Below are 121,896 nucleotides of genomic sequence, written 5' to 3' on the forward strand. Positions count from 1 at the left end.
TTGTTTTTAACAATTAAAGCAGTTTTTGTGTAAACTAAAAGATAAACTACTGGAATAAACAGTTAAAAGAAAAAAAACATTTCAAAAGAATGGTTATAGTATACATGGTCTGTTGTGAATGCTTGGGGATTGGCCTTATTTGCACAGTTACAAGAGGTCTTGGTCAGGAAACGATGATGACCAATTCTGTTATTATTCTGGTAAAGACAGTATGTGGCAATATCACAGGACAGGAGACAGGTGTGACACACCTACTGTAAAGCCTTGAAGGATTACCATCACAGCCAAAGCCGTTCTGATATATACTGTGTGACACCAACAAAAAGTCCAGGACATATTGAGTTTTGGGGAAGGTGATGTTAAAGCATGCTGAACTGATTGCTGCAGGGCTCACTGTTGCTCAGCCGATGGCAGCGAGGGACAACATAATCCTCTCAGTGTTGAATGACTCAGTATATACTTCTAAATGTGTTTGAGTCATAAAAAATAATGGATACAATGTACAGTCTTCTGTGGTGTTCAATTTGTTTTGCTCTAGGGCACAATATGCTGGAGAAATGCTGACTTCTCCCAGCAACATTTTGTTTTGTTCATCCTCAGAGCAATCACAGTAGTTCCATAATTTCTCCACATCTGTTCCTTGTGCTGGAAAACAATATGAAAGTCCCTGGGAGAGGGATCACTTCGGTGGGGAGTTTTGAAGAATATGAGAAGTCTACAAAGCTCATTGACACAGGAATGTAACATGGTGGGAATGGGGTCAAATCAATCCCATCTTACATCATGTTTGTCCAGAAGAAAAAGTGTGTTTTTGGTTTCGAACAATGGTCATATGTACTGAGAGTTGTAGGGCATCTGTACATTGTGGCACAACTTTCCCCATTGGTAAGCTCTATGAGATGTGCAGGGGTAAAATGAGTCAGAAAGAAGTGAGCTTACCAAATCTCTGTAGCCCGCTTCTCATATTGACTTGAGGCTAGGGGCTCGAGGCTACTTCAGCCACTACTTGCATAACATACCCGAGTCATTAAAGTTAAGTGAATCAAGATGAGTTGCATTGTGAGTAAAGTAGGTGCTAGGTTTTGACAATGATGAAGAATTTGTAGAATAAAAAAACGAGATCTCTGGTTCCACAACAACGATTATAATACTTCTTTTTCTACCTGTCTATTGCAAGTCTTTTACGAGTGCAATTCTAAATCAGTGGAGTACTATTTTAATACAGAAAAATGTTTACATTAATCTTTGAACGCTTGGAACTAGGTTTATTTCAGTAAAGCTCCAAAGACTGTCAGCTCTTAAAGTGCTCATATTTTGCTCATTTTCGGGTTCATAATTGTATTTAGAGGTTGTACCAGAATAGGTTTACATGGTTTAATTTTCAAAAAACACCATATTTTTGTTGTACTGCACATTGCTGCAGCTCCTCTTTTCACCCTGTGTGTTGAGCTCTCTTCCATCTTTGTTGGGAGTCGCACATGCGCAGTAACTAGGTAAGGACTACTAGCTAATCAGAAGTAGAATATGAGGGCGTGCCATGCAAGCAGATAGGCGAGCATTATAACCAGTGTTACAAAGTGACACACGTTCGTCCCGGAAGTAAAGGCTGGACTACAGTAGAGCTGTTTGGAGCAGTTTGTGAACAGTGTTTTCTGTTGGAGATGGTAAGTCCCTTTGGGGTGGACTTTGGGCTTTTTCACTTTGTAAACCTATTAAATGCGCAAAAAATATATATAACACAATAAAGGAAAGGGAAAAAGTCAAAAAGCATAATATGAGCACTTTAAAGCTGCATTCATTATTTGTTGACCACTAGTGGGCAGAAAAACATCAAAACACGCGTACAGTGATCCCTATAAAGGCTTATAAGGCTGTTTACCACACAGAGCTACAATAGCAGCATCCCATTTCAGCAGTTTAGGGTTCATATTTTGGCAACAGCTGGATTGTAAAGAACCTTATAAGTGATCAGTCGAATCTTGAATTTGTTTCAGGACAGATGTGGGCAGATGATTCTTCCCGCCACATTCAGCAGCAGTTTCTTCATCGACAGTAACCTTTTTTTTAACCCGTTTGACCATAGAGTTGTTACAATAGTCCAGCCCTGATGAGACAATCAGACAAAAGAATAAATAATTGATTAAAGAACACAACAGACTGTGAATAGGAAATGCTATTAAGCTGTTGAGAAAAAAAGAAACCTCGTCAGTTTTGTTTGTGTTTTTTTCTTGACACAATAATCTCTACTCTGTCGTACCTCTAAATACCTTTTGTACCACATGTGCTTACCTCGACTACATTTTAATTACACATGAATTTGATTAGATTGAGTTAAGTTTAAAACGTTGGCTCACATTTCACCCCCTCTAGCTAAAATTATGGATGTACAGTATGACCATAGTCTGTTTTCTTGCAGTTAGATGCATGACTACCAGTACATCTCATGTCATCACCATATAATATTTCCTGCAAAGGCTTATGGATTAAGTACCTAATACTTCTAATTATACAATTTATAATCTACCACAAAGATAGAATAACATTGTTTTGAATGACTCCTCAAATGAGACAACTAATGCAATCACTAGACAATGAATATGACTCTAAGCTGGCATAAGAACACATTCATGAATTAAACAAATAACAATGGAGTATTGTACAACAGAGGAAATGAATTACATGCAATGTATTCATGTTGAACTAATAAAGACTCTAGTTATAATTTAATAATGATGTTATTAGAGTGATTAAACCTCATTACCATTAAAAGTCATCACTAAGTGTCTGGTGAATTCCATTATAATTAACTGTCCAAGATATTGCTACGTCTCCCAGTGACACAGTCACAGTGTAAACAGAACAGGAGCTCACAGATCGGCTGCTAGGAGACCCAGACATTTAGGGTACAAGCTGAAGGTTGAACAACACACAGAGAGCTGCACAGCCTTTGTGTTAATAGCACAGAAATAAAGAAAAACACATCACCATTTTTTTATCCGTGGAAGGAGCCTACACATACAAAAGCGAGCAACACGCTGTGGTTTTGTTTCGCTGTTGCCAGGCAACTACAGAATAGCTGACGATCTGCTGTCAGTCACACGGCCAGCTGTTGTTTATTGAGCTTGGTTGGTTTGAGTCGGCTACACACGTATTATCTAAAATAGGAGAATGGGTACAAAACTGCTTTTATTTGCTTCCAAGCTGCGGTGGTTCCCCCAGAAGGCCCATCTCCGCATTGATACATCTGGCGAACAGAGGAAAGAAAAACAAAAACAATGAGCAAAATTTGTTTCAACTCGGGGTGCTCAAGGCACTCTTCCAAAAATGCAAGGTGGCTAAAGCAGAGAAATATTAGATGCAGCAAAACCAGGGGGCAAACGCAGTGTTTATGGGGCCTCAGGAAAAATATATTCTCCTCATCCCTCCTTGCCCTCTACTGTCACCCTATACTTTACCTACTTTGATTGCAGGTGTTCACCAAGCTCTGCTGTGCTGCAAAGGTTCGACAATCTATCTTATATTTCATAGTAAGAAGAAACATACAGTATATGCTCAGGGAAGACAGCATAATAAAGGCTTCTTACTCTGTCGTTGACTGCAATTGATGCACATGTTTTTCTTGTTTATCTTCAGCATGACTTCAAATGCTGACTGGACTAGTAAATGTGTTTTGTCACGATCATGGTCATGAGTCAGAGGAAACAGGAGTCTCCATCATAATGATCATCATCATCATCATAATCAACATCAACGCTAATGTTACTGAACTAACAACATGTCTTGTTCCAGCAGCAGGCTGCTCTTTAACTGACTGTAGAGAAAGGAAAAAGCCTTTATATTAACTTACATTCCTGCTCTCCATATTGTAAGGTGTATTGAACATTACAACCTCTAGGGGCATCTGTCATGACGGAAGAAGTTTAATCTTGTCCTTTTCTATGCCACAGTCGTGTAATTGTTACAAGAAGCTCAGTCAAATACAACATCTGCTTCTTGTGAATACATGTAAATGCCAATTAATTTTTTTTTACGGAGCCCCCTTTGTGAGTTCCAGGCAGTTGTCCTTAAGTGTGCCTGTGTGTCACTCACATAATATACCAAAGTGTCACTCTCGCTCTTTACAGCCTTTAGCAGCTCTATTGCTAAAAACGTGTCTCGTATTATCAGTTCCGGGCTGAAGAACTGCAGGGAAATACAAAGTAATGGCTGTGCACTAAAAGGCTCCAGACCATTAGCGACCAAAGAGGCATTAAAGTGTTAGAGCACAGTAGCTGACAGGTAACTCAGCCTAGAGAGACTCTGACCTCAGTTCCTAAATTCAGCTACATTGCAGCATGCCGTACACTTTCCCATTAGGCCGTAAAGTGGTTATCCAAATGTACAGGGGGCTGTGGAGGTGTATCTCTGCCGTGTCTTGTGTAAAACCATCTTACCACCCACGAACTTGTGAGAAGATTGCTGCATTTGGGATGTTCTGTTCTGTCAAAATGAGTTCATCTAGTAGCAAAGTGATTTATTCCACCATGTCAAAGAGAGCTCAAAATCATGATGATGAGTGAAGAGAACAGGCTGTTGAAATTATATTACTACGCTGTAGAAGTTGTTTGCTCACTCAAATTGTCTTCCGCTTTACTCTGTTTTCAGCCCAGGTTGTCAGCAGAAAAGTGCTGGAATATATCTGCTTTAGATTTTGCAGAATGAATAATTAAAACCCGAGCTTTACATGTCAGGAGAGGGTGATGTGTACATCCACTTTGAACAAGCTGCGGAGGAAATGAATAAATACATAAATTGTGCGTGTCTGTGTGTGTTTGCGCAGCATGCAAGCAAGGAAGCCACAGAATTGAAATTACACAGGGGGATGAAAGCGAGAGGTAATTTTAACATAAAGCATGAACTGTCAGAAAAGCTTTTTAACTTTTCAACAGTGCAGCCAGTTTAGGCGGAGCATTTGGGAAATTACAGATCCAGCCTATTGTAACAGAGACCACAAACAAACTCTTGAGTGAGGTGGTTTTCGTTGACAACTTCCCAAATTCCATTTGGTAGCATTTTAACACCAACATTAAGATGATTCACTTCTATAGCAGCATGTAAACGTGATTGATTTAGTGACAATGAGGTAATGCAAGTTTCTGTTAATATAAAACCAGTTTCAGAGTTCAAAGTTTAAAAATGATACTACTGAATGAAATGCCAGTGGCGTATGGGACAGGCATTAGCACCCCAGACTGATATGTTTATACTGCTTTAACTCAGAAGCAGTGGTAGTTTTAAGAGAGCAGCTCCACTAAAAAAGAGCTGACACACACTGACATGGATCAAGATTACAAGAGCTTCTGTTTCACACATGCAACCAGAAAACGTCTGTGTGTATGTGTGTATGTGAGTTTGTGTAAATACGCAGCCATGTCTGTCAGTCTGTGTGCGCTGATGCTATTTGTTGCAGTCATTCAGCTCAGCAGCAGATAGCTCTGTGTTTGCTTCTTCGTGGCAACTTCTCCTCTCTAATTGGTTCAACTTTGTTGTAGAAGGCAGCCTGTTCTCTCTGTCTATAGGGCAGTATAGACAGAGAGTAAAGAGGAAACAACTTGCACCGTGACGACTTTCCCTTTGAGTTTCTAAACTCAAACATGTTAAAGTTTAAGGACTGTCTGGGGGTTCTGATTTTCTCTGATCTATGAATTAAGTTTCTGTAAAATTAGCAGTAGCAATAGTTGAATAGAAAAAGAGATCAGAAACTCAAACTCCATCAGCAGACATCACATGAAAGACATCACAGTTTTTAAAGTTTGATTGATGACCAGTAAGTTCTGGGATTGATTACTTCATGTCTGCCATGATAACTACGATACATAAAACACTGCAAGTTATACTAATTATTGGATCAATTGACTCCATGATCAATACAGACTGCAAAATAATATAAACCATAGACAGTACCAAGACTGTCTACAGCCATGCTAGCGCTTCTGTGAGCCTGTACTTAGGCATAGAGGTGCTAACATCAGCATATTTGCTAACAATGACAAAACTAACATGCAGATGTTTGGCATTTCTGTTGTTTACCATGTTCATCATCTTAGTTTAGCATGTTAGCATGCTAACATTTGTACGAAAACTGGCTGATGGGAATGTTATTAGTTTGGGAGGTATTTGGTCATGAACCAAAGTATTGAACAAATTGAAGGTTGGACCTCATGATGGTGCTAGGGGGGGACATAACTGTACCACATTTCCATTGGAAGTCCAGTCCAATAGATATTTCACTCAAAACCACAAATATTGACCTCATGGTGGCACTAGAGGAGAAGGAGCTCACATCTTTGTGTCAATCCAGATGTCATAGGATAAGTAAAAAGTTTGAAGTGAGGGGATCACTCACACCACAGTCATTAGGATTATACTCTGGAGACCATGGATGTGTGTACAAAGATGTATGGCAATCCATCCAGTAGTCGTTGAGATATTTTAGTCTGGAACCAAGTAGTGGATCGATAGACCAACATTGACATTCCTAGAGCCTGGCTAAAAACTATTTCCCTTTTCATTACCCAGGGAATTCTGTGTTGAAGACTGTATAGTATGTCACTTGACAAAATCGGAAAAAAGATTTGACGTCACTATTCAGGTCAAGCATTATGCATGATGCTATTACTGCTAGACTCATGGCTTTTGCTTGCTCATTACTATAGGATAAACCAATTTGCAGTAGCAAATTTAGCACAAACAGCAAGTCTAACAAACTTTGGCCATTGTCTCTATGGATTATGATAATGTACTTACCAAGTGAATTGGTGAGACATTGCTCAAAAGAAAAAATTGACTTAGTGAGTACAATCTGCGTGGAAATCTGAATGATCCTCTAAACACACTCATGGCGCATGATATGGGTGGGACATGAAAGTGGAATTGCAATCAATGTGAAGTTATTTTAAATTAATTCACTTAAAGCAACACTAGAGAACTTTTCCCGCTTCAGTCCCCCTACAGGTTGGAAGCAGAATTGTCCATTACATTACATTATGCAAGTTTGCCAGATCAGGTAGCGGTTATGTAGTCCGAATGAACTGGACAATGTAATGTAATGGACAATTCTGCTTCCAAACTGTAGGGGGACTGAAGCGGGAAAAGTTCTCTAGTGTTGCTTTAAGTGCAATTACAGGTGTAACAAAAATCAACCAACAGGTTGTTTTTTATGATCATGGGTATGTTCAGCGATGCTGAAAAAAACCCTCCATTCATACTTCCTGTGATACTTCCTAAAAAACTTGCAATAACCGATTTTTGGTGGGGAGGTAACGTGGGGGCAGCAGAAAACAAGCTGTTAACACAGCATTGCCATATCATCACTTTGATGTTGCTGTTGCTATGGTGAATTTGTTAGCAGACAGTTACGTATTTACACATCCAGCAGTTCCAGAGCAACGTAATCTGTCAATTGGAGTCATATTTCTGCTGACCTTTTTCTTAGCTCTGTTTTTGTTCTCTGCAGTGTTAATTATGATTTGGACTTAGTTTGACGAAAACATATATTAGTTTTGGCCAAATGTTCGTGATTCAATTTCCTTTGTTAGTTTAGTCTAGTTTTTAGCAAATCCATTTTTAATTTGTATATCTTGTAATCATTCTGAGGCTACAGCTGTCCCCATCTTTGTTATGTACAGTTACCATGGTTTCAGGAGCTGTTGTCGTCTACAGCGAGGTTGGTGGAAAAGGCACCGTTACTTGTTCACACAGTGTTCGTGTTCCTCTGCTCGGCAGTAATCCAACAGACTGACTCGCCTCAGTAAATCCAGCTGTCATTTCTAAATCATGGCTGTTTGAGCAGAACCAGAACTGCTCACTCTGGTGTTTCTGCTCACCTAGCATTACCACAGCTACCTGTGCAGAGCAGCTGCTCATTCAGAAGCTGGATTCACTCCCTAAAATACTCATCGTCTCGGATAAGCTTGAGAGGAGAAGCTAAAACGTTGGATAATGTAACAATATTTCTTTAGGAACATCTACAGGAAGATTTAGATGTTTGAGCTTCTATTCCAGGAACTTTTTTCATTTCTTCTGATAGCAACATGAAAGGTTGCCGACTAAGAGTAACGTTACATCCACAACACTTGATAATGTTACATTAACTTACCTTTGTATAAGTGAAGCTCCGGCCTGCATGTTTTTGCAGTTTGTTCCAGCTGTTTTGTTGCCAGTTCTTGTCTAATTCTCGATAAATTGAAAAGGGAATTCAGTTCATAAATCTGTTTCTTCCAAGTCTGTAAGATAACTATTAGACTTGAAGACGAATTAGACAGTTATTAGTTTGTCTGTAATTTGTCAAGTAAGAATTTCACCGCAAATGACTTACCATATTTCACCTAACACAGAGATCATGTGAAAATATTAGTCCCATGCGAATCAGCGTTTTTAGTTTTCTCCGCGCTTTTTTTCTGCCTCTTTCCTGATCAAGAATTATGGAGGCTATGTTAGCAGTTATAAATGACAGCAGTTAGAAAATGAGCATTTTGGGAAAATTCAGGTGGCTCACCTTGCTACACAGCATGGAGACCCATTCAGAAGAGCAAAAGGATGATCACATGCATGGCAGCATGCGGTAAGGTTTCGTGAAATTAAGCAAAGCCTTGACAACATATCCGGTGGATAATGTCAGTAAATTTGAGTAAAACACAGACCTCACTTATCCCGTGTGAATGTGCCACACGAAACACAAAAATGTGGGTGGGGGGGCACATCACATGAGGTCTCCTGTCTGTGCGAATAGTGCTTGTTTTCATACTTAAAAAAGAAAAAAGGCCTTAATATCTTTCATCATAGGTTTCGTTTAGGGCTGGGCAATATATCAATATCGTGATATACGACTAAATATCGTCTTAGATTTTGGATTTTGTAATATCGTAACATGGCATAAGTGTTTCCTGGTTTTAAAGGCTGCATTACAGTAAAGTGATGTCATTTTTTTTTAACTTACCAGACTGTTCTAGCTGTTCTATTACTGGCCTTGAACCCCTTAGGCATTATATCCACATTATTGATGATTATTTATCTAAAATCTAAGTGTGAAGATATTTTGTTAAAGCACCAATTGAAAACCCTAGAATATCATCACAATATCGATATTGAGATTTGGTCAAGAATATCGTGATATCTGATTTTCTTCATATCGCCCAGCCCTAGTTTCATTGCCAAAATTAACCCAACTAAAAGAAAAATATCTGACTCTTCAGCTGCTATATGCTCCACTATGTTAATCAGCTAGTCTGCAGTTTGGTGCTGAGCAGATAGTGTGCAGTGGATTTTTGTAGAACAGCTGCCTGCTGCGGCCGAAAGCAGTAAGAAATAACCAGCAAAACAGTGAAGTTGTTGGCTGAACAGCTAATCAATGAGCTGAAACTCAGATTTGCTTGCTAATTCTCTGTACATTCATCACATTTCTTATTATAAAAGAAATATTGATTATAGCCGCTTTAAAGCACTACAGTTTAAAGTGCTAATATTATGCTTTTTGGCTTTTCCCCTTTCCTTTATTGTGTTATATATCTTTTTTGTGCATGTAATAGGTTTACAAAGTGAAAAAGCCCAAAGTTCAGCCCAAAGGGATTTACCATCTCCAACAGAAAACACTGTTCACAAACTGCTCCAAACAGCTCTACTGTAGTCCAGCCTTTACTTCCGTGACAAACGTGCGTCACTTTGTAACACACGTTATAATGCTTAGCTAGCTGCTAGCGTGGCACGCCCTCATACTCTGCTTCTGACTGGCTAGTAGTGCTGACCTAGGTACTGCGCATGTGCAACTCCCAACAAAGATGGTACAGAAGTGAGATGCCTCACTCGGTAGCTAAAATAGAGAGCTCAACACACAGGGTGAAAAGAGGAGCTGCAGCAATGTGCAGCACAACAAAAATATGGTGTTTTTTTGAAAATGAAACCATGTAAACCCATTCTGATATAACCTCTAAATACAATTATGAACCTGAAAATGAGCATAATATGAGCACTTTAAGGCTGATTTACAGTGGAACGCAGGCTTTGCACAGAGTCTACGCCGTGGCCTACACAAGTGGTCTACATCGTTGTGAGTATTTATACTTGTGCTCTGATGTGTCTGCGCCGCTCTGCAGTTACAATGACCAAACCCTAGTTGGCGGTGGGGTTTCTATGTCACTGTGTTGAGTTTTTCGTGTAGTTCACACAATGGCAACTAAAACTGAGCAGATCATGTTTGAGTTGGAGCTAATAAATGTTGAATCACTGCAACGCAGAAAAGAGAGAAGAGGTCATGGTCTGTATGACCATTGAAACAAATGAGGCAGAAGGAGGGTGAATTTTCTGTGCTTTCCCGGCCACTAAGAGACATGGACCAGTGGACCAATCTCAGTTGTTGCGGTCTGCTTTGCTGAGACATGTAGTTACGTTTCCAGGGAGACGCACATCAGGCTACGGTGTATGGTACATACATACTGTATGCCGTGCCTACGATGCAGATTCAACAGAGAAGTATAAGCCAGCCTTTAGTCTACAGTTTCCTCTCCTGATGCTCGGATGGATGCTCCACGCTATATAAGAACATTTTAGTTCACACCTTTAACAACTCCCAGTAGATTTTCTTTTATTTAACCTACTCTTTGACGCACTTTCAAAGAGCTTATTGCTGACAGCAAAAAACGACAACATGACACCTCATATAAAGCGGCTCCACCCAATTTAGAAGCTGTTATTTCTGATTCTTTTTAATTCCACCTAGTTTGAGGAGGCCTCTGGTGTACAACAAAGTCAAGGCCAGGGGACTGTCTCTAACAACGTAGCAGACCTGTCACTCACTCCATGCATCTGCATGGTTCCCTTCACCCAGGGGCCCACCTCCTTCCATTAGGTTGAGTAAATGAGGTGCCAATCAGGCAGTTGAGGTTTTGATTCCACACAGAGTACAATAAGCGCCCCTGTCTGTTTTCTGGTTATGGTGAAATCTTGTTGGAGACAGGCAGGGGTATTCACTTCACACTTACCGGTAATGCATTGTGGGAGCAACAAACAGAAGCACTCACAGTTGTTGGAGGCAGGGATTTGGGTGTCCCTGGTTATTTTCAGGGTGTAAGGGCTGCAAAACTGAGAGAGTAGATATACAAAAGAGTAAAGAATAGGGGGAGAGAGAAAGGCCTTAGCTACTAAATGTCCCACACAAAGTGTATTGAAAATATTAACCAAATTTCCAGTAAATTGGCAAAAGAAAGTGTATTATTATTATTATTGATGGGCTCAGTTGGTGGCGCTAATACTGCAGTCAGGTGTCTTTAAACCATTTGCAGAAGAAGAGAGAGCCACAAAGTCATATCTAAAAGAGCACCAGTCAAACCTTAGTTAGAAATTTTGCCGGATGTCACTCTTTTCGGATGTCCATTTTGGGATGTCCCGTTACCTCCCGCTTTCTTTGTGTTGTAATTTTAAACTCGAAACGGTCGATTTATGAAGACTATGGTCAACTGCTCCTCAGATCTCTGCAGGATAAATCCAGACAGCTAGCTAGACTATCTTTTAAATTTGAGTTTTCTGTTGCTCAACTAAAACAACCTTTGAATGTATACATGTTCCACCCAAACAAGTTCCTTTACCGAGGCTATTTGGCAGCGGCACCGTGGCTCCGTCCAGTGCTTAGCACTGCCCAAGACGATTGTGATTGGTTTAAAGAAATGCCAATAAACCACTTTTTTTTCCATCCCTGATTGCTGTGTGGACTTGCCAGACCCTCCTTTACAGCGCTGTGGAGGAAGGTCTGGCAATGCGAGACTAGTCAAACCTCAATGTGGGTGCGCACGGCACAGCATATCACTGGGTGTGAGCTGCCCAGCCTGCGGATCCATTTTGTTATTTACTTATTTTATTATATTTTAATATGTCCCTTACATTTAGTACTTACTTTTTTCCTGTTCTTCATTTCACACGTTTGTACTTACTTACGTTTGTGTAAACAGTGTAACAATTAACATCTTGTTTTGTTTTAATTGATACTCCAACTGTTCCATTTCAGCCAAGGCAGTTGGAGAGAGTTTTTTGTGCGTAAATTGAAAAATGCACATAAAAACAGTTGATAGTAGTGCACTTATTGTCTAATAGCATGCAAAGCATTAAGGTTGAAAATAAAGAGGATAATGGAAGTCAGACCAGAGACCCAGGCATTGGACACTGTTCCAGACTGGCCTCTTCTCTGCTGTGCAGTTAGTCATGTGGAGCCACTGATATCTCGCCTGAGTTTCCTTTGCCTCTCTTCTCCTTCCTCAGGAAACATGGCAGACATGAGACAGACATTCTAACTATAAAGAAAGCCCTTGATGGCCAGACAAGGACTTGTTACAAATATTGTGCAAATATTGCATCAACCCGTGTGCCCTTGTTTTGTTATACGGCTAAATTCCAGCAAGTACAATAATAACTTAAATCCCCTGGCCACTTAACATGAGGGATTGTAAGATAATCTCATGTCAAAATGCAAGACAAAACTTTATAGCAATGTGACAGAGGGAAATCATGCGAGGTAGTGGGACGTGCTATGGACTGGCCTCTGGCCTGCTTGGGTCTTAATTCATGAAAAGCCCTGCTGAGCTCTTCCCTTCCACAAGTGGCTGTGGGTGCCCGCCGAGTGTACAAGAGCAACAATGATTAATGTGGTTATAAAACCAGTCGGCCGAATTTTAAGTGTTACACTAGATCATCTAGTGAGGGAGCTCCACAATGTGCACTGGAGCGACACGAAACCGGGAGCTGTGAGAAGTGCATCGGAAACAAATGTCTCATCAAACTTTGATGCACCTCCCGCTTAACAAAAAAAAAAAAAACCTCTCTGTAGTCAGACACGGCAATGAAAATCCTTTGCTCTCCATCATAAAATGAAGCTTTACTTCTGCCGGTTTCACATTAGAGGTTTGATTGGTATTTTCATTTTAAAGGGACAATAAGTAAGAGTTTGACACACAATATATTTGCGGGGGTAGATAGGGTTGTGGATTACTCACTCCCAATGGCTGAGATCTGGAGGCTAAAATAGCAAACAAAAAGGCAACAAAGCAAATTCATAAGCTGTAAAGGCAGATGCTTGATTATATATTGATTTGTGGGTGATTTGGACCTTGAGTCTTTAATAAAAGTTTTTGATTGATTGTTTGATTGATAGTACACTGAAACCAGAGTATCACTTCTTCTGGCTGCACTGGATTTACATTCTGATGGGCTGGAAATCCCACTTAGTGGCCACATGAGACTGTAGACATGCTGCAAATGGCTGCAGGTTGGACTTGAACCCTGAGCCGCTGCCCTCGAGGACTGAACCTCTGTACACGGGTGCCTGCTCTACCAGGTGAGCTACCCAGGCACCTGCCTGTTTTAATTCTTGTGTGATATCCCCATCCATTGTCCAAATTCAGCCCGGGTGGTGACAATGACTGTGTTGTTTGGAGCACTAGTTGTGCATGTCCTCAAAATGTAATGCTACATGTGGCCGGGTTAAAAAAAAAAAAAAGAATGCCAAATATCCATGCAATGTAAATAAGTTTATGAATGGAAGAGACAGTGAAATTCCGCAGCTGCTTTGGACACACTAACAGAGCATGTTTGCCATTACCCATATCTATAAAATGATATTTAGGTGGCCGGTTAGCTCAGTTTGCAGGCACACATATATACTGTAGAGGTTTATTCCTCGACGCAGAAGGTCCAGGGATTGAGTCCGACCTGTGACTCCTGCATATTCCCCCTCTCTCCCCCCTTTCATGTTTGAGCTGTCCTATCGTGAAAGGCGTAAATACCCACAAAAAAATAAAAATAATAATAACTAATAAAGGAATACGCCACCTTTTATTGAAATAGGGCTTATCACGGTCTACCCTTGCTGTAGATAGGTGGGCCAACGCATTTTGTGTCTCATTGCAAGTAATTAGGTTGTTTTTTTGTCTTTTGTTGGCTCACTTTTACTCACAACATGCTAACCAGCAACACAGGATTCCACTACGCTAAGCTAACTAGCGGCGGCGCTGCCGGTATTGCACCGGACTAAAACGATGCATGCACATAAAATGCGTTGGCCCACCTATCTACAGCTAGGGGAGAACGTGATAAGCCCTATTTCAACAAACAGTGGCGTATCCTTTTAAAAAAAAAAGATGATTTAGGCTTAGCTAAAGCATCTATAGTCAGTATTTATATAGTGACAATGTATCAAATCACAGTGAAAACAATATAAAAGGGACTGCTCGTCAGAGCTGTATAGTAACGAAGTAGAACTACTTCACTACTGTACTTAAGTACTAAAAGGCTGTATCTGTACTCTACTGGAGTATTATTTTTTTCTCCTACTTCCACTTTTACTTGAGTACATATTTTCGATGAATGAAATACTTTTACTCCGATAGATTTTTTTATGTGCTGCATAGTTACTCGTTACTGTTGTGAATTCCTCACGCTACGGAGACTGTGTAGGTTACAGTATGTATGTACGTTAGTTACGTACGCTAATTAGAACCCTAGAAATCCCCGAGATTGCGTCGTGTTTCTTTTCATAACAGTTGCCCGTTCAGAAGTCAGAGATGATGTAAGTTTGTACTCTTTCTATTTAGCTATTGTTGCAGCAGATTAATCTATTCCTGAGTTGTTTCAGTCTGCAGTGAGTACTGAATGTTAACCGTTTGGCCCTGTGATGTGAAGCTGTTAGTTTATCTGTATGTTGGTAGCTTGCTAACTTTCCTGTAGTTACATCACACATGTTACTAGCTAGTGTGTGATACGTTTTTTGGGGCTTTAATCGTTACTGTGCTGGAGAGGATGTTCATTTTACTTGCACAGTGTGATAGTTGTACATTTGATTTCAGTATTTGTTAATATTTGTTATTTTTAATATATTTAATATTTGTTAATTCCTTTGGATACAGCCTTAGGCTAAACATTTGACATAATATAAACAATATGATATTCAAACTTTTGACTGCTTTCTTTAATAACTAAATAACACAATACTTGTACTTTTACTTTCAGCACTTGAGTAGTAGATTTTAAAAGAAACTACTTGCAATACTTAAGTACAAAAAATGTTACTAGTACTTCTACTTAAGTGTTGTGCTTAAAGAGCACTTCTACTTCTACTCAAGTCACTTTTTTGATAGAGCACTTGTACCTTTACTCAAGTATGGGTCTCTAGTACTTTATACACGTCTGCTGCTCGTTGCAATGAACCTACAGAGAATTGTCACCTTAATCTGCAGCTTCCCTCGGCTTTATGGAGCTTTATACTAAGTTTCAGCTCATTGTTCAGCTGTCGGGCAGCTACTTGACTGTTTTGGTTGACTCCCACCGCTCTCATAGTGTCGTTTTTGGCTGCAGCAGTTTCAAGCGACAAACCTTTAAATTACCCACGTGCTCAGCAGCAAACAGCAGACAGACCATCAGAGACTAGCTGGTGAACATAGTGTAGTATTTAGCAGCTAAAGAGCCAGATATGTGTACTGTTGCTCCGTAACTGCTGGTTGTGTAAATAAGCAGCATAAGTAATATGTTGTTGCGTTCACAACCTGTTGTCGTTGCCCCAAGTGGTTATTGCATATTTAACATTCTAACAACTTGGGTTGGGGGAAAAAATGTATCGCGATATTTTCCGTGGCAATACTGTATCGATAGACAGGCGCCAAGTATCCATCTTTTATTATATATGTGTTGGTCAGTTTGTCTGCCTGACAATCCCATTTTGCAGCAATAAAATTGAATTGAGATGAACAAACAGAGAAAGGTATCTTTTTGGATAAAACAAATGTTGACAAAGTTTCCTTTTGGGGACATAATTTGAAATTTGAAGTTGGAAAAAAGGTAATAAATTGCAATATATCGCATATTATTGCAATATGTTTAAAATTGCAATAATATCGTATTGTGACATATATCGTATCGTGATGGTATCTTATCGGGGAGGCCTCTGGTGATTCCCACCTCTAGAAATAACATTCTCAAGTGACGCCATGTTTAGTTATGTATGCATTGCACAAAATCTGAAGTTTACAAAACATTAAAGATATTCCAGTGTCAGCCAGGAATAATTTGTCTCCTGGACATAGTACATCTACGTATGAACAATGTTCAAATACTGAAAATAATTCAGTCTGGGCTGGGATTGCCTCCACATGGTTCTCTCCTCCTAAATGACAAGCAAACATAGAGCAGACTGGGGTTAGAGGGCAGTGCTCATCAGCAGTAACGTTAACAGTCCCGACCGGGATGCCGGTGTTATCAGCGGGTAACCTCTGTATGTACACCGATCTCCCGCAGAAGCCCAGCCCGGGAAGTTCAAAGGGAAGGGAGAGTTTTCATTTCTTTTCGTTTAATATCCTTCTTTTCTGTGATGGCCCTGCCCCAGTATCAGCCATAGCTACAGCAGATGACTTCTAAAATAAAATGAAAATACATTTAGGCCTATATAAAGGAAACTCCTGCTACCTTTTACCTGGCTGGATAAAATAACATAGGCTTTTCCAGTGTTCAGCCGAAATCTTTGACGTCTACCTGCCGTAAATCATTTTGTGACTTTGCGGGAAAAATCGGACCCGGCCAAAGGCTTTACTAAAAACTATGTAAAAATAGTGTTCTTTTTACTGTTAGTCTTGTTTGCTGTTACAGGTCATTTATGAAAATGTATAGCTTCAGAAACATTTAAAAGTTACATATAGTCACTTTAACATATCTGAAAAAAAGCATATTTTAGTTGCATAAAACCAGTGTGAGTTTTAAGTAGGCTACTGACTTTTAGCTTTAATTTCAGGGTGTTTACACCAATATCTGATGAACAGTGTAGAAGTTTTAGTTCTAAACTGTTCACTCATCATTGATGTAAACGCCCCTAATGCTGAAGGTCAGTACGTCTTAACATCGTAGTCATTGTTTCACTATCAATCCAATGTGCTGAGCCAAAACAATGAAAAACATACTGGATCACTGTCACAAAACTTACAGATTGCAACGTAGATATTGAATTTTGGAGTTGACTTTCATATTAGTCGAGGTTCAGTGGGGTTTCTTATTAAATTGAGATTCAATTAATGGAAATGTTAATGCTTATCCCTGCTTATTTCTTTTGTGTAATGTGTCTGCTGCTGATTGAACGTCTGAACGCAACAAAACTAGCACTGCTGATGATTTTGCTATATACTTTGATATTCCCAATTATATTATATTATATGTGGCTCCTCTACTTCTCCATCTTTCTGTCTTTCTTCCATCCCAGAGGCGTTAGGTTGGCGAATGCAATTATTTGTTAAAAAAACAAAGGATCAGAAAAAAATATTCTTTTCTGGATTAAGCAATCTTTTATTTAGCTGTGGGGTGAATATCACAGCATGTCCTATAAGAAAACAATTCACTTTGTAAGTGAAGCTTAGATGCTTGTTTTCTTGCTTGTTGTTCATGTCGGTTGTATATTTTTGTGAGTACATTGTGCTGTGCAGGTTTATTCCCTGTATAGAAGAGCAGTAATACACTGGTAGACACATGCACTCCGAACCTCTTTGCTTGTTATCCAATGCCAAGTAATCCGTTTGAATAAAGTCTCTCGTTGCTGTACATATTGGATTCACGTGGGCCAGTATTGACAGTGACATATGAGGCCTGGTGGTTGTTGTGTTTTTTTTCTTTTCTTTTTTGTGCCAGAGCCGGAGCGGGGATAGATAGGAGGTGAGCCACATTACTGAGTCTGTAGCTACCACTCCCTTCCTCTGTGTTTCTGCGCTCCGTTCCTAGCAAGCACACCGGGGGATGTTGGAGGATCTGCCTTCAAAGGATGTTTTTTTGAGCATGTACCTGCTCCCCGGTACATCAAAGTGAGTCTATCAATTATAATTTAGGCAACACATTTAGTATTAATATGCGTTAACTTGTGCAGAACCCTTCACCACCAAACAAATGGTTAACCGTGAGATGTGTGTACAGCTGCATGCGATGTCATGTTAAAGAAATCTGGGCGTAGAATATGAGCCTCTCACATCCATTAGCTTTTCAAATTGTTTTTGACTGGCTTTGATTTTGCTTTTATCCTTGTCTGTCGCTCTGTAAGAGTGAGGCGAGGCTGTTATCGTGCAGGGGAAATGGAAATCAGGTCTTAGCCCATAGTACAATTGCATGGGAGGCTCTTTGAGTGGGACATAACAAAGAATACGCTTTATCAATTCACAGTAAGTGGGTTTCAAGGACAAGTCCAATAATACTTCAGCGGCACTTTAAGAATGCTATGACTGAATTAATGCGGGGAGATTATTTGGGTTTAACATCAAAAGGACTTCAATCACAACACCATTTTAGTTCATATGATGTCTGATTAAACTGCACAGTAAGTTTTAGGCCTACTTACATAAATATCAGGAGTTGTACTGAATATTTATTTTTGGGAAATACATTTTTCGAGAGAAGAATAGTATAGTTTCTATTTTTTATTTTTTCATTTTAGTTAATGTACCAAATATAATTTATTTCTGTTACTGTCTATACTGTATTTATTTATTTCCTTGTACTGCTGCAACAACCGAATGGGGATCAATAAAGGTGTGTTTTAACTTATGTTATTTTTCTTAATGCTCATATTGTTTAATTGAATCTAAATGATGGAAGTACTGTAGTATTATTGGAAGTTGTAAAACAGATAATTGCATCAATGAATTCTGCTAAACCATCCTCTTGTTGATATATAATTTTATTTACAGACTCAAGGTCCAGATAGAAAAGTACACATGACATATTAAAAGAGGGGTACGCACAAACACAGAAACATAAATACATACAGACATACTGACTGACTACCAAATTTAACATAAAGGGAACATACAAAACATACATACATACATGCGTGTTCCAGTGTTTCCAGAGTTGGGAAGTATATCTGGTATCACTAAGTGCAGGCAGTTAAGGCAGTTAAAATTGTATTCTTTGACTCTGTTAATCGGCACATGAATCTGTACATAAAGTTCCTCAGCACAGCATGGAAGGTGGGAGCATTACTCGTCACAAACAAATGGCTAGCACTGGCCCATCTTGGACACTTCAACAGGATTCTAAGTACATCACTGTATGCCACCTTTATCTTATTTATCTTTGCGGACGAAGATGGATGGATGGATCTTTGCTTTACTGTAGCTGCACCATAGGTGAGCTGTATACAGTGGAGTACAGTATGCTCTGAAAACTTAACTTCTTAAGTACACATATGAAATTTGCGTGCCAGCATATTTGCTTGTCAATATAATTTACAGCACTGGCACTGTATGTCATCATCGTCACAAAAATCATCCCTGATGATGTGGCCCACGTATTGTGCTTTAGTAACTAGGTGTAGCTCTTGCCCTGTCAAGTAAAAAGAGGGAAAGCATAGCTTCCTGTCCTCCTTAGTTCTGGCAATCATTACAACACTCTTTTTTGCATTGAATTTGATGTCATACTGTAGTCCATAGTTTGAGCAGACTCTAAGCAGTTGCTGTAGGCCAGCACGATATGGACACATAACAATTAAATCATCTGTATACATCAGATGATTAATACGCCTATCCCCCACCATACAGCCTACATATAATGCATAACATGTATATGTTGCACGAGATGTAAAAGTCTTATCCAGGAGACGTGCCTCATATGTTTAATCTCACTATCTGTAGACTCGGGGACACCAGGGGCGGCATGGTGCAATAATAAATATCCTAATGTGTAAAATATGTGTTTATTCTCTGAATCCAGCCTCTTCCCCTCACCACTAACCCACTTCCTGAAATAGATCTGCTCCATTCACTCTCTGAAGTGTTCCAAAGAGAAAAAGAGCTTCTGGCTGCCCATGTCCTACATAATGTAATTATGTAAACCAAACCAAGAACCCGCACACAACACAACCGAACACGCAATCAATGGCAGATAATCATTGAGAGAGCTATAAAGGCACAGAAATGTATTGAAGCGTACCACAGTTCTGGTTGAATATGGTGCGGCTTTTCTTATCCTGAGGATAAAATATTCTCTGGAATACTTAGAAATGTGTTTTTATGGATGAAAGGAGTCAAGAGTTCTGTAAGTACTGAGAGGACCATGCCTTCCACTGTGTCTTCTCTGACAGCAGATTGCTTTCCTGGGAATGACAAAGTAACAACGGCTATTTTCTGAACGTTCAACAAAACCATTTTGGGCCTCAACCTTTATGCGCCATTCTGCGGTAGGCAATGGGCCACTACCATAATATTTTCACTCATGCACACACTCTCACATGCACTGTATCCCTCTAATGTTCGGTAAATTGCAGGCCAAGCAATACAGTTGTAACATGTTTTATAGAATACTCTATTTTGAAAGAAGGTCTAAATGTGGAAAGAGGACATACAGTAGCTTAGGTATAAAGAGAGAAAACATAGTAGGGGTTTAGGGCGGCAGAACAGCTTTGATTGTCTTATGTATATTATAGCATGTCTGTAACACAGCTCATTGGTCCAGCCATTAAAAAGAACAGGCTCCCATCTTTCAGATGCTTCCATTGATTATATTGACGTCGCTCGGGGAACACTGCCATTACAGCGTGATTCAATCTGCAAGTGACAACAGCACTCATTTGCTTTCTCTCTTTTTTTTATTTCTATTTTTTTAAGTAGTGCTCATTGGGTTACACACACACACACACACACACACACACACAAATCTGCACACAGCCTATTGGTGCCATTAAAGCCAGGGGCATTTTCTTCAGCTAAGCCTGTCAGCTCAATGAAGACACACATAAAGTGAAGTGAAAGCATTTTCTCACTATTGAGCCCTCTTTTCGACACATTACATGTTCACATAACAGATCATGTCAGAGCATCACCTCCTTTATAGACCATATAACTCTTTTTTTGGTATTTTTATTTACAAGATGTTGAAGCTTTTTTACAGGTGTGTCTGAGTGAGAAAGGGATCTAAATATATTTGCTGTGTACTGCTCGCTTTGTATAAAACATTTCCAAGCCCAGACTGGTGTTTAGGACCACTATCAAGGCTGCACCGAGTTTAGTTACTCCCAGGAGCATTCATCACAGTATCTGTAATGTCCACTCAACGCTGTTTCCAAGAAATCTGACTGAATTGCTGGGACAAAGAAATCTCTCTGCTTATCTTACAGTAGGTTGGGTTCTCTCGTCAGTGTCATGTTGTCAATTTAAAAAAAAATTCTTTAATTTAGAGGATATTGCAGCCTATATGTGTAGAAGCTGAAATGTTCTGACGTCTTATGGTTGTGTTGAAAACAAAGACACTGTAACAGGATTGTACATATTACAACCTAAATGTGACAGAAAAAATTGTAAATGGCAAGTGTGGATTAGATCAAGGCAGCTAGCATATGGCATAATGTTTTGCTTCAGTGTCTGAAGTGATGTCAGCAGGACGGATGCTTACTCCTGATTGGTAAGGGCAATTTCACAACCAGAAATTGGCTAACATACACACACGATGCTAGGAAACAAAATGGCAATTCAGGCTGATTATCAGGCTAGAGAGACGCTATAATCAAGGGTGGAAATCTGTAGGAATCTTGCAATGTGATTCAGATTCTTGGTGTCATGATTTGAATCAGAATATATTTCTCAATTCAAAATCAATACAGTAAGTGATAAAGGGGGCACTATTTTCAAGTTCTTACTCCAGTGCCAAACCCTTCTCTCATGTTTTTAGTCCACTGAAGGCAAATGTAAAATATAACTTGCAGTTAAATGCCCACACAGAGGATTCCACCTATTCTGGCAGATAAGACCTCCTGTCAGGTGTAAGTGAGTGTTTGATGGATGTCCGTCTGACTCTCCTGTTAGCTTTGTTGCCCCTGTTAGGGTGGGACACCTTTATCATTCTAATTAGTTCAAGGAAGCTGCTGATGTTTTGTAAACTCCAGCACTGTTTTGCCCAACTTCAACCTGATACAGAGGTCTAATCAGCCAGAGTAACTGAAAACACCTGTGGGGTGTGCAGGGCCTTAGTTAGTGTTATTTTATATATATATTTTTTTTATCTCAGCAGAGTACTCATGAATTAATTAATCTTAAAAAAAAAGTCAATAAATCCAAAATGTACCCAAATGTAAAAATACTGTGCATACAGTACACAGTCCATCAAAGTTCATGCCATACAGCTTGAGAGATCAGCCTGATCTCACAGAAATACTTGAAATGACCACGATCTCTTAACATAGTATTACGTGTTGGTGGCATGTTCAGTAATGTTTAATTACGTGCCGGCAACACGGAAACAATGCCAATGGAAATTCAATTAGGATGCTTTGTTGTGGTTGACACACATATTCCATGGTTTAACACAACCCTGTCTCAAAATCAGTTGAGGTAGTATAAGAAGCAACAAAGTCTGATGTGGAGATAGGGGTGGATGGATGGGTCAAACAAACACTAAACTTTTACCCAGGAGCCCTCTGTTTATGTCCCATGTGAAACCAAAAGTCAACACTGTTTTCGACTTACTTTAACTTTCTCAAGTTATGTAGGCTCCATAACTTACTGTTTTTTTGTTTTTTGTTTTTTTTTTAAGATTATTTTTGGGGCTTTTTCCACTTTTATTCAATAGGACAGCTAGGTGAGAGAGAGGGGGAAGACATGCAGGAAATTGTCACAGGTTGGATTCAAACCCTGGACCTCTCAGTATATGTGCTCCTGCTCTACCACTGAGCCAACCCAGCCACGTAACTTACTTATTTTAACCCAAACCATGATCTTATCATAAACCTAACCTATTAGTCTTGTTACCTAAACCTACAGTAAATTCTTTCCGAGGTGTCGGCTTGTAATTTTATTTAAAGATTATTTTTGGGGTATTTTAGGCCTTTATTATATAGGACAGCTGAAGATGTGAAAGAGAGAGGGGGAATGACTTGCGGCAAAGGGCTGCAGGTTGGAGTCAAACCTGCGGTTTGAGCCTTTGTACATGGGGCGCATGCTCTACCAGGTGAGCTATCCAGGCTCCCCTGGCTTGTAATTTTAACACGTTACATGCCACCAACACGTAATGCCGTGGTAAGAGGTTCTGGTCTTTTCACCTATATCTGTGAGATCAGGTGGGAAGAGATTGTTGTGGTTGTTACTTTAATTTTGAATACTGTAAGTGTTTACAAAAAAGGACAGAATAATAGTAGTGTGAGTAAACTAGATTGGAATACATTCTTCATTTCCATTATTTAAATCTGTGTTCAAATTAGATCCACTGCTTAATATTATGCACCTTACATTTGGCATCCACAATGAATTTTACATGAATGTCTTTCACCAACAAACGTCGGCATTGGGCTGCATTCGTTAAATTAGTGCAAACGAGAACGGAGTAGCCAGTCCCCTTGTGGAGGACAGAATTAGGACATCTGCATATTGCTGGGATATCACAAGGCTTAGGGCTCAAACAACACTTGAGCTAAATTCGAAAATGTGTTTGTTCATCGAGTGCTCTCAACTGTCCTAATTATGTCGTCCAGTCAGACAGTCGACTGTATTTCCTCGTTAGAATTGGTGTCCCGATGTGGCCTCGGCCTCTATGACCAGAGGCCACATTGTAGATTGGAAGTGGGTAAAGTGGCAGCTCTCCCCGCTCCGAGGAACTGGGGGGATGGCAAAAGAAGCGCCCAATTAATATTTCAACAATACATCCTCTGTGGCCTGAGATTGACTGACTAAACTGCTAACTGTCAGAGCAGCTATCTTCAAAATTGCGGTTAGGAATTCAGAATGTTTAGAAAGCAATTTCATATCCATTGCTCACTTTTGCATTCTGCATAAAATTGGTTACAGAAGCAATTAACACTGGAGAAAAATGAAATCAATATAAATAAGGCTGAGAGTTATCAGACCCCTGAGAAACAAATGGTTTTCTCCAACTTTGGCTTGTCTTTGGATCAGGAATTAACCAGAAGTTAAACTGAGCAAACTTATTCAGAATGGGACTGGAGGGCCAGGGATCGAACCACCGACCTTCTGACCACCTGAGCCACAGCCGCCACATGTGTATGGACTCTGGGGTCGTATATCAAGTTGCAAGCTGATTCTTCTTCCTGTTTCTTTAGACCCTGAGTTCTGATGTTCATTGGCGCAATTTGCACCTGAGTGTGATGAGATTGGGATTAAGTCACAGTCCTGTCAAATAGGTGTCTTACTGTAGTCAGATGTTTGGCTAACAGCTTCCTTAAACCTAATACTACAACTCTTCTGTTGCTTTGAAAGGAGTTCCCATTATCTTCCAAAATAAAAGGATGAAACGACTTCTCTCTGCAGGAGATCTCAACTCCTCGGTATGGAATCAGGAGTTCCTTGAGGAGCAGTGCTGTTCCTCATTAAGAGAAGCAGCTATTTTAGGCGGCTTTAAGTGCCACTGACTGGGAGGAGACCATATGGCAGACATAGGATATGTTCGTCTGCACTGGTCCAGGGAGGAATGTATATTGTATCTAAAGTAGTTCAAATATTTGAAAGTTACATTGTGATTTGCCATTAATTAGGCCTTAAGGGCACCTCTGTATCACCCTGTTGACTCCATCTCATGTGAAAAGACAGTAACATCCTTGATCCACAACCAGTGAAGTAAAGCTTATTATTTTGCCCTCCATGGTGTATCAGTACATTTGGCGGTGTGAGCTGGATCCATGGCTGCCCGTCAGAAAGTTGTGAAGTTAATTTGAAGTTTGCCTTTGTTTTCACTTTTCCTCTCTTGCTGTAACATTTCAGTGGCATGTTGACAGGTTTATCTGTAGGATTGGAGTCTGATGAGGCACACCTTGGTGTGTTTGGACTTTCTGATTAGTTGACACAAAATAGGGAAATTGTGGCATGTGGTGAAAAACGCTCCACGCTGTCATGGGAAATGCACCTGCTCAGGTCGAGTGAATTTCTCTGTCTCTCACTCTCTCTCTCTCTCTCTCTCTCCTCTCTCTCTCTCTCTCTCTCTCTCTCTCTCTCTCTCTCTCTCTCTCCCTCTCTCTCTCTCTCTCTCTCTCTCTCTCTCTCTCTCTCTCTCTCTCTCTCTCTCTCTCTTTCTTTTTTCTCTCTCTCTCTCTCAATCAACTTCTGCTGCCTTCACATTCTGTAGGAAATATCAATACCATTACCACACTAAACATAATAAAGTGGTAAATATGTCAAAATATGTCACGCAATCATCTTCCATGATTCTTTTCTAGACACCTCATTTACTTGCTATGTTTTATTGCAGTATTATATAATGTTGTGTAAGTTATTTGACATTACACAGTTAGCTTAGATTTGTAGTACATTTTTTTGGGAAGACTTAGGCCTTGATCTCGGTTCATGCTCAGTTTTTGTTATATTCGTCACATTTCTAAATCAATCAATTTAGCTTGAACCTTGAGCAGTCTTCTGTGCCATTATTTATTAGTAATTCTAAAACAAACAAAAAAAGCTGCCGTCACACAGGGCTGGATTGAGAGCTGCCCCCAGTTCACTGTGCAGCCATTAGTTTGTGGCGATCATATTAATTCATTTCAGAGTGAACATTCACTCTTGACCTTAGAAACAGTAGCTGGACAAAAAAATATTGACTCCAGGTCCACTTAATAGATTTATCACAAGCTTTTAACCAAGTCACCTGGCACTCCTCAGCAGATGATTTGTTCTGTTGTCATGGAGATATCTCACTTGTCATCACGTGACTGTGATCTTCTTTTTTTTTTGTGAAAATGAAAAATTGAAGGGCATATGAACCAAAATTGAGTTTGAAATCTAGTTTCAATACCCATTCTTTTTCAGTTCATTCAGTTGATATTGTGCCTGTTTTATGCAATGTCCAACGTGGTCTGCTCAATGAGAACTGTGACTATCAGTGTATTATCATACTCTAACACAGCAAAGGTTTCTGGGTGCTTTTGGCAAAGTATAACAAAGCTATCCAGTGTGGTCTGATGTGTGCATTGTACCCTAAATGTAGGCTACTTAAAGGTTATATTAAAAGTAGATATAATTTGTTTTGTTTTTCTTGTACTTTTAAAGAAAACACACTTGAATGTGCAACAAGTGTGCATCTATGATTTTCACTATCCACATCTATGGCAGGGTGTGACACTTGAATCTGCACATTGATCTCAGCTTGGGAGAGCAGCAATCACGCAAATGTATTAGAGCATCATCCTTTAACTACTACTAGATATTACTCAGTCCAACCAAACGATATGTTATTCCACTTTGTCCTTAGAAGCATGATCGTATAAGCATGGTTTGAAAGATTTAGTGGGGAATTATATCGCATGTAAGCATTTTGCTTTGCTAAATGAATTGATCTAATCAAATATGTACATGTAGGAGCCTTTAGCACCTGGAGGCAGCATCACTCTTTTTTGAGCGAGCATATATTTTTCAGTCGAAGGCTTGTAAGGGTATTTAATTTTTTTTTAATATATATCCATGTGCAGTGGAGTTTCATGCTTTGAGTTTCCACGCTCTCTTCCTCTCTCTCTCTATCTATGTAGGGCAGCCCGTGGATCAGCTGACATCCCCATCCTCCCACATGCCCACACAATCTTGTTAAAGCATGCAGTTAATCTGAAGAGGAAAAGGACTCTCTTCACAAGCAAGCAGCTCTTTCATCACCCTCTTGTATTGCCCACATCACGTTGTCAAGCGAATATCGGATTCTCCCAAATCTCAGGTGCTTAGAAGTAGCTGCGCCCTCAGCTCGTCTCAAATGTGTGACGTCATTTGCCTGGGAGTGACTTTGTAAATTGGGCATTATCTTGCACTCTAGGAGCATGCATAGCATCACATTGCTGGAAGAATCAACATCTCAATGGGGACTCTCCATTAATGTTTCTCTTCTTTCTTTTAAAAGTTGGCTCCACCATCAATAATTTAGACCAAAGTGCCGCCACTAAGATATAACAGAGGAAATAAAATAGTGCTCTCCAACAAATCCTCTGGAGGAAGCCTACAGTATGCCTACAGTGCATTTTCATAATCAAGCACATACAACAGAGGGAGGAAAACACACAAATGGTCTCTTTCTCTACTTTCTGGCTCTTTGTGTTTCTGCCTTCTTTTCATTGAGAGCTTATTGAAAACAAAGAGTCCCCCCTCGTTCAGCTCCTCGGCTGCTATTGTCACATCGCAGGTGAAGTGCAGCAATTTGATGGACACAGATACAAGACAGCCCGAGAAAGGCCTCTGATTGAATTGCCACTCGCTGCCATAGCTGCTGCTCATTCCCAGCCTGTCCAACACGGTGTTATCGACACAGAGTCAGAGGGTCATCCATAAATGCAGCAGGGCTGCATCCCAGCCCTCGTTTGACAGGAAAGGTATTGTCTGGATCGAGGTGATTTGGGGATTGTGCTGCTGAGGTTTCCAGCCACTGTGAAGTGGCTGCAACCTTGAGACCCTGAGCTTCAGCTCAAACATTTCGCTGTCCTTGTGGGGCTCTCAGTGTGAGTCTCTCGCTTCTATGGGCTGTGGAGGAATATTTCCAAAGCACCTTCCATCTCTCAAAAGAGAGAAATTGAGAGCAAAACATGTTGAACTTGAACTCCTCCCACATAATCACGAGTGTGCTTTTTCAGACATAATAAAAATGCACTGAGCTCTCAAACAGGCTTCCATGGGCTGATTGTGCTCAAGAGGAAAATAAACCTTGAAAAATGAAGCAAACCTCTTCACTCTCCTCCTACTTGTTCTACTGTTTGAAGTGTCTCTAGATTGTCTGCATTAGACTATCCATTACGCTGCATGAAGGTGACTAAATCTTTTAAATTAATTTATTACATGCCTTACTACTTACCCAATGTATCACAAGGTCTTACACAGAGACTCATAGAGGAGAATTTCATGACTAAAACAAAAAAAATGATGAAATTCAACACTGCAGCTGTGCTACTGTGTTGCTGTCTCACAGGTTTTTTTTTCTCCATGTAACTGGCATGCATGTTGCAGTCAAGTAAACATCGTATATTTGTGTGGTGCTTTGGTTGACTTGGCAACACTGCCATCTCATGGTGATCAGGGTAATAAAAAAAACAGCACTTTGCTTTTCTGAAGCATCTTTATTAAAAAAGTTTATTAATTAAGCAAGACATGTTATCACCATCTTACCCTGCCATTTTTAGTCAATCCATATATTGTCTCCCGTCATAGCCATCATCATTACCATCATTTTATTAAAAATGCATATGCACAACATAATGAAATCATATCACCACAAGCTGTTGCTGATTAAATCAAATGTGTTTTAGTGGAAAAGACAACGCTATGCTAAAGTGGTTTCAGCTATCTTGTTAATTCTCTAATATATCAAAAAGAGATTGGCAGTTTGCGGTAAACTTGTTCAACTGGCTTTCCTCAGCGGAGAATCCTCCTCTGACTGAAACACCACTTTTTGGAAAGGTTTTATCAAAGGGGGTTGCATACATTCATCTCTGATCTTTTCAGTGGGGACTTATTCGCGTCTCTTGTGGTCTATTTCTAGTGACTGAACCTCCAGAGAGCCGACACTGTCCCTGAACAAGGCTGAGATGCAAGAGATGGCAGATGGGTTCGACTTCTCTCTTGGTGTGTGAAAGCCAATCCTCCCCCCCCCCCCCCCCCCCCACACACCCCCCACCCCCCCGCCCCAGAGGTCCAAAGTTATGCCTCACGGCATTTTGAGTTTTTTTTTTTTTTTTTTTTTTTATACCTGGACACTTCTTTGATCTTTCTCCCTCTCAGTGCCTCTCTCTGTTTCTGTATGACAGCTTTGCTTCTCTCCACCTGCTTCCTCCTCCTCCTCCTCCTCCTCTTTTCCACCCCTCTGGGTCCGACACTGGAGCACCAAAGCATCACACCTCTCCAACCTCGATTCCCCAATCGGCTGTTGGCACTGCACCACAAAGATTCTGTAAAGCTCCAACAGGACGATAAGGATGTTCTTGCAGGTGAAGAAGATCATCAGCTGGTTGAGTACCTGCTCTTGGACCATGAGGTAGAGGCGGTAAAGCAGAAACGGACCATCCTGGAGTCCCACCGTGAGCAGCAAGCTCCACACTTCACTGGAGCAGCAGGAGGCGAACGATGAAGGAGCACCTGGGCCGCAGGAGAGACCAGCCACACTTCTCAGCGGAGGCTCACCCTTTGGGGGTTGTGTCTGGGTCAGCACCAGAGGAAACTGCATTAGCGCCCAAGAGAAGAGGCCCAGGCCCATGATGACAACCACTCGGTTGGTTTTGACCTCGGGTTCCTTGAAGGTGTCGAAGATGTCCAGGATGTCGGCGCCCAGTCCCACGTAGACCATGAGGAGCTGGGAGAGCTGGTCGCGAGACATGTCCCCCTTGGGCATCAGCCAGCGACCCAGAACCAGCACTATGAGCATGGTCTGCTCCAGGCCAGCCACCCAGTTCTCTGGGTCCAGCTCCACGATGCCCTGGGTGAAGGAAACAACACCGTCTGGTCACGTCAAAAAGCATTTTTTCACAGTTTGTGTTACAGAGCAGAGCATGTTCTTCATATTCACTCATTGGCTTTTCCTGATATTGATTTGATCAATCATTCGGACCATGAAGATATTATAATGGTATATCTTAATAAGTGAAAAAGTTAAATAGTGTAATCAATGAAATTGGTGGGGGGGTTCAAATTGTACATGAAAGAAACTGCACTAAAACCACCCCAGAAAGGAAGGGATCTGAGTTTATTTTTTCAGAAGCCTATCTGGACTTCGTCTCAATGTGTCTATTACACGTGTCTTGCAACTAATAGTTTTTCCATCCGCTTGCTAGATTAAAATCGTATCTGATATCAGGTGTTGCTTTAATGTGGCTGTGTGGAGGGTGAGTTGGGGAGGGCAGTTTTGTGGTGGGACGCCTACCGCTGTTATTGGGATGCGAGCCAGCAATTGAAGCTCGGGGCCTGAGGAATTGTTGACAGGCAGCTTGGACTGCAGCAGGCTCAGCTCCAGGAACCAAATGGACGGGATGACAGTACTGAGGTAGAGGAAAACCATGGGGGAGAACCTAAAAGAGGACCACCAAAAGAGAGGGATGGTGGTGGGGGAAAGGTGGGAGGTAGATTATTTTTAGTGACATGATTTTTTTTTTTTTTTTTTTTGCCACCCGTTAAAAAAGAGAGAGTCCCCTTTTTTTCCCGAAAGAAGCATCACATTTCAAACAGGCACTTATTCTCATCATACATGCAAATCCCTCTTGACAGGGCAAAGCCTTCTCCACGAGCAGAGAACTTCAAAGTAAGACTCAGTGAAAAAGAGAGGGGCCTGAAGAAAGCTTGCGTCTGGGGATGTTCACTGCGTATGTGCCAGAGAGCTTCAGCTTTTGAATGAGACACTGCTTGATGTTGAATGAGGTGTGACACTAGATGCTCATATCCTTTGGAGACTCCTGCAATAAAGGTTGGTGTCAGTTTATGTTTACTCAAGCCAAATATATATGTTTTAAATCTAGCTGGTCAGACATGACTAGAGCCAGCAGCAGACACTTTCTCCACGACTGGACTCCAAAGACTGTGACAGAGACGTGATAGCAGGCTCAGAACATCAGCTCAGAGAAAGACAGGGCAATAACACAGCAGAGGAATAGATTTGTTTCTGATAGACAGTGAGGGAGAGAAAGAGCTACAGAGGATAACAGAGAATTTAGTGGCAGAGAATATCAAAGGCCATACAACTACTCCCCACACAATATAAGTTTACAAAGTCTAGTTACAACACCTCAATCCATGTCACACCTTAAAAAAATAAGAGCAAAAGCAGGTGGTTTGTAAGTGCAAATGTAGCCCACAAACATTTGTGTTAATCATAGCTGAAGCAGTTAAACTGATGAGTTAATTTCTGTTGTTTAACGATTAAAAGTGCACCCTCACAATTTAACACTTCGATATAAGTTTCTCCTTTACTACTAAGCCTGTGAAAACAGTTGTATAATGTCTGTTTTATAAAGATGGACAAATTTACCTCCTGATGATGTCATCAGGGCAGGGATGGTCTAACAAAGAAAACCAATTGAGTTGCATTATTGGAAATGTAGGATCCAGCGTTTTTGGAACTTGATCCATACTAGGGACTTAAAGTCAAGTCATTTTTAAAAAAATTGTTTCTTTATAGTCCAACTTTATGGATGTGCAATACTAAACTGCTGGAGTACCCCTTCAGTACAGTTGCTTTGTAGCCTTGGTCAGATAGAATGGATAAGAGTATTATGTTATTAACATTGTGGTGTCAATGTCTGTAATCAAAGCATGCAGATTTTTAGCCATGCTAGCAGCATAGCTCTCAGGATATTGTTGGTTTGTTGGTTTTTCCTCGCCTCTGTCGCACCAAATGCTTGCTCTTGTGGTAATCATTGGGTCTCTGTAAATTATAGAGTGGGGTCTAGACATACCCTATCTTTAAATTGCCCTGAGATAACTTCTGTTATGATTTGAGTCTTTAAACAAAATTGAATTGAAATGAATTGAATTGGTCGGTCTACCACTTTGGTCTCAACTGAAATATCTCAACAATTGGATGGTTTGCCATGACATTTTGTACAGGCATTTATGGACCCCAGATGATAAAGCCTAATGACTTTGGTGATCCTCTGACTTTTCCTATAGTGCTACCAACAGGTAAATCTTTTAATTTGTCCAATACCTGTAAAACCAGTGACATCTCGTCAGCCTCAGCTGTGGTTAATGTTTTGTGCCAATTAGCAAATGGTGGCATGCTAACATTCAATACTAAGACGGCTAACATTGTACCTGCTAAATATGATGTTAGCATTTAGCTTAAAGCACCATTGCGCCTAAAAACGGCCACGTAGTACCAATAGCATGGGGGCAGACAATGCGATTTGGAATAAAGTTCCAACATTTGCCCCAATTGAAAACCATATCCTGATATTAACACTGTTTGTGTTTTGCATGTGTGACCTAAATGTTACCATTTCCACTCTGCATTTTGGGTGCACTTCAGAGTGACAGCCATTTCCACTCCCAGCAGAGCAACGCCCGTTAGCAGCAGCCAATAGAGTGGCTCCTCTTTAACGGCCACCACACGCCACACTGTCACCACCCCGTGGACTGCAAACAGGAAGCGACTCAGCAAAGCCAGCAGGACGTTCAGGAGACGACACATCTTGCACCTCAGAAACCCTGTACAGAAGATAGTTTTATAGGGGAAAAATCCTATTTGTGTGCCATATTTGCTTTTTAACAGATCATTCTTGCAAGATTGATGACAGCTGAGGCTTATTCAGCATTTTGGCACAACATCATTTTTGTTAACCATGTCCCAAAGGTTGCAACAATAAAGGCCTTTATGTTGTTTTGAACCTAACAGTTTTACCGCAACAAACTCAATCTCCAACAGAAAAGGCTTTTGCAGAATAAAGAATTGACAAGTGCCAAAGGCCACTTAAATTTCAATACATTTTGCAATAAATTTAGCAAACAAACTCATGCAGAATAGTCGCATCAGGCAGCCAAAAACTAAACCGAGCATGAAAAATGTGTATATGTAACCGCCTGCATCATTACACATCATACCCCCAGATCAGCTTTCATGATCAATAACTATTGCATGATGTCAGTGTGCAAACATTCCTCGGTGTCAATTAGTCAGCTTAGGATAAAAGCTTCTGAGGTTTGGGGAATTCAAAGCAAGCAGTGATTAGTAAGCAAGAGTTAGAAACTGTTCTGCCGGCAATATTAAAGGACTCCAAGAGGCTTTGCATGAGTTTGCTTAACTCTTCGGATCTCTGGATCTCTGTGGATTATTGTGATGACTTGACGACTTGAAAGTGGGCCTACTCGTTAAGAAGCATGACACGTAACCCAGATGGATTTCAGTATGGGACTTTTGTTGGATATCCCTCTCTCGTTTCCCATGTTTCCTGTTTGTATCTACACCGTCACCATGCAACCCTGTCTCCTAAGAATAACGTTCCCATACAACTAAACTGCATATCAATTATGTTTTGAAGGAAACAGATCCCCTCCTACCAGCCAATTTCTTAGAGACAACAGAGCATTCATCAGATATGGAGATATTTGGTTTGTACTGGACAGCATTGAAATGTTAGTAAGTCATGAATTAAGGATCACAGGATTGTCACTTTCTTACAAGCCAACAGCAAAAGTTAGTAGTTCATCAGAACATTGGAGAATTTTACTGACACAGGCCACATGGATTTTTTTTTTTACAACCTGACAACCCAAAAGTTGTCGTTATTAATTGCTTATAACTGAACTATAAAGCAAACTTTTTTTCAAACTTTTTATGCATTGAACAGAATTCATGCAATTTGTATGTTTGTAAATCATGCAGTACAAACCTACAGTATAAGCTGGATTCCTCGCTGAGATTGGTTAAGATCAGTTCCTTCAGTGTATGTCCCAAATTTCTTGGATACTGTGCAATAGAAAATCACACTACCATAACAGTCACACACAGTGACTGAGCCTGTATCTGTCCGATTTTGCCTTTTAAATCACAGCCGCCTCCTAGACCCACTATATGTGTAGGCATGTCAAAGGTGTGTGTGCGTGTGTGTGTGTGTGTGTGTGTGTGTGTGTGTGTGTGTGTGTGTGTGTGTGTGTGTGTGTGTGTGTGTGTGTGTTTCTGTGTGCGCGTGTGTGTTCCTGTGTGTGTATGTGGTCAGTCCACTGGAGTAGAGTATCAGTGAGCAGTAGTGTGTTCCACAAGTGTGTGTCTCCGTCCCCTTGGTGCCATTGTAGGAGATAACGTTTCCTGCCCCCTGCGCCCACATCTTCATTGCCATCCGTCATGATGTCATCTCTCCTGGCCCAGAACAAAGTTATCTCCCTGGGAGAAGCCGGCCTGCCGCGCTCCCTGCTTAGAGAGCACCCAGCCCTGCCCTGCTCCCACCCATGCTGGCTCTGCCTCTGCCCTGCTAGCCCTGATAACAGTCTCACTCCCTGGCCTCTGCACTCACAAAACCATGGAGCAACAAGAGGGAATGGAGATGCTGATGCCTACACACATACACACACACACACACACACACCCACACACACACACACTCACTACAGGAGAGTGTGGGTATGTTACTCCTATTGCATCAGAATGAGGATGCAGCGTGGGTCGATGCTGTCAAGGAATACCAATCCACTAAAGCCCTAAATTAGAACAAAGACAGGATGACTGATAATTTTCTTTTTACATTATTTGATCAAAGTGTGAATTCTAAACATTGGTCAGATATCTGATGGTGTTTTTGCCCCACTACTAATGACGCCTAGCCTGACGTTGTCATACTCAGATTCTAGTCAGAATGTGAGTCTGATACTGCTCCATTGGGCTGTGATTAGGGGGCGTGTTTCAACCGAACCAGGAAAGAAAATGCCTCTGAACTCAATTGGATAGAACTACAACCAATCAGAGCAACGGAGACAGACGTCACAGAAGCTGCAAGTCAAAGGCAGAGGCGGCAGTTTCCGTGTCATGCGGACGGGTGTGGCAATGTGTATACATATGTGATCGCGGTTCTCTGTTGCTCTTTTAAAATGAATTTCCTGTCGATATCTTTTATAACAGACGTGATGGCAGCCATCTTTGTTGTAAACAAATTCAACCCAAGCGCTCTTTGGTGACGTGGTTGATTACGTTACGGTTGATCATCTGTCCATCATCGTATAAAGCCCGCCCTGACAATTTGATTGGTCCGAACAGCTCTGGTTCGAGCATAGTTGCTCCACAACGGATCAAGTCCAGACCGAACTTCCCGACCTCAAATGTTGTGGGCGGAGCTAAGTTCAGTGCCTTTAACCTGCATTACTTCTTTTTTTTGGCCACTTGGGGTTAGTGGACACAAGCTGCAGGAGCACAAATGTATCAGTAATTTACGGATCAATAGTTCGCCAGCTTTAGTCGCTAGCTATATCTGCTGTTTGGTGCTGGCCTGGTAGTGTAAAGTGTTTTACAGAGTTAATCAGAGCTTTGTTTGCTAAAAACAGCTGCCTGCTGCAGTAAGAATGAACTAAAACGTTAATTTGTTGGCAGTAAAACCAAAGCAATGAGCTGAAAGGCACTATTGCATAAAGTTTGTCACTATAGGCGAGACGTTTGATATTACACATTGCACAGTCTTAATCCATTATGAATATAAAATATATTGACTATTGCAGCTTTAAGGTGTGTTCACAATGAACACATTTGATTTTAGAGGTAGCATGATTGCATATAAAGTCAATGCCAAGATCTAAACAGACCAGTATTTGTTCAGTGTTGTGTGCATTGAGGCAAAGGCATGTCAGTGAGAGCTGAGAATGATTCAACTTGAGCAAAAAAAAAAAAAATCACATTTCATCTTAAGGCTTTATGACTCCGATGTATGAACATACGGAGACAAGAAGAAAAGCAGAGACAGAAAAAAATGGAACAGAAAAACGTTTTAAGATCAGTCAGTCTGAGCTGTCAGATCAACACACTCCACACACATGGTTGGTGTGTATAGCTACAGCTATATGTTTAGTACATTGGCTATTTGCGGCAAATAGACATGGACTACTAAACTGATTTAATCAGACCATTGTTATATTGTGTAATATCCATTATCCACAGAGGAGGAATCCTACTTTTGTGCTGAGCTCCTGACCTTTTTAATATTCCATTTGTCAAGTCAGGATTTAAGTCCATGTCCATGAAATGCTATTCTGATAACTAACCATGACATTTATTGTGAATATTAGTGGTCTTTGAATCCTAAGGTCCTTCATTAATCCTCAGAATTTTGGCTGCTTTATGGTGCCCTTCTCAGAGCAAACATTAGCCCTATTATAGGTAAGGTTCTTAAAAAAGCATAACACCCATATTTTTGGTAGCTTTAATTTTCTAATTACCTTTCTAACAATATTTACTTTAACCTAAGATATCAAATTAAGACGAGACACCTGAGAGTACAGCGATTATCGTAGAGCCAATGCTGTGGTGTTGAATCTAATAAGAAAACTAGGTCATTCTTTGACTGGGAAGCAGCGCTTCTCATCCCTGGCTTTCCTGAAATCAATTTCCAAGACAAAGGACTGGCAAGAGTCTGAAATTATTCATAGAGCATAACTCTTGATCTCTGTCAATTGGACATACAAGTCAATTATTCATAATCCCTCAAATTAGAGCCTTGTTTTAAGCCTTCTTGGTGAAATAATACTGCAGCTACTATTTTTGCATTGACAAATTTGCCTCTGCCGCAGGGATATCAGCATTTCTTTTCTTTCATTCACACTCAACAACCATCTGGATTTTAGGTTCAAGTGACCATTTGAAGCCAGAAGAGAGTGACACACGCAGGTAGTGGAGGAAGTTCTTTATTGGTGAAGAAACAGGCAGAACTGGCAGAAGGAGATAGGACACGGCAGACGGTGTCCTGAACGAAAAATGATTTGACAAAAAAAATGGGTGTAGGACTAAAGGAGGGAGAGGAAGAGAGGGGGTGGCGATGGCACGGGAAGAGGGCGAGTGAGATATGCAGCCATGCAGAATAGTAGTACACCTCATCTTGTTATCCTCTAGCTTGGGCGGTACTTTTGCTTTTCGAGATAACAGGCGGTTCACTCCAGATTGTTGCTTTGAGATGGTTCAGCTATTCTTATTTGTGTTTGCAAGATGTGAGCTTGTGGTCAGTACAGCAGGTGTTCAAGCAGGATATTTTGTTGTAGTGTCCTGTGTGGAGTTCATATAACAGGATGACGTGGAAATCTGGATTGTTGGCTAAACTGTATTCACTGTATATGTGACCCTCCAACAGGCAACACAGTCCTTTGCCTTTATACAGCACATTTCTGTATTTGTATTTAAATATATGAAGTCCTCTTAATACTTTTTAAACTCATAACTACTTCCATTAATTACCATATTTCCATATTCATTGGCCATAACACTTCATTTCTTCTTTTTTTTTTTTTTTTTTTTTTTTTACTGAGGCCTGTAGTATATTTCAGCTGCACCAGTCTGCCAGCATTGAAGTGGCACAACTCCAGCAGTTTCTTATATACAGCCCTGGATGGCAGCCATTCGCACAGACCTGCTGCCTCCTCTTCACATGGTGTACGCCACCCAGTAGATCACGTTCACCACAGCGAAAGTGAAAGGGAACACGGCTCTGGCATAGATGTCGATGGTGTCGGCATCAATGGGCTTGCAGACGCACTTGGAACAGCACTTCTTCTCCTCCGTGCTCTCCTCCGTCTGCCTGGACCTTCTCCTCCTCGGCTCGGCCTCCTCGCTGCCGCCCTCCCCAGGGATTTCGCTGCTGGAGCGCTGGGGACGACCGTGGCGGTTGGAAATCATCACACCCTGGTTCATGCCGGTGACCGACAGGGAAAACAGAACCATAGCCTGTTTGCCGTTCTTCACAATGGACTGTAGGGGAGAGAGAGAGAGAGAGAGAGAGAGAGAGAGAGAGAGAGAGAGAAGAGTGTAAGCACTTCCTGAGGCTTTACATGCTAGAGTGCAGTTTTGAGTCATTCAGCATCACATATTTGACAAGTCAGGCAGAAGTTGGCAGCTTATCTGCCACCTAGTAGTTGTGTGTAATCCAGTAAAAAATGAGAAATCTGCTAAATATCAAAAGACAAAATGAGAAGGAGTGATAATTTTACAAAAAAATGGCATGTTTTGCAATTTGAATATTACATCTTCCACTATTTTCCTCTTTTAAAATCCCAATATAGGTAAGTAAGTAGGTAAGTAAGTAAAGCTTTATTTATATAGCATATACTGTATCACAGTGAAACACTTTTTGTACTGGATCACTAGGCACTCTTTACTCCTTTTACTTTATGTTGGTACTTTTTATTTGTGCGTTTATGCTTTTTTGCAATAAAACATTTAACACAATTGGACAATTAAGATATTTTGATAGTGAAACATAACAGTCCAGAACTGCAAACACAGCAGATTAGGAAGTCCTCAAGTCTTGATTATTAAAGAAAACATAACTTTGGATGTTGCCGTGACATTGGTATGTTTTAAAGTCATTGTAGTTTTACTCACAATCAACAATGCACATTTTCAATCACACCGCTGTAATGTTCATTGTCACTCACTTCGCTCATCTTTTCGTGTCTTTGTCCTGTTTTTTTGTCTGTTGTCAGCATATAACCAGTTTTGCTTAATATTTATGTTATTTTAATTTGAATGCTCAATTTACAAAGAATATCATCCAGTTATCATATCTTATTCTAAAAGTATACCTCAGTAAGATGTATATCAACAGCAAAGCAACTATTACTCCCTAAAGGGAAATCTTCTATTTTCCCATTATGCTCTGTGGAGATTCATTGTCTAGCTGAAGGTCAGTGGGATGGATGCTTGTCAACAGGGGAGTTTGAAGCCCGGCCGAGGTCTATGTTCGAAAGGCCTGCTCATTACTCCCCCCTGAAGCTGTTACTGCTGATGGGAGTACATGATGGGAATGATTTCCTCACCTCAGAGCTGAGCTTGTTGGCCTTCACCTTGGCCTTCTCTTTGAGTCGGTAGTCAGCATTGTAGTGAGCGAAGGCGTACTCAATGAGGGCCGCAAACACAAACACATAACAAATCCAGAAGTAGACGTCTAACGCCTTGATGGCTGATGCTCGAGGCAAGGAGGAGCGGGCGCTTACCATCAGCGTGGTCATGGTGAGAACAGTGGTGATCCCTGTGGAAAGAACACAGGCACAATGTACAGATTAGGCTTCTGTGGGTTTTTAGTGATGCCAGCACCACTGTGTACACAAGTACAGCTGCACAGAGCCACGAGAATGCATGGATGTCTCATTAACAGACCACACAGGCTGTTGCCAATATATTGTCTTTAGCCGGCAATATTAATCTAGGTTAAGTGTAAACTACATTATATTCACAATACTGGAAGGCAACAGCTTTCACTGGCTAATGGTTTTTGCTGCTAGCAGCCTTGGTCACACTTCAGCGATAAATCTCAATATCTGGCCAGATTTCAAGCCCATTTCCACTTCTACGCATCAAATATCAATATCTAATCGGCATATTGCCATGTCATTATTGAGGATATTATGCTATTTTAGAGGATGAACATTTTCCACCTGAGAAAGTTAATGAAGTTTCCTCTAGCGCGCGCTTCAGGACAAAAAGTCAGCAGATCTCTCATTATCTAACTGCGAGATTGCCATTGAAACCAAAAGGCTATAAGGCATTTTGACTTTCCTCTAGTCTAGTCTATATCCATGAAGTTCCACTTCCTGGATTGCTCCGTTGCCGCTGGAAATTCCGCCGTATTTCACTCTTTTCGGTACCTTCCGCTTTCTTTGCGTTGGCATTTTAAACTCTGGTCGATTTATCAGGCCTATGGTTAACTGCTCCTCAGATCCCTGCAGGGTAAATCCAGACAGCTAGCTAGACTATCTGTCTAATCTGAGTTTTCTGTTACACGACTAAAACAACTTTTTAACATACACGTTCCACCGAAATAAGTTCCTTTCCGAGGCTATTTTGTAGCGACACCGTTGCTCTGCCTGGTGCTTAGCGCTGCCCAAGACGATTGTGATTGGTTTAAATAAATGCCAATAAACCAGAGCATGTTTTTCTCCCATCCCGGAATGTTTTGTGGACTAGCCAGACTTTCCTCCACAGTGCTGTGGAGGAAGGTCTGGCAGAGTGAGACTAACTTTATTCTGATGCCAAAACCAGGATGCACTTTACAATTGTAGCCCCACCACTGGTGAGGCTCTAAGAATAGCAAATGGTCTGGTATGATTTGTTTCATTCATCTTCTTGGGACTTTAGACTTAATCTTTTAAATATCTGCCTTAGCAAGCTGCACAATCTTACCAAAATACAACATAACACTTACATGCTTTACAGTATGTGTGTAACCATTCTACAGATGAATGAACACCTTTGATTTAAGTTCCACCTTTTAAAAGTTAAAACACACCTCATTAAACTAATACCAACCTAAGGATACACGAGCAGGGACAGCTGTTTGGCTGATCCAAAAGGACACCCAGGACATGGCAACCAGTAATATCGAAGGCATGTATGACTGGATGATGTAGACACCTCGATTACGTCTCAGCTCAAAGCGAAGGCTGAGCCTTGGAAATCGTCCCGCTGGGAAGCAGAAAACAGACACGGTTTAATTGCATTACTGAAGAAGTTAATTATCTATTATGAAAATATCCAATTGAACTTCACAGACACTGTTATTAGAGAATGTCTATCTGCTCACTTGTGGCCCAGGTGGCAAAGCGTCAAGATGTGAGACATAAGGAAGTATTTCAAACTACATTTTCCCAGCAGCAACTCCTATCATCTCCTAAAGCTCCTGCCTAGCTCAGCTGCAAGTCTGACTTGATCCATTCCTTCTATACATAGAATATAACCATAGAAGTTCTGAAGTAAAAAAGAAAGAAAAAAAGAAGAAACAAAATTATATATATATAATATATATATATATATATATATATATATATATATATATATATATACAGTATATATACAGTATATATGGCTTCAAAAAGAATGAGTCTTCCAACATAAGAGGCAAGCCAAGTCCAAAACTCAAAATAGTACATGATGCATAAATCACATGCATTGGCAATTTAAGACCCTTTTTAGCCCCCCTAAAATTCATCTCAGCCCCCCTAAAAACTATAATACTAAAAAAAATGTTTTATTTAAAAAAAAAAAAATCTGAAATCAATTTTAGTGCTTCAAGTTAGAGTTTGCGAACTTGTCTGTTAGTGACAGAGGACAAACAATTACAGGTTCAAAGGACTTGAAAGAGGTTTAATAACCTGTGTCGCTGTTGCCAATGCTATGCACCTGTAACCCAGTCAAGGAAAGGGTTAACAGAAACATAATTTTGGCCAATTATGTTCATTGTTATCCAGTGAAAATACTGATTCTCATTAGGGGCAGCCCCCTAAAGGTCTGATCCTAGAATACTCACAAACAAGGGCTTTTCAAACTGTTTCTACTGGAACTCACCTTGACAACAAGGAAAACAGCAGAACAGGATAGATGCTCACCAGATTTGAAGTTCATCATCTCAGTGACAAAGCGATAGTCTGTGATGGTGAACTGGGAGAGCTCCAGTTTGTCCAGGCCGTGGATGTGGCTCTGACTCTCCGACCAGTGGTAAACAATGTCCTCTGAGGAGTAACCATCTAGAATGAAAAACAGATGACAACAAGACGTTTTATCGAACCGACAAAGAGCGGTCATTTGAGGTTAGTAGTAGTAATGGAGAAAGCTGGTAACATTGTAACCTTTCCTTGGTGTCACTTTACCTTTCCTTGGTGTCACTTTACTTTGGCATGAACACGTTGAGGGGAAATAAACGTGTGAAGGAAGAAAAAAAGACCTTATGTGAATCCCAACTTACAGCTTTCCAGGTCCAGCATACACTCTTGTTCATCCATTGGATACTTGGTGAGGTCCATATCACACGCAACCGTCGAAGTGATTCTAGGAAGAAAACAGCCCAGTTAATCAAAACGTAATGTACACCATGCTCTAAACAACTCAACTGACAAGTTTTACTAAAACATTCTGGTTCACATGCAGATGGTTCCACCCATTCAGATGTGGCATATTTCCAGTAACACTAGCATTTTCTATTGTAAGCTGAGAGCTGTATCAGCTGCAGATAAAAAGAAAAAAGAAAAGCCAACCCGTTCTTACTCCCAACTGGTCCAATATGAAGGTTCGGTCAGGGGCCCTAAGCGTCCGTGTATGTGTTGTCTGACTAATGAAGACAATAATCTGTTTGCTCATACCGACTGCTGTATAGAATGACTCCGTTGGGCTGCAGGCGGATCAGCTTGTTCTCCACGGTGACATCGTGGAACCAAGCAGATTTGGCATTGACGATGAAGGTGTCGGGCACCCACAGCTTGTCCACGAATCGACTGTCCAGCCCCAGAGTCTTGTTGGTGTGATTGAAGGACAGACGGTCGTCGCGCCAGCTCTGCCGCAAGAACACGGTCATGGTGTAATCCTGCCAGAAACATATAAACACACAGACACAACCATAAAGGCTGAGTCACGGGCACTGCGGAAACAAACACTTTTAACGTTACAGTATTAAGATTTATTTTTTAAATAAAAGAACAAAACCAATGCAAATGTGTGTGGTTCAATATAGGATGGAATGAAGTCTATTATTCTAGAATTTAATACAAATCAAGCTTAAACTGGAACTTCACCTGGTAACACATGAAGATCAGTTTAGTTAAGAGCAGTACTGCTCCACCTATGAAAATATTGGAATCATGTCTTTTGTGGCTCTAGAGGAGTTTTTGTCAACTCTGAGGGAAAGAAATGCACTATGGGAAGTGTAGGATTCAGTGTTTTGGAGCTTGACCCATAGAAAGTCAGGATATCTTGGCCTCTGCTGCATGATTTAGACCGTCATTTTTTTTCTTTTTTTAAGTTTGTCACAAGTTTGTTTAATTACTGCAATTTGGTAGAAATGTAACACTTTAATAGTAGGTTTCATAAATAACACCTAACTTAAAGTACAGGGACTGAAATGTTAAATATTACAATGTAGACCAGCATGTTTTTTATCCAATTATGTATTTATTTTATTAAAATTATTTTTATTTTATTATTTTTTTGTATTTTTTATCATATTTAAAAATAATAATAATTTATTTTTTCACATCTTAAATCATACAAGTTCTAACTTAGAAGGAGAGACATCATTAAAAGGTTTTGCCCATAATGACCCTGAAATTTGCTACTGCTACAATTATGATTTAAAGTAAATCTAGATTAGTCAACATCTAAAATCAAACAGATGCTGTCAGATATAATCCACTAATTCATATTCTTTAACATCAATATGGTAACATGTTTCATAACTGCTATGAATACTGATCATTGTGGCATTTCTACTGTACATTTCGATCCAACCTATTTATCTCTATTTGTGACAAAAAAAAAACTCAGAGCCTTTTTTGGAATGCTAATTTATAGTTTGAACTGTTGAAGCAAGGGAAAGATTTATTTGTTTGGAAAAGACTCAGGGCCACATGGATAAAGTGCATCTTCCCAATAGATTTGGTTCTTACCGTACAAAATCCCTGAAAGCATCAAATTATCAACAACAACTCAGCCAATGTGTCACACATATTCACACAGAGTACTTTCAAACCCTCAAGTGGGATAATTCAGGATTATGCAAATAGCAAATCTTTGATCTTTGCTGCAATAGTGAAGTTGAGGGATGATAGAAAATCTAAGTGTAGAAGGAAGCAGAAAGTGACAGTACACTTTACCATGTTGGCTTCAGAGATGTGGTCAATGCTGGCCACTTCAATAGCCATGGCCACGTTCACGGGTGGACCTGTGGGAGGAGAAGTGAGAAAAGAAAGCAAACCTGCTCCCAAACACACACACACACACACACACACACACACATACATACACACACATTCCTTCTCTGCTCATTCTAAACCCATCAGTCCCTCCCATCCATCCTCACTCCATCACCCATCTGTTTCCCTCCCACCTACCATCCTCCCACGTCTCAAACACTCCTACAGCGCATAGAGATTAAGCATTATCCAGTTTAACCATGCTAAGTGGCACATCACACTGTGGGCATTCATAAACAGCACTGGGCTTTTGTGGACTCGTACAGAGTGAGCTTCTGCCAATGTTCACACACACACACACACACAAACACACACACACACACACACACACACACACACACACTGTGTAGCATTTTTACTCAACAGTTTGCCATATGATTAGCATGGAGTGTGTCTCTGTGATCGGATGCTAGAGGGCAGAAACTACAGGGGAGCTCACTGATGCAGAACAGAAAGGCTATTTATACTGAACATTAAGGAATCATACATTACCATTCCCCACCATTCAACACCTTCCCATCACATTTTGTAGCTAATCATTATCTATTTGCCATACACTGGATGTATAGTGTGAGGTGATGGCATGTTTAGTGCACGCCAATGTCAGCAGGAGCCAGTTTAAAGGGCAATCACCTGATCCAATAGCGAGCATGTTTTGTGCAGTATCCCCCAGTGCTTCTGCACAGATTAATAATGCATTGTAATATATACACTACATATTAATCTATGTTTACTGATAATAAAATAGAAATTGTTGCACTGAACAGTCTTACCATAACAATACTGTAATGTTAATGTGGGACTATTTTGTATCATAAAACTTCAATAAATAACATGAATATTACAAAGATACAATAAGATTTACAAATATGTTGAGTGCCTAATAACGTCTACAAATATGTTTTATACTCTAGAAACCATGCCAGCACTTACTGATAAATACGGTGGCCAAGAGAGCTCAAAAATGAAGATTTTGTTTTGATTTTGTTTTTTTACTTGCAGTCCATAAATGTCTCTCAGGCGCCATAGAGCTTTTTTATTTTATTTTACTCTAAGCACTGTAGCACTGAACACTGTCTTAGTTGTTTGTTGGGAGGCATACCGTTTAACAGTGTAGTACTGTAAGTCACTTTGGACAAAAGCATCTTCAAAATGAATAAAATGTAATGTAAATGAATGTAATGTAAAAATGTTTTCCAAAATACAATGGCATTCAGAAATCCTTTTTGTAAAGTACAAACAAATGGTTTGTTTCACAAATATGGTTTTCCATTTATACAAATCAAATTGTGTAAATTGTTGGATTTTTGTCAAAAAAAATACATATTATATAAAGAAATTAAATTCACATATATTGTTTGTACTTTCATAACCAAAATAGTTGGTTTTAAATTATGTTTGTGCATTTGTGCATCACTTCAGTCATGTGGATTCTCTTAAAGTCAGAATCTCATTTTCAAAATGCAAAACATATCTATGAATCTTTTTTTTATTTGTGTATGTTTGATATTTATTTGATTGCTTAATGGCACAAACATAACTCCATACTAAAAGGCTATGGGATGTGAATTGAATGAAAGGAATTACTCCCAATAACACACATGATTCCTCAGTGGTCACAAACAGCCCTCCCTTTTAGCTTTCATTTCCAGCGCATCATAATGTTACATCAAGAGGAATGCAGTCACCACAAGATGCTGTGTTATGAAGGTCTGTGTAGTGCACAGGGCGGTGTGTGTGATGGTAGCGGTGCTCCTGCTCCACATTTTCACCTTTGCTCAACTGAGTTAAGCTGTGAGATTGAGAAATCTATCGCTGTGGACATTGGATGTTTCACATCTTGCAGCCATTCTTAGCAAAGTCTCTAGAGCGGTGCTCATTGTTTGCACCACCCGTTTCCCTCTTGTCCTTGAAGGGCATCATCCTCGATAATCCCCTTAGCAAAGCTTGTCTTTACCTAAATGGTTTTGTGTGTCCTTAAGAAATGATTCACCTGAGTCAAAAGCAGGTATTTACATAAGGTGAATCCAGCTTTGCTCTAATGTCGTACAAGAAAAAACAAAGACACCTCTGAATAATGGAATTGGAAAAGGAAATGTGAACGTCCATGTTGCTGTAACCTGGGGTGGGTGATGCTAAGGATGGCTGTAAATGTGAGGGGGTGAAATGCAACCCAACGCCACGAGCAGTAGATCTCATACTCACCTCCTATCCCAGGGCGAAAATTTCTTGCATAGCCCTTCATTAACTCATCCAGATTAGGTAACCAGGATATTTGAATGTCTGTACCTACATAGTCCCCAATGTCACTCAGCATGGCCCTAAAGGAGACAAACAGCAAACACAGCAGCCTTCAGCGGTCGTCCAGCCACACCATGTGTCCACAGGAAAGCCTGGCAGAGCCTCAGATACAGTCAGTAACATACACGACAAACATAAATGCAAGACAATGTTATCTGTCGAAAGAAAAAGCATTAGAAGTCACTGTAATAAAAAGGGTTTCTCAAACCTTTCTGGAATCTGCATGACCCCACTTTTAGGTTAAGAAAATGTCAAGAACCCAGAGTCATCGAGTTGTCTTTTAAAGTTGCATGATTGATTTTTTTATGTTTTAGTTTGCCACTTGGGGGAAGCAGAACCAGCTGTAAACACAATAATGACATATTATCACCTTGTAAAGTTGTTAGGGCAAATGTGTTAGTGACTAGTTGCCTGTCTGCACATCTAGCAGACACAGAGCAACATGAGCATTTATTTGGAGTTGTGTGTCTGTCTTCTTGACAAATGTAAGTCCTTTCCTATTCCCTATGTTTTTGTATCCATTAACTCCTGAAGGAAATATCTATCCCAGCTAGTTGCTTACATAGACTGTATATAAAGATGGACAACACGTCTCCACTTCCTCCCAATATACAAAGATGAAGCTAAGATATCCCTGAAGTGATATTTCTTTTCCCTAGAATGCCTGTTCTACTACTACATAATATTGCAAACCTATTTAATCATGTTTTTATTTGTAGATGTCCCCTTAAAACAGGTGACACAAATAAATGTTTAAGTGTGATTGTTCGAACACAACATATACCCTACTATTAATCAAAATAGTCTAAATCTTTTGACTGATTAATTATTGAAATTGTCTCTTAAACTAATAACAACAATAAGAAGAAATGTGCACATATAAATATTTGAAGAGATTTTTTTTTATTATTTGTGCCCTCTGTTTTCATTGATAATTTGTTTTTATTTATTTAATTAATTATATTTAGTAATGTACTTTTATATATCTTTAAGTCATAGAATGACATAGAGTGGATATGCTCTCAAACACATTGAAACTAATGAAATAATAATAAATGTTAATGTGTTATCAATAGCAGCATGTCATGAAAACAACATGTTATTTGTTAGTAGTTTTCACAGGAAAATGATTGGTTAAAGCCTGGTTGACATATTTTTTCCCATCTGTGTCTTCACAGTGTGCATTTCTTTCCAAATAGATTTTGCACCCAGACTGAACATCATGCTGTGCCTCAGTCCACAAGACTTTTTTTATAAAAAAAAATACATATCCCCATTTAATAAGGCTTTTAAGTTAGAACCTTATTACATTGCTGTCTGTAGTTTGGCACCATGACACCTCGATTCAAGCAGTCCTTATGCTTTTCCAATTCCTCTAACCTACCATGAGTGGAATAATAGTTAAAGTAAAACTATTTGATCATGTAAAAGGACTCCCCTGAGGCCCCTGGAGCCTTCACAGACTGCTTGAGGGCCCCGAGCCTATACTGACAGAAACTGCCTCAATGAAGGATTTTACAAGAGCAGCACAGCTCAGATACCACCAGGTGGCAGTTTTGCATTCTAAAACAGAGCCAGATGCCATGCAGATACTATGCAGATATAGAGTACAACTTGGACCTTTATGTATTTTAAGTCAGGTCAGTCGCACCCTGTCATGAGACACACTATGCTATCCTTTAATACAGACAGAGCTATGCTATCATTCAATACAGGCAGAGCTTCATCCTTTCATATTTTCATATACACGCTTTTGTACAGAATCCGGTTTTAGAGGCAAAATTGCCATCCAGAGTTGAAAGAGCTGACTAACGTAATAAATTAAAGGTTTCACTGGCATTCAGAGTCACAAAGGCTGGTGGTGGCATTGACAGGGATATTGACCATATGGGGGCTTGAACGAAGACGTAATGATTGACCGACAGTAAAAAGCCATTCAGTGACTATTGAAAAAAGGGTGACATTTAAAGAAAGTCGACTTCCTAGAGAGCAAAGCATTCCACCCACAGTTACATGGAAAACTGACCTCCACTGCAAAACAGCATGAAATAAGTATCTGCTTATCTACAGAAATAGTAAAAAAAAAAAAATTTGGTAAGTAAGAAACTGTTTTCTGCCATGTAATTAACATTTCCCTCGTGAATTCATTTCGTAGTGGCAGATGTATTTTTAGTCTGGCAATCACTGTCATGTGTGACATAAATGGGAGCACCGAGTGAATTAATTAATCACTGTGTGACTCCTGGATTTCTTCACTAATTGGTACTTTCTAAATATGGAAATAAAGAGCTTTTCCTTCAAGAAATCCGTTAACACACCAAGGTCAAACAGGCCTCCTCGCATGGAGGGAAGAGAAAGTGTGTGTCTGCTAGGGACATACAGTATATATATATATATATATAGGGACAATATGATTTATTGACACTTCATATTCATTTTAACAGGTTTATTGCTTTATAGTATTATAAGTATTACAATCCTTGACTTTTTCTGTTTGATTTAAAAAGCCTGTATTCTACTTTCACACACTTATTCTAGTATGAGATTCATTTATAGTTACACATTACAGAAATGTAACTTCATACCCCTTTTATGTCACATACAGTACCAGTGGCACAACATATTTTGTTCTAGGACATCTTGTTGTTAAATTTTGACTTTCTGTCGAGGCGATCTTCTGTTTGTCTGTTATCTGTCTGTCTCCTATTTATTCACAACACATCAGATGTGTGTCACTTCCTGTGCTCCACAAGAGTTTTAATCCAAAAGATTTAGCAGACGCTCATAATGTGAAAGCTTTTATCGAAAAATGCTAAATGGACATTCATTTAAAATGTCACAGATGATTGCTTGAATTAAATGCTGCTCTCCAGAGAGCAGACCAGACGTTATTTAACTCTGTAAATTGATGTTGTTGATGGAAAAAATATGTTCAAGTGTTTATTTTTTGATTTCCCAACCTGAATTAGCATTTTTATGGCCACAAAAGTCAAACTAACTGGAACATGTCTCTCCAAGGGGAAATAAATAATGCTGTATGCTGTTAGAAGACATGTGAGGGGTTGAGTGTTTCATTACCCTCTGTCGAGCTTCACTAAACATTCGCACCTCTCTATTTTCTCACTCCATCCATGGCAAACAGTCGAGAATGTGTAGCCTATTTCCAGACGCTTCTCTGTCTTCTGTATTTCACTTTCACAACACGTCTCTCCTGATGCCTGGATCTGCATCCGTCTGTTTACGAGCTAACATTAAACAGATGGGGAGAGGAGACAGAGGAGAGGAAAGACAAAGAGCAGCAGCCTCTCTCAAATTGATGGCGTCTTTTCGGGAACGTAATGTGCAAGCATGCACTAACAAGCCTAATTAGTTTTATATACTGACACTGCTAGTTACCTGAGCACAGCCATTCCACTGATCCTCACTCTGGCACTCACTGTTTAATTTGTTTCATTGTCATCAATGTGAGATCAGCAGCATTGCAATTCCATTTGGATAAATCAAAATAAAACATAAATAAGTAGCGTATTCTACAAGCAGCTGCTCCATTTCCAAACGCGTGCGTGTGTTGCAGTAATTGACAGTAATAATATATTGCTTTTCATTCAGCAAACAGATCATTTTATAGACTACATTACTATTCTACGGTTTGACACATTCGGCATTTAAATATGGAGTGCAAGCAGTGACATACTTTTGTTAAATGTTTATTTAATGTGTTAAAAGTTTAATGAATCAATGAATTTCTACATTTATATCCAGTCACTTGATAAAATGAATTTTCATCTTGATATTTTATTGGCTTTTTTATTTTTCAAATTCCTTCCATTCCATTCTTGATTTCCTTGATCCTGGCACACATTTAATATGCTTCTGTATAATCAACAAGGAAAATGGAAAATGTAATAAGATATGGGGAAATAGGAAATGGTTTAGATTACTACGTAAAAGTGTGCTGTAAGTAAAAAAAAAAAAAAGAATAGGAAATAAAATAGGTTTTATTTCTCCAAACTTCTTTCCACTAAAGTTAGAATAAAAAAAAAGCATGCCAAGTAAACTTACTGTACACCGATTGATCAAGGACCAGTGCACATTTGTTCACTATTAATTTGAGCCATTATGCATAATGAATTTCTCTCTTTCCCTGTATACTTTCAGATATTTTATTAATTTTACCCTTTCATGATCTCTTCCAGCTGTATAGGAGTCGTATTAAAGTGCTCATATTATGCTTTTTGGCTTTTCCCCTTTCCTTTATTGTGTTATATATCTTTTTTGTGCACGTTATAGGTTTACAAAGTGAAAAAGCCCTTACCATCTTCCAGAGAAAACACTGTTCACAAACTGCTCCAAACAGCTCTACTGTAGTCCAGCCTTTACTTCCATGACGAACGTGCGTCACTTTGTAACACATGTTATAATGCTCACCTAGCTGCTAGCGTGGCACTCCCTCATACTCTGCAACTGACTAGCTAGCAGTACTTACTGCGCATGTGCGACTCCCAACAAAAATGGTAAAGAAGTGTGATGCCTCACTCTTTAGCTAAAACAGAGAGCTCAACACACAGGGTGAAAAGAGGAGCTGCTGCAATGTGCAGTACAACAAATATATGGTGTTTTCTGAAAATTAAACCACATAAACCTATTCTGGTACAACCTCTAAATACAATTATGAACCTGAAAATGAACATAATATGAGCACTTTAAGTTATTTAGAATGGAAAGGCTGTGTCAAGTGTTTAAACGCCATGACATTTACCAGGCACGGCGGGTTTAACGAAAATATTCTATTGGTTGCATTATGGGAAATGTAGGATCCAGCATTTTTGGATCTTGAGGGACTAAATGTCAGGATATCTTGGACACATTTTGTTCTGAGGAGTGTATTAGTGGTGTGTATGTATACTTATTTTATCTTTTTGCTCTAGTATGCTCTGTTATGGAAATACATTTCAGTTGAATCAACCAAATATGATTGATTTCCTGCCAAATTGTTATTCTTTATTCTTTAATCTAAACCGTAACCTTAAAATTTCCTTCCTTGACATTTTCTCCAAACTGGTCAGAATGTACAGAGTGAGACTTATTCTGGTCTCTGCTATGTGATGTATACTTTTACAGCAGATATCTGAACATCCTCCTGCCATAACGCAATGGATCAAATCTACAAATTCTTGCCCATGGAGGCCCCAACATTTTCCTTGTAGGATGAGCCTTTTTTTGTCTATTCTTGCTTGGGAGATTATTTGATGTAGGCTCAAACAGAAGTGACTCGCTGGTGTGAATTGAACAAGTTGTCTTCGCTTTTAACTTGTTTAATTTGTTTATATCCTCTTAACTTTGAGAGCCAGCAGCAGTGTGAGAGTCGTAACTCGGACGGATCCTCTAGTTTTAGAATGGTGTCTCTAAATATGAGACCTCCGTTCCTCCCTGATAAATACAGCGAAAACTACAGCAGAATCTGGATAAACTGTAGACTGGGTAAACCCAGCCCGATCTACCGATGCAATTTGATTTCACCCTGCAACTCAGGCTGGAAACCTGTACGTTTATCTATCCTGCTTCCGTTACAATTTTGCAAGGATCAATCACAAACTGGCTTATCCACCACCACAATGTGTTGTATTATTTAAGGTAAGGTATCAGTCAAATTATTCAATCAATAGAAAATGTGTCAATGAATGTTTAAGTAATTTTTCAAGTTTTTGACTGTTTTTGACTTTTGACACCGTGCACATGTGATCTGTTTATTTACTAGGCAATTCATTGTTTAACTTGAGCAGACAGCAAACATTCTACAATGTTTTTATTATTTGGACTTTTTAATTGTATTAACAAATTAAATGCTTTATCAGAGCTTTCTCCACACTTACAGGAATTTAATTCTGATGGGGACATACTGAATCTTTGATTTATTTATTGTAGTTACTCAAATGTTGATACATCTAATACACATGTAATGTTGTAATCCGCATATAAAATATCAAGTTTTAAATTAAAAAGTTGCTAAAACAGAGGGCCCCAGTGTCCTCCATTTTAGCTACAACCCCTGTGTCGTTAAATGAACAACTCAATAAAAAAACATCATTCCATCTTTTACAAATACGCTATATGTACTCACTGTCACTATCAGATATGATGTGCTTCTAGAGGGATTTTAAAGATTTCTTTTCTTAACTTAACAAATTAATTAACATGTATTTGATAATCAGAATTTGAATGCTTGTCAATATACGCTCCAATTGGACAACAGAATAATTTCTTTTTGCTGTTTACATGTGGTGCATCACCTCAAATTGAGTAGGAGGCATTAAGTGGAAGCACTGAAGTGTTGTGCACCACCTCACCCTGCTGCAAGAGCAGAGTCAGGCTTATAAAGCCAGTTCATGCAGCCAGAGGAACATGATCATATCACTGTGTTATTGGAAAATGTACTCTCCGGACAGGAGGGATTTATCCGCTGACTCAACCTCTTACACAGATTGGTTAGGAGCACTGTGTCACTTGAGTGCAGGTTTAAGGACAAGTGTGACAGAACAGAAATGTCATGAAATGTTGGGATTAAATCCTGCTGCATCACTTCTTACTGCCACATCTTGCTAAACTATAATATGTCCACGCTTGGACCATAGCCTGTATAAAATAGGTATGGACATATCTCATGTGTACACATATAAACAAAATGTCTACAGTCCCAACTCCTCTGACTGTCTTTCTGAAAAGCTGAAACATACTACAGAGCTTTTACGTCCATATTGTAAGATAAATTAGTATCTGTCATTGGACTGGATGGTAAAATATGATGCAATTGTTACCATTCAACAACTACAGCTCACATGCAAGGCTCCTATTGACCCTCAATCCTCCCACTCTCTGTGCACTGTGTATGCATCCTATCTTATCCACTTATCATTATCCAATGATGGATTTGTAATTTATTATTGTATTATATTTTGCAGAGAGGCCCAATAACCAACCACCGACCATGGAATACTACCCCACCTCACCTGTTTTTGTGTCCGCTAGTTTGTGGTCATTGGATTAAATGGAAATTTATTTAAAATATGCCCCGTATGTAGAATCACTTCTAATGTTATCAAGATGCAGGCCACAACAAACCACTGTTACCTCATTCATTCATCCATCCATCAATTATCGGTAACAGCTTACTCTTTACAGGGTCGTGCGGGAGTCCCAGCTGACATTGGCCGAGAGGTGGGAACGCCCTTAAATTGCACGACAGCTGGATTCTCGCGATATCATGAGATCACACGAGAATTGGCAGGATCACATATCACACGGAAATTTGTCTCTAGGGCTGGGCATATCGATCTAAATATCAATAGTATCGATACCAAGATGAGTACTGGTATCGGATCGATACTGTCGTGATAAGATTGATACTTTTGTTGCAGTTTCTCTCCCGAGTTCAAGCACAGCGTCTCTCCAAGTCTGTGTGCACCTCTCTCTCTCTCTCTCTCTCTCTCTCTCTCTCTCTCTCTCTCTCTCTCTGCCCCCTCCCCCTCCCTGCTCTGCCGGAGACCGGAGAGTCAGAACAGTTATATTCATATTTATACATTGTGGCTTTTGTTTATATTTTTTCAGTTTTGCACAACTGACTTTATTTTTCACAGATATCTGTGTGTAATGGAAGGTATTTTTGGTTGTGTTGTTGAATTTGTTATATTTATATTTTGTTATATTATTTTATTATTTTTATACTTATTTTATATATTTGCCTAAAATCTTTGTCCTGTGTTTTATCATAATCATAATCAACTAACTAAAGGCAAAATCACAATTATTCAATGATCGTGACGTTACAAGTAAAAAGTAATGTTATCAGTATCAGCGATACTAGCCCTGTATTTACTTGGTATTGGATCGATACCAAAATTCCCAGTATCGCCCACCCATATTAGTCTCGCGGGATGGGAGAAAAACATGCTCTGGTTTATTGGCATTTCTTTAAACCAATCACAGACGCGTCTTGGCGGCGCTAAGCACCGGGCAGAGCCGCGGTGCCGCTGCAAAATAGCCTCAGGAAGGAACTTGTTTTGGTGGAACGTGTACATTCAAAAGTTGTTTTAGTTGTGCAAGAGAAAACTCATATTGGACAGATAGTCTAGCTAGCTGTCTCGATTTACCCTGCAGAACAGTTAATCATAGTCCTCATAAATTGACCGGATTTTAAAATTCCAACACAAAGAAAGTGGAAGTTAACGGACATCCGGCCCGAAAAGAGTGAAATCCGGGCGGAATTTCCGGCAGCGGAACGTCATGGACATAGACTACAGGGAAATCAATCTTGTCAGGCTTCAAGTAATGCGTTTCTGTCTGAACTACCAGCTAACCGACTCAATCAGCGTCCGGTAAAGAGCTACTGGCAGCTACAGACGTGGTTTAGGTTTGTGTGACTGCCGCAAAGTTCAGAACAACCATGGCAGACGTGATAGACAAAGGGTTCATCCAATCACCTGCAAGGTTTTCAATGAAGGCTTCTCTCAGATGGTTCTGTGTAACAAACCATCTGGCGTGTCAGGTTCTATGCCATGGGCAGGTCGACAGACAGTCAAGGAAACATAGAGACTGACAACCATTCACGCTCCCATTTAGCAATTTAGAGTCAGCAATTAACCTAACCTGCATGTCTTTGGACTGTGGGAGAAAGCCGGAAAACCCAGAGAAAACCAACGCTGACACAGCGAGAACATGCAAACTCCACACAGAAGGGCCCAAGCCAGAATCCAGAACCCTCTTCCTGTGCAACACACCCTCATACCTAAACAACTTTATAGATAGATTTCCAAAGACTCCCAAAACGACACACATGACCGTTCTATTTCCTGCCACATGGTGGTGAAAGGCTCCCAAAACGACATGCAGTCGTTCTATTCACTGCCGCACAGTGGCGGTTTAATCATGTGACCGCAATCATGTGACTGTTCTATTTAACGTAAGTGGGACGTTTTTAACACGTAGTAAACATTGTGAAATGAAACTAGTTAAGTTTAGCAACAACAACAAAAAACAATCGACCCATATGGAGGACAGGCTGTGCTGTGAGGCTGACACAGTGCTAACCACTGCACCACCATGCCGCCCACTGTTAGCTCATGTGATCAAAATTGGTCTGCATGGATTTGGTTATTTTTTTTATTTTTGCTGTCAGCAAATAAGTTATAAATATTGTTAAGGGAGGAATGGTAAAAGCTGTAAGCTGGTTAGACATAAAGGTGCAGATGACTGCTTTTCTTTGGAAAAGCATGATTTATGTTACCAATAGGCCTTTTTCACAGCAGACATTTTGACAAGTTATAGCAGGGAAGTCACAGGTGCAGTTAATACATAAAATAAAACATTTATAGCCTAACGACTGCACCTAAATGGAAAAGAGCAGTCGTTAATAGCATTAGTTACACCGGTCCTTTCCTGCCAAACAAATCAAACTGTCTGCAGTGACAAAGGTCCATTGGCATTGAAGGGTAAGGCTGATGTTATTCAACATATTTTCTGAAAACAAATCTTATTATTTGTCCGAAATGACTACTATTTACTATATCGTACACTATATTAGCACTGTCCATTTTATTTGAGTGTCAGAATTGGTGTTAAAGTGATGCACTCAGAAAGTTCTGCAATGAAACGACAAAAGTAGCACCCGTACTAAACAATTTATGCTAACAATCCCACAATGCAATGTGTCACATTTTAGATTTGAAAATGACAGTCGTGCAACATTACACCTGTCAGTTAGTGTCTGAAATCTTAATTCACTTTATAAGCTACAGTAAACTACTGAGTGTCTAATATAAAAGGAGAAGTGAATGAGTACATTTTCAGACTGAGCATAAAACCAGCAATGCGTTAGTCTCAGCCCCAAGCCCATTGGTTCCTACTGAAGATAACTGAATATACTGTATGACTCTTTAATAACAGGTCAACATATTGTTTTGTTTGAAGAGGCTAGGACATTCCCTAGAACAGCTGGTCAGTGTAGTTTTTAGCAAACGCAATTCAAACGGGTAAATTGGGAGACTATTTTCAGCCTCATATTAATACACGTAGGGACGGGCCATAAGGACAAAATCAAATATCACGATATTTTTGACCAAATACTTCGATATGGATATTGCAAAGATATTGTAGGGTTGACAAATGCTGCTTTCCCAAAATATTTACACAATGAGATTTGTGATAAATAATCATCAGTAATATGTATATAATGATTTAGTGGGTAAAGGCAAATAATAAAACAGCTGTAACAGTCTGGTAGGTTCAAACAATATCACTGTACTGTAATGCAGCTCTCGTAAAACCAGGAAAGACTACACGTCATATTACGATATTACAATATCCAAAATCAAAGACGATATCTAGTCACATATCACAATATCAATATAATATTGAGTCCAAAAAAGTTTGAGTCCAAGTCGAGACTTAAAGAAAAAAAAAAAAAAAAAGAATCCTCTTCAAGACCACTTACTTACCTGTTCATAATTTATGTGATGTGAGAGACAGTATATCTTCCTTTTTAAGATGATAATTTTGCTTTAATATTTGTAATAATCAAAAAGCAAGTGCAGAGTAACACACTATAGGATCAAATTAGGCCGTAAACTTAAAATATAAAACGGAAATTATCCCAATCTTGAACTTACTTATCCTGAAGAATTCATAGTACCAAGCTCGCTGACATTGTGTATGTGGCCAAAATAAAATGATTGATACCTGATGATTGAGCCTTCCAATCTCGATGCCTGTTCTAGATGGATTTTGAATTAAACTAATACCTGTTTTCTGAACGAGCTCACTTCATCAATGGTTTTGTTTGGAAGGAGGAAGTTACTTTAGAACAAAAGCATAAAGTTCTGGACTCAGTCAAGACCAACTAGAATATTTGGCGAGTCCAATGGCCAAGTCCGAGACAATTCTGAGTCCAAATACCAACGAGTCCGAGACACCACAAAAGTGTAGTACTACAGCCCTGGTTTACAGCATCAGGATCGTGTCTATAGGAATAGTTTTTGGACAACAATGAAGGCACAAAGGACTAAGCTACAGTATCAGCCTTTGGCTACATTATTGGTTTTGGTCTTTTAATGGATTTGATCACCATCCTTATTACAAAATACTTTCGCTCTTACCCACTGAGGTTAAGACAACCAATGAGATTCTTTGCCTTTGGGAACATTTGTAAACAAGACCAATCCAATCTGTGGATATGTGTATATGTTCTATATTCTTAACAGACGTCTGTGTAGTCTTCTGTTTGAGGTGCTGCTGTCTACTAGGCTACAGTATTTCATCCTCCTTAATGTCTCTGCTGCAGAAACTATCAATTAGATGCAGCTTGTGTTTAGTGAAGCGAAGGGTAAGTCACACTTCAGCTGGAAAGAAATGTACACCATTCCAAAGGTGGCGAGGCCTATCTTGGCTAAGCAACTATTGAAATGGATAAATGAGGAGCTAAAAAGAGAACTAGAGTAATTCTGTTGTTCAGAGTGGGGAGCGAGGGAAGGAAGCAGTTTGCAACTTTCAACCACCAAAGCCAAGACAGCACAGTGTGTGTGCGCATGTGTGCATCACTTTGTGTGTGTGAGGAAGGGAGAGAAAGAGAGAGCTGACACATAATGAGGTGCAAAAAAAAAGCCTACACTGCATTGTACTGAGAACAAAATAATAATAAGAGCAGTGACTAGAGGCAGGAAAATCCAATTACAATAGCTATTACTCCCTCTACTGGTGGACAGCCAAGAGCAACAATAGAAATGATTTGCCCAAATTTCCCCCAAAGCTTAAGTAGCTTTACCCTTTGCCCTTTTCAGTGGAAGCACTGGCCAGAATATGGGCTTTGGGGAAATTGGAGCTCAGCAGTGGATGCTGGTTATCCTAAGAATTGGATGCTTGTGAAAGCTTATGGACGAGAGCATGAGGGCATTTCGACTGCACACAGATGAATATAGGCCTTTACTGAAAACATTACGTTTAAAGCACCAAAGCTCACCATCTGGTTTAGATGCACCTGGTTTACCCAGCTGACAAAAGCAAAAGCTGTGTGAGAAGCTTACTTATAATACTGACAATCAGAGGTCACAGTCAGATTCAATTTCAATGTGTTAAAAGACTTTAAATGGCACTGCATTTATGGGTTTTTTTTAGCTCAAGAGGATCATCATTTTCATTACCGGCAAATCTCATCTCATTTTAGGGCCACAGTTGAATGTGATTGATTTATTTTTGAAGACTAATTCTAACAAAATGTGCACTAAACAGGAGGTATTGCGAGCCAATTCAGTGTTATATTTGTGATGGCACGCTGTCCATCTGTGACTTCAAACTGGGCTTCTGCGTTGTTGGTTATATAGCAGAGGGCTGCTCTGTTTAAATGTAGGCTACTTTATTAGCCCATGTGCATCTTGGCATCATCTGATATTTGACCCTGATGGAACAGGCCTGCTGCAGGTGGGTGCACCCACTCTCCTGAAAACAAAAAAACATCATCACCTCTCTCTATGCATATTCATTATGCAAATGTCATCAGGTCCATGTGCCCAGAGGTAAAGCAGAGGAGAAAGCAGACTTCACGTTGTGGGTGTAGAGGTTAAAGCCACATAAAATCAATATTCTTAGCTATTTGCATTGTACATTGGTATTATAAGGTAAAGTTGTGGGAGGGATACACAGCGAGGAGGGCCAAACTGACTGGCGATATTTTAGCTTTAATTAATGTTGATTTTTGTAAAGTATAGTGGTGATGTTGGTTGTTGTAGCCTACCGTCCATAGAGGGGTGTGGATAGTAGAATGCTGTCCTCATAATCTAAGTCTTATTGACAGTGGTCGTTCGCCTTTTCTGATCAGGCTTTAAGTTTACAGTTTATCCAACTTGTTATGCACCTATTGATTTTATTTTATTTATTTTTTTGTAGCGCTCCGCACTATCGGGCGACAGTAAGAAAACTGCAAGAAGTAAAAATCAAAGCTGGTCTCACCAGGTGAAAAGATCCCCTCCGATGAAGAGCAGAGCGAGACTCGCCAGCAGGAAAGTTGGGATCTCCATTCCGCACGCTTTGTGATAAATGATTGAGGACAAAAACAAAAGTTTCCAGGAATGGAAATCGACGACAAAAAGCCACAGAGTTTTATTTTAGCGCGCTCTCCTCGTGATCCGGCGCTGCCGAGACTAAAGTAAAGTGCGGTGGTGCTGATGCTGCTGAAGACGGTGCTGATTGTGATGATGACCCCATGATCATGTTTCCCCCAATTCCGCCGCGTCCAGGAGCGCACAAGAGCAGAGCGCACCGAGGGAAAAGAAAACTCCGGATCCGATCGCAACAACAAGCCGATTCAACGCTGCCGCCGCCGTATGTCCTCCAGCAACACACACAGAGAGAGAGAGAGAGAGAGAGAGAGAGAGAGAGAGAGAGAGAGAGAGAGAGAGAGAGAGAGAGAGAGAGAGAGAGAGAGTGTATCACTAATCTGTCAATTCCCTCCGTTGCTTGGCCTCTAAACGTCAGATTCAATCTGGCCAGGGAAGGAGGGGGCGGCCGGAAAGCATGTCACGAATAGGACTTCAGGATATTATGTAATTTTTGACACATTTGAATCACATCCATCAGGTAGGCTTATTACTGTCCGATATTTCACTCTGAGTCTGGTGGGAAAAGGACAAACAGCTAGGCCCAAAGTGGGCCGGGGCACACAGAACTCCTGGATTTGGTCTGGGGGACCTTCCCCCAGAGCAGGTAGTGTTTTCACCTAGATCTAGCCTATAGTCAATAATTTCTATGAGATCAGAAAGTAAAATAAATGTTTGACTGAGTATTGGATTCTCTTGGGATAATTGTTCATAATAATAATAATAATAATAATAGCCTAATAATAATTCCTCATGGGGCTCTGGAAAAGCTGGTTGACATGGACATTTGGTCTACGCAAGAAATTCTAAACTACTGAGATGATTCACTGTTCGCTCTAAACCTCCACCCCAGACTGTTATACAATTGTGTTATAATGCACATCACAAAGCCCAATAAGACCACAAGACATATTCAGGAATATGGCCATTAAGGTGCGCCAACATAAAACGTCCATCTAGTAACCTTCATTGCATGTCATTTCGCATCTTACACTAGCCTACCCTCCTTTCCTCACATCTCTTTAAGGCACAAAAAAGCCACAAAATACAAACACAGACACACACACACAAAGAAACTATACCAATAGAACATAAAGTACATTACATCTTTAATGAGTACCACAACCACAACACAAAAACCATGTGTTAGGAGTGTCAACATTTACAGTAGACCTAGCCTATATAAAGATAGGCTACTTCAATTTTAGTAGGCCTACCACGGGCATGCTTATAAGTATAGGTAAATCAATAACAAAAGTGATTTAAGGGTTATTTCTGCAATTCAGTTTTGCACTTTTAGAAAGTAGCCTAGTAAGCATTTTAATCTCCTCTCAGTTCGATTAAAAATCAAATATAGGATTGATAATACATGTAGGCCTATCCCCCATTCTTTCAAAAGGGGCAGGCTTTTATTTTCCCCTTATTAACAGTAACCTCTTTTATGTGTTGTAGTTCAGTGCACAGTTGCAACAGTGCGCCTGCCCTGGTTTCTGCTGCCTCACCCTGGGGAGCAGAGGCAGGCCTATAGATCCGTGGCTGTGGATTTAAACCACTGTCTCTCCCTCCCACCGGACCTTTCACTTGTATTGCAATACAAGTTCTTTTGATATGATACCAGGCTGCAGTAGCTATACACGCTGCGATGCTCTGCATAGGATTGTCTTCTGCGTGTCTCCCTAACAAACTATTTCTTATTCCTCTCACCCTCTACTCAGTCTGCTTCCCTCCTGTTGAGCCATCCTTTATGTCAGCTGGAGTCTGCTTCCATCACAGTTACTTTGCTCTGCCTTTATCTCTCCAACTAATAATGCTACACATTCACATACACACTCATACTAGGCCTATTTATTTATTCAGTCTCCCATGGTGTTACAAAATATTCCTGAAGACTAACACAAATTTCCAACATGGTATGCAGTAGGAGACACACTTCTTTCCTTCTTTTTCTGAATTCCTCTTCAACATTATGATGAATTGAAAGACTTTATTGTGTCAAATAAAAGAGAATATTTCCAGTAAAAAAGCCCATTGTGCCAGTGCAATACTGATCAACTACAAATGCATGTATTTTCCCAGTGTACTGTAAATCAGATTGGCATTGACAAAAGATTTGCATAACTCACAGATTTATCATTCTTTCTGAACCAGCTGAGATATTTCCTGCTGAGTGCAGCTCGCCTAATCTCAATCAGAAGAAATAAAACTGGTGAAGGAAATAATATTGAAAAGGTAACAACAGTCAGAAAGTCACAAAATATCACTGCCACTGTGTGTAAAAAAAAAAGTCTTCCTATTCGAAAATAGGACTACTTTTAATCAGAGTTGCGATTAGAAGAACATCTGTAGGCCTACGCACATCTAGGCGATTTCTATTTAACATAAAGTAGGCCTTCTTTGCCTACCATTTACTGGTGCACAATGTGATTTTATTGTTTTTTACTCTTTGAACCTCTTATTGTATAATTTTGGCGGACCTTGGATCATAATTGACAAAACTAGCGCCCTTATATTACAAAACGTCATGTCATTGCCAGCAGCAGGTTTCAGTTGGAAGTTGAGACTCCTCAGAGGGCTTCAAGGCCTCGCCCCGTGCGTCCCGTCTCCTTGGAAACACTAACAAACATGGCGGATTAACTTTTGTTGTGAGGAAAAAGTCATTTTGAGAAGATATCTTGCCAAAAGAGGGGCGCCTAGACAAGCAAGGTAACGGCTCAATGTTCGTTAAATGAAGTGTTTAACTTGTTATATATGAATGTTATACAGCCTAAATTCAGCATTAATTGTGCCTTATAACGTTAGTCGCCAAACTGTCTAACGATAGCTTTCCAATTTTAGCTAACTCAGCCACTATCGAAAAACGACACGCGAAATTCCATTCGGAAATCTGGTTATTGAATGTTTCCTTACTTAGTGCCAATATGATACACCTAAAAAAATACGGCTTTAACATCTGCTGCAATTCACCAAGAGCCAATCTTCAAATCGGCAGACATATTATCCACCAAACAACATTTTAAAACAAACACTTTCAACTTTTTAAATGAAACCAGCGCCTATTCCTGTTGACAGGCAATGTGAGCTAACGATGACATTATGCTAACGTTACAGTAAGATTGCATACTGAATGAGTGAATGAATTAACGCCTAATGTCTGCCGAATGAAGGTGGCTTCCAATCAGTTCAGGTTTGTCTGGTAATGTGCACCTGTGTGTTATTCATAAATAAGGTAAAATGGACGTCGAAGACAGGAACAGTCCATGTGACGTGGCGTCAGACAGGTGTGGAGAGCTGGGTGTCCACCTCAACACTGATGATGATGAGGACAATGAGGGTGGGTGACCGCTCCTGTTGCTGCCTTGTTTGCTAAATGCAGCTAGTCTCTATATGTAGTCACTAAGATACCTTCTTCTCCTTAATTCACAATCTACAAAACTGTCTTTGTTACCTTAGTTCCAGGCCAGAAGACCTTTAAGGATGAAGAGGCAGGCGTTTCTCCTGATTTGAAGTGGTTAGAAGAGTTGTATGAGTAAGTGGTTCTTGCTTTTCTGTGGATAATATCACAGACAATTACATATGCAAACAAATGTCTATGTATTAATCCTTAATCCTGTTATCTCCCTCTCAGTATTTAAAACATCAAGTCAATGTCACTCAATATGGTTCTCAATATATTTGAATTAGAAAACAAATCAATTTTTTCCAGAATGGATTATTATGTTTTCTACATCGTAAAACCTCAGTACAAACACATCCAGGCATAATGGTGGTATCATTTTATGTATGTACATAATGCATAGATTTTGTGTTAAACAAAATCTATTTCCTAAATGTAATTTCCCATCTGCCTGAAGAGAGGACGATAGTGATATGGATGGCGATGGTGACCTTGCGGTTGCAGCCGTCAATGGTAAGAAGAGGAGTTATGCCGAGACAGCACGGATGTTCAAGCTGAGACGAAACCTGGACCAGCTGGACTGCTTTCACCAACAGAAGGAGCATGACGTGCTGAAAGCCAGGTCTGGACCTGGCATTCAACAGACCTCTAGAGCCACAGTAGCATCATACTCTAGATAGCGATCCCTGTGTCTCTCTAGACTCTACTGAAACCTGTACACGTAATGGAAAGCCATACATGCGTTCTTTTAGCGCCCTTTTGTCATAGGTTGTTGCATTGCTAAGAAAAAACAATTTTCCATTATCTTTTTTTAAATCTTTCAGCATTATTCCACTTTTGCAGGTCTTTCCCCTCTTGCCCTCTTCACACCGGGTCATTTCTGTACTGGTCAATTGATTCAGCTATTTGCAGGAAATCATTTCAGCTGAAGGGAGTACATTTCCCATAATGTCCTCTCTTTCAACTTTTCTTCCCTCTTTTTATTTGTCTGCACTGCGAGCCATTAAGCACCTGATGAACTGTGAAGTCGTCCCCAGCTAAAATAGCTGTCATTTTTCTTTTGCACAAAACATCAAAGGTCAGAGTGGAGCTGTACTGCGCTCTGATCAAACATGAGTTTAATGGAATCTTAGCACACCTGGCTTTTAACCAATCTGAAGCTTTTACTGTACCATGTGCCAAGATTTTCTTTTTATGACAGTCTTTTGCCATCACAGATTGTTCTGTAGCACACCATTAAACTGCAAAAATAACATTGAGCAATGCAATAGCTGTTTAGGTGTGTGTGTGTGTCCACTCTCAGCTTTTCAATATCTTAATTAGATTACCTTGTTAGCCGACAGAATTACCTTCCTTTTAATGCAATGGCTGCAAGGAAATCCATTAGCCTAATGCTCTGAGCGCATTGCACTTTAACTGCCTTAAATATTTTCTGTCTGATTGGCTTTGATCTGGATTGCTTTCTATTTCAACACTCAAACTTGTCTCTGTTATTTTGTGTTTCTTATCCCAGAGAAGAGCTTAAACTCTGTCGTCAGAACATTGAAAGTCTGGTGGAGCAAAGGGATAAGTTGGAGAAAGACATAGAGCGACAGAGAGCAGAAGACAACAGGTGAGTTCAAAATGGACAAACAGTATATTCATATATGATATGTTTCTGTTTTGCCCTACCCCTGTGTATTCCACTCTTTGTTTATTTTATTCTGCAGTGTGGCAGTGTTTCGTTTGCGAGCCCAGCATAAGAATCTGTGTCAAAAGCTGCAGAGTGATGAGGAGCTGGAGGGCCACATCAGCACTAGGCTGAAGCAACAAGAGTGAGTCCAAAAGGAAAATGGTTTAACAATAAAGTCTTGTTCTGACAGGCTTTAGTACAACATAAAAAATACAGCTTCCTCATTTATTTCAATGGTACTGCTGCATTAACACTGGGGGAGCAAACACAGGGGGTTAAAAAAAAGCATGGTCATCCAGCAAAAAAGTTTCACCTGCCCAAACTTTTACTGCAACACAATGTGGCATCATCCGGCAGCAAAGCACTGTATTTGTCAATCAGTAGTGCACATTCCACCATGATAACTTTCTATATACTATAATGACATTACAAACCGCTAGGCAGTGTTTAAGTGTCCCATAGATCTATTTCTCAAAACAAACTTCCTGGATTGTATTTCAGCATCTCAACAGTACCTGAAACAACACGTCACACCAATGCATTCAGGACTCTTTTTAGTTAGAAACCCTCGTTACTTAAAGGGGTGATAGAATGATTATATAGGGTATTTCACACTGTTCCTTAAGGTCTCCTAATGGGGTATGTAACATTGGTTGGGCTGAAAATGGCTTGGTTAATATTTTATTGGCCCTTATGCATCCCTGTGTTTTGGCCCTATTTGTAACAAGAGCTTTTCTTCCAAATATGGTATGCTCATGAATATTTAGATGAGCTGCGCGCTGATTGGTTGAGCGAATCCCCATACACGACAGAATCTCATATTCCAGACGCTGCAATGTTTCGTTACCAAATTCACTTCTGAGACTTTTTTATGCGAGAAATCAACTATATAAAGCTCAAATATGGGCCGTTTTACGAAAATGTATGGCTAATTGCAAATTTGGTAAGACGTGTCGGACTTTAGGAGCTCCACACAGTCTGACGAGAAAGCGACAGCCTGCTGGGCTCCATACCCAGGGCAAAGTCACCCTTTGTGGATTAGGCTACTGCACTACCGGGGCTCCGCGGCCGGCTGCCGGCATAACTATAATATATTTACAGTTTGAATTTCGTCACGGCACTTATATCACAGCTACCCCAAGATCTTACAAAGCTAACAAAAGCTAACAGTCCGATTTGAATTTAAGGCATTTTTATGAGGGGTCTTGTTAGGAGGAGCAGCTAGCTAGCTATGTGTCCCATTCAATACAATGGGAAAATATCGCGGCTAGCTAACTACTCTTTCGGCATAACTATAGTATATTTACGGTTTGTATTTCGTCACGCCACTTATATAACCTCTACCCCAAGGTCTCAAAAAGCTAACAATGGTGTCCGATTTCAATTTTATAAATTTTTGTGAATTTCCGAGGAATTCTAAGAGGAGGCTAGCTAGCTCTCATTGATAGAGCTCCATCCAGCCGCAGGCTCTATCAATGAGACTCGCGGACAAGAGGCATTTATTTCACCGATCGTTTGTTTAAATAACTCAACACATTATACTTACACACATTTAACACCCTAATCACCCTTTTAACATTTTGTCACAGTGGTAAATGTTGTAAAGAACCGTCTTCGAGTTTGATATGCAAGAAAAGCTTTGCCTTTGTTACGTTGGACTTTATAATATGAAAGAAAAAAAATCCTTCCAGTGTGTTGTGGGGCAGTTTCGCTCATTTTAAAAACCTATAAGGAATCCTGCCTTATTCTGTTTTAACAAACTGCTAGTTTTCCTCTAATGGTCTGAATGGCTGTTTCGTAGCCTTTTCAATAATCACCCATTAAGCGTTTGCCTGTTGAACCAATCGATTCAGTTGAGTGATCTGTTCTTAATCATGATTTAAATAAAAACTACAAAATCCAATCCGCATTGTGCTTCAAAACCCCACTGAGCTCTAGATTCTGACTGTAATGGTAGATAAAATACACCACCAGTCAGCATTATTAATTTCCTGTTCTATCTACATCCATCTCATTTTACATCTTGGCTCCTCAGAATGGAGCTGAGTGAGGTGGAGGTGGAGCTTGGCAGGTTCTCATCACTCCGGCAGGAGGTGCAGGAGGAGGAGCAGGTCTTCCAGGTCCTTAAGAACCAGAAGGCATCAACAAGGCTGCAGCAGGAGAGGAAAGCCAGCCAGAACCTGCAGCTCAAGATGCAGCATCTCAGGGAGTAGGGAAAACAACCCTACTTTCCATTCACACTGTATTGTGTGTGTGTGTGTGTGTGTGTGTGTGTGTGTGTGTGTGTGTGTGTGTGTGTGTGTGTGTGTGTGTGTGTGTGTGTGTGTGTGTGTGTGTGTGTGTGTGTGTGTGTGTGTGTGTGTGTGTGTGTGTGTGTGTGTGTGTGTGTGTGTGTGTGTGTGTGTGTGTGTGTGTGTGTGTGTGTGTGTTTGTGTGTGTGTGTGACAACTTCTGCTCTGTTGTGCAATCAAAATGATTGATCTCAAAATATAAACAATTATTAATTTGTGCACTGAAGTGAGATTAAATGCAACATAGGGTCTTGTATATTCAAAGTATCACTCCCCTATCATATGAACTGTTGTTTGTCCTGTAAAAATGTTTTATGACATTGTTTTATCGATTCTTTTCATGATAAGCCCGTGTGGGGAATAGGTTATATCAGCCTTATAAGTGTTTGTGATTGTGTTCTGATAGTAAACAGGCAGCCATGCTGAGGAAAGAGGAGGCTGAATGTCAGAAGAAAATCGAAGAAGGACAGGCGAGGCGCAAGATAGCTGCCAAGTACTTGAAAGAGACCATTAAAAGGTAATCCGCTTTTAAGACAATAAATAGGGCTGAGACTAGAACAAGAATATGGTGTATCTCAGAGGACTCATTGGAGAGTTGACACATCTTTTTGAACATTCGCTGGCAAAATATAATACAAGCAAGCCTGACAAGATACTTTACAGAGCTCAAATTCATACAGAAAAGCTGAAAGTGAATAGTAGATCAGATCTGAGGAGAAAAAGTGATGTGCATGAAATGTAGGTTTTGTTCTGGTCTATATTAGGCTATGGTGATTCGGGCTTCGTGACTTTGACTGGTCACCCCTTAACATAAGGGTCTTATTGCCAATTGAAGCAAGAGTTTTGGAAATCCAATACAGTCACCTTAGGTCCACCTCAAAGCCTTAAAGAGACAGCTCACCCCAAAATGAACAATACACATTTTTCCTCTTACCTGTTATTCTATATATCAATCTAGATTGGTTTGGTGTGAGTTGCCCAGTGTTGAAGATATCAGCTGTAGAGATGTGTGATTTCTCTCCAATGAAATGGAACTAAATAGCACTTGGTTTTGGATGCTCAAAGCGCAAAATAAAATACATTTTACTCAGCAGCAATGTCTCTTTCCAGAAATCATGACCTGGTTACTCAGAATAATCCAAAGCCTTGTTGTGAGCAGTCATGTAGGAACTATTTTCTTTCTAACGAACTACACCGGCCAACTGTATCACCGCACAGACGGAAGTGTACTCATGGAAGAGAGGCTCGTCCTCCTTGGCTGAGCTACCTGTAGCTTACCAATACTACTAGCTCACCTGAACTAGCAGCTCACCTGAACTAACATTATCGGTACAGCTCAGGTATGCTACAGCTCAGCCCATGGAGGATGCCCTTAATGTTGACATTTCGCACTCTCACAAGCACAAGCCTCTTATCCATGAGTACGCTTCCTAGAAAATAGAAAGAAAAGAAGAAAGAAAATAGTTCCTACATGAAACTGCTCCCAACCAGGTCTTTGGATTATCTTGAGTAACTGAGTCATGATTTCTGGAAAGACACATTGCTGTTGAGTTTTTCAAATGTATTTTTTTGGCGCTTTGAGCACCACAAGCCAAGTGCCATCTACTACCATTACATTGGAGAGAAGGCAGACACCTCTACGACCATTATCTCCAACACTGGGCAACTCCCACGAAAACAATCTAGATTGATGAATAGCACTACAGTTAAGAGGAAAATATGTATTTTTGATTTTGGGTTTACTGTTCCTTTAAAGGAAAAGGCTAACAATATTATATACTGTATTTTCTTATTGTCAGAAATACCCCTAAAAAATTAACTGATCCCTACAATAAGTATACTTTTCCCTGAGAAGTCAAAGCCTGCTGCACTGTAGTTTATTCCTCTGTGCCATTGAGGGTCACATGTTCTTTCATTAACATGAAAATAAGCACTGTAGTTTATTATGAGTCAAGCGTACATACGCTATACATACAAATGTATTTACACCAAATGTGTATTAATCAGCAGCTGAAAATAGTACCAAAAAATCCACAATTTAATCCTGTTTGAATAATGTATACTTTAAGCCCAGAAATTACTTAACCTTTATTGTTTTTTTTTAATTAAGTAATATATTTGTGCAGCATATAGATTTTTCAATAACCATACTACTTTGAGTGGATTATCCTATTATACCATGGCAACATTCCATCAAGAGAAATATAATTATTGTCTATTTATATAACGGGGCTCTACCTTTGATTAACATAATTTTCTGCTCCAAGTTCTTACAGAGGTCATTGTCTAATAACAGCCAAAACGATCAGCCAATCAGAGGCCTTTCCTTTAAACAGAAGAAAGTCCTGTATGGCTTAAACGCCAAGGTTCTGGATTTATTTCTGTGAATTATTCTCTTCTATTTAGTTTAGTTTAGCCATACCTCATACATTTTGCTTCAGTAAGATTTAAATAAATGTTTTTTTTATATGTACAGTATGTGAATGTTTTTTTTTTTTTTTTTTTTAATGCCTATATGTATCTGGAACCTGAGCTGAACAGTGTTAACTATCAGTATTTACCACCTAACAGCTAAAGTGAATAGTCTTGTTATACTCAGAGCCAGGGTTATAGACAATACATTATTTCTCTGAGTTATAATGATTAACCTCAATGTTGCTTAGCTCCTGGAAGTTTCAGTCCCAAGCAGTAACAGGATATTTGTTTTTCTCCCCGTTGCTGTATTTGAGCATTGACATGCTTTGTGATTGTACCCTTTTCATTCAGGATGCATCAGCGAGAGGCTGAGAAGGAGCAAGAGAACAGAGAGTTACTGGAAAAGAGGATACAGGCTGTCAAGTCACTGAAATCTAACATAGCAGCCACTCAAGTGAGCTACCGCACCCACCCATACTGATACTGTAGCATTATGGGTGTTGCTTTAGCAGTGATGAGAAACGCAGGCTGTAGCGCTATGTATTATTAACATTTATCATCATCTATAGCTATCATATATATAGTGCATTATAAGATTATTACAAAGTGCATAAGTGAGCAACCTTTTAAGTACACACCATATTTAGTGATGCATTATATACCCATAAAGCTTTAAAGACACGGCTTACAACTTTGCCTAATTTGATTTGTGCTAAAATGGCACACATGTAACTGTAGAGTTAATTGCATGTAATAACTGAATGTCATTCTGATGTTTGTCTAATGATTATTATTGCAGCCAAGTGTCATAATTGTGTCATAATGCATCTCAAGCAAGGGACCATCAGTTGAAGTTATTAGTACTAGTATGAACACATTGTGACCATTTAGGAATCATTATTAACAATTAAAAGTTATGAAACAACCTTTTTGTAATGTGCATTATGAGTGCTGATATATTATCAAAATCAGTATAAGTGTATATAAGCCATAAGTTATAAGTATATATGTGCTTTTTAATTTACCATTTGCCTTTTAAGCTAACCAATTAAATGGAGACCGGCAGATGCTTCCTCCTTAACTGACCAGAGTAGCCACGACAACTTGAAACTTCAGTTCCTGCTGTTACACTAACATTAATTTAAAAGCACAAATTTATAATGTATGTTTTAAATTTAAGGGCATGAATTACTCACTTGTTAGCACAATATACTGTATATGCTTGTATTATGACACCTGATGGGCTCTGTAGTTTTTACAGTATGAGTACCAGTGTTTTTAATGGGAGATGTCATATGCATAAGAATGTTGAACATTGTTGAAGTTGCAATAATGTCTGTGATCATGTGAATTTACATTGCAAATCACTGTATTGTACATACTTTCATTAGGAAGCCAAAGGAAATCATCATACATTTCTGTCATTAGGACCCGGATTTATTTATTTATTCTATCCACTCCTCCTAGCTAGGAGAGATGTGAAGCAGAAACCACATTTTCATTTGATTGTCATTACACCCCCTCATGTGTCTTCCAATTCAGCATTCAACAGATGCATTTCATATTTGAGGAGAAAATAGCTCTGTGATAATCATCTTTCCTACTTCAAATGATGATGAACTCTTTATAAGGCTCAACTATGATGTGGTCAAATATAGCTTTATTAATCTCATGGTATTTCTTTAGGAGAGCTTACGGGTCCATCAAAGCAGAGCCAAAGCAAACACACAGAGGAAAGAGCAGCGACAGAGACAACTGAGAGAATCCCTTCAGGCCCAAGGAATCAACAGTATCAAGCATATGTACCAACAGAAACAACTAGAGGAGTTAAAACGAAAACAAGAGTACGTCCTCTCCTCTCCTACATGCATGTCCTCCACTCCCACTCCATGCAGCAGTGTGTGGGTGTTTTCTCTCGCTGTGTGCTGAAGAATACATGACCGCATTTCAGTATATTGCAGTGTTGTTGATTTGCCTTTCTCAGGGAATTCGAGGACAGGCAGAAGTCAAAGAGAGTGGAGATTGTGGCAAAAATCCTTCAGGAGGAAAAGCTGGTAAAGAACAGAAAGAGGCACCAGGCACGGCTGCCTAAACCCACAACCACTGACAAGTTCCCATCTCTGGGGAGAGCAAGAGAGAAGCTCCTGTCCTACCTGGATCCCAGCCCCCCATCAGCCACCGAGGAGAGTGCCACAATTGTGAGTGGCTCATTACATCTGAGATGACATACTGTATGTGAAATGACTGTGTGAAGCCATCGAGTGCATTTTGAACAATTATGACCCAGTGTGTGTGTGCGTTTGTCCAGCAGTTAAGACAGTTCAGTGACAGCAGCAGCTCATCGTCAGCTTCCTCTGATGTTGAGGACCTGGGGGAAACCATGCACCAGGAAGTGGACGACCAGAGCCTTGCTGACAGCCTGGCTGAGCCTGAGTTCTCTGGGCTGTGGGACCAGAACTACAAGGTGCACTAAACATCAGCCACAGCCAAGCACAAAGCAAATCCCTGCAAGCTGCTAAATTTAAACACTCATAAATCATGTCCCATTTACGGTACAGCAGTGACATCATCTTTCTATGGATGTGCTTATTGCATATTTTTCAACAGCTGAATTTCCCCACCTGAAAAGTGAAGCACGTTGTATAAATAACTCCACTGAAAGCAAACATTTCATTGATTTGAAGTAGTTGTGTAGCAGGTTTGATGTAAACAACAAAGCTGATTCTAGTTCCTCTGATTTAATCAGGCTGGCTGAAACCTACTTTTTCTGTAGTATACAGTTAGTAAACATAATAAAATATATGACACACTGGTAAGAATGGGAGAGTTTACATCAGGGATGTAGGCAGTTAGTGCTGAAAAATTTGTTGATTCATTAACAACTGTTTGTCTGATCTCTTTAAAAGTTATATATTAAGCAAAATGCTTAAAATTCTGTACTTTTTACTGTTTGATGTCCCTGCAAAGTTAATATCCTCGGGTTTGGACTGTCAGACAAAACAGGACATTTAAAGACGTCACCTCGGAATCTCGGAAATTGTATTGTTGACTTTTTCTGTCATGTTTTATTGATTTAACGATTAATTCATTAGTAAAAAAATCTATTAAAAAAAGAATATAAATAATGAAAAAAAAATTATATGTAACATAATATAATGCATATAACAATTATATAACCATTCCGACATATAATTGTTATAAGTCGCTCAAATTCTTAAAGCTGGAGATTTGTGGTACATTATGTCGGTGGTGCTATGTGTGTGTTTCCAGCAGCTGGACCAGTTGGAATAACTGCATTGTTTGTACCACAAGTATCTGTGTTCAGAACCTGCACGCCACAAGTGGTTTTCTATACCACAGGAAATTGTTCGGTGACTTGTTGTAGGTTTGACTTCACCTATTGCCCGCAGCTCTTTTCCTGTCCAGCTAAATGTAGCTGCTGCTACTTTCACAATTCTTCCCCTGCAAAATGATCCCTGGCTAAACTAATTAATCCATTAAAACATATAATTAATAGGATAATGATGGTACTACTGCTACTCTAACTACTGATGATATCAGTGATAAGGAAAATGATTGTTGTTCTACTTGTTACAATAGAAGTATCACACTAATATCTGTGCTGAGTAACACATTAGCATACAGTACAATGAGTGTCTGTAGGCAACTAGCACTAAGTTCTACAATACATATGTAATCAATCAAACTATCACCACAGTGTTGCACCACAGTGACAGCATCGATTCTGACTTTTTCTTTGAATCTGAAGATGAAGTGCCTTGCTCAAGAGCTGCTCTGTGGTAGTGGCTGATAGAAGCAGGAGTGTCTCTAGCTCACTGCCATGGAGGTGAGTTGGCTATCTGTCTCATACAGCCCTCCACACTTGAAATGTGCGGCGACAGGCATCACTTCTCGTTGTGCTGGTGCCTTTGAGGCCTCAGAGCGAGCACGGTGCTTACAGCTCAGAGCTGTGAGCAAGTGACAAGTCGAGTGGAAGCGATCTCTCCTCCTAACATGCAGATCTGACTCATTCCCTCATCACCGGCTACTTCTCAACACAGTAATGGCTAGTGCATTAGATGAGCACAGCAATGTAACAAAGCTAATAAGATGATTCATGAGGGGGAGAATAATGAGGAAATGTCAGTTCACTTCAAGTGCTTTACAATACAGAAAGAATAGAGCAGGGATAAAATGTCAAAACCATAAAAAGTGTAACACTTTTAAACCTTTTAACACACAGTTTACCTCTTGTTTCTCCTTAAGTAGCCTAAATGTTTGAAAAATTCCTGTTATTCGACACTGTCTGACACAGCATGCCATATATTCTGTTTCAGCTTGTTCTGACCAGGACTGGTTCTATCTAAAAGGTGTTGCTAGCACCATGTATGAAAATTGTCAAGTACTGATAGTTGATTATATACTATTATAACTTGTAACTTATAACATTGTTTCAATCTCATAATAGAATTTCATAATGCGACATTAAATGATATTTCATCTTTTGTGCACCTAATGACATATAATGCATATTTACATCACAACTTAATCTGTAAGATATCACATTCCATTCTTGTTCATGCATTCAGAGGATAAAATCAAACACAAAGGAAAAATCTGAGGAACTAAAGAAACAACTTTTTTTTTTTTTTTTACTTTATGATGACAGAAAGTTCAGTTAGGATTTAGTTTCTTAGGCACTAGGCACACTCTCAAAATACATGTCCTACTTCTGCCTTTCTTTCACCTGTGTTCTATATAAAGAGGTTTTTTAATGTCAGTGAATTTAGATTTTGTTGTTACGGTGTGCTAACAAGAGTTTTTATTAAAGTGATTATTTTGTATTACTTAACCATCTGTTGCTTGGTTACAGATGCTTTTGAATGAGAAAACAACATTGGTACAGACAGAAGTAAAGCAGGAAGAACCTGCAGTGGCCAGTGGAAAGCTCAGCATTCCTCCTAAAAAGGTTCATGGAAAGGAGCTGAAAGGGCCTCCATTCATCAGTAAACCAGAGGTCATCCTGTTTAAGGTACCACACTACTGGTTCTGTAGAATGCACATTCTGAAAAGACCTTGTCATAGCAATTCAGGGATTTAAGCATGATAAACTTGTGTGTAATATTAATTTTTCCTCTTGAAAACTATGTAATTAACAGTGGATTTTTGATCTTTTGTTGATAGATTTTAGACTGACATTAAGGTGAATGTTCTGTTTTAGGACTTTGAAGTGGGGAAGATGTATAAGAAGAAAATTGTCCTGACTAACATCAGCTACATCACCAACCACTGCAAGCTTCTCGGGGTCTCCGCTCATCTGAAGGATTTTATCTCTATCAAGTAAGAGTTCTCTAAACACACACGACGGTAGTGGCGACGGTACAGTGCACATGGGACAAAAAGTGGGCCAGAAAGATGTGATTGAAAGCTCTCAATGAATGTGAATAATGGCAAGAATGCTTAATTCTGCTGAGTAATACAAGTACTATATAGCCTGGATGTCAGCGGAACTTAGCCCCACCCCCCAAAATTTGAGGTCGGAAAGTTCGGTTTGAGGGCTTTATACGATGATGGACAGATGATCAACAGTAACGTAATCAACCACGTCACCAAAGAGCATTTGGGATGAATTTGTTTACAACAAAGATGGCTGTCTGTTAATTGCGCATTAATTTTAAAAGAGCAACAGAGAATCGCGATCACGTATGCATACACATTGCCACATCTGTCCGCACGACACGGAAACTGCCGCCTCTGCCTTTGCGCTGTCAAAATCTGCCTTTGACTTGCAGCTTCTGTGACGTCTGTCTCCATTGCTCTGATTGGTTGTAGGTCTATCCAATTGAATGCAGAGGCATTTTCTTTCCTGGTTCGGTTGAAACACGCCCCATAATCACAGCCCAATGGAGCAGTATCAGACTCCCCAGTTTAGCATTGCACTCCTATAACATTGTCGGACTCACAATGAACGTCAAAATTGATTGAGAACCAGAGATTTCGTCCTTTTTATTACATGCTTTTTTTCTTCCTTGTTTACATTACCCACAATGCTACTCGACTGCTGACAGTTCAGTCAGAGATTTGGGTGTGTTATGCTTGTAGCAGCTGTAGCTTTGAGCTGCTAGCCTCCAGAAGAGAAGAGGAGCGGGCTACAGATGTCTGGTAAACTCTATCTAACTCACAGGGATTAAAGTTCTCCGTCGCGACGAATTTGATTTTAGAAATGCCATATCTGAGATTGATGCAGATTGGATGAGAAAAAAAAGTTGTAAGGCAACTACAAATATTAGGTCCGTTGAATGAATGTGAATTTCGTGATGTTTACAAACCTAATAGTGTTTTTGAGTACTTCCTGTGTCTCAATCAGTGACAGCTCAAGAAGATGCGTCAGCCATGAGTTTCGCTTTGTTTATGCTGTAGCCTAGCTACACGCTTGTCTCATTAGCAGCTGATAAGGTAAGCCAATCTGTTGAATTTTTGGGGTATGATCGATTGTGAGCTCTATGTGTGAGGGAGATAAGAAGTGTAGGCTTGGTTCTTTCAGTGCATTAATGTATACAATTTCTAAAAACCAAGAGGGCGCGATCGCAAAAGGGGTGCTATCTGTATAGGTAGATGTGAACAGCTTATGACTTGGCCTGAAAAAAAGTTCAGTCAAAAGATTTTTTTTCACTTTAATCCCTGAACTCCACACAACCAGGTTTTTTACCAGATTTTCCCCAAGATTTTTAAACTTGTAGTCCAGTCAATGTTGCCTCAGGTGACATCACTTGAGGCGATTGATCAAATTTCGCACAGCTCCCTCAAGCCGCTTTATACAACTTTTTTGTACATTTGCCATAGTACTCCCCAAGACCTTTATACAGACTTTGATGCATAAAATTGCTGGAGTTCCCCTTTTAATAGGCATTAAAAAATAAACGGGACTTTCAATTCTTCTATTGCTACTTTAATAAGGTCATTAGGATATGATGAAAATCAAATAGTGTCATCAACTTCTCCATCCAAATTCCATTAAAGTTTTGATGAAGGTATGCTGTTTCTAGAGCAAGAGGTGTTTACAACAACACATGTTAAAGCTTCTATAAACTCACTATATGTTAGACAGCTTCAATAAACACATTGAAACTAGGGCTGTCAATCGATTCAAATATTTAATCGTGTTTAATCGCATGACTGTCCATAGTTAACTCGTGATTAATTGCAAATTAATCACAGGTTTTTTATCCGTTCTAAATGTACTTTAAAAGGGACATTTTTTAAGTTTTTAATTCTCTTATCAACATGGGAGTGGACAAATGTTCATTATTATTGCAACAATACAAAACAATGACAAATACGGTCTAGAATATTCCCCAGAATAACTTCAAAGGTACTGTATGCTCACAAAATATGCTGAAAGCATATTATGGAAAACTCAAGCCCACCAAGCAACAGCAGATGGGCACATTCAATACAACCACTTCTTGTCATTTTAAAAGACGACGGAATGGACATGAAAGCAAAGCCTGTCCTCCCACGTATGGACGCCATCTTGGATCACCGTGATCACAGCTCTCTTATGAGCCTCAGCTCAGTGAGTCAGTCTACATCTCTGCTATCTCCTCTCTCTCAGCTTGCCAGCAGACCACAGGCAGGGCAGAGATGCATTGTTCTCCAGGTCACTCACTGTGTATCACTCTCCCATCAGCTCCCCCATGACTTGATGCGGTTTCTTCGTCTCTCTTCTTTCATGCCTGACTGAGTGAAGAATCTCCCAGGCTACAGCAGTGTCAGCTGGAAACTACTGGTGACTCTAAAGCCTGCGTGCTGGACCACTTGTCTGAACATATCACCTTCTAGTTTCTGATCTTAACTCACATGTACAGTACTAACAACAGGTGCTGCCCGCTGTTAGTTTTCCACATTAGATTATTTAGTACTTCATTACTTGATACAAAAAATCTGCAGTTTCTTCCTTTATGATAAAGCTGGTTTGTCACTCTACCATTAGCACATCAGGAGAGAGCAAAACGTGAACCGGGAACACACTGGGCTTTTTCACACCAGCCCATGATTCCCTGTACGCCCCCTGAGTTTCTAAAAATGATCTCCGCTCCTCCTGCCCAGCATGCATGCATTGTGCATTTGTGCCAGAAAGGCTACTCTACGGCCCAGGCTTGCCAGACTTGGTGAGAACCTATTGCAAGAAGCTGTGGTTATGCAATTAGTGTCACTTCCTTGCATGTATTGCAAATGACTGGCTGAGAGGAAGACACCCCTCTGTTGTCTGTGTGCTCCTGAGCTGATTTGTGAGATAAAGCCTGAGGCTGTAGTAGAAATGGTGGTACTCGACATCTGAGGGTGCGATCACACTTACAATTTGTTTAATTTGGTCCAAATCATGAAGCATCAGGATGAGATACACTGTTTTGTTTCTCACTCATATCCAGCCAGTATAAATCCTACCGCCTGTGGTCACAGCAGGCTGGTGACCAGTGGCAGCGCAAACGGCACTAACAGAAGGTTTGCTGATCCGGCAGGGAGTTCCGGAATCAGACCCCTGGAGCTGGGAATTGCGCCTGGCTAAATAAGTTGCTACAGTGGCTAACTGAAACCGCACTCTACAGAAACTACTCTTCTGAGGGTTTCTAACCATATTTCAATGTCCTCTGTGGGTGATTGTTCTGTGTTGGTACTTCTTGACCTCAGCTTGGCATTCAACACAGTAGACCATCACATCCTGATTAAAAGGTAACCCGATTGGGTGGGAAGATCAGGCACAGCTCTAGACTGGTTTTCATCGTTTCTCACTGACAGATGCTTTACCGTGTCTATAGGAGACTATGTGTCAGACTCCTCTCCAGTGTCCTTTGGTGTCCCACAGGACTCAGTTCTGGGGGCCCTGCTATTCTCGTTATATTTGCTGCCTTTGGGACAGATCATGAACAGATACAATATTGCTTAGCAGTTATATGCAGATGATATCCAGCTACATTTTTCATTTAAACCCAGTGAGGCCTCTAGGTTGTCTATGTTTCTTGACTGTCTCAACGCTATTAGGGACTCCTTAGCAGTAAATTCAGTACAGCTCAATACTGATAAAATAAAGGTTCTGATTGTTTTTCAAGAAAAGGTCATCCCCACAATCATACAATGTATTGGGCCTGTTTTCTCTGCTGTCCGGTCAAACCTGTGCAATTTAGGGGTGATGTTCAATAAATCAACATTGTTTGACACATGTAAAGCAGCTAACCCAATCTTGTTTTTTTCACCTGAGAAATATTTTTTAACTGAAATCTGTAGTTTCTACTGTTGAACTAGAGACGCTCATACATGTATTTATCTCTTCCCGCATTGACTACTGTAACTCACTATTCTCTGCACTCAGTATGTCTGCCCTAGATCGCCTTCAATCCATTCAAAAGGCTGGCACAAGGCTACTTAGAAGGTCATCTAGATGGTCTCACATCATCCCTGTACTCAAGTAAATGCACTGGCAACCTGTCAAATATAGGATTCAGTTTAAGATCCTCACACTAACAGTAGATCATTGCACGGTCAGTCACCTGCATATCTGGCTGAGCTACTGGAACCTTATTTGACAGCGCGCCCTCTGAGGTCTAATTTGTCAAATTTACTAACTGTTCCTCGCACCTGGCTTAGGGCCCGTGGTGGCCTTCGAGTCAGTAGCACCGAGACTTTGGAACGCTCTGCCTCCTCCAATACGATCTGCTGTCTCTGTTGACTCTTTTAAAAATCAATTAAATATCTACTTTTTTAAACAGGTGTTTGGTTGACCTGTCCCCACTTTATTTTATTTGTATATGTATTACTTTAGTCAGGATCCTGCTGTGAATGACTGCCTTTGTGCCACTCTGGTGGCCATTTTGTAGATTGTGTTGAGTTTTGTGCTTGTTGCTGTTTCCCATATGCTCTGTGGTTACCTGTCTGTCATGTGTCTTTGTCTCCGCCCATCCCCTTATATGGAGTTTCCCTCCATTTCTGCTCTCACCTGTTCCCTATTATTGTCTTTTCTAGTCCCCTGTCTTCCTGTTAATTGGTCTGTGTATTTCTAGTCCTGGTGTTCCTCTGTCCTTTGTTGGTTCATCTCTCTGTTTGTCCTGTGAGAGTCCTGTTCGTTTGTTCGTTTTTTAGTTGTAAGTTTGTAAGTTGTAGAGTCAAAATAAAGCGTGTTTGTTTGCACTTCTGCCTGGAAGAGTCTTGCATTTGGGTCCTCCAGCTAAAACCGTGACAACTTTTATGATTTTTTAAGTTTTTAAATATGTTTCATGTTATATGTTTTATGTAAAGCACTTTGTGATTTTAATCTGTATACATATACATATATACAATACATTTTACTTACTTACTTTAACTGAAGGTCTCCGATTCATCTCCGAAACTGTATTGCAGATAGAGATTTGTAAGCCCAGATCAAATCTTGAGAGCAAGCAAAGACAGAACTGTTTGCATAATAATTGATCTCACAAGAGGAATTAAGTCTCTAGAATTGAGTGGCAGTAGATATTTTATGTTTGCTATATTCAAAACAGTGTGATCTCAGATTTGGAAGCCTGCATGCCTTGCATGCACGTCTAACTGAGATCAGAGCAAACCCAACTTAATTTTACCATAAGTGGTGTTTCATCCTTTTAGATCTTCAAAGTAAAGTGGTCTATCAGCCTTTTGATTTTTCTTAAAGACTTTGTTACTGTGAAATAGAGACAATGTTGACAGCCATTATAGTTGTGTCCTGGTAAAACGTGTTGGCTAAAAAAGTTGGTAAGGGCCTTTTTATATTCTCAAGTGCTTGTTATCCGTCAAAGGAAAGTTAATTCTAATGACTGACAACCAGAAAACCATGCTGCTGTGCTTGTTGTTTTATTTACCTTCTTTGGTAGTCTGCCTAAGAGTCCACACATATATTATTTAATATGAGCATCAGTCAAAACTGCAGTGGAGCTGTATGCCCATGTTCCTTTCTGAAACTTAAAAGCTGCTCTTAAAACACTCGTCATTGTCAACACTACATGGCTGTCATATAATTCTTAAAACTGCAGTGCAAAAATATGCATTATGTAGTAGCCACCAAATGTGAATAGAACAATATCTCCACTTCTGTGAAAGAAGTATGACAGCAAGATTGTTCAAATAATATTGACACACATCATCAGAGTTTTGATGTTTTGCTGTAGACTGCTTTCATACGTGGTTATGAGTGTAAGTGTGCTTTAGCTCTGTTGAACTGAATAATGAACTGAGAGTGCTTATTGATTCACTGTAGGAGAAGCCAATGGGCCAGAATGTAAAATAGAACACACAGCATAGTCAGTAATACTGTAACAGCCTCGGCGTCAGTTTCATCACTTCAGTCTACTGCAATAGATATACTGTACAATATGGCCTTGTTTGCAGCACTTTATATAGGGCTCTAACAGGCTTTTTCGTGGTAGAGAAGGGTATCAATAAGGAAGGAAATTAGCCAAAAAAGAAAAAATTCTGATGGAAGGGCATTTGAAATGTATAATTACTACCAGATTTACCCAACCAGGTGGAATGCTTTCATACACTTCCAGGTCACAGTGGTGAGCTGGATGGCAGCTTCAGCCAGCCATCCTGACAGCTGGACCAACAACTTCAAACAACTGGCTCTAACCAAACATAATCCTCCATTGCCCACTGGTGTTGATGATAGTATGCACAGATTGCTAATTATGTCTTTAGTAAAGTGTGTACGCATATTATTTATTATAGCTATTCAACAATTAAACATGAAGCACATTTTAAGTTCATCAAATAGAATTTGAAGAAGTCCACAGCTATTCAAACCATGTTTCAGAGGAGGGTTGTTTACATTTTCTTTTTCTTTGTGGCTATAAACCGCATCAAATCCTCTCTCTTTAGAGGGTTGAGGACTGATCATCTCTTTGTATTTTCAACCATTTACTTCATGACAATTTCCAGTGAATATTTGCCTACAGCATCCGACCCATCATGTTCACTGGGGACTGGAAGCAGCTGGGTCATGTTCCAGTATATATAGTTAGAAAATTTGGCATAGAAAAACTGGTATGAACCCTTTCAGCTTTCGTATTCTACCAGCTGCAGGCCGAAATGACAACTTGGCACAAAAGATATCTCATGATCTACATACATGCAAACTAGCTACTGCATGATTGCATTTAGATTTACATTTTTCCAACTCTTAACGGGATGATACCATTACCAAAACCTAATAATGAGGTTGTTTAGTAGCCTTCATAATCTGTAACTGTAGCTTCTTCATAATTATGCTCATAGTTGCATATTTCCTGCTTTTTGTTTATCTTTTGAATCTTGAGAATCCTTCTTGTTTCTCTGGCTGGCTGCCTGCTATATTCATATCGATCGGCTCTCCTCTTGTGTCTTTTCGGAGGGCAGAGAGTTGTGAAACTCTTTGAGCAGCATTAGGGTTGGTGTTAACTGGTGTGCTGTTTGAATTCAACACATTCCTCATGTTGTTTTAAAACTTTATACTATAAACTTTTTGTTTCTGCTCTGTTTTACACTGCAATATATTAATGAAATAATTCACAAACATTTTGTTCCACACTGCAGTGTTTTCAAATGGGACAATAGCATTTTTTTTTTCTGTGCCGATTCAAAAACAATTCTTGATTAAAAAAACAATTCACAGTAAATGTAGTTACTTTTCTCATGTGATTGCAGTAGACATACAATTTAAAAGAAAAGAACCACATCAAATTAAATGTAGTTTGATATCACTTTATATGTCTTCATACAAAAATAAAAACTTTTGCAACTAAAAACTGCAAAGTGCCAAGCTTTGGCCAGCCTTCAAATACATTTAATTCAGGTATAAAATAAAACTGTTAAATAAAAAGAGCTTTTCGTTCAGAGTTCGGTGGGAGTCTAGAGCGTTGAAAGAGCGCGTTGGTTGACTGGCATGTTAGGTGCTTTAGGTTGTTGTTGTTCCCCTCAAGGTTATAAAAGCCGAAATGTGCCCAAACTCTCGCCTTCAATGATGATGGAGCAGGTTGAATAATTCTTTCTGTGAGGTTTGCCATTGTTTGCGCCGACTAAACTACTTCTGCTGCACTTGTTCTTCTTTTGATTATTACATGAGTGCCCAGGCGTCAGTGTGAATTCGCGAGGCGCCATTACAAAAAAAAACACATATCAATCGATTTTTAGAATTCTATGAATCGATTTGGAATCGGTAGAGCTTGAATCGCGATACAAATGTGAATAGATTTTTTTGCACACCCCTACAAACCATATGTGCAAACTGAGCATTAGATTGACTTTTGACCTCAGCTCATTCTTCTGCTTATCTATTCCAGTCTCAAGAGATTCATCATACATATTTAAAGTTGCTGATCTTTTGTTGAATGCAGCGTATTTCCTCCCGCAGATGCATGTACTGTACGTTCTTTGGAGCTTTAAATACACAGCGTTTCCTTTGAGTCTTGTTTTATGTTATTGCTGTACACATATGTGTAAGGCCATGAAAATACAAAATCAAACGCTAGTTTTACATTGTGTTACTGATCAGAAATATGTCTATCAAATATTTTACTCTGAGCAACTTGTCTTAACTGTGTAATATCCAGATGAATAAACATAGAAACAGCATTCTGTTTTCCATATGTGGTAGATAAAAATTACATTTAGACTGTATAAATAAATGCAGATTTTTTATTCATTGTGATCTGTGTTTCAGCTTTGAGCCTCCTGGTTCTTTATCTACTGGGATGTCTTGTGACATGCAGGCTGTTTTTCAACCTATGGTTAGTAACATCCTCCCTCCTTTTATACATCTACAGTGCATGTGACTGCAGTCTCAGATCTGCATTCAAAAGGTGGTTTTTACCCCTTTTGAGTCTGCAGAATGTACCAAAAACATAGTTTGGTCAATTTGGAATGAAGCATGGTACAGACTTTTAGTTTCAGTACATAAAGGCATGTCTGTACAACTGTTAACATACAGGAATAGTTATAATATTGTATATTATTTGTTGCCGGGTTGGCTCAGTGGTAGAGCAGACAACATATATTGAGAGGTTTATGCCTCGACACAGAGGTCCAGGGTTCAAATCCGACCTGTGACAATTTCCTGCATGTCTTCCCCCTCTTTCTCACCTAGCTGTCCTATCAAATAAGGTGGAAAAAGCCCAAAAAATAATCTTAAAAAAAAAAATTCTATACTCCTCTGCTTTATTTGATTTACGTTTCATATAGCTTTGCGATGCACCGTTTAATGTATTCCATTTTGAATATGCAGTTAGTGGCAAATTTTTTGTTGTGTTGGTTGTGGTACTCTACCACATTGGATTTAAATTGAAATCATGTCTCTGAGGTTAAAGTGCTGGCTTTCAGCTTTAATTTGAGGGTTTTCACATCCGCATCAGATGAACAGTGTCAGAATTACACAATGGAAACTTTGCTGAATGTGCCTTTGTACAGTACAGGCCAAACGTTTGGACACACCTTCTCATTCAATGCGTTTCCTTTATTTTCATGACTATTTACATTGTAGATTCTCACTGAAGGCATCAAAACTATGAATGAACACATATGGAATTATGTACTTAACAAAAAAGTGTGAAATAACAGAAAACATGTCTTATATTTTAGATTCTTCAAAGTAGCCACCCTTTGCTTTTTTTGATAACTCTGCAAACCCTTGGTGTTCTCTCAATGAGCTTCATGAGGTAGTCACCTGAAACGGTTTTCACTTCACAGGTGTGCTTTGTCAGGGTTAATTAGTGGAATTTTTTCCCTTATTAATAAAAAAAGCAAAGGGTGGCTACTTTGAAGAATCTAAAATATAAGACATGTTTTCAGTTATTTCACACTTTTTTGTTAAGTACATAATTCCATATGTGTTCATTCATAGTTTTGATGCCTTCAGTGAGAATCTACAATGTAAATAGTCATGAAAATAAAAAGGAAACGCATTGAATGAGAAGGTGTGTCCAAACTTTTGGCCTGTATTGTATATCATATAGTCTTTAACTAATCTGCTTATTATATTATAATATATTGCCATTATGAGCTGTGCAAATAACAAGAGGTACAGAGGCCTGAAATATTCCCTGCAGCACCCCAGGGGTTGGTTAACAAATAAGATAAAAGATGATAGTCAGATGCAAAAAAATTACATACATGTGCTTGCGAAAAGCTAAAAGAATGAACAGAAATACAGGAACCATAGATATGTGAAGACAGATTTCTACTCTTTCTTATCAGCCAAGTCATAAATTATTCTCTCGCTGACATTCAACTTGTTTGTTTTAGAATCAAATTTCTACAGTTTAATCAAATGTCAAAGCTTTATTCTGAATACAATGTCAGGTGGTTTATTGAAACATTTTGCCATTATCCGATGTCTTCAGATAAACGAGGACCTGGAAGGAGAGGTCCAGTTTGCATCAGCAGTGGGTCCCTTCTCTGTGCCCGTCAGATGCACCATAAAGAGATGTGATGTGAGTCGTGGGCTGTATTCAAACTAGAGAAAATTGGTGTACATTCCAAATGACCACCAGTGTAATTTTCATGCCTTGCTATTTTCATATTGTTGTGTCTGTCTTGTTTCTTGCTATACATGCTGTTGTTTGGGAGCGTATGAGAATATATACTAAATGGATTTTGTTGGCCCATATAGTTGCATATTAGGTTGCTGTAGTAATAATGACGTAGGAATAATAGGAACAATAATTATCAAATAAATATGTAATCACCACACCACAGAAGAACAACTGACTGGCTATCTATCCCAATACAACAGTCTACTTATACTCTGCATCTTATTTAATCAATTGATGTTTGTGATCTGCTGATGCTAATTACTGCACTGTGTGTGAATGTATCTTCTCTCTCTCTCTAGCTGGAGGTCGACAGCCAGTTCATTGACTTTGGTTCGCACGTGGTGGGCCAGACTATTTCATGGACTATCACCTTGACAAACAAGGGTGCACTGGCCACCCTCTTCAGCTTGGACACATGTCTCAGTCCAGAAACTAGCCATGTCCAGATGGCATCCCAGGACTCTGCCATCACCTGCCAGGTCAGACTGTCGATCTGGACCTCAAGAGTTGATGTTTCTTTGATGGCCTGATGGAGCAAATTTATAGCTATGAATTAGAAATTAGAGAATTTAAAATTAGATTTTTATGTGTATTCAATTCACATTATCAGGTATAAAGACAATAATATGTATAAAATCCAGTGTGTGTGTTGTTGGCTGACAGGAGACAAGTACAACATCTGTCGACCAGAGCAGCTCTGTATCCCTGGGCACGGGAGAACTCCAACCAAAGCAAGAGAATCAGGAGCTCTCTGAGGCCTTGCAGCAAGAGCACTCAGGTAAAGCTGTTGTACATGAGCACAACAGTATTAACAATTATTAAATGCCGATTTTTAACCTGAATTAGAGTTCTACATGGTCTTAAAACTGAAACCTGAACCTGTGCTTGCATCTTTAAAATCCAACCCATCTGAACCTAGTCTATATCCACGATGTTCCTCTTTTCGGCGAGATGTCCGTTACCTTACGCTTTCTTTGTGTTGTAATTTTAAACTCCGGTTGATTTATGAGGACTATGGTTAACTGCTCCTCAGATCTCTGCAGGATAAATCCAGACAGCTAGCTAGACTATCTGTCCAATCTGAGTTTTCTGTTGCACGACTAAAACAACTTTTGCACGTACACATGTTCCACCAAAACAAGTTCCTTCCCGAGGCTATTTTGCAGCGGCACCGTGGCTCCGTCTAGTGCTTAGCGCCGCCCAAGATGATTGTGATTGGTTTAAAGAAATGCCAATAACCCAAAGCATAATCATGCCTTAGTCACAAGATGTTAAGAAAAGATACACTGACAGTGAATATTTTTATGAATATTGTCATTAAAAACTTCAGGCTGTCATGTTGATAAAAATATAATCTGAACAGTATTTTGTTACCTACTAAACAGATCGCCGAGTGCAGTTGTGTATGAACTTCATTTGTGGAAGACAGTGTTTCCTCAAACAGCCTCTTAAATAATGGAAGTTAGGGCTGACAAAATCTTCTCATTGTGGAGGATTTCTCTCATCATTCTATTCATTAGGACACTTGGTCCTGGTAAGCACAAAACAAATGAGCGTGCACACAGAAAGCGGAGGGATCACCTTGTTCTTACAGCTGATGACAAGGAGACATTTTTTCTTTAATGTTCTCTCAGATCAGAAGTCTTCATCACTGCACTCAGCACTTTCCTCCACTGATGCTCTGATAAAATGTTCAGTGTTTTGCCTCTGCTCTGCTGGTTTGGAAAATACTGTCTATTTTTTTGTATTCACCATTGTTGGGAAAGGCTGTCTGATCTAGGCTGCTGGCAGTAGTTGATATTTTGTGCCTTTTATTTGCTTTTTATGTCATTCATATCTCTTGAACTAATGGCCAGATTGCAGATTAGCATTATGTTTCTAGGCCAAATTGTCAGGATTCTGATGAGCTACTGTATCTGCTTATCCGTTGCTCATATTACACACTATTTGAAAGTGCGCATTCATACTGCACGTAGGAAGATAGCTGCTGATTTTGGTGACCCTCATGAGTTTTCCCTTAGTACCACCATGAGGCCAAATTTTGGCTTATAAAACTATTCTCTCATCTACCGAGTTCACAGTGTTTTCTTGTGTGTGTGTGTGTGTGTGTGTGTGTGTGTGTGTGTGTGTGTGTGTGTGTGTGTGTGTGTGTGTGTGTGTGTGTGTGTGTGTGTGTGTGTGTGTGTGTGTGTGTGTGTGTGTGTGTGTGTGTGTGTGTGTGTGTGTGTGTGTGTGTGTGTGTGTGTGTGTGTGTGTGTGTGTGTGTGTGTGTGTGTGTGTTGCAGAATCAGAGGCTTCAGCTACAGGTCCAGAAAGGATTCCTGAGACTTGCGTGTCCCCTGATGTGGATGCCCAAATGGACCAGAGCCACTCAGACTACGATGACATAAGGCTAGGAGATGTAAGTATTGAGTCTTATTGCAAATACTTTTGTTTTCTTACAGTAACACAATTATTTTGGTGGTCCCGTGGTTTTTCATCTACCATTACATTATTATTGTCCAATGCATTCCCATCAGCCTCAGCTGTACTGTGTTTGTGTTAAGTGCTAATTAGCAAATGTTAGCATGCTTACATGCTAAAGTAAGGCCGTGATCAAGGCAAACATTCTACCTGCTTAACATAAGCATGTTAGCATTGTCATTGTGAGCATGTTAGCATGCCTGAGTACAGCCCCACAGGGTGCTATGCTAGCATAGCTGTAGACTCTCAGACTTGTTGAGATAAATTATGGACTAAGTGTAAAGTGTGTGAGTGGAAGATTTTGACCTGAAGGTAGCACTAGACATATTGTCAGGGAATCATTTACTATTCATCCTCTTGGGACCATGAATAGTTGTTGAGATATTTTGGTCAGGATCAAGGTGTTAATCACCGACATCACCACCCCTACTGCTAGCTCTTGGTATAAAAATTGTCATATTTGAAGATATTGACACAATGAGTTGCTATCGACATGACCCAAAAATATCAGTATCAGCCTGTGCAACTGGACTAGCAGAGAGAAACCTGCTGTGTTTCTGAAGAGACATACTGTTATATGTGTCTGTAGAAGACAATCTGCCTCTCTATCTTGTTTTTAGCACAGATGCTGTGTGTGCCTTGTGGCCCATATGAAGTTCTGGAGTTGTTCAGGGTTCATTACGTCTCTCTGGTGGGGGGCTAATGGTGCAACGCCTCTCCCCCTGCGCTTGTCATGGCTGTGTGTGTTGCATGTCCCTGCGTGCCCGCGGCTCGATTATTGTCATTTTGACTGATACTTTCACATTGTTTGGTTGAAGGCTGGCGTCTTAAATGGCAACTGATCCATCAAGCTATCGTGGTCTCACAACATTGATTTGGTTGCTGCGCGAATGGCTTCCTCCTCTCTTTTTGTTTTTTATCATTGCTCTCACCACCTTGATACTTTGTAGCTCATCAGACATATCTCCACACAGCTTTTTACTGTAGTTTGATTGCATGCCTTTTTGAAGTTTCTCGTCTGAGAGATTTCAGCTTCCACTACGTTGATAGACATAGTTTTGTGTTAATGAAGTAAAGCGGTTAAACTAAACTGTACTGTGTGCACTAAATCAGCTTTAGAATTCAAACGTCTGATGTTTATTTAAGTTAACTGGTCATTTGACATTTGTTTTGTAGAATTATTTTAGACTATGTCTTAAAGACTATGACATAAAATATTTTATATTAAAAAAATAAAATTTTGCTTGCTTGTTGATGTACTCTTCCTCAGGTTAAAGAGGGGGAGATTGGACCTTTTGAAAGCATTCAACTGGAGGTTGTATTCACTCCAACCATTCCAGGAGAGGCCAAACTAGACTTCCACATCAAATTCTCTGACTTAACCAGCAAACCAGTAAGACACAACATGTTCATCATTTTCTAAATATCATAGGTAGAATACAAGATAAGGGTAGTGGTTCTGAGTAGTTTATAGAGCCATAGATATCTAATCATGTAAGTGTTATTTTATGTGAACCATTTGTGATTAAAGGCATGTTACAAACAGATACCCATCCAGGTGAGGGGTGTAGCAGTCAGCGTCCCTGTATGGGTGGTTCAGCCCAGCATTGACCTGAAGATCTGCATGTTTGACCGCCTCTATCAAGACAGTATCATGGTCCAAAGCAGGTGGGTCCCAGAGCCTGAGATGGCTTGACAGATTTGTCATGTATGTAAACACACTTAATACAGCAATGTTCTTGCGCACCCTGCGTTTTCTTCTTTGCAATCAAAACTCAGAATGTAATACACACGAGAGATGAGAGGGGCCTAAGTAATCTCAGTGAATCAACACATTGCACCAATTGTATCACTGATTTAATTCTGTACAAACTGTACTGTTTAACCTAAAATGTTGCACTACTGTTACTACTTCTTCTATTTGTTGAGGAAGTGAAACCAGAAATCTCTACAGTACAGTAATAACATGTTTGTCAAAAACAGCATGAATTGTTTAGTCTTAAAAGCTTGAAGTAAATTAGGATGCAAAAAACACAAGAAAACAAACAATTAACTGCCAACCTTGTATACGTTGCTCATTTTTTATCGTACTATCAATGGAGAAATACACCAGAGACATTTGAACAGTCCCTCTGCCCCTACACTATAATTGAATAAAACTGGTTTTCTATCTCTTGATGATGTCCAATTGGTTTACACTTGGCCATTTACACATGTTTAGTCTAACTACCTTGTTTGAACAGGCAACGCATTAAATTAAGGGACACGAGAAGTCATTTAATACCTTATTAGTGTCACTTTAAGTTATCATCTGTAACAGTTGGAGACAACATTGGATCAAGGACAAACATAATGTGTGTGTGCCAAGAAACTGTATAAAGCCTTATTGGAATGTCATCCGTTTTCAAAGTGATGTGCATGTTGCAATTAAAAAGACAAGGCATCAGTACTGTTAAAGGACAATTCACACAGAACATGTGACCTCAGGGTACCCCTTTATTTTACTGGTCCCTTCATTTCCAAAACATTTCCTAAAAATTAATCAAAATCCTTACTTACTTTTTAGGATGTTTCTTAGACAAGTATATTAATTTGGTACTGATTATAAAGAAATTTGAATTGTATTATTTACTTATTATTGTTCATTTATTTGAGTTTTTAAGAATTAACCAGTGTGAAGTGATATAGTCGTTGCATAATAGAAGTGCACTGTTTGTTCAAAATCAAACTTCATATTTTTTGTGTTGAACTATATTTTTGTGTTCAACTGTACACTAGTTATATATCAGTTACTTTCGAGTAAAATATTAGGAAAGGTTATTAGTGGAAAGGTGCTCATAAAAGAAAGTGACATCTTTGTAATCAGTTTCAGTGTTTATGAGTTGTAATTGTGCTAAATATGAGTTTGTGTTAACCTGCATGAACAATGCCAGCAAAGCCACAAGAAAAATCAGAATTGTGGGATCTCCATTTGGGATGAGCTGTGTTTTCATGTACAATGTGAGCAGATGGCCCACAACAGCACACACACACACACACACACACATACACATACAACAGTCGTTTCCCAAAGGAAACAGCACAGTATTCACGAGCAGTTCATTTGTGCAGGACTAGCTTTAGCTTTTACAAGGCAATTTCCTTAAATGAGACCAAAACATTTTTAGGCGCACACAGGTTGCAAGAGCAAGTGACATCACAGATTCAGACCAGTCTAAGGTAGTCAGTCTCCAGATCAAATTCAGCGTTTCTATACAGACAGTTGGGGAAATGAGGCAAATTATGTCCTTTTAAAGAAACAAAATAGCTGCTGTTTTTGTGGAGGCATCTTTTACTATTTCTGGATGCATCTTGTCACAAAAAATCTGTGTAATGTGTGACTGCATATACCAAACAAACGGATGGTATTGGCAAGTCTTGAACCAACACATCTCATGGGAAAAGTCAAAAACTACAAGATGGTGAACTGTACAAGATGTATTTAGTGTATTATATAATATTTTTTTGTCTATCCATATAGTTCTGGATATGTCAGAAAAAATACTTAGGATTTTCAAAGTCAAAGGATAGTCTTTATTCAATTTATGTTTAATTGTATAATCACATATTGTTGCACATTTCTATTATTTTGTCCCTTGGGACTGACTCCACCCCGATTTGTGATGTCAGAGTACCTATTAGTGCCTCTCTGACATCATGCTGGCATTTAATGGATAGAAAAGGCCAATCCTTTCCTCCCTAAAATATATTTTTTTAAATACTGTTATAGGCAAATGCTTTAACATTAAGTCATGGAATGTTGAAAACTCTACAGCCCAATTTTCACAGACCAAGAAGTCAACAATTTGTGGGCAAAATAAAAGCATGTCTGAATAGGCCAAGTCAGTATGTTAATACAACAGAGTGCATATTAAACAGATTATTGTAAAATCATTGTCAGTATTGTCTAATGCACACCTGGTAGAAAGGTACTGTACGTAGGAGAGTCATGCAAAAAAGGATAGTGAACTCCCACACACTGTCAGCACTTTTCAGAAGTTTACTAAAAAAAAAAGGCAGTCATAGACCATCAGGCATTCAACTCACTACACGAAACACCATCTTTATACTCAAGCCACAACCTGTAACAACCAATCAAAATGTATTGATAAGATTATTATAATGCACTTCATATTACGATTTAAATAATGTATTTAATAGGCTGCATAAAACCCTTCAGCCCAACGAGATGACTGCAGAAGTGAGTGGTGCATGTCATTTTTCCATTTTATTTGTTGTCATGCTCAGAAACATCATTGGAAATGAGTTTGGAAAGTGGCATGGACTGCTGAAGTAGCATGCTAGCTTATCTGCTGAATAGAATACTAAAACTCCCTCACATACCCGGTCTCTGCCAAAACAGACATTTTCACAGAAAACCAGCTCATGGAAATCCCTTAAAAATGACAGTGCCAGCTTACTTTTTTAGCTGGCCCAACATAAAACTCTCCTAACTACGCGCAGAGCCAAGTATTGAGATATTCAACAAATGTGCAGACATAATAAAATAGAGATGCATTAGCTGATAAATGTTTCTAATCAAAGGAGGATGCAAGGGACCTAACCGTAAGCTCACATACCCCACAATCCTCTTTGCTCCAGTACAGTAGCACAGGACTAAAATTAATCCTTCACAATTATGGATGTGATATACATTATGATGCACACAAAAGGTTAAGGATTCGCCAGGGACAGTAACATTTACAGGAGTGTGGTCCACCACCCAGTCAGTCATTGTGTCACATCAAGTGGGGGGAGGGAGTGCATGTGTGTGGGTGGGGGATTTGTGACAACTGCCATCTGGTGCGCTGGCACACCAGCACGTGACAAGATGACGATGACAGCATCAGTGTGAATGCCAGCTTTTTAAGAAGAAAAAAAGAAATGTTAATGCTTGCACCAGCAAACCATGCAATATGTCACTCTGCCTCCAAGACAGTAATTTGAACACAAATAGCTTGGCAGGCATTTTGGGGAAACAATAAGAGAGCTGCTGCTTTCATCATACAATTTGTCACTTTTTCCTTTTAAGTAGATGAGTAGATATCCCACAATCCTCCTTAGTTTTTTGACAGTTTTTTTAAGAGAGCAGCACAAAGCATAATTGAATATGTCTCTCTTGTCTGTGAGCCAGTGATTTGAATATTACTCCCTCTAATTGAAAGATTTTTAAGAGACTTTAAAATGGGCAATGTTTGACTTTTGTCTGTGAGCCAATAATTAGAATATTCTGCAGACAGTTGGCAGAATCTTCAAGTTTTTGTTTATTTCACTCAGCCTGGACTTTCAAACCCTCCTCCACTGGCACCTGCTGGGGAGTTGAGCATTCCTGCCCAAACTCAGGCCACAAATAACACAACCAATGTGCTTTTTTTTCTCCTTCACAAAGCCTTCTGTCTTCAATCTATCTCTGTTTACTGTAATTCTAATATGCCTACTGTGCCTTCGACCAATCTGTGTCCTGTGTTGTTTGGCAAGAGGAATGTTAGTTTGTTGTTGATGTTAGTTGTTTCTTTTTCTTTATTTTGGGGGTAATAGAACCATTGTTGCTAATGAAAAATCTTGTTATCCAGCTCGTTATTTTGAAATATATTATATGGTATAAAGCAGACAGTGCTGAATTATGGGGATGGTTGCCTAGAAACCTTGCTGTGAAGTCTTGGTGTCCCATAAGGCTTTGGAGTACATGTGGAGTAAGCAAGCACAGCCACCTGGCTCTTTCAAGAAAGGGCAGAGGCACTGCTGTAGCTGTGGGCACCCAGTGATTCAGCTCCGCATGTGGACATAAGCAATCTCTCTGCAACAGGACCTGACGAAATTGCTACTAAACCTCAGTGATTATTATGAATGTCATTATCAGTGTTGCTCTGACAAAAGCTTTTTTAGGAATATTAAAGAGGCAGTAAAATGGAGAGAAAGGGGTATGACATGCAGCAAAGGTTCCAATCTCTATCACAGTAAACTGTCTCAAACTATGTACCCAGGAAGGGAATCAAGTCAAGCTAAAGATCCAGTGATAGTCACTTTATTTGAAATAAAGGACTAAAACATATTGGTGGGGTTAGTTATAGCAGGACCCATCTATCTATATTCTATCTATCTATTTTCTTCCATCGCAGTTACTACAGCCAGAGGGCTTCGTCAAAAGTAAACACGTCATCTTGGGACATTTGCTGAAATGACTAATGCTGTTGTTTTTCTTGGGACAACAGTGTCTCCACAAAACAAACTGGAAGAAAAAAAAATGTCTTTAGAGATCTGGCTTCATGCATGGGGGCATTGTCATGTGGAAACAGGAAATGGAGTTCCCCAAACCGTTGGCACAATTTTGTCTAAACTTGTCTAAACTATTATTGTATGCTGTGGTATTAAAATTTTCCTGGATTAGAAGCAAGGGTCCCTAACCCAAACGATAAAAAACAACCCAGGACCAAAAGTAAACAAAAGGGTGTCCACATATAGTACTTATGGCCTATAGTGCATCATTACATGCCAATAATGTAAGCTTAGAAAAACAACATATTAACTCTAAGGAAATCCTCGTAGACATCCATGTTTTAACATGTACATATACAACCAAATGAAACCATTTTTTTAGTATAGTGTTATGGTTACATAATCATCATCATCAGTGTTTTTTTACCCCAAGCAAGCAAATGATGTTAATTGCTGTAAACTGACCTTAATATCATTAAACATTGCTTAAGTAAAAAAATGGTCACAGGCAGCCAGTAAAAAATACATGATCAGCTGAATGCCCCTGTTAATTAAAATGCCTAATTGCGCCAAAATGATTATGTACCTATGAATACTCCTCCGAGAGTGATTTGAAGGTTATCATTGTGCCAGAATAAAGATAGCGACTTAATATCCCCCAAGTGTCCCTGATAGTCCTTGCCTCGGGGAAACAACCATCTGGTTGACCTCGCTGTTGAAAGTGGGTCATTTTAATTTGAGAGGGGAATCGAAAAATGAGTGGGTCCCTCAGTCTATTTGGCCGCAGCTTGCTGATCGCTCACCTTTGTATCTTTGAGGATGAAAGCAGACATTACAAAATGTCACCCCTAGCAAGCTGAGAGTTTTTTCAGCGTGTTTGTACTGTCATCGTTTTCTGAAGGTGTGTGAGTGTGAGCTGTGGTTGAATGTGTTGGAGAATTCCCAAGGTGAGGAGCCATTTATATCCCGAGCTTCAGCTATAACTGAGGCTTGTAGCCACAGGCACAACCATCTGTTGGAGCTCCTGGAAATTGGGTCACCTAAATGATTTGGACTTGGGGTACATCACTCTCTACAATTTCTGTGTCACTCAAACAAAAGTCTTATCTCTGTCCTTGCTGAGTTCCTGATGGGTATGAGGTTTGCCCTGTGAAGTCCACAGGGCATCACACCCGGAATGTATACATTTTTTGTTGTTGCTGCCTGTCATATAAAATTAAAGCTGTTGCGTTGCTGTGGTCTTTTACACAACCTGATAAACTACTTAACTAGTGTCAACATCATTTCCTATGCATTATTGCCTGAGCGTTACTGCCTGTGCATTATTTTTCAACAACAGTACAGATCGCCACTTGGTGTGTTAGCTTTAAGCTAATAAAACCTTATCTTGTGCACAACAGAGCCAGCACAGCCTTGAAGCTGACCTTTGAGGTGTGCCCGGAAATGAGGAAACACATGGAGATCCTTCCAAAGATGGGCTTCATCCAGCCTCAATCAGGCTTTAATGCCCAACTCAAGTTCCTGCCGAGGTAAGGAAGGACACACAGCGGATGCAATGATAATGGAATCACTGGAGCATCCATAATCTTATTTTAGACTGTAAGCTTGTTAAGATTCTATCAACCTTTTAGGAAAGTGCAAACTGTTTCACTCCAAAGGTGACTTGCTATTTGTATTGAGCCAGGCTTGCAGTTTTGTGACTTCCCAGTCATTGCTTCTTCAGCAGAGGAGAAACATACCGTTTTCCTCTTGAACAAGAACCGCTATTGTATACACTGGACAGGGAGAAGTCTGGTTTCAGTGCTCTTGGAGATAGATAAAATGTCTTAGTAATACACAATACACCATTACACCAGAATCATCTTTACAGGTCCCATGGCATGAAAATTTCACTTTATGAGTTTTTTTTTAACATTAATATGAGTTCCCCCAGCCTGCCTATGGTCCCTCAGTGGCTAGAAATGGCGATAGGTGTAAAATGAGCCCTGGGTATCCATTTTCATTTGAGAAAATGAAAGCTCAGATCTGAGGGCCGATCTGGAATCTTCCCTTTATGACGTCATAAGGTGAAAGGTTACCTCCCCTTTCTCTGCTTTGCCCGCCCAGAGAATTTGGCCCACCCATGAGAAAGAGAGAGACATCATGGCTTTCAAAAAAGCTTTTCAAAAAAGCTTTCAAAACACACCCCATCTCCTCCTCAATAGCATTTAAAGCTACAGACACAGAAATGGCACATCCTTAGGAAAGCTCATTGTGGGACTGGCTCTAGTAGCTGTAATTCTGCACCAAGGCTGAATTTCGGGAAAGAGACTTCAGATACAGTAGATATACATACAGAAATGCATTAGGGGACTACTTTTGATAAAAGTCCAGTATCAGCTGGATATATCTGTTACTAGTATACTACAAAGCTTATATGAAAGCTGTGGAGTCTTACAGAGGTCCAAATGACAACAATCTATAGACACTCAACAGCCAGCAGGTGTAAAAGAGTTGCTTCCACATATTTGCACTCTGAGCGCAGTAATGGTTTCCCAATGACTTTGAAGGATGTGGTAATTCTTTCTACAACAATACAGGCTCTATATTTAGATGGAGAGGCAGGAGTTGAACTGCAGTTTGAATGCCAGGAGAGCGGACAGGGGACCCCCAGGGCAAATATGAGAGGCGTGCAGAATGTGAAAACTCAAAAGTGGGCGTTAGTATTCTTCTGCCCACCCTCCTTTCTTCCCTTCACAGTTCAGCCGCTTTGTGTATCGATAGCTGAGAGGATATTGATGGGAAAATAATAATAACAGGAGGACATTTTCTTCACACATGACACAATCGCGGGCATGCAGTGGTCATTCACCAGGGGGACTGGAGCGGAAAGTGGGGAAATGTCAGTAATCTGCCTTAGTGAATCAGCAGAGGTTTTAATGCGAGGATTAGAGTACAGCATTACTGGCGCCGCTGCTGAGTTGGTGCAGTGTTCACAAGCACTAACACCGCTACAGCTAACACCCCCTCCCTACTCTATCTGTATCACACTTTTTCCTCTCGTGTCTCTCTCTTTCACTCCTGTGCTGTCTTCTCCCACTCTATCACACGTACTTCTCTGTTTCTTGGCCTCTCACCTGTGTGCTTAACTATACTTCTCTCTCTTTGCTTTTCCAAATCTCTACAGTCCTCTATCTCTGTGCTCCTTCACTTCCCCTCCGACTCTACATCTATTCTACCCCTCTGTTACACTCTTACTCCTCTCATCTCTATGCATCCGCCATCCACCACTGCTTATATGCTGACCCTGATTCTGCTTACATAACCTGAGACACCAGACTCAGCTCCCTGTGCTCTCATTGTTTTCAAAGGATAATTCCAGTTTATTACAACGTGGATCCTATTTTGTAGATTAGTCCTATCAAGTATGATAACGTTGAACTTACCAAGTTTATTGCTGGGATCTGGGAACAGATTGACATTGCTAAAAAATATGTTAGACAGTAGCCTGCTGAACTGAATTGTTATTCCATTTCACTTAATTATTTAGTCTGACATTGTGTTCGTATTAGCGGATTTTTGTTTGGGAGGGGTTGTTATTTTGCCCTAACAACAATTTTGTTAGGGCAAATTTTGCCTCAGTTAGTTTGTTTGTGTAATTGTGTGACTTTGGTGGATCCAAACTAACTATTTAGCGTTAAGCAAAAGAAATAGCCTACGCTAGCAGCCAGTGTAGGCTAACATTAGGTACATTCTATAGCAACCGCCTCGATATGTGCAGGCAGCCAGCCCAAGGGTGCCCATGTTATTGTGAACAATATTATTTATTTACTAATAAAAATCTATTTAAATTAGAATGTGACTATAGCTTTCATTTTGCCATACTTTATGACCTCTGCTTTGCGTCGGGCCGAAAAACACCCCTTAGCTGTGATATAATCACAACATGCCACGGCCTGTCATGAGCTATTGCTTAATTACCTTAGCATTTTTTAATGATGATTGGAAAAATATGCCAATTCAAGAATAGTTATATCAGTGAGGCAACTTACAACCACAACCTGTATAGCTGTGTCAATCTCATTACTCCTCTGCCTTTTTGTGGCAATTTTCCTGATGATATAACTTTTTAACTTTGGTTCACATCCAATGAGCAGAAATACCATCGGTACAATTGCTAGTATTGTGCTGGGGATGGAATATATTTTATTATCCGCTCAAACCCGATTGGGCCTGACCCGCTGGGTTGGGGCCGGGCTTGGCTGGAATTTCTCAAAATTCCCCCAGGCTTAAAGGTCCCATGACATGGTGCTCTTTGGATGCTTTTATATAGACCTTAGTGGTCCCCTAATACTGTATCTGAAGTCTCTTTCCCAAAATTCTGCCTTGGTGCAGAATTACAGCCACTAGAGCCAGTCCCACAATGAGCTTAGTATTTGCCATTTCTGTGTCTGTAGCTATTGAGGAAGAGAGATGTGGGGCAAGGTGGAGGGTGGGGGTGTGGCCTTGACCAACTGCCACTTTGCTTGTTTGAAAGCCATGATGTCTCTCTCTTTCTAATGGACAGGCCAAATTCTCTGGGCGGGCAAAGCAGAGAAAGGGGAGGTAATCTTGCTCCTCATGACCTCCATAAGGAGCAAGATTCCAGATCGGCCCATCTGAGCTTTCATTTTCTCGAAGGCAGAGCAGGATACCCAGGGCTCGGTGTACACCTATCACCATTTCTAACCACTGGGGGACCATAGGCAGGCTGGAGGAACTCATATTAATGTTAAAAAACCTCATAAAGTGAAATTTTTATGCCATGGGACCTTTAAATCAGGTTTGGTTTGCGCAAATTTCCGAGTGTTGTCAATGACAGCACTGACAGCAGTTGCCTAGAACAGTCCCGAGACTCCCGCCTCTCATTAATTAGTAGAAATGTTATACAATCTCTATTTAATATAGCATATGTTTTTGGGCTGTGCTAAACATTCAAGAAGGCACATGTCGTCACAAATGTGTGTTACTGCACTGAGAAGACTTTAGTTTACTTTAGCTTTTAATAAATTAGTTGATCATGTACATGTATTTGTGTTTTACAGTCAACATTTTTGTTTTAATTTGGGCTTGGGACCAATACTGCTGCCGTGGTTCGGGCTGGGTTAGGGCTTGGCCAGAAACAACGCATGTTCATGTAAGGTCGGGCCTGATTTTTTTTTAGCCCGATCATAGCTCTAATCCAGATGGTTATAAGTTATAAGGTTATGGCTTTAGGGATTCTGGAAATACCTTCAAAATGTATCTTTAAAAAAAAAAAAAAAGAACTAATGCTTTGCTCTGTGACTCAAATGTAATGATAATACTAAGAGGCACATGTTAGGGCTAGGTGAGTACAGTGCTAACATAACCAATCGAAATTGTGGCCAAATCTACGAAAATAAGAATGTAATTATCCAAAAGACACAGATCACAAATCACTCTGGGAATAGAAAATGTTTCCCGCATTTCAGCAAGCTGTTTTCCTGCATGTCTCATCTCTGTCATGGTTGGAATTCACCCTCTAATCTGTCCGACTTTTGGTAGCCTTTGCTTTTGTTTTGTGCGGTGGTGGTGTGTCATTTAAAATGGCACTGAGAAATCTTCCTAGCCAGAGCCTGTGATTAGATCCTCATTCCTCATTAGCAGCACTGCCTTCACTCACTGTCTCATCCACTCACACACATACACACTCATACACTGTTAAATCTGGATTCTAAAATGACTCATAGCTTTCATTCTTTACACAGGTGCTTCTTGCCTTCCCTCCTCGGGCTTTTGGGAGAGGGTGAGCACATTCTTGCTTCCTGCTCTGAGGGATTGTGCTCAACCTGCCCACGTCCTTCACTGTCTTTCCTTTGCTTCATCCCTCTCTGCCTGTCTTCCTCCACTTTTATTTGTCACCATGCAACCCACATGTTTCTCTCACATATCCAGAGCAATATTGCATATACAACATAATCCCCTCTCTGCAACATTAAGGCCAATGGTTCACGTTTGTGATCCTGTTCAGCTAAGAGGAATTATTTGCGTTCAGATGGACACTAACCCGACAGCCAAATAAACAAAGTGAATTGCCATTGCATTTATTTAGCCTGACATCATGTTCATGTTAGCCAATTTCTGTTTGGGAGAAGGGGTTATTTTTTTTATTTTTTCATTCTCAGTCGACTCAAAAGCTGCAGTGGCGCTTGCTTGTGATGCTTTAGGTTTTTCACAATAATTGAAGAAATATGGCGATTTAAAGGAATACACCACCGTTTGTTGAAATAGGGCTTATCATGGTCTCCCCTAGCTGTAGATTGGTGGGCCAACGCATTTTTTGTCTTGCAAGTAATTAGGTTGTTTTTTTGTCTTTTGTTGGCTCACTTTTACTCACAACATGCTAACCGGCAACATAGGATTCCATTCACTACGCTAAGATAACTAGCGGTGTTGCACCGGACCAAAACAATGCATGCACAAAAAATGCGTTGGCCCACCTATCTACAGCTAGGGGAGACCGTGATAAGCCCTATTTCAACAAACGGTGGCATATCCCTTTAAGAGTTATCATTTCTGTAAATCAACCTACAACAACCTCGACAGTTGTGTCAGTCTTCTCTACGCTTGTCGCCATTTTCTGTTTTTTGTCATGCCTGTAGCTAGGTAGCTAGCGGTGTAGAAAGGTGCCGCCCCCATTCTTAATCCCACCTACAAAGCTTTGATTGGTTCAATCAATTCTTCAATTGCTTTTCCAACCGGGGAGGAACAGCCATCAAACAGATTTATTAATTCAGCAGTTAAGTGAAACAGTCGGCATGTAGAGAATTTCAATCAAAAACGACAAGACCAGTAGAAAATGTAAACCTGGTGACAAGATCATTACAATAGGATGGCTTGAATGAAAGGTTTTAGGTGTAATCCCTGAAGAGTAAGGCAATGTGTCCCACCCCGGCAGTTCCGGCTGATAAAAGGGAGATTACAAGGATGATTTACTACAGATTACACCAAACAGCTCAACCAGTACTTTGACTGATAGTTCACCGCTCTAACTGAAATTTTAATGATGCTATGAGTTGCAAGAAAACTAAAAATAAGCTTTCAAAACCTGTTTGGTTAACATGATTTTTTATTTCTTTCACAGTCCTTTACTGTATTTTTGCCCATCCATTTCACCATAGTAAAAAAATCTCTAAGCCTCTTAATCTGTAATCCTTTTCATCATCACTTTTTTTTAATGGTGAAATGAAATCCAAGCTTGGGTCCATATTGAAGAGGAATATATTTATTTCAAATATATTGTATTTTGCACCCATCAGGTAAAATGAAGCACTAAAGCTGCCATTTTCCTAACATCAAATGCTCTTTGGTCCCATATTACAAAAAGTTTTTTTTATCATAAAGCAGGTTGAGGGTGCTATATAAATACTATGAAAGTATAAAAACGCTCAATCCACAGAGAAATGCAGACAGCCCGTATTCAGAAACTGTGCCTTTAAACGAGTCGTCAGGATTTCTGTACGGTTGTGATGTCACAACTATACTATATATAGGTAGAAAGTTCCGCTCCAGTGCCGCTACAGTCATTCCCCGACTGCAATTACCGTGCAGAGACACTGAGATCGCAGATGCAGAACACCCTAAAATGCTGATCAATCAGAGCAGACTGGGCCTTTTCGGGATGGGCGCTTAAAAAGACAGGCGCTAACATGGAGTTGTGTGTTGTGTGTGGAGTTGTATGTGTTTTTGAACATTAAGGCATGTAAACATGTTCTAGTAGGAACCCAAAATATAGGGAAGGAACCTGCAAATCAGCATATATAGCAGCAATAGTTTAAGAACTTGATAAATATGTCTTTTTAAGTTTTTTTTTTGCCTTGCTCTCATGAATCATAGGTCAATCTTCTCTTTGACTTTCCTTATGTATTTATTGTAGGAATACACACGTAGATAAAGTAGATGAAGTTTTGTCCCGTTATCTCCGTAGTTCTAGGTAAAATCCTTTGGAGATATGCACTGCAGCTCTCTTAACAGTTCCACAAAGTTAGAACAATTATTTCAAATTTACTATGCACCCAAGTAAATCTGTGCAGGACACTGACAAATCTGAAACCCCATCAATCTGCAAAATTCTCCCGAGCATATGGGCCTGGCGACGTCCCACCGCGCTTTTCCACTCTGCCCTGCCAAGCTTATTCAAGAGTGGCTCTCCAGCAGTGATTCTATTTGCAGGCTGAACAAGAGTGCTTCCTTAAATACACCCCCTGGGCTCATTGGTCAAGCTATGGAGGGGGGAAAAAATACTTTTTCTTCATTAGTCCCCTTTGTAAATGATGAGATTAAATTTTGACGCGAGAGGAAGCGACCTTTCTAGCTTTGAGTCATGAAGAGTGTGTTCTTGTAGAACGGCATGTTTACAGCAGCTGCGTGCTGCAGTGAGACAGGGGAAATATTAAACACAAGCCTGTCCTTAAACCTGAAGCTGACAGATTCGTTGAAGGCTAGGCTTGGTTGTAGTGCTTTGAAAAAACACACTGACATCTGGAGAGCCTAAAAACCACTGACATTTACAGCATTAGCTCTCAAGCCTTCAACCGGCATTAAGAGCGTAAAGAGGGAAAGACAGAGAAGCCAGTTGGAAAGTGGAAACAGAGGAAGGAAAAGCAAGGAATAGCAGGGAAAAAGAGAGGAGGGTGTTGGGAGAAGGAGAGAGAAGATGCGGGGGTGGATCTGAGCCACACACTGCATTTGACATTCGACCACTGTTTACATGATAATGAACTATGCATATACAGTGTATACATTATATATGTTCTATTGAAGCACTGGAGTTTTACATAAGCCTGTGCATGACTACTGGGCCTCTTTTGAATCATACTTACGTCTCCCATCACCATGGCTACAACCTACAGTAGTGTGGAGGCGCGCTCTACATCTCTCTCCTGCCATCCCTGGCGAGGCAATCCTACAGTCGTGGGTTAAAGTAAAGTATTCAGTCTTCAGGGTCTGAATCTTTATCTTTCTTTGAAAAGCTTGAGTGGCTCGTGGCTTTTGACCGATGCACTGAAATAAAATGAGGGTCCTTTAAAATCACCGTTGCAGTTGTTGTGTTTATTACCTAATTGCTTGCTCATCTCTGTTCATAAACATAAAACGTTTTTTTTATTAGAAAGAGCCACTTTCCATAATAGTGTGTTCTCACAGTGTACCTGCCTTTTTGCTCTGTCGTAGAAGCTCCTTATCCAAAGATGCCAAGAAGCTTTTTGACAAAGATACAGGAGTCCTGGAGGTTCCGTTGACTGTGCAAGTAGCAGGCCAGGTTTGTATTACAATTATATACCGTAGTACTTTTTCCAGTAAACCTCCCTGTGATCCTGAAAACAGTGTTCTTATCGTGCAGTACAGGGCTTGTGTGTCCTACTTTGTCCCTAACAGAAGCAGCGCCACTGAAGGTTTTAACCTATTTTGCTGGTAACAAGCTAAAATTATCTCCCACCCCCAAGGCCCAGTTCCTCCATGGGCACTAATAAGCAAGCATAAAGGTTATCCCATATTATTTCACTGAAAATGTCTCCAGATGCTTAAAAAGGGAAAGCAATAATGTTTTCTCTTCTTATTCCATGGAGGACATTGAAGGGTTCATTTGCATATACAGATATGTCCATTTTATTTATCTTCCTAGTGCGAGCCAGGGGATGTAAGGCAAGCTGGTGTTGGGTTGTTTTGAAAAGATATCTCTCTTTTTTTTATTTTCATAAATCATGTTTTTTTTGTGCACTCAGAAGAATATCAATCAAACTGGTGTTTGTTTATTCATTTTAAAGCCCCAGTGTGTAACGTTTGTAGTTGTTCATTATCAAAATCTGTATTACCCTTCACAAACTTTTTTTAAAACCTTTTTTATGAATATTTACCTCCACCATCAATTCCAAGTATTCCTATTGGCTTGGAATTTTACATTTGCGCTTGCATGAACTGGGGTAGACGCGCCAGAATGATGAGCCATCTTGAAATACGTTGGCCTGTAAGGGACACACAGGACATACTGCTCCGCCTTTTGCGTTTTTGACTCACAGCTGCTGCTAATGGGTATCGTAGCTTCCCGGCCCCGGCAAGTTTGAAGAAGGAAACATGGAGGACCACACGTATTCAAAATCAGGATTTCCAAATTTCCAAATTTCAGGAACAGGAGTCTTCTTCTTCGCCCAGAAAAAGAAAACGGATATTGAAAAGAGGAAGAGACCGGCGTCATCAGAAAAAAGAGAGAACTAGTTAATTATCCTCCGGACCGCTGCAGTCTCCTTTTTATTTCTCTCTCCTTTCCGTCGGGTGGCACGATCCGCGCCACTCTCCGACATAAACTCATGGATGTATTAAGATAACGCATGAACTCCCAACAACCACGGCTGATAGACGGCCTTTTGTACACCTTCGCTTTTTGAAGCATGAAGGCTACCGTAGCTGCAATACTGCGTGGCGAAGAGAGAGTTGATTGCGATATATGATCTTAACGCTAGATGGGAGAAATTCTTACACAATGTAGCTTTAAGAATGGCTTGCATCTGTTTTTGAAGAGTCTTCAATAGCATGTGCAAACCATAGACTGTAGTATTAGTGGACAGAGCACGTGTGACATCACCCATTGGTTTGTGGAGATCTGCTATCTGTTGTCGAGTTTGCCGTTACGGGCGCAGCCATCCTGGTTGCGGATGTGATGATTTAAGACGATTACGTTACACACTTTCATTGGCAATCGCATCATAGCCACGCCCTAAAACACCCCCTGCTTTATCGCCCATTTTAAAATCAATGAGACCATAATTCAAAAAGTGAACATCATTCTGTGTTGCAGAAGACTTCAAACTAGCGAATGAGACCATAAACTCATTATGAAAATGTTTACTGAGGTAATAAATAAAGTGAGAAGTGAGTCACTTTCTCATAGACTTCTACAGAAACCGACCTCCTTTTGCAACCGCACGTGTCGCCCCCTGCTGGAATTCAGATAGAATGCAGGTTTAAGGCACTTCGGCATTTGCAGCACTTCGCCGAACTGGATGCACTGCTCATTAATATTATACAGTCTATGGTGCAAACATACATTTTAATCATGTATTTATGTATTGGTGTAATTATTTTTATTAAATGTCACACCTTCCAACATTAGGGTTATACTTACAATAGGCTATCTCCTTGACGTTCCACTTCCAGGATTGCTCCGCTGTCACAGGAAATACCGCTGGATGCATGTATAAAGTGTAGATACTCAATCTGGAATCAGTTCATTCCAATTGATTATCAATTGATAATTGATAGCCATATAATAAGTGTTGTCTTAGTGTGATAATGATAATATTATTATGTTTTTTTTTTTTAAACCTGTCCTGCCCCGCAGCCTGGTATACAGTATGAGGAGCTGAATATCTTGTTGTGCCAAACATATTTTAATATATTCCTTTGTCTGTTTTATTATTTATTTGGTTATGTTATGATTTGTCACTGGGCCGGACAGAAATGGGGATGGGGGAGCACAGACCCCACGGAGAAGGGATCATACCAATTGCACAAAGCAACGAAACCTGCAAGAGAATGGGGAGGGGGGGACTTGGGGCGGAGAAAGACAAACAAACAAACAAACAACAACAACAAAATGACAAAGAGACAGCCAGCCGAACAACAGCAATAAACAGCTGATATAAGAAAACAACTGAGGGAAAATGAAAAGGAGGAACAGTCAAGCAAAATAAATAAACAACACCACACAGCCATGAGAACTAGAATAATAACAATAGATTTAATTAAATAACTTAATGAAAAGCATAAAGAGTAGTTCTACCTGTTGATAACCATGGACAACCTACATTTTCTGTCCGTTTCCTTCCGCTTTCTTTGTGTTGGAATTTTATACTCCGGTGGATTTCTGAGGACTATGGTTAACTGCTCCTCAGATCTCTGCAGGGTAAATCCAGACAGCTAGCTAGACTATCTGTCCAATCAGAGTTTTCTCTCACACAACTATTTTACAGCGGCTCTGTGCGGACCTTAGCACCGCTTATGACGATTGTGATTAGTTTAAAGAAATGCCAATAAACCAGAGCATGTGGCTAAATACTAAATCATATTTGATCAGAGCTGTCCGTGTCTGTAAAGTATGGGCTTCTGTTTGTGTTTTTATTAATTCATGTTTCTTAAAAACAAATCAGGAAAACACAATCTGCCACCACAAAGATATATCTTACATTTTCAGCAGCTTAGTATGAATTATAAAGTGTAGATACTCAATCTGGAATCAGTTCATTCCAATTGATTATCAATTGATAACTGTAATAACCAAATAATAAGTGTTGTCTTGGTGTGATATATACATACAACTTACAACAAAATACAACTTTAGACGGGTCCACATCATAGATTTGTTGTTAGTTTTATTGTGCAACAAACATTGAGACTGTTTGCAATTCAGTGTCAAACTAAAACTCATTCCTCTCAAGAGGCCCACATCTCAATATCCTCTTCACAAGGGCCAACTTGCATTTTGAAGTATAAAAAAACAGTCAAGGAGTTCTTGAAGTGTAAAACAAATTGCTCACAGCAACTGAATAAGTGTTTTATTAAAAAACACAGAGCAGCTGCATAGACATTTGTGTTGCATTTATGCCAGTCCTCTTTCTCAGTAAATCTAAATCTGGTCGGTCTTCTTGCCAAATCGTCACCTTCCTCTCCCTCCCTATCCAGCCCCTATTCCCTCTCTCTACCAGGACAAGGAGAGGAGAGGATTGTAGGGGGGAGCAGAGCCAAATACTGGGCCAGGATGCTCCTGTGGAGCACCAAAGCTGTTGCCCCCAGCCCCAGGCCCTGAGCTCCTGGCATTAAACCACACACACACACACACACACTGTTGTATGGTCACCAGACAACACAGCAGACAGGAAAGCAATGGTGCGGAAACCAATAAACAAGGTTATCTTCTGAGCACTGACAGCATTTAAGAAGACGTTATATTTAGAAGAGAAAAAAAACACAGCTCACAACTCAATAAATCTAGTGCTACGCATACATACTGTATACATATTTGTATTATTGGCCCATAAAAAGAAAAAAGAAAAAGAAATGATTTGATTCTACCAACAAGTATTGTCTATGGATCCTAAGATTGATTCAGCGTATTCCTCTGTGACACAGGCCTCAATTGTTACAAACAAAACAAAAATTGAAAAAACCCCAATGAGCCACACAGAGTCAATCTCACCTGCTGCAGTAAAACTCACTAGCACAAAATATGTAGTAATTAAAATTATCCCTAAGAAGACACTGTTTACGCCTGTTTGAGGAAAGTTTGTAGAATCTACAAAGCCGAACTGTTTCAGGTAATTATTTAGCCTTTATTGTTAAATAAAATTATATTTGTTTTTGAAGATTTACTTCCTGGCTGAGGGCCACAGACAGGGTAGGGAAGGACATATTTGGGTTTTAACCATTTCATGGGAAGTGTTGACAATAAAATAAAAATTAAGAATAACACCAGCCTTGCATGATTAGCACAAAACAAAATCATAATAGCGGCAATGGCATTGTCACTGATAAATAGTTTCTTGGGTTGGTGCCGAGATTTTAATTTCTAAAACTCAGTCTAAATCCAGTACACACACACACACACACACACACGCAAAAGACTGAAGTGACCTCAGCTTAAACATGAATTTGGTTCATAAGATGAGTGCATATATTCATATTTGTGAAACAAAAACTGGATGAAAGAAACATCAGTCCATATTAGTCCCATGTTCATGTTGCAGTCTTTCTTCTCCATATTTTTGTCTTCAATCTGCATATGAAAATATGTAATTAAGATTTAAAAAGTGATACCAGTGCAAAGCAGTTTTCAGAAGCAGCCACTGGAATCATTTGTATTACATAAATCAATCATAATTATTGACATTATTATTATATTAAATAATATAAAGAGAAATCTATGTATATATAATCTAATGCAGTGCTGTGACATTAAAAGATGAAAAAAGCAAATAGGTACTGTATGAAAGAAGCTGATTTTTCTACTTTGATTTTGATAATGTGATGAAATGAAAAATGGCCAAGGGTCTGTAAAGATGCTTCACGTCTGTGTGTTCAGGTGAAGCCGGTTCATTTCACAGTCCAAGCAGTTGTGACCTCCTCAAACCTGCAGTTTGAACCGACTGAGGTGGACTTTGGTATCTGTTCCATTTACCAGTTGGTCAAAAGCAGCGTTCGCCTTACCAACCTGTCCCTGCTGCCTCAGGACTTTGGCTTCTTGGGTGTTCCAGAGGTACTGTATGAGTAACAAGAACTTCTGTGATTTAGTCTGAAGTGCTGTGAATACCTTATCTTGTGTTAAATGTTGTGTATAAATGTATATGTGAAGTACAGTTGCTTGGATCCCTACAAGCGGAAACAATCCCAGATACTATTAGTCAGTGAAAACAGTGTTTTTATCAGTGCTGTATTACTAGATGCCTTTTTCGACACTTTTGTCACTTTTTCCGATGGTTTTGTCAGTTTTTCGACATTTATGTAGCTTTTTTTCCAAGTTTTTTTGTCACTTTTTCCGATGTTTTTGTTGATTTTTTTTCTGGGCTTTTTCACGTTTTTTGTTGTTTTTCCCCGATGTCTTTTCTGACATTTTTGTCACTTTTTTCAATGTTCTTTTTTTGCAATCTTTTTTTCAAATCCTATAAAATTGAATTAAACACCCAAATTCAATGAAAGTAGTGAACTGATCCTTTATTTACATAAGAGCAACAGAAGGATTAATAAAACAGTCATTAAAATAAATAGTACTTTCACTGTGGGAAATTTAGCTTCACCCTTTCACATGTTTTTTTTATTTTTTATTAAGTGTTGCTCTTTTCGTTCAACACTTTAAGTTGTAATCCTTAAAATTTTAGTCCTCGGGCGCCTGGGTAGCTCACCTGATAGAGCAGGCGCCCATATATATAGTAGTCCGCCCTGCAGCCCTTTGCTGCATGTCATTCCCCTTCTCTTTCCCCTTTCATGTCTTCAGCTGTCCTATATAATTAAAGGCCTAAAATGCCCCAAAAATTATCTTTAAAAAAAAGATTTCAGTCCTCGTTTATTTGCCAACCATTGTGGTTACTGTTGCAACACCAAATGCAGTTTAGCACTACAGCAAACAGTCGTTCAGTAGCTACTTTGGCAGAAATTCAACATATACAATACATGTGGATGTTTTTAAAAATGTAAAGCATTAGCAGTAACTTAATACAGCTCTGATAAGCGTAAAGAGAGTGAAACTGAGGCTGTTATCAATGAGATAAAATTACACTGGATTGCAAGCAAAAAATGTTTGCTGTGAATCCCCTATCCCCTATTGCAATCCCGTGCAAGAATGGGAACTCCACCACTAACAATAAAAACCACTATCCTTTTGTGGCCTGCCCATTTTTGGGTTTGTTAATAGTGCTGTCAATAGCAGTTATCTAAACGCTGCTATGCAAATAGCAGCCTGTATTTATCTCTCATTTTCCTCCAGCTCTGGCAGTTCTTCATGCTGTACGTTATAGTATAAAGATGCAGTAGATGTAAAAATACACACAACGTGACACAATCCCACTTGCCATGTTAACAGGATGTTAAAAGACAAAATCAAAGAGCCAGAGCAGTTCCTTGTTGCCTCAAGGCATATGTACAATAGAGAGATAATCACTGAATGTGAATACGTTGAATGGCTATTGCAAAAACAATGTCTCCCATAAATAACCAAAAATTGGTTTTGATTTCATAAAAACATCTTAAGGATTTTAACTGTAAATTGGAAATTCAAGCCATGTGTGTTGTTTGTGTTTTCTCACACTACAGTTTATTGAGGTCCAGCCTAATGATGGCTTTGGCACTCTGCTCCCACAAGAGACCCTGGAGATTGATCTGATTTTCAGTGCCAACAAGGCCAAAGAGTACAATTTCCAGCTCAGCTGCAGATCAGGAATTAACAGGTTAACTTTAAATCAAGTTCGGTCAGTCTCATTATGTCCGGTATGATGGATACGATTCAGTTTACTGCATCCAATATTTATTCATATACGTATAACTAAAAACATTATTTTTCTTTGTCATCAGAGATTTCCTTCTGTCTTGCCGAGCAGTGGGTGTCCGCCCTCCACTGGAGCTCTCCCATTCTCTGGTCCAGTTTGGGGCCACGGCAGTGGGAGACCACTCCACTGCCATACTTTACTTGATCAACCATCAAAACAACCATAAGCAGTCCAAACAACCAGTCCCTCCAGTGGTCAAGGGCACCGTGGCTCCTGTAGCACCCAGGCTGTTCTCCTTCACCCTACCCAAGGATTCAGACATCAGCATCACTCCTTCCGCGGGCCGCCTGCTGCCCGGGGAGGTGGAGTAGCACAAATATGTTTACATTAATATTAAAGGGGCACTCTACCAATTTTACACATAAAGGTCAGATTACTAGTCTTTCTAATGTGTCTTGTGATTCCCCCAACTTAATGGAAGTGCAATCTATAGATTGCTGGAATTCCCCTTTAATATGGACTGTGAGAAACTGCTTAAACCAAGCATGTTTTAGGACTATAAATAGATAGATAGATAGATAGATAGATAGATAGTATTGTATGTGATACAACAAAATTCTGTTGGAGCCGAGTAAAAAGATTTAAAAAAAACACATACACCAGCACATTTTCACCCAAGCACATCTCACACATACACATTCATCTCGCACATTAAATAGCTAGAAAACAGTAAACACAGCAGTTATTGCACAGAGTCCAATTTCACTGAGGGGGTAAGGGATGTGTGTATGTTTTTATGTTTGTATGTGTGTCTATGGGGTCAGCTGAAGAAAATGTTGCCCCTAATATTAATTCAACCCCTTCCTCACAGGCCGCTGTTTGAGTAATCCTGTGGAGCCGTATCCCCTGAGGTTGTTTCTCGTTTTACGCATGGCCAGAATCTTAATGTAACCTTTGTCACAAAACCATAATTAACGTTTTAGGCTGCATATGATGCAAATCTAACTCCTAGTGCTTACTCTAAACTTCATCAAAATAGTTTTGAGTTTGTGAACGTAACCTGTAATTTTACTACGTAAAGAAACCAAACCTGGGACTAGTGAATACATTTTTACTTTTAATGACAATTTGCAACAAAGACAATGATCACAGAACTAACGGATCTCTTTCAGCCTCAGTTCAACTCAGTACAGTTATACAGAACTACAGTGAGACAAACAGCCATCATAGCTGCTGTTGGTGAACAAGTGCTTTTGATTTTTGATTTGTCTATGCTGCAGTATCAACAAGTACAGAACATAATACATAAAACAGTGAATCTTGAATGTTTTTATATTCACTGGATGCAGCATCATCTCAAAGTATAGCTGCTTTGAAAATCATTGTAGTTTATTGGTGTGAGTTGTGACGGTTGAATAAGATTCTATTTTCCATCAGTTGACAGTGGAAGACTTTCCTAAAGGCTATGTTTATGGAAACAATTAATCCATGAGGCCCAGTGGGAGAAAATTGGAATTGGAATGGATTATCACCCTGAATCCACTTGAATTGGTTCACGCTATAGAAACCTCAGAACAAGAGACTGCCCAAAACTAATTTAAATCCCCACTTTGTAATATGAAGTGGAAATTATGAGGAAGAAGCCTGAAGGCCATTTTAAAGTTTCCTGAAAATGTGTAGCATACCACATGTAGTAATAACTAGTGTTACTGCTGGATCTTCTAAATCCCTGACATGTTTCCATCTCCTCTCTCACATAGAGATGTCTTGTCCAAGTGATGTTTAGACCCAGACTGCTGGACCAGGACATCAGAGAGGAGGCGCTGCGTCTCCTCCACCGAGCCAAGATGCTCCGTGAGAAGGAGTTGGAGAGGAACAGATACGCTGAACAGGAGGTAAGACTACACACACACACACACCTGCTCCCGTCACCTCCTGCTAGTGTCAGAGTCAGTCTGTGCTGCCACAAAGGCTTCTACAGTAATGTGAGCACATCTTCACCAGCTTACTGATTTTATTATCTTTCATGAACATGCTGGTGTTTATACAGAATGTAGACGCTACATTTGTCTAACTTAGTATGAACCCATCATGAAATGAAATCACCTTTTTGTGTGTGTGTGTGTGTGTGTGTGTGTGTGTGTGTGTGTGTGTGTGTGTGTGTGTGTGTGTGTGTGTGTGTGTGTGTGTGTGTGTGTGTGTGATTTTGTACGTTCCATTAAGACTAAAAAGGAGGTCCCAGTGGAAACAGGTAAAGGCAAGAAGGCATCTGTGGTTCCAAAGACTAGCACGGTGTCAGACAGCCCAAACACAGACCAACTAACTGAACCACCAAATCCTGCCGACATACAGCCAGGGTAGGAGCTTGTTGTTTGCTTTGTATCAGAAATTACTTTGGAAAACACATCCAGTTTGCTGGACTGAAATGCCAGTGAAGCAAATATTCAATAATAAATATTCTAAAATCAAATAGAAGTAGTAAAAGAGTAGTACTGCAAAAAGGGAATAGATTATTCTTGAAACCCTCGTTATGTAGGAAAGTAGGCTAATCCATATTAATAACTTGGTCAGAAGTCTGAGATCCAACAACACTGAAATAAATGACACACAAAGGTTCCGCTTGAACATTTCCTCTTTTTTCCAGTGCTCAAGTGATTTCATCAGTATTCACATATGCAATGATCACATCATATAGTATAGTTAGTATTATCTCAACAGAGCTAGAAAACTTGGATGAAAAGGGTTTCATTGTGTGTCTTTTCCTTTAAGGTCCGAGCAGTATGAGGAGGCCAGAGCCTCTCTGCTGTACTCCTTCACCCAACGCTACAGCGAGTACACCATTCCCTGCTTTGTGTCGGACGGAGACCCTCCAGAGGAAGACCGACAGGCCCAGCCGCCATGGAGGTGACACTGAGTCAGCTTCTACACAGATCTGTACAACATGCTGTAGTCCATGTCCTGCCAGATGTGTCAATGCCCTTTAAAATATTTTCATATAAGTCTTTGCCATTTGCAGTCCTGTTACTATGTACAGACTTTGTGGTCCTAAAACCTGAATGTAAGACTGCTATTTTAAACAACAGCCTCCTTTACCAGACAATGTTTTCCACCTTTTAACCAAAGATCTTGATGCATGCAGAAAAATAAGGTCTTTGCTTGATATAAGTAACATATCTCAACCAAGTCCAGATCAACCCACCATAGGGCAAACATACAGACCCAGTAAAAACACTACGACTTGCCCCGGGTTTGCAGAGTGTCAATTTGTTTAAGGCCCTTAGCATTCCAGTTGTTATAATGTTTTAGTTAACCTGGTTCTCCCTGGGGCCTGAGGGTCTGGGTTGCCTGCTTTGCCCATCAAGTTATGCAGTCTCCATCTCAACTGTGAATTCTGTAGCTGCATAGCATTTAGCAAGCATGCACTTTCTTATTATAGTACTTAAAATGTGTGGGATTGTGTGTGACATTATGTTGTTGTTTGCTACATAGCTTATTTTCTTCCTTTAACGAAAAGCCAAGATTTCTGCTGTGGAAACCTCTGGGCTGTCTGAAAGAAAAACAATACCAACACTATGTATTGAACACAGTAGTGAGCGATTACCCAGTATTTCTTTATTTATTTTATTTAACCTTTATTTATCCAGGTAAACTGTTTGAGAACAACTTCTCATTTACAAACATGACCTGGCCAAGAGGCTACAGAAATAAATGAAAACGTACTCTACAACTAAACATATACATGTCATACACATAACACACAGAACAAGCAAATAAAAAAATAAAAGTAGACAGCAAAGAGAAAAAATAAAATTCTTAAGTATATGTGTATAAATATGATTCATTTTTATCAGCAGGAACAGGAATCGACTATGTTGTTTTGAAGATTAAGCTTAAAGGTGGAAATTGGGATCAGAGACGTAAGTTTCAGAGTATTTTGTAGTGTGTTCCAATCATGCACTGCTGCAAAGCGGAAGGCATTGCGTCCAATAGAGAAGGAACTTAGTTTGTAGTATGTGTGTGTGGTAATCCGTAGTTAAACTCACGGATTACCACTTGATAAAAACAGTATTTTACAACAACCCTGCAACCTCTCTATGACCTCTTTGGTTGGGTTATATCTGCAGCTGACACATCTGCATATTGGAGGGAGGGGTCTAATATAGCTGATAACCCTTGGGACTCATCTTTAAATTTAACAGTGGGCAAATGAAGAAATGATCATAGACTTCAAAAGAGTGGAAGATGGAAATCACCACTTGAAAGTGCTGGGAAATCAGTTGGGAAATGTCTTCTTTCTTCTCTGCTAATCATAAATTACATGTGAAGCTACGCTGCACTTTTTCACAACAGTTGAAAGTGCATGTCTCTATAACAGTTTGGTCGGGTAGCCTGGCTTCTGTTGAAAAGAATGTATCAGAGAAAGAAAGACTTCATCCAAACCTCTCATCTCTTTCTTCTATTTATAACCTTTGGTTTTATCCAGTGGCTCTAAATATTGTAGGAAATACCCTCTGGGAGAAGATAGAAACACCTTTGGTTTAAATCTAAGCAGTTCAAAAGAAGTAACATATCCTGAGTCTATTCAACTTAGGAATGGTCAACATTCTTGTCTGTCTTGTTTGTAATTTGAGCTCACCAAAGGATGTTCCTAACTACTTTTGTTGTAATGGCAATACAACAAACTCAACGATATAAGCACTGCTACAGATTTACGTAATGTTCCATCATTCTCCCGACTCAAAGTGCCGTGAGTGGGAGCTGTTACATATACTCCTTTTTTCTCCCTGTCATGTCTAATATCTCCACAGTCCCTTCAATACTCTGTACTTGAAGCTGCAGTGTCCTGCTGTACAGCCCCCTCTAGTGGTCATATCCAACAATGGACAAAATGTCATAGACTTCCATCAGGTGGCAGTGGGTGAGTCATTTTGAAAGTTTATGTTGCTTAATAGTTCTTCACGTACTGTAAATGTTCATTTGTGCATTCAGCACGCATACCTTTTTTTTTTTAACCTATTTATTGTGTTTTTATTTGTGTTGTCTATCTTTAGGAGAAAAAGTGATCAAGAGGTTTACAGTTCAGAACATTTCGAAGGAATCTTTGGACGTATCCTGTCAACAAAAGTCAAAACACAATATTTTACACATAACTAATAATAGAGCTATTTTAAACTGCTAATCCACATAGATTTTCGATAGTTCCAAAATCCCACTTGATGGTATCCGTGTTCTATAGACACTTAAGATATCTGTACAAATGTTCAACATACTTTATAAAAAAGTGATAATGTGCGCATTCAATAGGCTTAATCTTAATGTATTAGACAGATATTTTGAGCTGCAGGTCCACTCTACTTTCAGTACTTTGACAATTTGTGTTAAATAACATTAATGAACATAATTAGCATGTAAAAATGTCTTTCTGCAGATAATATGAGGTGTGCTCTTTAATATATAACTGTGTATTAAAGAGTCAGTTTACACAAATTACAAACATGTTTTTCTCACTTACCTCTAGAAGTATTTAGCACCACAGATAGTTTGGGTTTTATTTTCCCAGGTTTTAAGATATCAGTCTCTGGGGATTTCTGCTACCACCCCAATATAATTGAGATCAATGTAATTTAGTTTGTGGGGGTCACAGCAACGAAAGAATTGGAAAAGAATTAAAGATTCAACAGCAGTATTTCTTTTGAACGTATTTTAGGGCATTTTTGTACCTTTTTATTTGAGAGCAGACAGTAGAGAGAATAAAGGTTATGAGGAGGGAGAGAGAATGACATGCAACAAGATTCTCTCTCAGAGTTGAACTGGGGAAGTTGCATTCATTGCCTTTTTTCATTGCCTTTGTCTAACGTCTTTAACCCCTCAGCCACATTTTGTATATGCACTTCTGTTCAAAGCATTTCTAAAGAAAACTGATGTGTAGTCACGTAGTGGGGGTTATATAGAGTAACAAGGACACTTGCCCCAGAGATGCATTTTGCTTTTGAGAAGTTGAAATGAAAATTGTCAATGCTGTGAGCACCATGAGTGAAATTCCGTTCACATTCATTGTACTGAGATGGATGCAGGCAGAAATTTTAGAGACGGGCTACCCAGGTGGCCGCGGGCAACATCCCAGGTACATGTCTTCCCCATCTCGCTCTCTCTACAGTTCCTGTCTGTCTCTACCCAATAAAGGCACTAAATGCTCAGAAAAAGAAGACAGAGATCTCAAGACCTGGATAAATAAAATCCTCCTTTAATGTCAATGTTCTTAAAACGTACCACGTTAGATACACACTTTACCACTCTCTCTTTATGAATGTACAGTACACCTATAGGGTTAATCCAAGGAAAAAGTCATAATCTTCAATAGATTTGCCCTATTTTATATTTTATACATATGGCATCTCTTTGTACTCAGTTAATTTCATGTCCAGAGATGACCAGGCCCTAAATTGCCACTACTACTTTTATTATGACAGATACTATTACTACAAATAATAATTATAATATCAACTGTTCACCACTGGTTTTCTTTGACCGTATCCAAGCTGAGGTCATCAGTGCTGGATATATGTGGTCCTTTTTCCCTTCTGAATGCTCTCAGGTGCTTAAGACCCGGAGGAAAACAAACTCTGGTTCTGGCCTTCAGTCCATCTCTGGAGAAAAAGGTGGGTCAGCAGTGCAGAATTGATCATGGAGCGCTGGCTTTTTGCTAGAACTTAAAGGTGCACTATGAGTTCCTGCATGGTTTCAGCGCAATTTCATTTTTATCTCAAATCGTAGGCATCTCTCCTTGATCCGCTAGCTGCCCGCCCCCTGAATACACGGTGAAAAAGCCCGGTCTCGGGAGACAACACAGGGGTCATAAAACGTCAAACAAACACTAGAGGCACAGGCTGTGCACCAAAATACAACAAACCACATTCCAGCAGCTACTCTCAGATACAACTCACACTACTCAATCAACTCTGCTCTCTGAAATCTTGCTGAAACCATGCAGGAACTCATGGTGCACCTTTAATAAACATATGAGTGTCCATCATGTTACCAGTGTGTCTCACATTTCCCACTAATGAATGACCCATAAGTCTCAGAGTGAAGTTGAATCCAAAATGATATATTAATCCAGTGATTTGTCCTCATCAGAATTAGCCATTGTGCCTCTCAAATCACATAAAAGATTATTAGGTAACATTACAAATATTGAGTAATACTTTATTTGTACTGTTCTCTAGTACTGTGAGACTCTGGAGGTGCGTAGCCAGAAGATGAGCCTGGAGATGACTGTGTGTGGGGAGGGTGTGGTCCCTGCTGTCACTTCCTCCCACCCTGGAGGTCTCCTTGACTTTGGCTATGTGTTGGAGAAGGAGAGCACCTCACATGTCCTAAAGGTCAGTCAACAGTGTGCTGAGGGCAAAAGGAAAAGAAGAAGTATGGGAACAACATTACATCTTGTTGGTTTTGAAGATATTTGTCCACTTCTGATGATTCAGGTCCATTCTTGAAACAATCTAATCCAGAACTGGATCGCTGGTCATATGCAGTGATTTCCTTGATTCTTTTGAAGGGGGTTGCAGACTCGGAACTGACATCATGCAGTTTTTTTCCTGCAGCTACAGAACAGCTCAGCGGTGGCAGTGGGTTTCAGGGTGCTGCTGGCCAGCCTTTGTCCCTCACAGCCTCAGGGTGGAGCTGACAGGGTGGCCTTCCTGCTGAGCAGTTACACAGACTCTCAGGTCCAGCCTACTGTGGGTAAGATGTAATTAACATTGCAGCGATTCACCAGGGAAACCGGCAACGTTGACTGCTAGAGCTCTAAAACAAAAGGGTTCAATTTCCAACACCAAACATCATAACATACAGGTGGTTAAGACAAACCTGAATAAATGAGAATAGAAACAACAAATGCAAACGCCTTCAGGACACAGTCTCATTGAGAGGCACTTAAATCATTATTAACTCCCAAATATTAATATCCACTATTGGTTGGGATATAGGGCATTTTTTTTAAATAATTCTTATCAATTTACCTTAGACCCTTTATCTTTTGTTCTCAGTTGAGCAACAACATTGATGAATACTGTTCAACCAGAGCATCACAGCTATCATGGATAGACTAAAGAAAGTAGATAGATTGATAGATCAATCTATAGATCGCTGGAATGCCCCTTTAATATGGACTTTGAGAACCTGCTCAAACCAAGTATGTTTTAGCATTATAGATAGATAGATGGATAGATTGATAAACAGAAGACATAGATAGATAGATATAAATAAGATATATATCTATAGAATACACAATATGAATAATATACTGCTGTAGAATGCACTATAAATATACTAAACTACTAATACTACTAAAATATAATTTTGTAAATATGGGATAACATACTATTTGCATTAGTGTGCACATTATTCATTATTTCTTCAGTTTTTATGCAATGAGGTAGAGTGGGAGATGTGTAAGGTTACTGAAGGAGCAAAACAGATTGGAGTATGGTTGAGAGAAACTATAAAGCTGAGAGTTCTCTGTTAGACATAGTCGATGTGTTGTATTATAAGCTCAGGGAAATAAAGATAATGTTTATTTGCAGTAGTGGTAGCAGAATTAACAGTAGGAGACATGGTAGTAGTAGCAGTATGTCTTTTGCCTCCTGTACAGGAACCCAGAACTGCAGTGGGCTGAGTGTGTTCAGTGTGGTGCCAGTAGAGGGCAGCATTGGTCCAGGACAGAACCAGGACATCACTGTCACCTTTCAGCCTGACCACCCGGCTGTCAACTATTCTGACAGACTGACCATAGAGCTCATGAATAAGGTCAGCAGAAGTCCACACAGACAAAGACTCACACCTTGAGATCAATATACTCAACTTCATACCTTGACCTTAATCACTGGTTTAAAAGTATCACAATGCTGCATTCTAAATGCACTTACTGCATGCTGAATGCCCTCTATTCACTCTGGTCCTCATAATATAACAACCTTAACCCTGTGCCATTTCTGTCTTTCAGAGTAAAGTGTGTGTGGTGGATCTGAAAGGGGCAGCTTCTTCACATAACATGTATCTATTTGGAGGAGACCGGCTGACTGTGCCGATTGAATCTCTCCTCCCTCCACTGATAACCGGTCAACCTCCGCTTACAGGTATCCAAGCCTCCTCCTTCATCTCTTCTTTAGCACAGTATAATGGCCATTATGTAGTTTAATGAAATACATAGTCAGTCTGGACGTGATCAATACTACTATCCTGGTTACCTATGGAAATGATCCATCAAAAATTATTCAAGTAAACATGTTCTCAAAGATAAGGATGGCTCCAACAAGGCAGAAAAAATAAAGACACTGAACCTCTAAATATGACTAATAACTCCTTCACATTCCAGCAGACATTCCATAAATTATGCCAGCAACAGCAAGGTATGTGTTGTAGTAATTTATGCTAATCAAAGGATGCTGACAGAACATGTGCTTGTCACCAGCATTCAGATCATATTTCACCACAAAATCCATGTGTGAAAATAGGCACACCTCCTAGACAAGTCAATTGTAGATTGCACTACATCAAAGTGGGGTTGTTCATTAATATAGCATCAGCAGTTGGATGAATGCCTGAGCTTTGGTATAATTGTGTCAAAATAACAGCACTTATGACGGGAAAAGAAGTTATTCTGAAAGCCTCCCGTTTGCCCCCAGCAAAATTCCAGTTTGTGAGTGTCTTTAAGAAGGAAGGTAATGGACCATTTGTTTGTGTTTTTTTGTGCGTATTTTTCCTATCATTCTAGGCAGCCATTGGTTTTCATTCATTTCCGTACAAGATGCAAATCAATTAGCAGACTCTTGAATCGCACACAAATTGTGTATGCCATCGTACTTAACATTAGGCCAGCTTCATTTTTTGTTAATTTAACATGATCGTTGTGTGGCATTGTTTGGTAGTTAAAGGGTTCCAATTTATAGTTTCTGCATCAGCGTGGCAAGGTTCTGTATTTGTCATCTGCCCGCATCTGCGAGAGTCTGCCTGCAGCCGAAAATGTATGTCCATGCTGACCGAATTTTACATTTGTGTATGCAGACACCCAATGTAGTATAAACAGAATCACGCGTCCATCTGCTGTCTGCATTCAGTTTTAGACAATATCTGCACTTTTGAAGTAGAGATTACTTTGAAAACTCTACAAAACAAAAATATTAAAATGTATGTGTCGCATGCATTGCATGCATGCATGCATGAAGTCAGAAAATTGTACACATGATTCATAGTTTGATTTGTAGGAACTAATGAATAAAATATATGAGTGGAAGCCAAAGGATGTCTGGAATGGTAGAAATAAGACGCTGTGGCTCTGTGAGGCTGTACTTAGGCACAGCTAAATGCTAACTCTAGCATGCTAACATGCGGACATTGACAAATGCCCTAACAAAGATGTTTAGCAGAGATAATGTTAATCAGGTTCACCACCTTTGTTTAGAATGTTAGCATGCAAACATTTGTTAATTAGCACTAAACACAAAGTACAGCTGAAGCTGATGAAAATCTCATTGGTCTTTAACCAAAGTAATGGACAAACAAATAAAGATTTTGAGCCAAAGATGGCGCTTTATGGAAAAATCCTCAGGGGGATATGAGTATCTGTACAACATGTCATCCAATTTCCATCCAACAGTTGTTAAGATATCTGTCAGTCTGGACCAAAGCGGTGGACTGTCTGTCTGTCATTCGGCCGGCCGGCCGGCCGAATGACAGACAGACAGGCACAGCGCACAATTAAAAGTAATTGCACCAGAGTTAGCTAGCAGCTAATTTGCATCTGTTTTCTTTGGGCAGGTAGACAAAAAACAGCAACCACAAAACAGCAAATACACTACATAAAGCAGCACAATACACAAATATCCATCAGTGTGGGAGAACAGAATCAGAATGATGAATACAATAACTACAAGTAAACCATTCGTGGTGACACTTTGTGCTGACTTTAGACTGGTTTAAAACACTGAAAAGCTCCTGAGTCTCTAATATTTGTAGGTAAGGACTTCCTCTTCCCCACTACTTTAAGTGCCATTCCATGCCACAAGCATTGCTAACATTGCATTCAAATTCCTAAATCACACCACTTTTTTGCAAGATAGTTAGCTGGTATGAAAATGAACTGTACCAGCAAATTCCATTGACTCTGGTCTGTTGGGCGTTACTGTAAATGGCAGTGAAAGTATGATTGGATTTATAGTAAATGGGCTAAAGCTTGCGAAACTGCTCATATGGTCATGTCTCTCTAGCAGAGTCAGAGGTGATGGAGAAGCCCACCATCCCTGTGCTGGTGACCCTGCGGGCCAGCTACAGCGCAGGAGTCATCACACCTGCAGTGAGGGAGCTGCAGGTGGGCTGCATCAGCTCCACACAGCCCAGTAAGAAGGTACTGCGATTTCATCAGATACTGATACTGCCAAATATTTCACCAAGTGTACTGTGATGCATCATAAGAGAGTTAATAACCTATCAATGCAAAATTCAATATCCTTATTATACTGTATATTAATTTTACAGCTACCCTGTGGATTCAAACCTCTGTGTGGTCTTGTATTATGCTGTCAATATGACATCGATCTGACTCCTCCATCTGTGCCCTTTTTAAGGCCTCTACAAACCAGTATTATAAATAACTAAAAAAGTATGCCTCTTCAAATTCTGCTGTCATGTTTCTTCCTCATTTTCCAGCACAATTAAATAAATAATTGGCATAATTATACAGACAAAGCATAATTATTCATAGATTATGAAGTGAAAAGTGTTCAGATGAAATGTCAATAAGCTTTATAAACTCCAAACCATGTTTCAAGGTAATCGATTGGGGAAAAAAGAGCAGATGTATCAATTTGGACAAGTTATTTTGTCTCTGTTTTTTTACCAGAGTGGTGAGTTTTACTGGGATAGCGCTGCAGCTCTGCAGCAGCACGGCTTCAGTGTGGAGCCCACCAAAGGCACCGTGGAGACAGGCCACAGACGCACCCTCACTGTCACGTGGACACCCCACTGTGGATACAAAGTGAGGATGATTTACATCACTGTTATTGAATTGGGGAAACAACCTTTACAGAAGACAGTTCTTAAAGACATTTTTGCACCAATCAGTATCAACTTAAAGCTGTGTCTGTGGGGTTTTGTTGGCAAATCTATATTTTACAGCTAATGCAAACTTTCAGATGTTTCTGCTGACTTAATTGCTGATTGCCAAAACGTATTACACATAAAAATGCAGCTCATTTTCAGTGGCAACAGCAAAATAGTCACTGTTTCTGTCAGTTTTAGTATTCTGATGTGTAAATGAATCAGGTCATTTTAATTTAGAAATAGGTTAAATTTACGGTAATACATATTGAGTTATATCAGCTGTTATGACAACACCACCACCATTTAAACTCCTGTGTGTGTGTGTGTGTGTGTGTGTGTGTGTGTGTGTGTGTGTGTGTGTGTGTGTGTGTGTGTGTGTGTGTGTGTTTGTGTGTGTGTGTGTGTGTTTTTGTGTGTGTGTGCGTGTGTGTGTGTGTGTGTGTGTGTGTGTGTGTGTGTGTGTTTCTGTGTTTCAGCCCTATGAGGTGGTGCAGACATGTGTGCCTCTTACCTTAAAGGGGGATGAGACGAATGTTTACAGAGTCACCCTGTTGGCTTTGGTCTCCACCACTACTGACTGACCTCTACAGTTCCTGGATGCCGGCCAGTGTGAAAACATTAATACATTAATTGGTTATTTATGAATTTAATTGAATTATTAAAGGTGCAATTAATTGAGTAGTGTTCGCAAATCTGATTTGATCCATTTCATTCTGCAGTGACTGTATAGCTTTCATGAGCCCTTCATGTTATGTTATGTTATGCAGCCCATTTATTAAAGCACCTGACTGTAGAACCTAATCCCAACAACAGGGGGTGTATGTAACGCCAACTAAGCAGCTGTGTTATATTAAGGGTGTGTCAGCTGATGTGAGCCGGCTGATGTATACAGTACATACTGTAGCACTGCTGGTACTATACCCATGAAGTGGGTTCACACTG

General features: G+C 39.8%; 3 protein-coding genes across 7 annotated transcripts; 1 reads left to right on the plus strand and 2 right to left on the minus strand.

Annotated features, from left to right (window-relative positions):
* Positions 1-28,683: 28,683 nt before the first annotated feature.
* On the minus strand, positions 28,684-32,115 carry LOC114558565 (transmembrane protein 26). The gene is made up of 3 exons (XM_028582626.1): positions 31,922-32,115; positions 29,857-30,001; positions 28,684-29,412 (listed from the first exon to the last, which is right to left on the minus strand). The coding sequence occupies exons 1-3, from the start codon at positions 32,113-32,115 to the stop codon at positions 28,684-28,686; spliced, it is 1,068 nt and encodes a 355-aa protein (XP_028438427.1).
* A 4,214-nt stretch (positions 32,116-36,329) lies between these two features.
* gabrd (gamma-aminobutyric acid type A receptor subunit delta) lies at positions 36,330-59,007 on the minus strand. The gene is made up of 9 exons (XM_028583360.1): positions 58,641-59,007; positions 45,552-45,667; positions 43,248-43,315; positions 41,742-41,962; positions 41,348-41,430; positions 40,992-41,129; positions 39,916-40,071; positions 38,427-38,638; positions 36,330-37,359 (listed from the first exon to the last, which is right to left on the minus strand). Exons 1-9 carry the CDS (start codon positions 58,706-58,708, stop codon positions 37,036-37,038), a joined length of 1,386 nt encoding a protein of 461 aa, XP_028439161.1. The 5' UTR covers positions 58,709-59,007; the 3' UTR covers positions 36,330-37,035.
* A 2,297-nt stretch (positions 59,008-61,304) lies between these two features.
* Positions 61,305-121,632, plus strand: cfap74 (cilia and flagella associated protein 74). 5 transcript variants are annotated; one of them, XM_028583853.1, is made up of 39 exons: positions 61,305-61,502; positions 62,013-62,117; positions 62,237-62,312; positions 62,638-62,802; positions 63,694-63,792; positions 63,890-63,994; positions 65,888-66,061; positions 66,550-66,660; positions 68,910-69,012; positions 70,245-70,402; positions 70,543-70,756; positions 70,867-71,022; positions 73,432-73,590; positions 73,780-73,898; positions 82,264-82,330; positions 83,939-84,028; positions 84,430-84,609; positions 84,794-84,908; positions 86,416-86,531; positions 87,864-87,986; positions 88,140-88,261; positions 94,249-94,377; positions 102,059-102,146; positions 106,959-107,132; positions 108,683-108,816; positions 108,941-109,217; positions 110,616-110,750; positions 111,079-111,212; positions 111,625-111,759; positions 113,664-113,773; positions 113,907-113,962; positions 115,395-115,514; positions 116,082-116,237; positions 116,460-116,598; positions 117,509-117,663; positions 117,860-117,992; positions 120,123-120,259; positions 120,755-120,889; positions 121,431-121,632. In XM_028583853.1, exons 2-39 carry the CDS (start codon positions 62,018-62,020, stop codon positions 121,533-121,535), a joined length of 5,004 nt encoding a protein of 1,667 aa, XP_028439654.1. In that variant the 5' UTR covers positions 61,305-61,502; positions 62,013-62,017; the 3' UTR covers positions 121,536-121,632. The 5 variants fall into 5 exon arrangements, with proteins under 5 accessions (XP_028439654.1, XP_028439653.1, XP_028439656.1 ...); XM_028583852.1 differs by having other exon boundaries at positions 61,305-61,489; XM_028583855.1 differs by having other exon boundaries at positions 61,305-61,489; positions 120,126-120,259.
* The last annotated feature ends 264 nt before the right edge of the window (positions 121,633-121,896 follow it).

This window comes from Perca flavescens, chromosome 7, assembly GCF_004354835.1.
Source record: "Perca flavescens isolate YP-PL-M2 chromosome 7, PFLA_1.0, whole genome shotgun sequence".
In the NCBI taxonomy this organism is placed as follows: domain Eukaryota; kingdom Metazoa; phylum Chordata; class Actinopteri; order Perciformes; family Percidae; genus Perca; species Perca flavescens.

Excerpts from the sequence above, each read along its gene's own strand:
- LOC114558565 (XM_028582626.1), bottom strand. The coding sequence starts at position 32,115 with ATGTGTCGTCTCCTGAACGTCCTGCTGGCTTTGCTGAGTCGCTTCCTG. Across the intron at positions 30,002-31,921 it reads CAAAATGCAGAGTGGAAATG|GTTCTCCCCCATGGTTTTCC; the intron begins GTAACATTTAGG and ends GTCCTCTTTTAG. Across the intron at positions 29,413-29,856 it reads CTCGCATCCCAATAACAGCG|GGCATCGTGGAGCTGGACCC; the intron begins GTAGGCGTCCCA and ends TCCTTCACCCAG.
- gabrd (XM_028583360.1), bottom strand. The coding sequence starts at position 58,708 with ATGGAGATCCCAACTTTCCTGCTGGCGAGTCTCGCTCTGCTCTTCATC. Across the intron at positions 43,316-45,551 it reads TTTTCGCCCTGGGATAGGAG|GTCCACCCGTGAACGTGGCC; the intron begins GTGAGTATGAGA and ends CTCCTCCCACAG. Across the intron at positions 37,360-38,426 it reads CCAACAAGCTCAGCTCTGAG|TCCATTGTGAAGAACGGCAA; the intron begins GTGAGGAAATCA and ends TCTCCCCTACAG.
- cfap74 (XM_028583853.1), top strand. The coding sequence starts at position 62,018 with ATGGACGTCGAAGACAGGAACAGTCCATGTGACGTGGCGTCAGACAGG. Across the intron at positions 73,591-73,779 it reads CAGAGGTCATCCTGTTTAAG|GACTTTGAAGTGGGGAAGAT; the intron begins GTACCACACTAC and ends GTTCTGTTTTAG. Across the intron at positions 110,751-111,078 it reads ACAGATACGCTGAACAGGAG|ACTAAAAAGGAGGTCCCAGT; the intron begins GTAAGACTACAC and ends CGTTCCATTAAG.